We start from the raw sequence: 139,811 nt of genomic DNA on the forward strand, positions 1-139,811 counted from the left end.
GGTGAACTGGTGGAATTTTTCTTTTCATCCATTCCATGCGATTCCTCTGTTTTCTCTCTTCTGTTAATTTTGTTTCTTCCCTTTTCTAATATGTAGGTCAGGTCTAAGGTCACTAATAGCTGTTATTAATTTGTTTTATTCGGAGCACTTGAGGGACCAGAAAGATGAAATATTAAGAGAACCTTGTAGTTTTAATAATTTCTTGATCACTTCTTAAAACTTCTTAGGATGCTGTGAAAAATTTATTTGTCTTTTGGTTTGGGTGAATTATATGAAAAGAAGTCATCAGGTCATATAGTTTCAGATTGGAGAAGGGCCGTGCAGTGGTTATAAAGATTTTCAGACAAATCTAAATAATTGCTGCTAAATTTTATATGGTTTAGATTGAAAAAGTGGTCAGGCAGGACATGATATACTTTTCTATTCATCACTTTTCAGCCCTCCTTACAGTTGGAAAATGTGAAACCTGAGGATTATCTTATCATGGTTTCATGTGTTCTTCTTTTCTCTTTCTCTCTCTTTTGGGTCAAGCACTATCTCAGGGTAGGCGATGAAGGAAAGGGGAGATGATGGAAGATTAAATGTGTCCAAGGTCTGATCTTCATTATCTAGGCCTAGGGACAATTTTTTCAAGTTTGTTAGAAGTATGATTGCCTAGGATGCCTTTCAGAACTTGAAGAACAGATCGAGTGCAGTGGCAAATGGCATATGATACCCGAACCAAGGTGGAGAGCCATACACTGAGCCTGAATGCAAGTGCAATGGCATGGCTCACTACTGACAGTCTTTTCAACGTCTAGTTAACAAACCTAACTCTTGAAATTGGCTTCGTAAGCACTGTTTATGATGGTGTGAGAATCTGTTTATTGGTATGGTGCACATACCAGTATACAGTAAATTTTATTGTTTGAGCATGAGGAAAGATCATTTTATAGCTAGCTGAGGTCTTATGGCATTTACTGATGGAGTTATCACGGTTGAAACTTGAAGTTGTCTTCTGAAAAGATGTTGCAAAAAGATTCTAACTAGCCTTTGTAAGCTGTTGATATTGGGTCTCCTCACTATTTTGGTAATATAGGATGGACTCATTTGTATTATCATCATGAATATATTGGTTATTGTGAGCTTATTGATAGAGAATAAGTTTTCTGAGTTTTCTATGATCAGGATGCTTGCCTCAATAACCAATGTGGATATTCTCTGTCTTGGCTTGTTGGGGAACTTTCTCTATGAGAGGAGAAGGTGTTCAGAACTCATTAGTCATATTTGCAGTTGGCTGTGTCCAAGTTCCTGCAATTTAATAGTCATAGTTACACCAATAAGGTGTTCAGAACTCATTAATCATATTTGGGGTTGATCCTTCAGTGTAACAATACCGTGGTGGACATGAGAAAGTTATGTCATTTGGAGGTTTCTCATACAGTTGGTGGTGTCCAAGTTCCTGCAATTTAGTGCTGCAATACTATATCAGTGCAAGTTTATTTCTGCTACCCAAACAGTATTTATGGTTTTTGTAGATCTAGAAGCCTTTCTAGCTCCTGTTGAATCTTAGGTAATGGATGGATATTTGCATGTGTGAAGTAATTGTGTCTTCTAATGCTGTTTTAATGAGGATAGTCTTGCAATAAAAACTAGATCATGTGTAAATTTAACAGTATGACACTCTGCAAGTGTGCTTTGAAGTTTGAGGAATCATGTAGATATCTGTTGGATGCCCAACTGCTTCACCAGGTAGAGGAATGAAATTTTGTGTTATTCTTTGAAAAAATGAATTGTTTTGTGTTGTCCTTGGTTATAGAGAAGAAGACTTTGTTGAAGCTTCCTCTGTTAGATTGCAGAACCAATACAAAACTTCTGCTCTTAGACCTTTCATCCATGTGGCGATTATAGTATTGTCTTTTGCAATATGAGATTTGATTTAAGCTTCTTAGAATGTGGAAGTGGCACTTGCTTAGAGTAATGCCCTAGCAATATTCTCTTCTTGAATTGAAATCGTTGCCATCAATTTACCAAATGCTGAGCATCAATACTAGTAGAAACTCTTGGTGGCAATTTATGCATATGGGTGAATTTTTCATATGCTGCTCCAGTGCTTTAAAGAACTAGCAATTGGAAAATTTAGGGATGTCAAGTAAATATTGTTCATTTGCTAAGTTGTTGCTTCAAACACGTATAATTGTAAGAGTTGGGTCAATTGAGGAGATTATTTTAGCTTGAGACATGTAAAACAGAGTACAGACAAGTTGATCGAAGACAGGTTTGATGGACTACTGCATTCTGCTATTATTTGTATAATTCTAGTTTTTACCTTCTTATTTGTGATTCTGATTTTTCAGTAGGGGTGTCAATTTTCATGATGTTATTTTTTCAAAAGTGCTTGGCCAGTTAGGCTAGCTTTCTTCCCTTTGTAGGACTTTGAAAGAACTGCAATTATTGGTTTCATAAAACAGGATGATGATTGGTGCCCTAGCTTTTCCCAAATTTAAGTGTTTACTTGGGCTGCAACTTCTGCAATTGCGCCCTTGAGAAGGAAGAATTACCTGTATATATCTGGCTTGACCACTTGGATCCTTACCTCATTTTTAACAGCAATTTCTGCAATAAACTTAAAGACATCTGGCCTGGGTGGCGTTGCCTTGAATGTCTGTGTCATAATGCCCTTGTTGGCCTTACTCTTAACCTTATCATCACACCGTTAGATGCCTCTGCCATTAATTCGTCACAGGTTCGGATGTCAGGCCCCTTGAAGAAGAGGGGCTGCTGTAATGTCATTAGGACCCGACTTACTACTGCAATCATATTTCACACAAGTCTCTGTTATATCAGTTGCAGCTATAGCTTAAGGGTGTTAATGGACATGGCTTCTAATTTTGCAAGGACCTGTTTGAGAATTAGAGAGGAGTATATTTGACTTATAGACGGCCTTTTTTCTGTTTCTGTTGCAGCGAGACTGTTTCCACAAATCGAACTATTAATCTTTTTAATTTTCCCTTTTTTTCTTATGAAGCTCTCCAACTCCGGAAATATTCTTGATCTCAAACTAGTAACCTCGCTTGTCCCTTCTAATTTCAAACATAATTAGCTGACATCAATTAGTTTTAAAGAATTTTAGCTGCAGGAAAGGCCTTTCTGCAGGTAGCTGCATTTCAAGCCTTTGGCAGACAATAAAACAGGATTATAGAGCAGAAGAAAAACTTACCATTCTCAAGTTGAATTACAATTATGATCAGGAAGAAAATCTTAATTTTATGTTACAGTTACGACTTAGTGTACATTACACAATGGGGTTACTCCTTTAGCATTAGCTTAAGCCTCAAGAAACGACATTCAATCAATCAATCAGCTTAATTTCTCGGGAGGGTATCTATTGAATTGAATTCTCTAAAGCCACAGGCAGGTCTTTCCACTTTGTGGAGAGCTAGCACATCGAACAACGTCCAAGAAAATGCTCTCGTCGCAAGGAATACAGAGTTTAGAGTCAGCAGTGTAGTCATACTCATCTTTAGCTTGATCTAGCAACGCCCTGAAGAGCGGATGCCCAAGTAAGCTTATCTTGATTACAAATCTTTTGCAGTTTTCCCCTACATACACTACTAAATGACCTTTGGGCACATCTCTTGGGATTGATTTCCCTTCTTGCAATGAAGTCCACAAACCCCACTGACAACAGTGTTCACATCCTGCACAAGGTATCACTCTACTCCCCGTTTTCCTCCACTTGTTAGAACACGCCTTCCTGAATTCCCTCTTTATATTCTCCATGTATATATGTGTCTGGCTGAGCGAGGGAGGGATCGAACAGTAGAGAGAGACACAGAGAGAGAGAGAGAGAGAGAGAGACTACTTGTATAAGTGAGAAAGAAAGAAGAGAAGTTGGGGGGTGGTGGTGGAGACAGAAAACAAGTGAAGGATTTTATATAGTGTAGAAGTGTGAAAGAGCCGCTTTTTGGAACGTTGTAATAAATGGCTGACAAGACAAGTTAGCTGTTGAGTCGAGTACGAGTAATAATACTTGCAAGCATATATATAAAATATGTGCACATACAGTTTATACATAAAATATGGAGAGAAAAGGAGAAGAAGAAGAAGAAGAAAGAAAGAAAAAAGCAGCAGCAAGCTAAAAGTATGAAGGTATGCCGTGCTGTACCTTTCTTCCACTAAGAAAAAGGTGTTGATACGAAAGTGTACGAACGAAAGGGGCATCATTTAAATGATTATACATTAAAGGTGATAATTAAAAAAAGTGTTACTGATAAAATGGCCAAACAGGAAGCAATAAGGTCAATTTTTATGTGGGGTTTTGGTGCAGTCTCTAGTGAAGGAATGGTGCTTGATCAGTGATCTTTCGAAGTTCTCGAAGTTAAGACCCCACTAGTTGAGACTGTGGCATTTAAAAAAAAAAACAAAAAAAAGATAAGACATGAATTCATAAGGGATGGGATAAGCTTCTTGGACTAAGTGCGATGCCACTTATTTGTTATATGTTCCAATGGATATAGTAAAATATTTCATTTTTTTGCCTGCAGAATACACTCCCAACTTTAAATTTTTCTTACTCTTTACATACTTGTAATATTGTTAAAATTCCCAAATATGATCATCTCTCAAAGGGTTTCTCTAGCTAGCAGTGAATTTGCTCTAATATACTGATTGGATGTTCCTGTGTTGTGGAAAATAGGGATTAAGTTATGCTAAATATGGTGTTTAATTAGTTGAGTTTCGTAATCAACCAACTAAAGAGTTGATTATGGCAGGGTTTTAGGTAATATAGCTGGGTTGGATAGCACAATTAGTGAGTGGTATTAATTAGTGCAAGGAATGAGCTAAGCAACCCACTAGCTAGCCGGATAGAAACAACAATTCTTGCTTTTATACATGGAATTAATTAAGGATGCATTAAAGTAATATATTTGGACTAGATCTTGGTGATTTCAAGATTTTCAGTTTCTGTACTTTCCGTACGACAGTGTTATTTTGTATAGTATATAGTATAGTATAGTATCATCTTTGGCATTAGCTTTGGCCCTGCATATGGATATGGGGTTTTTGTTTTTAGGGTATCTCTGCAATCTGACCATGCATGCAGGAGATGGGGCTATATGGTCTTATATTTTGTTATAATGGTGGAGGAGAAAGAAATATATTTGAAATACATCTTTGGTTGAAGAGCCAAATAGACAAGGAAAAAGTATGGAAATCCACATTTTCAATCTTACAAGAATGATTCTAATCAAAACCCAATAAACATTCAATGTTCATTTCTGACTTCCATCTCCTTACCAACCAAATCCTCAGCTCTGGGTTCTTTTATAGTAATGGCAGTTTGAACACAACACACACACACACACACACAGACACACATATCTATAATATTATATCTTCCTTTTAATTAATGCTTAATCTTGTCATTGTTATTGCCAATATAACTACTTAGATAGTTTACTATGAGATATCATGTCTGAATGCCCTGAAAGTATAACACAAATTTACTGTTCAAGTTCTGATGAGTAATTTTATGGGGAGAAAGGGATGTATGCATAATTTCTCCCACTTGGAATTATCTCAAATTGATGGAATTTTCCTGAATCTCACATGGTCTTCATATTTGGTTGGTAGATTCATCTTTTTTTTTTTTTTTTTTTTTACTTTGATGAATTGAATATGTACAAAACAGTGACAAGGGATGGATTGACATCCTCTTCCCTTGGAAGGTGCAAATTGGAAAATAATTACCTAGTGTAGATTTATACCTTTATCTTTATATTAAATCTTCTAGATAAATAGTGTTATATATCAATCATTTAATATTTAACTGTAAAATTCTGAAATTATATATTAATTCATTATATTTACATGTTAGATAAGGGTAAAAGTATAACAATAAAAAGAAGCTAAATACTTTCTTCCCTTGTAAAGTTATTGAAGAAATGTAGGAATCTGGAACCCTTGAAACCTAGCTACTTAGAAATTATTATATCAAAAGATGTATACCAACTCCAAATCGGATACATACATATACAGCTAGAAAAGTCAGTGGCATAATTATTAAACTCATTCAATCTCTCAAGAAATAAATGGGATAAAAGTAGAATGTCATTTTCAGTTCCCACTTTCTGCTCCAATGTTAATCTCTTGAATTTTTTCCCTCTTTGTTGTGTGGAAAAGACACATGGAAATATAGCAGGACAGGGGTGTGTGTGTGTCTGCATGGGTTTTCTTCTCAATGCTTTCCAGTAACCTTGTTATTGCCAATCTGGGTATTATAGATATGAAGCAGGCAATGATCATGTTTGAATTTCTCTATCTGGGTTAGTGTTTGACTGATCACAAAACTAGTGTTAGAGGTAACAAGTTTAATCGGCAATGTTTATTTTTCTTTAAGAATTTCAAAATATCAAGAAAATATAATTATTAAGTTTCAATGTTGCAATTATACATTATCTTTTACATAGTTCTATTTATGTATCCAATACATCTAATTCGAAATTATATCATTTATTTTATCTTTCTATACTGACATAAAAAAAGATATTAAAAAAAAAATATTACCGATAAAGATGCAGATGAGATGGTAAAAGTTTTTTCTAATTTAATTAAGAATTTAAGTTAAAATATTAAATATATAGTTGTATTAAAATTTTTAAATAATATTTAACCGCTTGTAAGAATTCCGTGCGGACGCTCTAAATTAATTATATTAATTCTGGATACTAATTTAAAAAAAAAAAAAATGTGACAACTATACATTGATATAACAGTGAAAACAAGTTAACCAGTAAGGATATACATGTAATCTGGTGGCCAGGGATGAGTTGGAAAGGTCAGGATTCAAGTCCCACCTCCCTCTCCTAATGTAATATAGGGATGAAAAAAGAAAGGTATCGGATCTCCAATTCTTAGAAACCTATACTTAGGAATTTATTTCAAGATTCACTAACTCCAGCTCCGAACAGCTAGGTGATATAATATCAAGCACATGCAATTCTTCTCAAAAAGGTAATATCTGTTAGAAAATTGATTGTCATTTTCACCAGTTCATCAAGCAAGCAAGCTCTGCAAAAGACAAATGGAAGCTTATTAGAGATATTAAGCAACTACTGCAGTGGGATAGTTAAGAATATGAATACATTTTCTTCTCAGTTTGTTGGTGGGTTTTATCTGCAGAGAAGTAAATTTAGGGCAGAGGTGATCAAAAGACAGCACATTTGGTTCATCCCCTTAGGACAATGTATTTGCTGGTACATAAGTATTGGTCGGTCCAAGGGAAGAAGAGATTCTCATTTGTACACATCATATAAATAATACTGCCTTCAATCCTCCAGACAGTTTAGATATATAGATAGACCCTTTATTAATTTGAAACCTGACCAGTCCATTTTCTTCCATTTCGTGTTAAAATCATGCATTTCTTTTTTCCTTCTTGTTTATTACTATTAGCATGTGATGTTTAAAGCCAATTCACTTCAACGGTAAATTTTCTAATGTCAATTCTGAGTTTAATTTTTTACTGATTTTCTAACAATTTTAACTAAACGCACTTATCTAACTAAAATATAATATAATATCATTTTTAATTGATTTATATTGAATACTGAATATTTAAATAGAGTGCGAGCGCTCTCTATATTTATTATTTAAGAAGTTGGAAATATCAAATCTTAATGCACCATGAAATCTCCAATGTACCAAGACTATGCAATTATAAGATGAGTGTAGCGCAAGGGCAGCATGAACAATGTTAAATTGTAAGAGACTTGATTGATTTGATAAGGGGTATGTTTTTGTTAGAAAAGTTCAAATTGGGTTGATAGGGTAAGGTAAGGTAAGGGTGGTGGGGATGATATTAATATAGCAAATGAGATATCGAGAACATGAGGCTGGGCCAGCCACCAGAGGGGCTGATGAGTGGTGGTGGTGGCGCCTGGGTGGGAGGTCAGGCTTAAGAACCTGGAAAAAACCCTGTTTGCAGCATCAATCTAAATAAATAAGCTAGCGATGCCAACTAGTTAGTCCAGAGCCAAGAGGCAACCTTGTGCCACTCCGACTTGGTTGGACTCTTTCTTCTTTGTGTCTAAAGAAGGAAGTTTGCACGTGCAGTTATCAGTTGTTATTAGCTGTCAATCCTGCAACCATTTTTATTATAATTGACTTCAACCACCCAACACCCATAACTTCTTCCCATGCTTCCTCTTGGGAAGCATTTTCTTTTGATTTTTTCCTTTTTCTATTCCTTTGAGTTTTTAGTGTCAACTCATGATTATATTTTTTATGTTACATTTGGCTTCTCCTTAACATCATCTTTAATGTCATATATTTAACTTCTTTTCATATTTTTTTTTTATTTTTTTCTTTATTATATAAACTCGATCTTATTAATTTTGTATTAGCAATTTAGACAAGATGAAGTGTAAAACTTAGTAATATAATTAAATTTGGCTTCAGCTAATATCAAAATAACTAAAACTAGCGAGCTGCATTTAAAATGAAAATAAGAATTCCAGTGTTTCTGTTTATCTTGTTGGTTTTGGGCAAATTTATCTCAGAGCAGGCAGCAATGCTTTTCTTGTTTAGCTTTGTGGTAATCTACTGTTACAATGTCAAGGTGTTTTTCAATGCAGGCTAGGAAAAGAAGATCTATTTTTTTGGAAAGGTTGGTGTAAAGGAGGTTCAAAATGAGCAAGTATATAGTGGTGGTAGGTTAGGATATTTAAGTGGACAGACATTTGTTAGAGTTGACTTGGCCCCTATAGTTTATACTTACTGCCAATTTGATCCGCTAGTGCCATTCACTTTTTAAGGAAAAAGATATATGATAAATATTCAAGTGGACAGACAAACGCTAGGAGTTGACTTGGCCCCCATAGTTTACATTAATTGCCAATTTGATCCATTACTGATTAGTGGAATACTTTTGGAGGAATAATAATGGGTCTAATTAGTAATTAAATTATGAACTTTACACCTACTTAATGATTTTGTCCAATTGTTTTAAAGTTTTAAAATAAATACTCATACTTTCATTTTAAAATAAATTATGAGAAAGATGACGTTGTAGATTGATTGTGCTTATTAAAAGAAAAAATTTGAGAATCAACAAAAAACTTGATGCAATTAGATGCAAAATATGCGAAAGGATGCACATTTGTAAGATCTTTAGTGATTACATTGTTAAATTTAGGAAACATTTTTTGTTAGTTTCTAAATTAAAGACATTGGACTTGCCATGTCATTTTATTTACTTAAAATTATAAAAATTGTTTCTTAAAAATATTTTTAAAAATAAATTGAAAGCATATGTATTTATTTTCAGATTTTGAAATAATTAAATAAAATTGTCAAAAAGTATAAAATTTAAGATTTAATAATGACTAGGCCATAATAATAATAAATAGCTTTTTGAGTATTGGTATGATCCAATTATGCTTCTTCTTCTGTCAGTTGCCTCTAATGTAGGTAAGGATGTTTTACGACATTCGCAATGGAGTATAATAGAGAGTAGAGTAATAGCCTTCATTACACTTTCTCTATCAGCAGGAGTGTAATAATTATTTTAAGTATCACGCATAAGGGAGCTAAAAAAGGACCGGAGGAATATAGTTAGAAAACGCAAACCATCTCAGGCTACAATGGATTGCAAGATGTTGCTGTCAGAATAAGGAGATTCCATGGAAAATCAGACTTGTATTTGAGGAGACTACACAACTAATAGTAGCCTTTCTTTTTTCTTCAAATCTTCTATATTTCTAGGAATGCAAATCATATAGCAGATATGGGTTCGTGGTGTAATTTAGGGTGGCTCCAGTCCCCTCCTAAAGGACTGGAGAGCTTGCCTTCTGTGGGATGTAACTCCTTCACTGATTGATAATGTGTTATCTTTGTAATATAATTTATTAATTTGAAGATGAAAATAATCAGCATACTATTCAAGATTTTGTCTTTTTTCTATTGAAATTATCTAAAGTTTTGTCGGTTGTTACCCTTATGCACCAGTTCAAGTCTTCTTGTGGGATGTTATAGGAAAAGTATAAAGTGAAAACTCATAAGCAATAATTTGCTTGGAAAGTATATATATATGATTTTTGACATCATGGAGCAATTCAAACAGGAAATCCATTATGGCTTTAGAAATTGGGTTAGAGTAATGCCACTCAAATTAATGGAACTTCCCTATTAAGACTTCTAGAAAATGGACAAAGAATCACACTCAACCATCATTAATTAGGCTATATATTCTAAAGGATATGCATAAAATTGTAAAAACTCCACTCTCATTCTTGCCTAGTTTATGGTGGGGACCCTATATAATTATTCTTTTCAATGCTCTCAAAAATACAAACCTCAACAAGCATTTTCCTCTCTCAATAAGTTTCTAATCCTACCCTTAGATGTGCAACTATGCTAGTCAGAATTAGAGGTTTCAATCCATATGTGGGCAGAAAGGGTAGGTATTGAAGTGTGGAAATGAAGAAGAGTATAGTCTTGTTTCTGGTTGTTGCTGGTGTGATGGTTAGTTCTTGCATGGTTGTGACTGAAGGAATTGGTGAAATATATGTGGAAGAGCAAAGGCAGCAAATTTATGAGCAGGGAAAGGCAAATGATGGGCGCAAAAGCAGAGTTGATTACTCAGAAAGAAGCATTGACAACCACCATAGTATACCTAGACAATACTACGACAGGGGTGGCAGCCCTCAAGGAGGGGATGACAATGGTGGTAAAGGTGATGATGGAAGTGAGCAACCATAGCTAGCTGGCTGGCTATGCTTGCTATATGGTAAATGGAATTGGGTTTCTATTTTATAGGGTCCTAATTGTGTGTAATCTATAACTTCAATACTGTTTTTTTTTTGGCAAGAGGTATGGTTAGCATATGTTAAGTGCTAGTGAGATTAAGAATTTCTTTGAGGTGAGTCATTATGGATCCTATCCTATAGGAGTGTATAATTTTAGGTTATAGAGAATTAATCCTACAAGAGGTAGAGGAAGGTCTTGAAGTTGAGACTTCTAGCTCCAAGGGCAAAGCTCTTACTAATCCATAAGGGTTTTGAAACCGAGACCTCTAGCTCCAAGAGCAAAGTCGTTACCGATCCAACTAGGCCTAAACTAGTTGGTTTGTTATATAAATAATATTTTCTTACTCTTGGGACGTTGTTAATTGTTTCTGAGGCTGCATACAGTTGTACAGATGGGCTTGTCTGAAGCTTTTTGTATGGCATATTCACTACTATATCAGGTTCAGTTGCTAAATTTACAAGCTTCTTATTCAGAAGTCTTGCTTTCATTCGTATAATATAGGTTCAATCCCTAAATTATTGTGATGGCTTTAAATGAGATATAGATGCTATCAATATGCTTGGAGATAAATAAAATAAATAAAACTGTATCCTTAACAAATCAAGCATGCAAAAAATGAGTAATAGCTAGTAAGAGGATATACAAATAGTAAATTTTGTTGAGAAATGTATTTAGATTGAGAAGATGTGGGTACGTTTTCTTCAAATTATTTTCCTTTTTGACAGGCAGATCTTCTCAATAATGCTCAACTGGCAACACTCAAAGCCATGTCCATGCTGTGTGTGTTTATGGGTGGATAAAGAGTGTAAAGTGAAGAAGAGAAAATGATATTTATAGAGGCTATAAAGAACATAAGAAGTCCAACAAAATGAAGAATATAACTTGCAGGAAAAGAATGAAAGGTTAGAATTTGAGGCATACCAATGGTTCATTCAAAGGCACAATATAAAAGACCAACAGAAGAAGCTAAACAAGATTGATTATCTACATTAACATACTTTTCTTTTAGGGGTTGAAAAGGAGGCCAAAAAAAGCCTAGATTAACATACTGTATAATGTCACGTATCAAGATATTAAAAGATCATATAAAAGTGCCACCTATTGTTGCAAATCTTAGCTTTATATTGATAAATATATTCTAAAAACACTCTTGTTTTTCAATGACAAGTTATCACTATTGTTTTTCTGAAACGCTATTGTATGGTAATAAAAAGTAGATATCTCCCCCTGTCATTATCCATTCAGTTAACTTTACAACAAAGGTTTTCTTTTCCTTTTTTCTTTCTTGCGAAGGGGTTAGTGAAGTTGCATCATGCGCAACCGAAAAAGAAAAGAACAGAGAAATCTTTTTGGATATAGCCAGCCAGCATAAGCCCCAAATTTTCGGCATAATCTAGCCCCTCTGCTACCTCCAATGAAATTCAATGTCTCAGTTAATTTTCTGTTCAAACAAATGTGACAGAATTGAGCTTGGAAGTCCCCTAGTGTACAACTGAATTCCAAGCGTAACCAAATAGAATTGGCTTATGGTATTATCATATATATCACTAAATTGATAACATGATCAAATCAGCCACAGGAAATAGCACATAACTGTGAGCGTTAAATGCCGTTAGCACAAAAGTGCACAACTGAGACAGCTCAAAAAAGTTTGTTAAGATAAAAGCTACTTTTGTTTGAACATATGAGTTAGCCATAACCCTCAGCTATTACAATTGGAAATTTGGGGGCCATTATCCCTGTGCAACATTCACTTGCGAGCATCTTTTGAGATTTGAGAATAAGCTGTGTATGTATGCGCATGGCAAAAGGGCAAGGGGTAGAACAAAAGAAAAGGTCGAATGAATGTATAACTTCCTTTTTACAACTAAATTTGCTACTATGATCTAATGCCGACTTATAAATGGATCTCCAAGTCAATTATTCTTTCTACGTATGTATCTGCCACCAGGAGTAAACCTAGGATACGGATGAAGAGAGGCTAGTTCACAAATTCGGCGTATCACAGACTTTGGCAAGGGCCGCATGGTTTGCTTCAGCTTTTGTTCAACCTGCATTAATCACATTAACCTTGTCTATAGTTTCTTTTAATGCAGCAAATACATAATGCATTACTATAATTTTGTAACAATACATGGGTCAATTATGAAACAATTGAAAAGCAGACTATAAACCTTGATTCAGTTTATTTGAGCAATGAGCCAAGTGAGCACACTGGATTCACACAACAGTAGAAATTGAGCACACAAACTGAAAATGTATTAGACAGGCCCAGTTTGGTGGAGCTCTGCATGTAATCCAAATACAAAATGCAGCTGTTGGAGCTTTCATTTTTAGCTTTCAATAAGTTGCCCTTTATCATTGAGGCTATTGTGCATAGCTGCCAAACTCCATCTAACCATATCATATACTGTTTTGGCTGAAGTCTCAAAAGTACTAAGCTTTTTGGGAAAGACGTGAATTCAGAACAGGGAATTAACCAATCTTACATGCCATTTCATCTCAATAATCATGCAAAAATTTATGGCGAAGCCATTAAATGATTGAAATTTACTTGCATGACTTGCGAGGTTGCAAACATGGGCTCTAGACTTGCCAGGTTGTAGACAGGAGCTCTAGTCACTAGTGCATGTCAGGTGAATGTATATGGGTCTCAAACTAGTTTAGGCCCCCATCAGCTAAAGCTGAATGGTCACTTGGCTAAGTTTCTTTATCTTAAACATAGAATGAAAACCTAAATTCATGCATTAACTGGACCATTTTGACAGTTAGTATAAGCCTATACCTGAGCCATTTGGAAAAAAAAAAAAGGGTATAAGAATGTCTCCAACACACCTATTACTGCCATGATGAACTCATAATACTGCCCTTAAGAGTATAATTTAGAACTGATGTTGCACTTGTAAAAGAAAGCAAATTTAATTTAGAAAATCAAATGGCTGACCTCTTTCTTGTTCTGTTTCAGTTTCTGTTTCTGTACAGAGCTAGCTCTTAGAAGATTTCTCCATTTATCCTGTGACCACAATTTAAAAATAGATTTGAATAGTGGAGAAGTGAAAAAATGAATTGGATAAAGTAATGAGATGTACCCTCAGATCTATAGGTGTGCGATATGCAGATGAAGCAAAGAAAAGCTTCTTTATATCAGTCCATCTTCCAGTTCCATACTGAGCAATACCATCAATCAACTTTGACACCTCAGAAAGAGTCCACATTCTTTGATGCTTTCTTCGATCGCCGCTCTTCTTAGATCTTCTTCTCTTTGCGGAGTCATCTTCAGACTCAGATGCAGTATGATCATCATCAGATTCAAGAACCTATGCAGGACAAGAAAAATGCAACGTGGAAATCGAAGTTCCATAAGTAATGATTGCAGGGATTAAAACAATAAACTACTTGTACTGACAAAGAGGAGAAGCGAGAAATCACTTTTCAACTCAATTCATGATTCTGTTGCTTCATTCAGTGTGCATAGAGACAAAATAATGCTAATACATATGAAAATCCACAAATAGTACTCAAAAGATAAGTTTCACCATGGGCATGTAAACAAAAACACAAGAAAACCTGCAAGGAGCCTGCAATGGAGGAGCCATACCCCCTGCAGGCATATGTACTGCCACTACAAGAGGACTGATTCGAGTGCAAATGCACTTGAGCCACTCATTATGAGAGTTTCAATTTCATTTTCAAAAGAAAAATAAAAAAGAACTCAAGTAAATGAGAACTTGTCCATACCGAAACAGAAGGGGGTTTCTTTGGCCGTCCCCTTCGAGGCCGAGATTCAAATGCTACTTGAGTATCAGTTACTGCAAAAGACTCATCTCTTGGAGAAGATTTGAATCCTCTCACATGATTAAGCTTCTTCAAGAGTTTCCCCTTTAAAGCAGAAGAAGAAATTTTTTGCCTTTCAGTTATACACCTTGATCTCAGATCTGAAAGTTTTTCATCGTCATCCGGTGTTTCTTGAGTAATAGTCTCACTTAAAGACTCCTCCTTCGGTACATATGTCAATGCTCCCCCACAATCTTCGGATTTGATCTTCAGGCGTTTATCCTTTGAAGCAGTAGCCAAATTTTTTTCTGCTTCCATCAAATGTTTTGATTTTGGAGCTGAAAATTCTTCAATAAACCTCTTAGTAGGCTTGCGCAATCTCTTCTGTCTGAGACTCATTTTTCCAGGTTGGACAGCTTTCTTTTCATTCTCATCGGAAGATATGCTACTTTCTAAAGGCTTTGCATCATCCAACTCATCAAAATTCTCCAAATCATGTGAAGTCATAAATGTGCCATCCCTAACTATTTTTTGATATTCCCATTTGCCACCAGATGAGTCATTTAACTCACATTTGACCACTTTCTTCTCAAGTGAACCAATCTTGCATTCAGACTCTGAATTAGTTGCTGTTGACGACTCCGACAACACAAGAGCACCATTGCTACTTCCACTAAATCCTGGAGATTGACTTTCTGAACTTGAGTTTCCCAAATGTGATCTTCCAGATGGAGCACAGTCTAGGTCAGAAATCTTCTCAGCCAATTCAACATCTGTACTCAAAATATATTAAAAGAGAAAAAGTCATAAGATTACTCCAATTGATGTCTACTGAACTCACAAAATCATAGTATTAGCTTACCCAAAAGAAAATCTTCACAAGCCCCAGAGATGTCATTCGCTGCATGAATATCATCTACTTCATCAACTTCATCCAGCAATCCATCGAGATCCTACAAAGCACTATTGATCAGATCACAATGACAATTATAATGGAAATTAAATTATCATCTGGAAGTGAGGCGGTACAAAGCCAAAGTGACAAAAGTAAAACAACTTGATGCAGGTGGAGGAGTTGCTAATGCCTAGTTGAAGATAAAAAAAGATGTTTTCTTCTCAATTAAAGAGATCGCAATAATAAGAAATCTGACATGAGAATTTGACAAGAAGAGATACATACTCCAAGTTCCAAATCATCTTGCCCTTGAATAATACCACGACCTTGCGCACCTTATCACCAAGGAAGAAAAATTTGAAGAAGCAACTAAGTTCAAATAATTAACCAAAAAACAGAGAGAAATAACATCAATTGCTCTTAACATGTACCATTGCGACATGTATCGTAAGATTCAAAATTCAGAATTCAAGCATGACCATAAATCGGAGCACAAATTCCAACCAAATCAACATTGTTTCCCAGCAAGACCAAGTAACGAGAGGAGAGGTACTCGTTTTAATGTTAGGACATCCTTAACTTAAGGATGTAAAGGCCGAGAACTTGGAAACCAAAGTCACAGGAGGCCTTATTACCATTAAACTTGTTTCCCAAGCTTATAGGAAATGTATAGATGAAAGAGAGAAAATTAGAAGAAGCTTAAAACACGTGTGTTTGCTTTAAGCATCCATGCTTCAGCAAACAGAACATCAGTAAAAAGAATCAGACAGCTATTAGAAAATTACCATAATTTCTTTTTAGTCCATAGTCAAATCCATATGCAAAATCGTCAAGCTCCAAGTGTTTCCATGAATTCTCCTTATCAAAACATAATACACCTTCGACAGAAACATTATCAGATTTAGGTTCTGTAAGTAAATGCTGAACTTCTGTTGCATCATCTTCCAATGAAGGAACAAAAGGTTCGTCTATTTTTATCTGAAAAGAAGAACACCAACTTATATAAGAATACTGTTCTGAGGGAAGAAAATGATCAGAAATACTGCCATTTGCAAAACATCAGCAAAATCATGTGTCTCAGGCCATGTACCAAAAGGCCAATTCTGAAAATATGCAATATAAGATGCAAGGAGTGGTATCATAAATAAATGCTTATGCAACATGCCTCTGCTCATGTGATCATAATCATATAACAACACTACAATATAAACCTACAGGCAATGTAACTAATATTGCCTGCACTCTCTTAAGACCTAAAAAAAAAAATTAAAATAATATCCGAATATTGGTTCATTCAACAATGACCAGGACCCTATTCTGAAAGAAACATATTAGAACTAAAACAGGAAGGAACTGTAAATAGACCATTCTTAAAAACCGTCGAACATGTGATGGAAAAATAACACCACTTGCCAAAGCTAAATTCTTTAATGGTGTAAGATAAATGTGGGTACCCATTTACTCTTTGCATCCAGATTTTTCGATGCTGCATAAGTCATCATCTTTTGATGAAAGTAGCTGTTGGTGAAATGTTGAACAGCGTAATAACATTATAAAAGAAAAATCAGTACAGCTTTTAGATGTACACGACCATCTTCTGAATAAACTTTAAAAAATAGCAAACATAAACATGCAAATAATAACATTATTAAATTAATCAAATAAAATAAACCAGCATTCATTATAACATCATTCCAAGAACTTTTCCGCAATCAGTAACAATAACGTCAGAAAATTATGGATAAGAACGTATATTTTCTCACCCTTTGGCATTTCATATTGGCAAACTTCTTATTCGAATGTGCTCCGCTATCCATTTCATTTCCAAGCATGCATCACAATTTCCATTGTTCCCTATTATAACAATTAAGACACAACATGCCTGATTATTCTCTGTTTGTTAGCAAGAGAAAAGTAAATAAAATGTAAATTCTTTTTAAAAATCGCGGAGTGCAAATTTATAAGTTAATATTATTTATTCAAATCCACAGTTAAAACAACACAAGAGAAAAAACAAAACTGATCATCTGTTTGGATGCTGAAAAAATGCAGGCACGTTAAATAATCAATGACTGAATTTATTTTTAAAAAAAATCTAATTCAGTTATTCTTTTCTCATTTTTCATGTGTAAATTATAAAATCAGAAATGAATAAAAAAAATACCCATACCTACACACTAATCAGTTCAGCTTTAGTTAAGCTTATCCACTTTTGAGAGAGAGAGAGAGAGAGAGACAACAAAAATAAATAAATAAATAAATAATTCCCTGGTTTTTTCTCGGGAAACAAACACACTGTAAATAAGAAAGCAACTTAGCTTAAGATAGCGTAAAAAAATTAAAAAAATAAAAATAAAAACCTCATTCATCGGCGACGAGAAAAAACAAGCTTAAAAATCTCCGATCTAACCAATGATGAGCTCAAAACAAATCTGCAGATTTAAACAAAAATCCATAAACAAAACCAAATCAAGGTCGAGCAGGCTACATAGGCATTAAGAAGAGTAAATATTAAAAAAAATATATACAGAGAGAGAGAGAGAGAGAGAGAGAAGATCTGACCGATAGATAGAGGATAGTAAGTGGAAGATAGAGGGAAAGAGAAATAACTTCGAGCGAATGTTCGAAACCGAAACCAAAAAGAAAAAAGAAAAAAGAAAAGAGAAAAAGGAAAGCTGAAGCTCACAACCGCCAAAACGCGACACGAAATAGTGAGAAAGAAAATGACACAGAAAAGAAAATATTTTTATGCTAGTGTAGTAGTGTACTAGTGTTATATTCGCCGGAATCGAAATGAATTTTATTTTTCTTTAGATAATTTTGCATTCAAGTCCGATGCGGACAGAGGACATGACAGGTGGACGCCAACTAAAAAACATTGAAGAAAAAGAAAAAAAAAAGAGAAGAATATGAATATGATGTGTTTTATTATCCGTAGTTAATGTTTTTACATTTTAGGCATTGAGAGATATATTTTATATTTAATGAGTATGATGTATTATTTTTAATTTTTTAAAAATATATATTTTTAATTTTTATATAAATTTTATGTGTAATTAACTTAAATTATAACTAAATTATAAATTTATATATATAATATAAAATTTAAAATCTATAAATATATTAAGATTTTATTTAATAAAAAAACTAATATATATAATTATTATTTAAAAAATAAGAAATAATATATTACTGAAAAATGTTAAAGAAAATAAACCACTTAATACGATAACTTTTTTAAGTTTATCCAAAATTTTAAAGGCGAGTTTCTTACAATCGTTCTTGTCAAGACAGACAGGTTGACGGATTTAATAACGGTAACGGAGGATCGGCGGATAAAGAGAAAAATGAAAAGAAAGGGGTGGTCACATCGCAGGCTAGTATTGGTTTATTTTGTTTTGTGACTGACTTATTAGTAGTCACTGGTCAGAAAGGTGCGCCCACATGTTTCGCCAGTGCTTGAATTTGGCTAACAGAAAAAAAGAGAAAACTGGTAGGTGGGTGGTTATTTGTAGGCTCGAGAGGGTTGGGTTAATGCAGGGCTCGCCAATTCATTATCCAACAAGCTGAAGAAATGTGGAGTCATCAGCTGGGTATGCATGTGACACTCTTAAAAAGTTTATAACACCTCCTTGGTTAACCCAGCTGATCGCCTTCTCAGCAATAACTCTTCCAATCTTATGCTGTCAATTTTGTTGTAATTATTCTATTGGGTGATTTTATAATCAATTTCTAAATATAGGTAACATCTGTACTGTTGGATCATCTTGACAATATTTACTCTTTACATGTCTCCTATTAATTATAAATAATCATCTCTTTATTTTAATTATATTAAAATCATAATCAATTTCTATTAATAAAAAGTGACTAAGGAGATAATGTGATTTTTTAAAAAGAGAGAAAAATAAAAATAAATAAAATAATAAAATAATAAAATATTTTTTCTATTTTTAAATTTAAATAGAGAAATATGACTTAAAACTTTTTTTAAAATAAGAATAAATTAAAATCTCTTGAAATGCTAACTTTTAAATATACTCCATATAACAAACAAAGAAAATATGAGTTAAGAGATATTCGTATAAATTGCCAAAAACCTCTTCTTTTACTTTTCTTTTATATGATTCGCACCATTGGCCAATGAACTTACATCTGTTAAAACTAACAGTGTTTCACTTTTCCGTTCCCATTATTAAATTTTTTAATAGCGAAAAAGATAATAGTGTATGACTAGGAATAATTATTTGAATCTTGACATCATCTAATTAAGTGAAAGATGCTTTGATGGAGTCTGAAAGTTATTGCAGTAAATACATGCATTATGCATGCTTTAATCATTACTAGGTAGATTGACCACAAAGTAACTAATTGCTAATTGGTGTTCTTGGGAAGCAAGTTGATTGGGGTAATCGATGTTAATATTTTAATCCAATTGAAATCATCATCATAACCGTTAATTGAGTACAAGGGCATTCTCACCATTTGCACTCTGAAGCAGGAACCACAGTGTCACTTCATTGATTATCAGACATCATTACTACTGATAATACTAAATCCTAAAGGTAAAATCAATGTTAGTAACAGAATTCACACCAGTTTAATGTAATCAGACAATGTTGGAAGTCCAAATCTAACTTGTTTTGTAGACATGGGAGGGGGGGATTGTGTGGGGTTATGGTGACAAGTGCACCACCCATCAGTGATGACGAAAATATTTCTCACAGGATCTTTTGGACCATTTGTTTCCAGCTCTTATGAATGGTGCTTACGTCCATATTATTTATGATCTCCACCTTTACAGAGAATGGCAATCTTCAACTTGTCCAGAACAAACATTCACATAGGGAAGCACCATTTAGATGACAGTAAAACTTAATAGATGTGAACTACTTTCATAAGTTGTTCTACCCCAGTACTAATGGTTTGATAATATATAATAATGAACCTTTTTATGTTCATATTGCCTGTTTTTCATGTCAACATATATATGCAGAGTAGAGAGAAATTTAGCAGATGTTTTCTCAAAAATCTGGATTATCATCCACCGGACAGTTGCCAACGTCATCCTTCTTGAAATATTTCCTCCAGATGAATGAATATAAAAAACCATCAAACATATAACTAGAGGGGTAACAGGCAGCACGTGACTATCAAATCTATGACTGACCTTCAACTATCTGGTCTGCAACTAAATCTCCGTTGCTTGCTAGACCTCGGATCTTAACATCATAGTATACTTCTTCAACTCTTCTTAGATCATACTTCATGCCTGCAAGAGAGGAGCAGAGGAATTCATGAACCCAACTTATATAAGATATAACATTGTCAAGGACACCAGAAAAGTCCGGAGGTGTAAAAAGAAGAAAATTGACAGGATAAGCATAAGAACAAATGGTTACCATCAAACTTCTTGCGCAGAAAATCATTCCGGAGATTAAGCATGCGAAAAGCAGCATGAAGATCTGTCAAGAACTTCAACACCTTTCTTGGGCAATCATAGTCCCCAGCAGTTACTCGGTTCACCACATATCGAGGCTGAAAAAATACAATAGACATGCATGACGAGCTTTCATACAGAATCGATCAATTGCTAAATTCAGAAAAAAGTTTCACTATTGTGGTAGTTTCTCCTCCACACCTCTCTCTCTCAGGCTAGGACTTAAGTTACTTCTACAACACTACAAGAAATCACAACTGCTCCTAAAATGTCTAAGACAAAGTATACCTCAAACCAACATATGAGCAGCATTTGTAGCATGTATAAGCAGGATACATTTCCTCTCAGAGTCTGAAAAGAATAGTTCTTACCATTTCATTTGACATGAAGCAAATACCTGCACAGATGCAAAATTAGAAATTTAATGTTTCTAGCAAGAGAGCATCCACTTGCAACAATGAAAAGAAATATCAAACTGGTCCCTTTTTCTAGAAGAACTAAGTCCACTTAAAAAAAAATAACACATGCCATTACTTCATAATATAAGTATGAACAAATCAACCCAAAAACATCCAGCACCTGCACCAATATGCTAAGCAGCTTGAAGTCCAAGCTTATAGAAGTAGTTCATATACAAGCATATTAACTATCAACCTGACACATCTAATAATTAAATATAAATATATGTAAATAATTGGATTCTCTTACATACAACTCTATCAATCTTTCACAATGTTTACCGATTTTTAGTTCATAAATCATAACAAAAAAAATTTTGAAATATATTATCTTGCTACCTAGCCATATAAAAAATAATAGAAGCGAAGCATGAAAAGAATGTCTAGAGACTAGAGCCAAATACTAACCAATCAGATAGTCCTCAATGTCCAAACCAAACTCTGAACTATTCACTGCAGCAAAATGAAATAAAATCAAATAAACTACAAAAACATCACATCACATGTGAATCCAATAAAATTTTATCATAAGGATACATACATCCAAGTTTTTCCTCAGCTTCAGAATGTAAAAGCAAATTTCCAGTCTCTAACCAATGCATAAAAGCAAGCAAAGAAACCACTGTTTGCGTTTCACTTTTCCAATCTCCATGATACCTGAATCAATTTATACACCACCAAAATAAAGAACGCCAATCACTTGAATCCAGCTGAAAAAAAAAAATACCTATAAAATTGACCAGGGCGATCTTTAATAATATCTGCGAGTTGGCTATAAAGTTTCTTTAAGACTTCAATTTGTGCTTTAGCCTCTTCTAAGATCTCTATTTCCACAATTACAAACAAATAATTAGAATTCAAATGCGAAGAAAAAAGAATGGAGAAAATTTGCTAAAAAGAACTAGAATAATACCTGAAACAGGGCGAGACTGGTGAACGAGAAGGAGACTGACATGGATGCATCTAGAAGAGGACTCGATTTCCGAGACTACTGATCGAATTTTCTCTCGTACGCTTCCGGATTCTTCTAGATGTGTACGGAACTCCTTGAACTGATTTTCTAGTGTAGGAGGTGAAGATGAGTTCCTGTCACCTGTGGCAGCCATTGTTAAAGAGGAGAAACAGATGGTTGAGCAGAGAGAACGAAACGGTGCGTTTTGGAGAGCAGAAAGAGGTCTGGCAGAGGAAGGGAGGGTAGTGAGAGAAATGGAAGCGAGGATGTTAGGGTTTAAGGAGCGGTAGAGTGAAAGGATGTAGGCGTTTCGAAACGCCGATTTCATTTCTTTTGTATTCTCCCTTAGATTTATCTCGTAAATTCTTTTTTCTTTTTTATGCCTATACTCGACTCTTCACTAATCTCTGGAGTTAATTTCCAAAAAAAAAAAAAAAAAAAGGTCCCTGGAGTAATGTCTCAAAACTGGACCGTCAACAACCCGATTAAAACGTCATTGGTTGAACTGATTTTACCAAAGTATGATTTGACATTTTTGACATATTATATTTGCAAGTCATTTAATGTATTATAAATATTACCTTATCATATAAATCTATAAAAATTAAAATTACCCTTATAACGGACCCTTTAATATGGCATGTTGTATTGGCAGATTTTTAATCACAAAATTCAAATTTTTAAGTATTGAACTTTTATTAGCTAACAAATAGCTAACCATGAGATTTAAATTTTATTCTTTTCTAAAGTCAATTATTTCAGTCTTCCTCCTCCTCTTGCTGGAAATGGCTGATCATCACCACTCCTCATCACTTAAAAACAAATAAACTGCAAGTGAAATTGATGACCAAAGACAGCAAAGCTATGAGCATGAAAATCATTTTCTCTTACTTCCTCATAGGATGTAAAAATGTGGTCAGCTTCCTACATCGTCTAAGCCAACACTCATACAACTTGCTTACAGAAAGAAAATGATTACAAAAACCTAACTTGGGTCATTACACCTGATCTACACTGACTAATCTGATTTGCTAGCCACCTGTTTACTCTGCTGTTGCATCACTTGGAGGAGTTTGTGTTGCTTCTTTTCTTATCTTTCTGTACGCAAGAAATATATCAACGACTGTAACTTCCCTACTCATTTCTTTTGGAAGGTAACCAGCAGAAAGTAAGCTATAAAACGGCAGAGTATGCCGGTAAGAATGAGAAGTTCCAAGCAAAGACTCCAGTGACCGAGATCATAGCCGCTTTCTAGTAACGAGTGGCAGCGAGTTATCAGCCAGACCCCGGAGTACCTAAACACCATTGCAGAAGAGGGAAATGGAGGAAGGTTTAAAACCAGGTTATGGGTTACATAACTTTTTTCTTGGGACATGCATTTTACTTACTTATTTTTTGTGGTTGAAAACTAAATCATAAAACATGCACAAGTTTCTCCATATTTGACTAAGAAATGGATTTTTAATGGGGCGCGGATACTTTGAGCTACCTCCCCCAAAACAATACTTCATTTGCAGTTACCCTTTTACATGAGTTGTCTTTTAGGTGACAACATGTGCACATTAAACAGTTCGATTTTTATTCTGATCAATGACAGAGGAGCAAGGGGAAAAGATTATAACAAACCTTTCTGCATTTGCAATGATAAAAGCTTCCATGGCCCATTTCGGGTAGCACAAAGATCCCAAATGCTTCACTAGTCCAGTTTGTTGCTCCTGAGTTGCAATGAGAGTTAGGACAACAGGAAGAAGCACTGACCACTGCATATAGAAGAAAACAAGGAAGAAGCTTATTAGCTACAAAATTAACAAGCTACGGTTATAAATGAACAGTAATGTATTCCAGCATGTACCAGTTGGGCAGGACTAGGTTCGAGGTAGATGGCAAATATATAAGCAACGCCAGTCACACAGTATACAAGGCAAATCAAAACAATGTAATTGTCTGTAAAACTTGACCTAGGATTGTTGAAGAAATAGAACATGGATAAATAAACCAGAGGTTTGACAAATGTATTGAAATGGTCAAGTGTATCTTTTGATAGAAAATAAGCTAGACTGCTGATTCCAGATGCACTCTCTCTCCAGTAGTGTAATTTGTCCAGAGAAAATGACCTTAATGCTGCAATCTTGCATAGCAATGCTGCAAAGAAAGATCTTATGTAAGAGAAAGAACATGATACAAAATACATTAACTTAAAGACGACGTGCATTAAACACCTTGTGGTGTTGTTATTAGTTGTTTGAATAGCAGCTTATGCTAGGTAAGAGATAAAATGTTCACTTTATAAATTATCAAGAATAAAGGTGAAATCGTAGCGTTTTCCTTATCTCAATCTCATGGAACAGAGAAAGTCATATAGCGTAATAAAATGGCGTAGCCACCAAGATTGTCCTTTTCAACTTACAAATAGCAATGACAGTGAAAGTATAGCCAGTGGACCCAAATGTTTCATCATCCACTTCTGTAAGAGTTCCTAAGCAGGCTCCGGCTAATAATAGAATAAGATAATCAACTGCTTGTAGTCTAGCTTCTCGTAGTCGTTGCTTGCCAACCCTGAAAAGAAGAAAGCTGTAGAATAAAATGACTGTACAGCAAACTTGAGAGGTCATAAAATTGCATAGCCAAGGAATACAACCAAAATTATAGTGATGCCAAACAAATTGTGAAATAAATCTTCAGATATCTGAGATATGATTGCTCTTCAGCATCATTAGCCAAGCTTCTTATTCTCATCTAATTGAATCTAAATAATCTAGGAGATATAAAAAGATAATGCCTGAAAAGTAGACACTTATTCTTTACAGTAAGAAATAAAGTTAAAAAACAGTACCTCCCAAGAAAATATCGATACTGGCGGCTTACACTAGGAGTTCTTCGGTTGGATAAATCATTAGACTTTTGAAAATTGCTCTGTATATAATCTTTTTGTAGTTCAACATTGCACTTCATATCCTGCCACAGATCTCCAGCAAAAGACTGTTCAGTATCGGCAGCACTAGGTTCTGTTGAATTACTTGTAGTCGAGCCTGCACCAAGTCCATCACAAAGATGCAGCATATCTGGGGGCACTGCATACCCATTATGTAGCATCCATCTTATAGGCAGCTGTTCATGAGTCACATTTGCTTCTGGTTTCACTATACCTTCTAGAATGTCAATGTAGTGGTCTGGAGGAGTAACATGCTCTGGTACAATAATCCCGAGGCCAGCAAAGTACTCTTCAACTTTCTTTGCTGATCCATGATACACAGTAATGCCACCTTTTGCTAGAAGTATCAAGTCATCAAACATCTTGAACAAGGCATAACTGGACCATAAGAAACTAAACATTAGTTTTTGCCCATTTTTATCTATTTTATGATTCTTCTAACTGATAATTACCGATAATCAGAACAAGTTATCAAGCAACAGAGAGTAAAATCATTGTTATGATTTCTGAAGTAAGCCATGATTGAATGACATTTATGATCCATCTTCCCAAGACTTGTTAGATAAGTGTAGTGTATGGCCACATTCTTATTCTCTTGACCTTCTACTTCTATCACCATTTCATCTTCCTTTAAGTTCACCAAGATGTAAGTGGAGGATTGCATTCTACTCTCAAGAAAGATTATATCCTATCCAGAATCCATTTTTCTTCTTTTAAGAGGGTGGATCTCCTAAACCGATAAAATTCAACATAGAGAAGTCATGTCCTACTTAACAAGCCTTTTTCTTCTTCTCGTGCACAGACAGTAAAGCTAAGCATCAAGGTATTGGTTTTCAATTTTCACCCATTATACTTAAAAGGAGATCAATTTGAAGATAAACTAGTAGAGGAATTGGAAAAGTGTCTAATCTCATGAGGCAGATATCAAAATATATATGCATTTGAAGTGTGGGGCAATAGTATAAAATATCAAGCATGCTAGTAGTACACTCCGGCATAAGGAAATTCAATCAACACAATTAATCATGATTTAACTCTATAGTGTATTAGACTAGTGACCAAATCAAGTACATTTCTCAAAGGGTTAAGTACTTTAAGGAAGAGCATATATCTCCATAGCATTTTCAAGAAATCAGAGAGAGTATATACCTAGGCTGATGCACGACCATGCAGATATTTACCCCTTCCAGAGCTTCACGTCGCAGTGCCTTTAAAAGTAACTGTGAAGAAGCACTGTCCAAACCAGATGTGGGCTCATCCAAAATCAATAGAGAAGGTTCCATCACCATTTCAATCCCAACATTCACACGTTTTCTCTGGCCTCCAGAAATTCCTCGCTTCTCCACTGTCCCAACCAAAGAATCTCTCACAGCCTGTAATCCCAAGGCCTCGATAACTCTTTCGATAACCAAAACCTTGTCTGCTTTAGGCATATCATCAGATAATCTCCAATATGATAGAACCCAACACAAAAGATGTTGTAAGAATCAGAACGAATAGATGGAACGCAGTGAAATTTAACATTTGAAGCAAAACAATCAATGAAGAATAATTTTAGCAATAAAGGGAGATTGCCATATAAGCAATAAAAATTTAAATAGTAGAGTTCCAGTAGAAAAGTTAATAGCTATAATAGCTAGAAGTAGGGAATTCTAATTACTTTAGGAAATAATCAACTGCAAAGGACAACTGATAGGTCAACAAACTTGAGCATATTCCCTAAGAAAATTCTGTCAGTAAACCTGATTTGATACAAGTTATGTCATCTATTGTCATTTCTATCTTTCTTCATATGGAAAAATAATTTTACTGATACATCATGAGATGTGATGATTTTGGACAACCATGTATAAAAGTCAACATGGGTACTGCAGCAAAACAAGCTATATGCTGCTTACCTGCACCTTGCATTGAATCGGAGATTCTCTTCCACTGTCAAGTTGCCATGCACGATATCATCTTGTGGCACAAAACCAATAATTTTCTTATAAGAGTGAATAGGTTCATTTTTTCCATTTATAAGAATTGAACCTTTCATAGTGCATCCAGTTGCTTTTCCCGCCAAAGCAGAAAGAAAAGTTGTCTTGCCAGCTCCTGATGGACCCATGACAGCAGAAACTCTGCCTGGCATAATTTTCCCAGTCACACACCTAAGAAGATGTCTATTTTTCCCTTTCAAAGTGAGGGTTAAGTCCTTAAAAGCAACCTCTATCACTGGTCTTGTTTTGATATCAGTATCTGTAGCCATTGAGATTATCCCTGAGAAGGTCAAGTTCTGTTGCTGCTCCTGCATAGCTCTCTCCTTCTCAAGTTGACCATATGCATACTTAAAAATTTGACTGTGAGTATGCAATTGTTTACCCTTTGGCATATTCTTTTTAATGTTTTTATCTCCGATCTCTATATTAAATCCTTCAGGACTATTTGGATCATCCTCAATAGCACGCATCATTTTTGTGAGGTTGGTTGGCTCATTTTTCTTTGTTTTACCAGTTGCAGATGATGATGTATCATCTGACGTGTGTTTAGTTTGACCTGTACCCTTCAGCTCTGGTTGCATTCTAGATTTTTGGCGAGAAAATGTACGTGAAAACTGTTGTTGCAATCCAAATGCACGTTTCTTGGCACCATCTTTTGCAGTTTTCCACCTTTCACGTGCTTGTGCAGTTTCTCTTGCTTGTCTTGCTGCAGCTTCTCTAGACTTGGCTGCTTTTCTTTCTCGTGTAGAGAGAGCTTGGTCAGAGCAGTTAACAATAATGAGAAGCAGAGTCGTCAGCGAAGCCTGCATAAGCAAGTGAATGATATTAAATACCACCGGATCCAACCAACAGAAGGAATATCATGGTGCCATAGTGAAATTGGTGCAGCTTGGCACGAGCTAAGTCCCGTGTGGCCTTAAACCCATCCTAGGTCAAACTCCCTAAGCAATTTCGTTAAAACTGCAACATTGAATAGCTCTTTTGTGCTATGTACATATCTGGGCAGTGTGTTCCCCATACTTCCAATACAGACTCAGGTAAATAATCCCTGTGTCACCAGGCATCAATAACCTCTTTCTTTTAAGCGAAATTAGAAAATTTCAATAGCATTTGTTAAATTGATGTAAAAGAAAACTGGGAAAGAAAATGTTCAATCTGTCAAAAACTGAAAGCAGATCGACAGAAAATCTTCACCAAGTATGAAAAGAAACTATAAGCTGAAAGATGCAACTGAGAAAATGTTCATCTTGCAAACCGGTTTTTTGTTCCAGTACTTGGAAGCTATGACTTACGATAAGAATAACCCCATAGGCACGAAGATTTTGATTGGCAGTATTTGATTTACAGGTAGTCAACTTGAAGCACGCTGCAAATGAAATTAAAAGTTCCATAGTTACATATCCATCAAACAAAATATATTTAAGATATTACAATATGAGATGGTTCATTTTTGTTTCCTTCGCCGTCAAACTAGAATGCCATATTAATAAACTAAGACAGATTCTGAATCTCTTTCAATGGTGAAAGGAAATGATATTAGAAACCTTATAATGTGCTATACGTAAATGAGATATCTAAAAACTTACCTTTTTGATAAGTGGAACCCGTCATGCAGTAATGTCTGCATTCACGAAAACATATAGTTAGAACATACATTTGCTAAGCACAAACCAGTGCACTACTAGATTGTGGACATGAAGTTGCTGATAGAAACTCAGATTTTAAAATGATATCTATTTGAGAATGCATATTGCAAGCAACATGTGCAGTGAGTTTGGGGATAAAAAGCAATACCCACTACTGCAAGGGACTTTAAGAGTGGTCGTTGGGCAGTATGCTCCTGGCGGACAAAAGATTTCACTAGCACTACCAACATCAGACCAGATATCTGCAGCACCACAGGTATGATTTGGCTGTCCGGGAGGTATTTGGTAACTATATCTGCAAGTTTTTTCTACCAATAAATATTAATTCATAGTAAACACCATGAAAGGAATACAAATGAAATTCAAATTCAAAGATATGAACTTACGGGTCACATACTCCGGTTGTTTTATTAAGTTTTGCAACTGGACAATAGGAACCTAATGGGCAAGCTTCATTACGAGAACATGGAAAAAAGAAATAATATAAGTATGAGATACACTTTTAATTTCATTGGTGACATCAATTGCATCAGCTTTAGTTTTTATTTAAAGTACAGAATATATTTCCCTAGAAAGCTTGTACTATGCATCACAATATGCAAAAATTTTAAGGAAAAAAGAAGAACATAACATTCGAGGTCATCAATCGAAATAAAAAATGAAGAACCATGCATACTGCACATGGTAAAGCAAAACTGATACCTCTGCATTAATTTGAGTTTAAAATAAAATCTACTCTTCCAGGCATACAAATTGTCTACTACAAAAAGTAACAATCATCAAAAGGAAAAATAACAAACCAAGTACAAGACGCATCCAAGTTCCAGATGCAGAAAACCAAATATATTCAATTAGAAGAATGAGAATGCAAGTTTTTGCGGAGGAGCATCAAGTCTCTGTCACAGAATTGACCTGTCAAAATCTCCTGACTAGATAATTCTGATCAAGCGTTAGATCAAGATGGTAGTACCTTACCATTGGTTTTGTTGACTTTTCTTTCTTCAGTTTATGTCTAAAAGACTATCAGTTTTCCTGTACTAGGTAATGTAGAAATGTTAATGTGGTTCTCCTGCCATTCCTTTGCCCTTTTGCATGTTCACCAATGTATATTGCTTTTCTATGAAGATTTTAGGTCATTAGTGCTCAACCGTGCAACGACAAACAGCTTTTCATTATCTAAGCAAGTGCTGCCAAATCAAAGTTCATTAAGATGCTTATTTATCCAAACCTCTATACTTAATCTATAGCAGATTTCACTAGTCTGTCATCCTTTTCATAGCTTGTGTGATTTAAAACATGCACATACAAATTTTTAACTATCCAATATTCTTTCTGATAAAATTTAAATAAGTCATCTGATGAGAAAAAGGAGCAGGTTTTTCTCATGTAATCTCCAACTCCTACCAAATAGTCTCACCCGCCATCATTGCAAATAAGCACAAATGAAGGAAGGAAAGCAGTTCAGTCAGACTGAGAACAGTAACCGTGTAAACAATTTGTGGCAAAGAAAGAAATAAGCTTTTAAACAGTCTGAACTAGTATCTAGTAAGTACTTACGTATCATGCAAGTGAGACCTTGTGGGCAGAAGAAACCCTCACAACAAGGTTGACAATCTTGAGTCCTAGCAGGTATGTCCTTTGTATTTTCCATAACAGCTTTCTGCTTTTGGCTAGTACTACAACCCCATCCTGGTTCACAACCAGAAAGCCAAGAACTCAAGTTGCAGTTCTTATTAGGTTTCAAGTAATTGGAACCTGCTTCCCGCCTCTCAAAGAGACTCTTGAAATAGAATTTTATTTCTGCTGCTGTACATAGTCGATGTGTGAGATCCCCTGCATATTGAATCACAAATATAATGCGTAACTAGGTTAAGGAAAAACAAAGGAAGGAGAATAAAAACTTGCCAGCAAAGCTAAGAATTTCATTATGTTAAGATCCAAGTGCTTATTAGTCCAGTTTCTATAGACCAGGAAGTTGTACTTGCCATCTTGTTAAGCACCATGAAGTAGATGAGCAAAAGAAAATATCAAAGCATCACCTTTTCATCATGATGTGTGAGGTGGGTGAGTCAATACTCTATTATAAGAGAATTAAATGAAAAGAGCACAATCAGAATAAACAAAGTGGCAATTTTGGCTGCAAGCATAGGTTATTGCATGTTTCCTTATGAACTTTTATCAACTTCCAAGAAAAACTTGTGCTTCCTTATTTTTCCTCCTTCTTTCCCAGGACAAAGGCAGAGAAGGCATTGAGCATGTCAAAAGTATAGAGGACATTGTTGAGGTTGCATGTGTTCAAATGGTAACATGGAATTATCTAAGGCTCTTACCTTTGGTCTTCTTTATACAATTTGTTAAGAAATCTAATTCTCCAGTGAAATCGAATGCCCCATTCCAATCTGCTTTCCTGAGAGGCATGGAAATTAACTGTTTGTAAAGAAAATGCACAGAAAACATTGAAAGATATTAAGAAAAATGTTTGCGAAAGCTACTCACACATTTTTTACGCAAAAACCAGATGTATCTAGTATAGCATCACTGAATACTGTGCTGAGATTCGAAAGCCGGTTATATATCATCTGTGTGATAAGGGGAAGCAAGGCTGGGTTACCTGTCTGACTATAATCACCCCCATCAACACAATAAACACAAGGCAATAAATTTGAAACGACTACAAGAAACAATAAAACATAAACCACCGAGCAAATTTTGATCTTCACTCCACTCATTTCCGAAACTTGAAGCTCTTCGATAACTATCTATGAACAAACATAATAAAATCCTGGAATAACAATGAGAACCCGAATTCAAACAACACCAAAGGAGATCAACCATGGCATCCTAGATGATCAAAAGCTTCAATCTTTCAATAAATGTGGCAGCAACAACACACCCTTCCAAGAAAAAATCATCAATCTTGATCGGCGAATAATCAGATAGTGGATAATGGGGCCAATAGAAAGTTACAGAGCTTCTATTTTTGAAGAATGTTTGAGTAAAAATGACAGCCAACAATCAAAAGCTGAGTAATGAGTTCTTGAGGATGCAAAATAAAAAGTCGAAACGCTTCAATTTTTCAAGAAATACAGCAATGTACGAATGAAATCTCGACAGGACAATAATCAAAAACTAAGTAATGGGTTCTTGAAAATGCAAATAGAAAGTCGAAAGACAATTGTGGGCGAGAGTTGGATGGATTGAGAAGCTGAGAAACAGAAGAATTTGGGTGAAAGCAGAGGAGTCCATTACTTGGGCTTGGAAGGAAGTCCTTGAATTTTGGAAAGAAGAAATGGCGGGGAGAAACAAATGCCTACAATGAAGGGAGTTGCGTGTGCATGTCACGTAGATAACTGTAGGGAGTTGCGGGTGCTTCTCGAGTGTACATTTTATCCATCGACACAATACATCAATTTAAATATTTTAGATAAATAATCTCTAAATTTATATTTAAAAGTTAAATAGATACAATTTAAATTTTTTTAATAAATAATTTCCTTAATTTGTATCCAATAGTCAAATGTATCTTATTTAAATTTTTTAAAAAAATAAAAATAATATTAAAATTTTAATTCTAATTGAATTATAAAAATTAAAAATAATTTATTTTATTAATTTACTAATACAGTATTTAATGGCGTACTATACAATAGCATATTTAGCAAAATTTAATTTAGATCTCATTAACTTAAAAATGACAATTTATTGTCTATTTATTAAAAAAGTTAAAATTTGACTTATTTAATTCTTGAAAAATTAAAATTTAACTTATTTAATTTTTATAAAGTTGAAATATGACTTATTTAATGCTTATTATTTTTTAATCAATTAAATCTAGATATTATTTTTAATTTTATATAATTCAATTAAAATCTAAAAATCTAATATTATTTCACTTTTAAAAATTTAAATTGAATGTATTTGACATTTAGACACAAATTTAAAAAATTATTTGTGAAAGAATTTAAATTAAATATATTTAACGCTTGAATATAAATTTAAAAGATTAATTAATAAAAATTTAAACTAAATATATTTAATTCTTATATAAAAAGTTCAGGAGCTTTGTCCATCAAACATTTGGCATGCTCGCAAGAAAATAATAACAGATACCTTTTTGGGTTATTTAGCTTGATGGTAAAGTAAGAAGCTTTACCCCTCACTTATTTTGGACCAAAAGACAATGAACAAGTAGATAAAGGTGGTGTCTTTTTCACCTCTTTTTCCAAACCATTGCTTTAGAATTTAGACAATAAGCTAAATGGGAGTATGGTCGTAGAATTCTCTCACGTCTTTGAACAAATTTTGATTTTGATTTTGATTTATCAGTATGAGAAATCTTGGCAATTGATTAGATGAATATATACTACGCTGCAACTTTAAAAAGATAGAAAAGAAATAATTCATCATGCATTGGTGAGTCACTTGATTCAAGAGTCGAATTCATTCTCATCTTATGAAATGCACATTTATAAGGCAGGACGAAAAAAGAATCACGATTTTATAAGGTCCACTGTTATGATGGATTTTTCACCGCTTATCCTCCATCATCTTCTTTCATATGTTTGTGCTACTTTATGATCTATTGTTAGGTTTTTCTAATAATGTATTGTCCAGTGATAATAACAACTTATCAAAGAATTCCAATAAACATCTCCTATGTCCAAAAGCTGCAACTTGTACTTGTAATGCTTGTTACTTATAGATTTGCGGCCCAATAAACACCACTAGTACTATTAAAATTATCGTCAAATGCAAACCATCGTGGCAACAAAAAAACTAAATCAAGTTATATAACCTTTGCTGTTTAAACTTCCAATTGGTATTCACCATTAGCTCCAAATCTGTAGTCAAAGAAAGAAGCAAGATCTGCTTATACAATGAATCAAAAAATTCCATTCAGGACCAGCTTGACTTTAGATGACTCATGCACCCATCTCAATAAAGACTTAAAGACTTTTCTTCTCTCTCTCTCTCTCTCTCTCTCTCTCTGAGTTGTACCTCATTTCCAAAGGCCCCATTCACACTTGATGTGGCTGTAATTGGATTTAAGATTGTCTTTGTACTGGATGATTTCTTTTTATTTTGTAGTATTAAATTATTGTATGGGTTTCATTTATTTTGGTTCGTAAGATGACTTCCACCTTCAATTGCCGTGTAAGGACTGCTTGCAGATTATGGAATGATAATAAAAGTCTTTTCTTTTTCTAGTGTTTTTTGAGGTCTTTTTGGGGTGTGTGGACCAAATGGTTGTCTCTCAGAAATTCCTTCTTGATTTTTTAAATTTGTTGTCAAAAGTTGTGGGTTTTTCCTTCTAACCAGAAAAATAAAAAAAGGTTGTGGGTGTTTTTTCTGGTCAAGTTTTCAGATAATCCAATTTGAGGTGAGTTTTGCCATCCAAACCACAATCTTCACCTTATTGTGCTTGCTGTTTAGTGGGATTACTTATATGGTTATTGTCATAATCAGTATGGTTTTTGGTGAATGGATCATATGGAGATGGAAGAGAAAAATGTTATCATGATCGTATGGTATTGGCACAAAATTTAATTTCTTGGTTTCATTCTACTGGACCTTGGGTTCAAAAGGCAGCATCTGGGAATTGGATTTTGTAGGAAAGTAAACATCTTGAGAGAAATGACACAAGAAAAATATGGTGCTGAGCCAGTAATTATTGATGCCTCTTTGTGTCTTTCTTCCCATTTTAAGGTTTACTGTTTTGGGTAGGTTTTATAAGGGTTTGAAGACTTGCTGAATCTGGTACTTGTAGGAGACCTTTTGTTAAGAATGAAGCTTTATCAGAGAAGGTTGCTTATTATTTTCTAGATTACTTGTGTGAACACTTTTATATTGAGCATCGCAATAAACATCTAGAAAGTGCAACTCTGAGTTGGCGTTGTTTTGAAAAATAATTGTATGCTCTTGGTTTTTTATGCCACCATGATAATTATGGACTTCATGTCTTTCAATCAACATCATCATTTGTGCAATTTGGAATATTATGCCTTGCTAGAATCTCTTATTCTAATTGTTTTGGACAAACTGCTAATCCATAGTCTTGATTTCTTATACTTTTAGATATCTTCCTTATATTAAAGTTTCTTTCTTCGTCTCTGGATCTGCAGTGAGGAAAAGTGGTGTGTGTGAATTTGTCAGGGGCTATGAAGTGCTTCTCATTTTACAGTGGCGATAAGAAGGACGAACCAAAGACTACAAAGTTGGTCTCTGTTCAATCAACAAATTCTGCATTTACTGATCGTGAAGTAGGGAGATCTAGTGAATTTAATTATCCAGATGTTTCGGGCACCAGCATAGAATCCATCGATAGGCCCTCATTTCCTAGTATGTCTCAAAGACCCAGCAATCTCAGAGTGTTCACAGTTGCTGAGCTTAAATCAGCTACCAGAAATTTTAGCCGTTCCGTCATGCTTGGAGAAGGTGGATTTGGTTGTGTCTATAGAGGTTCTATCAAGAGCTTGGAGGACCCAACTAAAAAACTTGAAGTTGCAGTGAAACAACTTGGTAAAAGAGGGATGCAGGCAAGCCTTTTTCCTTTTGTTATAAGATTTTAGATCTTGAGATTTTGAGGTATATCTGTTGTCAGTATTGAACCTATACGAGTCATGTTAGGGTGTTCAGAGTTCAATATATTGCTGAGAATGTGAAAACTTAGGTTTTCATGCTTAATTTAGGATCTAGTGATACTGTATTCTCAAAATTCTATTTTCTTAATTTTAAAGAAGTTTTCCAGCTGCTTAAATGTTATAGATGCGTGCCGATTGTTGACACCCAATAAATGCTTGTATTACGGACACTTTTCCTATTTCCACAAAATATATACAGAATAGCTCATCATAGATAGCTTTCATATAAATGCCAACTTAAGCTAGAGTCATTGTATTTATTCATTAAATTTAATGGGAGACTAGGTGAGATCATATTAGGCCACTGTACTTCCCTTTACAGTCTGTAGAATTAGTGTAAATGGATTTATTTCTTGGAATCTCAGTTGAGAAAGAAGAAATAAAATCTTGCTGAATATGTCGCTGAGTTGGTTGCACTCTTTGCTGTATTGTTATTGTCCCTAGTTTCATCCTTGTTATAAAGCTTATTAGTTTACCTGCTGATATCAGATTCCCTGCTGTTTTTATGCTAATCTAGACTCCACTTATCATTCTCTTTCGTGCTGCTTAATCTCCTAAACTGCTTTGTGCTTGGCAGGGCCATAAAGAATGGGTCACAGAAGTGAATGTTCTTGGGGTGGTTGAGCATCCAAACCTTGTCAAATTAGTTGGCTATTGTGCTGACGATGATGAAAGAGGAATCCAGCGCCTTTTGATTTATGAATTTATGCCTAATGGAAGTGTGGAGGATCATTTATCTGCTCGTTCAGATGCACCTATTCCATGGGCCATGAGGTTGAGGATAGCTCAAGATGCTGCTCGTGGGTTAACATACCTTCATGAAGAAATGGGTTTTCAGGTACTTCTTTTTTTTTTCTCATTTCAATAGAGTCAAGATTTGTTACTCTCTTTACAAATGCATTTGGAAGGGAATGGAGACTTAGGAGGAGGTTCTGCTAAATGGCTTTAGTTTAAAGTAGCTCCTATTGTTACCTTCTAACTATCTTATTTTCTCCTTTACTTCTTCTCTTTTCTCCCCTTTCTTTTGCACAGATTATCTTCAGGGACTTCAAATCTTCAAATATTCTCCTAGATGAGCAGTGGAATGCTAAACTGTCAGATTTTGGATTGGCTAGGTTGGGACCTTCAGAAGGACTGACCCATGTTTCAACAGCAGTATGTTGTACAATAAAATTTCACTAGCACTTGGCATTCATCCCTTTAACAAGTACTCTCTTAAACATATCGTGTAAAATGACTTGCATAAAAATCAGACTTTCCTTCTGAAGGATGCATATCCAAACTTAAAACCGGTCATCACGCATTTATGTCGAAGGATAGATGTCTACCCGTGTATTCCTACTTTGGTGTGAATTTGATGGTAATTGTCTTTAGGTATTAAACCTTCTTTGGTATTTAGATGGATAACCATTTAAATCTCTAAATATTTCAAAAGCTCATTCCTGCATTTGCAATTGCTTATTCAGCTATGCCTTTGGAATCTGCACTAATAAATAAGGTGCCTAAAAATCAATCTTTTTTCTGCAGTTGTTATTCATGTGCAAATATAGGCTTTGAGAACATAGTGTTCAAGAACTCTGCAGTTCAATGCTGCTCGTAGGTGTGAAAGCAAATACAATTTTCAACCTGGATGACTTTCAATTAGGCTCTTGTGACATTTCCTCTTATATTTGATACAGTGACCTGGTAGACTCAACATGTATTGCTTGTTATTGTTTAATACTTTGTTTGAACATGGGCTTATAACTGCTAATTGAGGAAATGGGAAAACTGAGAGAACATATTAAATCAATGAACTTTCACATAGCTGCATGATGACCAGAAAACAGTTTCATTTGAAAGAACTTTAGCAAATGAACTTCACTTTTGTCCTTCTTCCCCACCCATATCTCCATTTTCTTTTTACCTCATTATGTTGCAGTTATACTATCCAGTAGTCAGTAAATTATTAGCACATCTTTAGTATATATCTTCTGGAACTCATTCATGCTATTGGTATTTTTCATCAGGTTGTGGGAACCATGGGATATGCAGCTCCTGAATATGTCCAAACCGGACGTCTCACTTCCAAGAGTGACGTTTGGAGCTATGGAGTCTTTCTCTACGAGCTCATCACAGGTCGACGACCTTTAGATCGAAATCGACCCAGGAGTGAGCAGAAGCTTTTGGAATGGGTTAAGCCATACCTAGCAGATGCGAAAAAATTTCCACAAATATTGGACCCGAGGCTGGAGGGAAAATATCCCTTAAGATCAGCCCAAAAGCTTGCAACTATAGCCAACCGATGCTTAGTCAGAAATCCCAAGGCTCGTCCAAAGATGAGCGAGGTTTTGGAAATGGTAAACCGAATTGTGGATGCATCATCAGAAGCATCGAGTCCTCAACTATCATTCAAGAGTTCAATCACTATGGAAACTTCACGGGACCATAAAACGAAAAATAAAAGAAGAAAAGTAGACTTGAAAGGCAGAGAAAGTGGTTGGTTTTCTCGGATGTGGGCTCCAAAGCTTATCAGAACATGTTGACTGCAGTAAACTATAGCAAACTGATCTTGAGGTAGGTGTTTTGGCCCATGGATTACTCTGTTATAAAACTTATATATTAAGACCTGCAGGGTTCTTCATGTATTGACTAAATAACAAACTGTGTGCTCAAAAACTTCCACATGATGTAAGTTCTCATGCTACACTGAACTAAGCTGAGAAAAGAACGATAGATTAAGTCCAGAAGCAGCCTAGTTGATTCAAAAACAAATGCTTGTGGGAAGATGCTAATTTTAAAGAAATTATTACTGCCTTTTGTATATAGTTCCTTCATTTTTCAATAGATCTCGTAACCACATTTGATGGTTAGCTCCTGTAGTGGTGTTAGGATAAAATGATCTTCCACCTAGTATGTTGAATGAAGAGGCTTGCTTCTTGGGGCTCACTTTGGAAAATTTTTGGAGTGGGATTGGTCATTGAACTTATGTAAAATTTCTTTTATTCTTGGTTTTGCTTAATTTTGTATTCCTAATGTTACATTTTTGTAGGATGCTATAGAGCTGTTAGATGGTTTGCTGTAATATATTTTGATCAGACTATTTAATGATTGTATCTTCAACTTATTATACATATAATTCTTGGTTTATTTGTCATTCTTTCATGGAAGAGTTATCATATCTTCAACCATATTGGATTGGATCTTGCCTACAAATCTAAAGATTTGAGTGTTCTTTTAGCATGATCATGTTTAAGTGGTTCTCCAATCAAAAGATTGAAGCCTCGTTCCGAACTAATGTTTTTTCTAAAAGCAGATTTGATAAAAGCGGTTTATAAAAAAATCAATTTATTAAATTAAGAAAAATTATAACAATACCTTTTTTTTAGTATTGTGCGTCAATTTCAAACCACCATCTATGATTTATGAATAAATTTGCATCTTTCTATTTATTTTTTTTTAAAAAATATAGATATATCAGTAATAAGAATTAATAAGTATATTTTGATATAAAAAATAAAAATAAATATTAAATAATAAAAAATACATATAAAGAAATTTACTTCTAACGATTACTAATCGCGTTGTTTAAAAAGTAGATTATAATTCTATAGGAAGAATATTCTAGTCGGTAACACTAAGCTATATATTAACTTTATAAATATCAGATTATAATTCTATAGGAAGAATATTCTAGTCGGTAACACTAAGCTATATATTAACTTTATAAATATCTTACAATGAGTTTGATTATTTAAATACTGGATTAGATCTATTTTTTCTTTTCACATTCTTATGGAGAGAGAATTTATTACTCTTATAACATATAATCATAAAAAATTTTGTAAAAAAAAAAACTTAAAAAGAAAAAAGAAAGACCACCGCCAATCACTTTTAAATAAAACTATAATTAGAAAAAAAAAATAGTGTGGCAAAATGCAAGATGTTACCCATGTCTAAAGAAAACTATTTCTTTAATTTATTATATATATATATATTGGTTGTGCTTTTAGGCTTTTAACAATTCTGAAATGTGGTATGAGTTGTGGCAAACATTGACTTTAGCACTTTAAACATCTCAAAAGAGAAACATTTCAAACAAGAAAGCAACAGATTATCGTTGTCATTAGAAAGTCCCCCCCGCCCCTTTTTCTGCTATCCTACGCACAAAAACAAAAACAGAAAAAGCTTAAAATTCTGCCATGAAAAACTTGCCACTTGCACTTTGACAGGCCCTTACAGAAGAGTCTATTTTTAAATGGTCTTGACAAGTTTCCTGCCGCGTTAAGCTTATTGGAGATTTCAGGATTTGGCCGGTTTCAATCCTAATACTTTAATTTTATGTTATTTTGGCGTTGATTGCAGAATTCATTATCAATTTTTGAAAAGCTTTTTAAGGACAAATAAATTAATAATGTGATGAATCTCTATTCTATGATTTCTTTTTTCCTTCTTTCTAAGCTATTAATATATAATTATGACTAATATAAAGTATTGATGAATAATAAAATAATTCAAATTTGAAACAAATAAATATTCCAGTTAAATTAATTTTTTAATTTTTTAATTGGTTTTCTGATATCATACTACCGAATATGTGCGGACTAAATTAAACTATTAATTTAAAAATAGTATACCATTCTACATCATAAATTTAAACATTATAAATACAATGCTATTTTATTTATCGTAATATTTATCCAAATTAAATTATTATGCATCTAATAATTTTCTTAATTTTAGGTATCTTAGCAGCAAAATGTTGCAAGAACTATTCATCCATTTCCCTCTGATTCTCTCTTTTTCTCTTTTTTGCAAGATAGTTTATTAAATGTGTCAAAAAGTTAACAGGAAAAGTCTTTTCCTGCATCTTAAAAGCCATAAAACCTTCAACCTCAAACCAAAACCTAATGCCATGAATCAGGTCTTACTGCTAATCATGCCATGTGTGGTATCACATGATATCTTAATTTCAGGTGTCAATGTCTGATTAATTAAATATATTCTTATTTTGTTAAAAATGACAGAACAATTTTAATTGCTGCTATTCCATTTGTAATAATTAAGTTTAGGGAGATTAATATCTAAGTTTCTCTCTCTCTTTTTCTTTTTAAATTAGAAAAATAAGCTGATATTACTAAATGCTAACAGCCCAACAAAATAAAAAATAATACAAGTAGTACAACCAAATTGAATTAATTAATTTATAATTTTCTAAAAAAATTAAATATAATTTAACTAGACACTTGACTTTGTAAGAAAATTAATTATGAGGGAAGGGAACCATAGGATGCCTCAGTCTACTCTAGTGATAGAGAAATTCGAGAAACGTATTCGAATTGTAAATGATAGCTTCCAAAATTAGCCATTTAATGGCAAAGTATATGGGCACTATTTTCCCATTTTGTTTCTATTTACTTTTCGCAAAATACATCACCAAACACCTGTACTGGTATGAAATAGTCAATTAGCACTTTATATTTTACGATTTAACTATTAGACACTTCTACTTATTAAATTGATAACATTTGAATACCTAAATATTGACTTAACACACGTGTAACTCACACACACTCAAAATGTCAGCAAAAAGACCGACACAATTAGCGTTATTATAACAATAATCTAATTTAATTCTCATAGTTTTATAAAATTATTTTTTAGTCCTTTAAAATTTTTCTATTATTTCATAATTTATATAAATTCTTTTTTTAACCCTTATAATTTTTTTTAAATAGTTTATATTTTCTAAATTATCTTTTTGACCCTTTAAATTTCTTAATAATATATTTATTTACGTATAAATTTGAATAAAATGTGTTTGTTATTAAATAATCAACAAACAAGCAAATAATATTTTGTTCTCTTATTTAGTTTTCTCCAAATAAACATATCATTTAAAACTTTACACCTAAATAAATATACTTTAAAAAAATTTAAAAGAAAAAATGTTATTTGATATAAATATATTTAAAAACAATTACAGGAGTTAAAAAGAAATATTACATAAATTATGGAATAATAAAAATATTTAGATAGTTCAAAAAAGACATTTTAGAAAACATTAAGGATTAAATTGAATCTTTATTAGAATGCGTCGATTTTTTTTTAATTTTTTTGAGTCAGCCATGAGTTATGTATATACTAATCAACACTCGGATGTTTATATATGATCAATTTAGTAAGTAAATTGACTATTTCATACAAATATAAATGTTTAGAAATGTATCTTATCATTTTCTTTTCATACTAACAATAAAATTTGTACATCTCCTCTAAATAGAATCCATGAAAGTAATAGAAAATGAAATGAAAATTTTGATATAAATATATATAGTCGACTCTTTTTATATTTAATATTATTTAATTTTTGAGAAATTAATTATGTTTTTTTGTTAAATAATTAAATTTAATAAATTAATAATATTTTCATTTATCAAATATATTAATTATAAAAGAATTGCTTGTGTATATAATAGTGAAATTTTACAGTGAAAAGAATAATTGCTTCTCATTATTAAGAAATCGAAATATATATATATATTATTGTAGATTCAATGGATATGAACTTCACAATGAAAATAGCAGTCTGTTGTTACTCATTAGAAACGTGTTAAACTCTCGTTGGTACTGTAAATAGTAAATGAAAAACTTCAAGTTTAAGATTTCTTCAGTTTTCCTAAGGTAAAAAAACGGCTGAATTATTTTATAATCAGTAAAAGATTAAGATTTTCTTTAAATACAAATAAATGAATAAATATGTCCTAAGGTTGGAATTTCAAAAGGAATAATGATTTTAAAATAGAATAAGAAATTCATGGCTGCGTAAAAATCAACCTAAAATCCCTATTTGAAATGAGTAAAAATGAGAATTATTGCTTAATCATGCATTAGCAATTCTTTTACTATTCACTTTCTTTTTTCAATATAATATATTTAAAGTTAAACAAAGTTTAAAGATAATTATTTTGACCAATTGTTTTTTTTTTAATTTTAATTATGTAAGATAAATATATTCCTTGATAATATATTAATATCATCTATTAAAAAAAATAATGCATTGAGATGGCTTAATTTAATTTAATAATCAATATTGGTAGGCAACGCGGCATGCAGTAGTAGTGCAAGTGCTAATTATAATTTTAATTACTTGATGACATAAAACCTAATATTAATATAGAAATTCATTTAAATTTGAACTCAAATAGTAATAGTAATTTATTTTTTAGAGTGATAAATTTTAAATTTGAGTTTTTCTCGTGAGTTTTGTAAGAGAATATCTATATCTTATTATGCAGTACACGACTAATTAACTCTTCTATAAATAAAAATATATATTAATATAAAAATTAGCAATTTAGTGAAAAAAATATATAAGAATTTCATAATAGGCAGATAATGTTTTATTAACATCTTAATTAATTTTTTAAAAATTTATAAAGATTATTCTATTACGGTATTTATATTTTAAACTATATGCTCAAAATATTATTTACTGCAGAAATCTCTATTAACATGGTTTTATGGTCATTCAAATTAGAAAAGACAATAACTATAGTGCATTTATTATTTAAATGAATAATCTCTGATGTTTATATATTATACATATATAAACTAATTTTTGCTATTTAAAACTAATTTTCGACTTTTTTTATATTAGAAGGCTATAGTTCATCAATGGTTGTTCTTGATAGCTTTTAAATATTTATTTTCGTATGCATGCCTGAAATGTAAGAAGTTAAATACATAATGAATTAATATTTTATTAATTTTTGTCTCAATTTTTTTTTAAATTTGATTTTTGTCGTTGCAATTCACTCCATTTACTTCAATTCAAAGAATTGGTTGATAATTTTCTTGTTATGAAACAATTATAATATCGGAGGTGACTTAAACCTAAATTGGACTTGGACCTTTTTTATCCAAAAAAAAAAGAAAAATCTTGATAATTAGCAGCCATTTTGTACCAAAATGATTAAATCACAGCCGTAAAGCCATCCAATTTCAAAAATCTAAAACTGATCCAAGCCGTCCAATTTCTGTACCAATCAAATCAACCTCCACCATGAGATCCCGCCCCATCAACCCAAAAAATAATAATAAAACTTCGTCCGCACTTCATTCAGTTCTCCATTTCCAAAACATGCTCGACGTTTAACACCCCGCGGCAAAACAGTATATATAAATGACCCATATGCTCTTCTAATCTCTCTCTCTTGTCAAATTTGTTTTAATCTTTATCTTATTTGCTTCTTTCTTTATAAATATTGTGTCTTTATTGACTGAAATTTTCAAGCTTTTCCGAATTGAAGATAATCAGGTTAGTGGGCTTGTCTTGTTTCATTCAAAGATTCAATCTTTTGTTTGTACTTTTGTATCTTGATTGCTTAGTTATGTAGCAACTGCAGTTTTGATGATTAAAAAAAAAAAAAAAGGAGAATGAAATGCCTGATTGCTATTAGGTTCATTTGCATTTGAATCTTATTAATTGATTATGTTTTACTTGTTAGTTGTCATGCTTTATATCTCATTGCTTAGTGAAGTACACCTAAAAGTAACTAATCTTAAATGATTTTAGTGTCCATTCCTTTTTGGTATGGGTCTCTTAGAGGATTTTATTTTTGAATCGTAATTTTGTTACCCTTATTGTTTAATTGACAAAATTTTAGAGAAAAGCTGTTTTCCTGTATTGAAAAGTTCAAGTTCATGATCTCCAGTTTTCAGCTGCTGGCAGGTCCACCATTTATATTTAATGGTTGACAGCTGGTGCTTATATGAGTTTGAGGTTTCTGTATCCTAATCCTTAAGGCAATAACTTGTTGTGGTTGGACTAAGTAGAGGAGTTAATTAATATTATTATTTCAGGTTTTGTGTTTGGAGGATTGTTTGAAATGGCTATGTATGAGCAAGATTCAGATGTAGTTCAATGGGGTCTTCGTCTTCTTGATGGAGATCCTCCTTTCTATTCTGGGTATTATTGTGGTGTAGTTCAAAATGAGGACAGTTATCATGGACAATATATCAGAGATCACTATGACATATCAGATTGTACCCATGTAGATAGTGATGAGATTATTGCTCGAACACTGCAAGAAGAATTTTCGCAACTGGCTGTTGCTGAAGCCTCTAGGTACTCACCAGCTAGAGAAGATAACATGCAAGAATCTATTCAGTCGCATGATTGGCATTGTACACCGACAAGAAGCTACAGTTCAGGCATGTGGTGGTGAAGCTGCCGGTTGTATCTTCATTTTTGTATATTGAGTTTCCTTAGTGGCTCTAACATTATGTTTACATTTTACAGACCATGAGCATAGCCATGAAGATTCTGACGATATGGTCCCTTCTAGTTCATGCTCTAGTCCTGGTAATGAGGATGAGTATTCTTATTCTCCAGAATTTGCTGATGAATATGCACTGGATGATGAAGTTGGCAGAAGGCTGAATCAAATGGTTCCTATCCCTGTAGGTTTAGTCTACTTGCTTTAAATCATCATGATTGCGTGCTACTTCTTCTTGCTGTGGGTAACTAGACTGTAGGTATTTGAATTGTTATGTTATTCTTGAACTGATTGTTCTCCTAAGTCTGAGGTTTCACATCAAACTACTTAGTTCACTTTAGTGGGGAAAGAGGGGTATCAAACACCTTTCTGATCAAGATTCAAATTACTGAAAAATTAGAACAGGAATGGCATAGATAATTGGAGGTCATAATTCCCCCCAGCTCACAAGCACTTCTCCAATGACCCCATATATGTGACTTTTGTGTTTTCTGATTTACTATGTGATTTTATTGGGGATTTTCAAGCTGCACTTGCAAGTTCAATTCAGGGCACTTCTAATCCTCTAATTTTCTGGCATTATTTAAGTAAACCTCCAACAGAAACAGTTTCGAGACTATGGTGCTATACTGTCTATGTTCATTATGTAGAACTCAGGATTCACAAGATTTTATACTGTGGATACTTGTATCCTCTCAATATATATTGAATTGACATGTTTGTAACCAAGTTCATGTCAATATTGATTCTTGGATCTAGCTGTTTTTATCTGTTGTGTTGATTTGCATCAGAATATCTTAGGTTCTATCTCCTTGAAAGCTTGTGTTAAATGGTAATCAAATCTACGTTCCCCTTCTGTTTCTCCTTTAAAGGAATCAGCAAGCATACATATACAAAAACTTAAGAGAAATAAAATGTTCAATCACTTATTTAAGAATCAAGACTTATCAAGGAATAACTCTACATATTATCATTTAATTTCCATTTATTCAATCCAAAATCATAGTGCATGTTTGTGCTTCCATTATTTTCCTTGAGCTCATAAAAGTGCACCATGTTTGTTATATCCTTATTGTGTGGCTGCATTTTCTCTCCTTTCTGCACAGCATGTTCCCAGAATTAATGGAGAAATACCTTCAATTGATGAAGCATCCTCAGATCATGAAAGGCTTCTCAATAGGTAATAATTATTATTTTTTTTTTTTTTTGTGATTTTCATGAGCATTATCAACGAAGAGCTTCTCAAGAGTAGCTCTCTCTTAGCTTCTCAAGGAGTAGCTCTCTCTTATGTACAGTATTTAAATTAAGCAATGAGATTGCTGCTTTAGATGAAGCCTAATGAATTAAAATAATTCATAACCATTATTTGTGTTTATCGTTTCCTTGTAGTGAATCAATCAATTGCATTTTCTGAAAACTTTTATTCCCTTTTTCTTTCTTGGAAATCTGTGTTCGTCATAACTTCTCTACTGGATATTGTTAACATCAAGAGATGAGCAAAATTCCGCAAAAAACTGAACCGATTATCGATTCGGTTTTTATTTGTCTTATAAATTCAGTTTATGGTTTTAAAAACCAAAATTATTTTGGCTTGCTTTGGTTTGGTATTAAGTTCAAACAATTTGGTTTAACCAAAATAACAGAATCTTTTGTTATTTATTAGTAAAAGTATAAAATATATCCTTAAATTTTAATTTGTAATGTGAACTTTATGTAATTTGGTTTATTTGGTTTGATTTTTCGGTTTGACCTCTTACTCGATTTCATTCACTTTATATTTATATAAGATTTGGTTAATTTGGTTTGATCTAAATCAGGTTCGCTTCAGTTCATATTTACATAAAATTTGGTTTATTCGGTAAGCACAAAAGCAAACCGACCAAATGTCGCCCCTGGTTACATCACTGCTAATATATTATCTTTAATCTAGATTGCAGTTATTTGACTTTTTTGAGGTTAAGGTTCAAGGGGATGGTAACTGTCAGGTTAGTTCTTATCAACTTTTTCTTTGTCTATTGTCTCACTCTGAGCAAATCTTATTACTGTTGTTGGTTGATAAGGAGATTTATCAAAGAAATAATGATAAAGTTCTTTATATTACTGGTATTACTTTTTCCTTTTCAGTTTCGTGCTTTATCAGATCAATTATACAGCACGCCTGATCGTCACAAAGTTGTGAGGCGACAGGTTGTAAACCAGGTTTGCTTTATTCTCTAACTTCTTGTTAACAACCGAACACAATTTTCTTTAGTTTGTTACAATGGACAACCATGAGTCCTGACGTTTTCCCTGCAATATTTTATAATCATCAGCTGAGATCTCATCCAGAGATATATGAAGGGTATGTTCCTATGGAGTATGGTGACTACTTGAAGAAAATGTCAAAGTATTAACAGAATTTTTCTTTTTATAATTGATTATTAAGAGTTCTCACCCAGTATATTGATTCTAATGCCCTTTGCTTTATGCCAGGAGCGGTGAGTGGGGGGATCATGTCACATTGCAGGCAGCTGCAGATACGGTATGGATTATAACGACTTTCTTTTAAACTTTTTCCCCCTTGGTGATGCAATGCCCAGGTGTAAACCATGACAGCCAAAAGAAGATTATTGTTGGCATAGTAACAACCAGGCCAAACTTGCTGGGTTTGGATTATATTGACCTTTTTTTGTCTTTGAAGGAGATTGAGCTTGTTTTCCTTATCTCTAATATTGCATGAAGTTAAAGTTTTATACCTGTTCCGCTTGTTAACTTAGGCTATAAATACCTTCTCGAAATTTAGTTAAGTATGTGCTCGTTCTATATTTTCTTTTTATTTTTCAAAATAAAGCTCCTATACACATTTATGTTTTTTATGCTGTTGGAGATTATCAATGTGTTTTTGGTCCAATATTAACTTGCAGAAGTATCTAATGCAGTATGGTGTGAAGATACTTGTTATGACCTCCTTTAAGGACACTTGCTACATAGAGATTCTTCCTATCAACCAGAAGACAAAAGGAGGTAATCCTTTTGGCTTTTCTTCCTGTTTTGAGGGAGAAAGTTGCAGTATCATTTTTCTGCAGATATGATTCCCAGTTCATTTTATCTTCTATTCAGGAAATTTTAAAGTTTTTGTTTCTTTCTCTTACTTCCAACTTGTGGCTTTATATGAAATTTCAAGTGTGTTGTGAGGCTGATAATAGCTATGGTATTAAATCTTGGAATAAGCTTAATTTTACTAATATGCCAGATCAGGTGAATAAGACTTGTTAGGTAATAGTTTTGTTTATTAATTTTGTTCCTAATCCCCCACGGGCAGCACCTTCATCATTGGTGAACATAGATATCTACTATATTGAATTGTTTTCTTAATTTTACTTCAAAGAAGCATCCGAGTAGGATTCTGCTGTTTGTGTTATGTTCTACTCTTCTTTTCCATATTGGAATTGAAATTTTGAACAGATCATGATCCCAGTATTATTAAATAGATTGTTTTGACTACTAGTATAGTTTGAAAGTTGCGGTTCTTCTATCCTTTTTCTTTTACCCTTCTTTTACATATTGAATGAAATTGTGAACAGATCATGATCCCATTATTATTAAATAGATTGTTTTGACTACCAGTATAGTTTGAAAGTTGCGGTTCTTCTATTGTTTTTCTTTTAACATTCTTTTCTAGCATATAGTATTAAGTATAATCTAAGTATAGAGTATGTGAAGTTCTTTGTAAAGAATTTTTGTTCTATGTGCAGCAATTTTCTTGAGCTTTTGGGCAGAGGTACACTACAATTCTATCTATTTTCAAGGAGGTAAATTTTTTTGTTTCCTTTGCTACGCCATCTATTTCATAGGAAAGAGAGACGTAAATTGACAATGGGGGGATCATTCGGGAGCAGGGTTGAGTAAACTTGATGAGAAATGAACTAAAATTTTAGGTTATACGTTACAAAATAACTGGTTATCAAACTTCATTTCCCTTAACAACTACAGTTTTGATTCCGCATAAGCTTTACTTCATCTGATATGTCAGTCCTTCTGGTTTTAGAAGAATGATTAGAGAAGCTGTGAGAATTAGCTTCAATTCTGGTGATATGAGAATGATCAAACTTTTTTCCTTTTGTGGTTTGATTTAGATACCACCTCTAATGAGTTCAGAAAGAAGAAAAAGTGGTGGAGCTTTGGGAATCGGCACTAGAAATGGCTGGGTCTTCTGTGCTGATCTCCTCTTCTTGCTACATGGCTTTGTATTTCCTTTTCTATAATTTAATCAATAAAATCTTATATGGATGTTCATAAAGCTCCTTGTATAAATATGTGTTTTAAAGCTTTCATATCCCAATTTTGCAGGCATGCCTTAGAATAGTATGCCAAATCTTTCTGATAGAAAAAGTGGGGGAAATGTTAAAAGGCAGTGTACTGTTTATTCTTTTGATATTAAGAAAAAAAGAGAGATGGATAAGTTTTGGTTGCTTTTCATTTCTGTTTCACAATGAGTTTGGTGTTTGGCAATTCCATCAGTCTGATAATACTCTTCACCCAAGTGTTGTCCAAACTCAGTTCAAAAGAAGAAGGCACTCTGTGGACCAATAAAGTATGGATTTTGTAAAGAATTCGTCTTATTAGATGATCTCATGGTCATAACACTAATAACCCTAAAGCCATACCCATTTGAGATTGAAGGTAATCAGGTGCTAACCCAAATTAAATTTGGCAATAAATAACTGCTGAGCTGTAATAAATTCATCACCATCCCTTAAAAATTTCCAGAAATTCTTTCCATGCCAATAAATAACTGCCTAACCCAATAAAAAAAAAAAAGTGAAGACAGAGATTTGTCATTTGAGGATGGGGCCAGCCTCTCAATAACATTCACCAATGATGGGTCCAATTCCAATTTCAACATGTACCAATTTGTAAGATTCCATACCAGAAATAGCTTCCATGGATTTCATATCACTTTTCCATTACTAACAATCACATTAATTAATTCAGATCTTCTTCACTTCCAACATAATAACCCCAAAACATGACAAGGAAGAAGACATTTGATTCATGACCCAATCCAAAAAAGAAAAGAAAGACACACACACACATATGGCTCCACCACCCAGAACCCTCTATGCATATCCTTAAACCCACCAAATTAACATAAAGGAACCTATACTTCAAATAAAAACTATAATCTTGATCCAATTCTAATCCTTTTCCTATATTTTATCCTGATGACCATTATTCCCAAGCACCTTCTTCTCCTCCTCCTCCTCCTCCTCCTCCTCCTGCTGCTGACGCCTTTCACCTACCTCCGCAGCAGCTGCAGCGGCGGCAGCAGCCACAACGGCAGCTGGTTGCAGCAACAATGCAGTAAATGGCATGTGCCTATACTCCAAGTCCAGACGACAGCTTGGCGCTGCAGTTAGGGCAAACATGCCATGACCATGACCACCACCTCCTACGGAGTGAACCTTACATGGAACGGATTGAGAAACAGGAAATGGTATATGACCAGTAGTAGTAGAAACAGGGTCAGCAGGGACAGTACCAGTGCCGGTCGCAGCGATTATAGAAGGCTCTGCTTGACGGAGAAGCCACTCTATAGTTTCACCATCAGAACGGTGGCCTAGTTCTCGAGTCAGTTGAAAGATCCGAGCAGCACAAAGAGCTGGCATCCGGACCCGCCTCCCACGGCCATTAACTTTGGTGTGGCGGTCTTTGGATAGTGAATTAGTAGGTCTTCCATGGGAAGTGAGTTGGGTTCTGGGTTGTGACTCGGTGGTGGGTGCGGGTATTAGTGAGTTATTAAGGTTTGGGGTCTCTTGACGGTGGTTTGAGCTATGGAAGATCATTTTAGAGCTCATTATGATAGAAAAGTAGAAAATAATTTATGGGTTTTCGCTGGTATTTTGTATCAGTGAAGAAAGATTTGAAATTTATGTGAGAGTGAGAGATTTTGAGAGAGGATTTAGGGTTTTATATAAGTAGTAGTTGAATGAAATAGAAGAGAGGTTGAAGAAGAAGATGAGATGATGGATAAAAAGGACAAACAGGGAAGTGGGCCTTTTGGTGATTCTATGGACCCCACTACAAGAGATAAATAGAGAGAGCCAACTCTTGAACCGTTGATTCATAGTGTGGGGTTAAGATTTCTTATACGTGTCATGCAGGGGGTAAAGCTGCTGACATGGGTCCCACATTAAGCCTCAGTGTGGGGTAGGTGCCCTTCTGTCTTTACAGATGATGTCTTGTGGGTCCCACTAGCTATTTGGACAGGGCCACAGCATGAGGTCAAGTTGATTTAGTGGAAAATGACTGTTACCAACTTACCTTGTGGGCTAGAAATTCTTAACAAAAACATATGGATTTATGTTTTAAACATTTTTTATATAAAATTGGATAATTTCTAAATAGTAATCTTTCATGTTAATTTTTTTTAAAGAAAACCCATATATAACAAGTTAAATGAAATGAAGTGTTAAATAAGATATCTCAAGAAATTAGTAGATTTTATTTCTAGATTTCTAATATTTAACTAATCGACTTTAAAATTGAATGATATTGAAGTCTTTTTATGGTAATGATTTTAGTGTTATTTTTATTTTATAAGGTGATAATGATAATCAATAATAACTAGAGATAATATATGTTTTTATTTATTTTAAGTTTTTAAATAGAAAAATAATAAAAGATAACGACAAAATGATCGATTTATAATAACTTTTAGATAGTATGTTTTAATAAATCTTAAATATAAATGATCAAATCAAACAAAACGATCGTTTTATAATAAATTTTAATGTTATTACTCTTCTAGACTTTAAAATAGAAACGACAAAGTAAAATAATTATAAAAATGATCGATTTATAATAAATTTAAAATGAAATAGGAAAGACAACAACATACTTATGGTTTGTAATGCTAAAATGTAAACTTATTAACTAAAATACGATTCAATGAAGAAGATAATTAGTTATTTTTTATAATCACTAAGTATATGCATTATGCAACAAAAAGACTATTTTGATTGAGAAAATTTATATAATTTATGGATTAAATTAAATTTATCATTTGCCAAGTTACAAGAAGGTCAATATTTATAAATTTTGAAATACTCCTCATCATTTTAAATTTTCACTTTTAGAGATTTTAATTTTCCATTCAGAAATTAATATAATAGATTGTTGTAATACATTTTTCTAATTTTAAGATTACCTTTTATCATCTGGTGAAGTGTTGGACCAGGATACAAGGCCCCCATAAATTACAGTTAAGAGTGGGCCAGATTCATGGGCTGGGGGCTATTGGCCCAAAGAACCGCAAAGGAAGAAAATGACAATGGCTGTAGAAGCAGCATACAACCTGATCTTTTGAACCGTATTTTGAGGTGTGTAATAGTCTCTCTGCAACTGCTCCAGTTTCTTGCTTAGCTTTAGTTATTCGTCTGCTAGAAAGGAACATGTAAAACCATGAACTCTATGTTTTGTAAACACCTCAGTATACCAACCAGCATACTGAATTGAATTCTTTATCATTTTTGTCATTAATATTCTATCGCATGGAGACTGCAAGGACTTTCCTTTCTTCTCCTCCACCATTTCCTTCAAGAACCCATTTCAAGAATTCTCTCTCTTCTTCAGGTACTTAACATAAAGTATTGCAAATTCACAATCTTTAGTTGTGATTCTGTAATTTGTTTTAATTCATGCTGTTTTCTTGAGTTGTGCCATTTGATTTTCTTGCACAATACTAGAAAGAATGATGCTTTTGAGTTTTGATATCCATGGCAGTGGCATTTTAAATTTTTAAGCTTTTTAATATCTTTATTGGGCATTTTTAGGTAGATTTTAATTCTAAAGTACTTCATACTTTTGATGGTAGTGAAATGTTAGTTAAGAGAAGCTTTTCTAGGTAGAGACCTCTCCTGGCTACTGCATCAAGTATTGGTTGGGTTTTCAATTAACACTAATTTATGTTTTATTACTGTGTAGTTGTGATGATAAGATGCTTATGTTGATAATTTTGTATTTATGCTTCATGAACAAGCAGTTCCTGCAGTTACTTCTGCTCCAACCACTTCTATAGCTAGAAATTTTCCTACCTCAGTTCTTTTGCAAGAGCAGCGTGATGAGTTTAGGCCTCTCCTGAACATATTCAAGGAAGATAAAACTTTTCAGGTTAGATTTTCATTATAGATACCAAATAAAATATCGGGAAGATATGAATGGTAACTTAGTATGCGTGGAACTAGAAAAGCTTACTCTTCTTGCTTAATTATAGGCAACAGTGGACACGAGACAGATGGATCCTGGGACCTCAGATCAGGAAGGCATTTGCTCTGATGTCTTGGATCAGTTAATACTTCACTCTAAGTGCCACTCGCTTCGTTGGCCCAGTTTTTGGAATTTGTAAGATGAGTTGACTTTATTTTCTTGATACATGCATCAAAGTTTTGCTGGTTTATTCTTTTGGGTCCTGAATATTATTCTTGTATGGTTTTCTATTGAAGAATGTCTTCTGTACAGACTGGGCAAAGTCTATCCTGGTCACTGACTATGCAATCTATTACAACCAATACTGATGAGCTTATGGTTGTTGAACCGACTAATGTGATTGACCTTGCTAGAAAAGCTTTATCTGCCTCTAAAGAAGCGGCATTACTAGCTCAGAAATGCGCTAATCTTGATGATACAGTTTCTACTGGGTTTGTTTCTTTGGAGCTGTTATGTTTCCTATATGCTTTGTGTTTCTGTTTTAAGGACTGATTTCTAAAACTTTTTGCAGTTTGGAACCCACAGATTTATCTAATTTTTCACTTGAGGAGGTCAAGACTGTTAGGTCAACACGACGTTTAGAGAGGCAGTCGAAGAATCGCAGGGTGACAAAAACAAAAGAAATATTTCATGAACCATATAGTTCTAGAAGGGCTGGAGTACAAAAAAAGATAAATGAAGGATTTGATCCAAAGGATCCACTTCGATTATTTTTGTGGGGTCCAGAAACAAAACAACTTTTGACGGCTAAAGAGGAGTCTGAATTGATTGGTCAAGTGCAGGTATATACTTAGATCACATTAACTTGAAAATAGTTGGATGTTTGTTTTATGAATACTTCTATTGCAGCAGTGGGGGACACTTGATTTATGGAATGTCTTTTTTCTGTTGATGGACATGGCAATTTGAAACAGGATTTAATGAGCTTGGAGAATGTTAAAGAAAAGTTTAAGCTTCAGTTTGGCCGTGATCCGACCTTGGTTGAATGGGCTGATGCTGTTGGGCTTAGTTATTCAGTCATGCAATCGCAACTTCACTCTGGTAACAGAAGCCGAGAAAAGCTGATTAATGCAAATTTGAGGATGGTAGTTCACATTGCTAAACAATATCAAGGCCGCGGTCTCAGCCTTCAGGATCTACTGCAGGTTAAATGAAACCATTTTAATCTCATGGGGTGCTTAATGAATATGCATAATTTGGTATTTTCATAGGAGAATACAGATGTAATTGGTGCAGTTTCTGCTATAATTCTAATGGCACCAGAAATGAAAAGACCAAGGTTTATAGACCTTTAGATGCCTTAGTGAGAGATGATTTTTTAGTAGAAGGGATAAGAAAAAGGTCTGTAAGTGAGAGATGATTTTTTAGTAGAAGGGATAAGAAAAGTTATGTACAGTGAAATTAATTACATTGCAAGGATTTGATATTCGCAGCGATCATGGAGTGTAACTCTAAGATAGAAGCAATTTTCTCTAAACAACTTCCAGTTTAAAGTCAGGTAGCTTCTGCAAAACATTATCTCAATCTAATCATGTTAGGCTGGAATAACTTTACTGTTCCCTTGAACTAGCCTCATTGTGACCATCTTGGCAAATACTGTTTTATTACTCATTCTTTTTAACTAACTGACTATGTTATTTATTTTTATATCCCACAGTCATCTAGCTCTTTCTTTTCCTTTTTCACTTTCATGCACAAGGAAAGTACTTATGACTTTGACTAATGTTACATTAGTAAATTGAATATGATCTGATCTCTTTTCTCTTTAAAATCAACTTCGATCAAAAAAGGGAAAGACAGTAGGACAAAATGAAAAACTATAATGACAGTTAAGAAGAATATTACTTGGGAGATATATGCCCGGGTGAGGGTGAATTCTGATTACATTTTCCATTTTCTTTCAAATATTATTCTAGGAGGGAAGTATGGGTCTTATGAAGAGCATCGAGAAATTCAAACCACAAGTTGGTTGCCGGTTTGCTACTTATGCATACTGGTGGATAAGACAGACTGTTAGGAAGGCCATATTTCAGCATTCTAGGACAATTCGTTTACCGGTAACAATCTTCTTCTCTTAAATGTTAATTTATTCTTTGTTTATTAGTCTACTGGTTTAAATTATATTTGTTCTTTGCAGGAGAATGTCTATCATACTTTGGGCAAGGTGTCGGAGGCAAAGAGGTCATATATTATGGAAGGAAACCACAATCCAACCAAAGAAGAATTAGCGAAACGTATTGGAATTACAACTGTCAGGTTGGAGAGGTTGCTTTACATGGCAAGAATGCCACTTTCAATGCAACAAACAGTGTGGGCAGACCAAGAAACTACTTTTCAGGTAAACACTTCTCGTCTTCATCTTCACGGTGCTATCCAATAAGTAGAGTTATATAAAGAGAAAAGCCAAGGGATAGGAGTAGCCTGTGTAAACCGTTTACTTAGCAGTAGTAGGCTAGTTGATAGGAGTAGGTAATTGAACTGTTATCCCGATAGCCGATCCCAATTAATCTAGGATTAAGGCTTAGTTGAGTTGAATTAAGTTGCATTTTCTGTCCTTATGTTTGCAGGAGATAACTGCAGATATTGAAGTTGAGATCCCAGAGTTATGTGTGGCAAAGCAACTGATGAGAAAACATGTTCTCAGCCTCTTAAACATTCTCAACCCGAGAGAGAGGAAGATAATCAGACTAAGATATGGCATTGAGGATGGCAAAAAGAAATCACTATCTGAAATTGGTAGTGTCTTTGGTTTATCTAAGGAACGGGTGCGGCAATTAGAAAGCAGGGCACTGTACAAGCTGAAGCAATGTCTTGCTAGCCATGGACTTGAGGCTTATGCAGATTTGCTTGTTTAGATGTAAAGACAGGAGGCAAAAATGCCATTCACTATTGTCATCTTTTTAAGCACAGAACATGCAATTCAAATTCTTTTTTCTCCTTTCTTTTCTCTACATTCCACTAGGCTTTCCATTCCTGTTTTAATATCAATAAAATATCTACATTCATTTTAATATTACAACTGATTTAGCACCTGAAAAATGTTGATGTGATATTTTTTGGAAAAGAATATATATTAACATATGGGTTTGACTTCATGTTTTAAAGAAACTCTATTCCTTGACCTTTTTCTAAAATTTATGTAAATTTTAATTGTTTTTAGTTGTATATTATAATATTTATTTCAAATCTAATTTTTGGTTCCTAGCATTTCAGTTTAACATAATGAGATATTAAGATTAAGTGGATGTCGAAGATAAATAATAAATTGAGAAATAATAATAATAAATTACCAATTAAATAATTTAAACAAAAGAGACGATTTGTATCATTCCTCGATTTATATATATTTTTCTTTTTTACAGTTTGATTTTTTTTCTTTCGATTTGGACTAAAAATAAGAGATTAGATTTTTTCATATTATTAAAATATTAATAATTAAATGTCACAAATATACAAAAAATAAAAAATTAAACGTACTAGATTTAAAAAAAAATTAAAAGTACAAGATTTATTGACAATTAAACTAAATTCATGTAATATTTGTGGCCGAAAATGCCACTTCAACATTTCCGAGAGTTAAACTTGTGGAATATTAAAATTAAAATAAATATTTTTATTTGGTAATTTGTTTAGGAAAGAGATTAGATTTTATAAGAACATGAAAATATAAATTCTTTTTTAGACAAGGTTTATTTGTATTTTTTGAAATGAATTACTAGCAAGATACATCTAATGCCTACTCAGGGTATTAATAGGCCAACAAAAATTAAACTAGCGAGTGCAATTAAATTCTGTACTCGAGCAAATGGCCAAATAGAAATTATCCAGTTATTCGTTAAGCCAAATTAGTGGTCTCTATAAATAAACCCACCACCATTACTTGATTGATCGATACACCACTCTCTGCATCTCCTTTCTTTCTCTCAATCTTTTTCAATCCTTAATTTTCCCTCCAAATTTATTTCTCAACTAACATCTAAACCCTAAAAAGGTTTGATCTTTTTTCAGGGTTTATGATCCTCTTTTTAGTCTTTTAATTTCTCTTCTTTACAATCTTTTCAATCCCAGTAAGGATTTCTTCTCTTTGTTGTTCTTCGTTATTCAAGAATCCTAATTGATTTTTGGATTTTTGATGGCTAGTTCAGAACTAGTTTCTTTCTCCTATTAATTTGTGTTTGAAGTCTAGGGTTTTCTAGAATTAGCTTATTTGTTCTTTTCTTGAGGAAATTCTTGGTCTCTTGGATTCTTAGATTCTTGAATCCTTGAATCATGGTTAGCGAAATGGGTTTCTTTCTCCTTTAATTGTGAAGTTTGGGATTTGCTAGAATTTACTTATTTCTTGGTTTCTGTTTGTTTCCAAGGAATTTCTTGATCTTGGTTTTCTGTAGTTTTGGTTCTTAATGGATTAATTTTTGACATGAGGGTTAAAATATGAGCAATGGAGATGAAGAGAGTACATCCGCAAGACGTAAAGCTGATGACTTTGGCCGTGCCGTGTCAAGAATGGCAGTGGCTCAAATATGTGAGAGTGTGGGGTTTCACGGGTGCAAGGAATCTGCTTTGGATTCTTTAACTGAGGTAGCCATTCGGTACATTATTGATCTTGGTAAGATCGCAAACTCTCATGCCAATTTATCAGGTAGAACTCAATGTAATTTATTTGATATAGTTAGAGGTTTTGAAGATGTGGGTGCACCATTAGGGTTTTCGGGAGCATCAAATTCGGGCAATTGTGTTGTTTGTTCTGGTACTGTTAAGGAGATAATTGAATTTGTGGAATCTACTGAAGAGATCCCATTTGCTCAACCAGTGCCGCCATTTCCAGTTGTTAGAGATAAGAGACTAATTCCTAGTTTTTTAAACATGGGTGAAATTCCGCCTGGCAAGCATATCCCAGCTTGGTTGCCTGCCTTGCCTGATCCTCACACGTATGTCCACACCCCTATGTGGAATGAAAGGGTTGTTGATCCTCGCGCCGAAAAAATTGAGCAAGCAAGACAGAGGAGAAAGGCAGAGAGGGCTTTGTTGAGTTTGCAGCAAAGGTTGCTAAGCAATGGTTCAGCAGGAGCTTCTACATCAGTGGCCAGCAATCACTATGTTCAGGAATTAGGAGTAGGTGAATCTAACCGGTTTCTTGCAAGGCCTTTGAAACCTGGTGAGAAGGCTGTTTCTACTGTTGTGGTGCCAGACAAACTGAAAACCAGTGTTCCTTTGATAAAGGCATTTGAGCCTGCTATTGAAGCTGCGAAAGGAGGTGGCTTTGCTGATGATGAGGAGAGTGAGAGAAAGCTGCTTCCTGAGAAGAGGCCTGCTGTCAATTTTAAATTTAAAACTGGGAAGAAAATGTTAGGTGAACCTTTGGATTTGAGTCTTTCGAGAAAGAGTGGAGGGACAGCAGGGCATTGGTTAGGGCCCGTCGATGAGAGAGATGATAAGAAGAGGAGAGCAGAGTATATACTTAGGCAGTCTATGGAAAATCCACAGGAACTTACCCAGTTGTAACATAATTCATTGGCTGACCTGCTTTATTCACGAGTTGGCTGTAGTAGTGGGTTATGGAGGAAACAATGGCGTGATTATTATATGAAATTCTGTTACTCTAACAATTTTTAGAGGATATGTGAGTACTTGTTTTTAGTTTTATTTTTATTCTTTTTGGATGTACTCCCTAACTGATTACTCGACAATGGAGGTTTTGCTTTGTTCTTCAATCATTTTATGTTGCTTTCTGGTTCCGGCCGTTGGTGCCTATCCTATGTTGTAATTCTGACATGAAATGGAGTTTAAATATTTAGAATAATTTGCGATTCAGCTTGATCAACTTAGTAGGACAGAAGATTTTCTTGCAGCAATAGAATCTTATGCATGAATATACATATGCATATCTGTCTGTATGTATTTCTGAGTATTTGTCATATGAAATACGAAAATTCTGGTAAGAGATCCAACGACAATTGGCTTAAAATACATAGCATCAAGATTGGAACAAGTTTAAACTAAAAGCATCTATAGAAGTGTTGGGCAACGCCTAGATCCACAAAAATCTGATAACATCAAATGACATGTAAAAGCACCTACAAGAGTTCAAACTACATGACCATGGTGGTGCATGGAGACAGAGTATGTAACAAGCCGCAGAAAACTGAAAGGACAGTGTAATCCTAAGTAATTAGACATGGCGTAACTGGGTTGCCAAATCCACCAAATTTGCTCTTTCCAAGTTCGAATTGACAGAAAAATAATTGCTTTTCCCAATTAAGTCCAGAAAGATGATCCTTCCAAATTGACTGAGAAGACTTCAATGTTTCAGTTTCATCTCTACTTCTGAAGGCAGAACTTTGCCACGATGGTTGAAGATCATGAAGTCCATATTGTCTGGTAAAGAGACTATTCTGAATTCAAGATTTAGGCAAACTTTAGTGTCAATAAACCATTGTTGTGATAAAACTAGCAGTAATATAAGCCATCATTTCAAGATGCTAATTCTCAGTCATGGAGGCAGCACATAAAGTAAAATTACATGTAGAAAGGGTAGAGAAGACTTCTACTGACCTCGTTTAGAAACAAAAATAACTTTACAAGAGGACAGTTTAGAGCTTATCATTGCCAATGTTAAGTATTCACAAGACTTATAAGTCCTCATCTGGCAAACACAGCACAATTTTCTTCCTTTTAGCTAGAAGTACACCAAAATGTTCACTTGGTATTTATGAGACTATATATATTTAACTATGACTTTTTATGGAATGAAAAGTGAACACAGAAGAATTAACCCGATAGATGATGTAAGATAATAGATACTAGTTCATGGTTTGCTTTCAATTCCATTTGATATGAGTTGGGACCATTTCATGTTAAAAAACAAATGAGAATATCACACCATAAACATTCGCTTTCAGCATTCAAAATTTGTTGTACATGTTATATGAGTAGCATCTATATTGGAAGCACTCCTATCAAGTCTATGAATTTGACCTTTACAAATAGGAGCCAGAACTAGCAAGGGCAATAAATAGTTTATAGGAACAGAAAGTAATTTTAAGATGCACAGTAAGAATTATCTTGAATTAGCTCGATAAAGTTCATCCTTGAACCGGAAGCTCTTTTTTCTAACCAGTAACAAGTCCAGTTAAAGTATGTCATGCATCAATCAAATGAATGAAAACCAAATACTCAACAATGCAAGAATGACAAGTATCTGCTAAAACTAGCATAATATTAAAGACAGATTACAAGTAAAGCAGCTGCAGAGACAGTTCAGTGTCTAAAATCCAATCAACTTGAAAATCAATCTGATCAATTAGTAATTTGTAATGAGATATGATCCACAGACCACCCGAGTATACTCCTGAACCATCAAATGCATTCCTGAACTGTGTTTGATTGCAAAAGGTTCACAGCATTAGCTATCTCAATTAGGAAGAGTACCAACCTCAACTAATTGGAAGCACTTCATAGTGAAGAACAGGGCTAAGATGAATGGGTATAGGTCATACAACATGGATAGAGAACTTTAAAATTACACAAGAAGGCAACAAATGCAAGTCATTAAGTACAAATCTAACTCAGTCAGCAACTAAAATTAAATATCATCAGATCATGCAAATTACACATCTAATAAGTGTCCAGCTTCCTTATTTACAGATGAGTGATGATAGTTTTACAAATGCAAGAACCTGAAATTTCCAAATTGTGAGAAATTAAATCCAGATACAATAAAGTTTCCAGAATCTAGCTTAAATATATAACCTTTTAAGGATATGACCTAATGATACTTCTTAATTAAGAGCTAATTGAGTAGTTGGTCCATGAGTCTTTTATATGCAGACTAGTATATCCAATTTCAGTTTGACCAAGGTTCTTCCTTAGCCTTTTCAAGGTGCAAACTTCAATGATTGAAGAAGTAGGTTAGGCTAACTCTCTCAACATGAAGAAATCCTCAAATTGAACTATCGACAATAACTACGAAACACTTCTGACTTAAATTGCATAAAACACTGTTTAGTCTAAAATTAATTGAAACAAAATCCTAACAGCAAATTATAAATATGGAAGCAATCAAATAATACCTATTCTCTTCAGAATGAGGGTGTATGGATAGGAACTTTCCTGGCGCAGTTAAAGCGGCCCACATACATAACACTAATCCTAGAAGCAACTCAATCACCACCTGCAAATTCCAACCCAAATAAAATATAATAAAAAGAATACAAAACCAATAACCCAATAACCCCAGAAGACCAACAAATCTAAACTTTAACCTAATAACAGGAGGAAAAGAAAGAAGAAGAGTAAACTCACATTCATTGGAGGTCCTGCAAATTCCTCCTCCATGATCTTCAACAAACCTCTATCTACATTCAAACCAGTATAAAAAAATAAAAAAAGTAATTAAAAGAAAAAAAGATAAATCAACATCAGAAACCAAAAGATCTTGACGATAGAGTGATTACATTGAATAGTTGAGTAAGCAGCATGAGCAAGAATCAAGGTTCCAAATGCACCAATTATAAATCCTAAACCCATTTGACTAAATTCGCTTAAATATCCGATCGCCGGACGACCAAAGTTCTGGGATCGGGCGGAAGTATAAAAAAAAAAGAGAGCTTTAATAGTTTAGTTTTTGTGTCAAAAAAGCCTCGCTATAAGCCTCCTACTGATTAATCCTTCGCCGTGTGATATTGCATTCGAAGTGCTATAAACGACGGTGTCTTCAACAAAACGACACTGTCTAGGTAAATTTTGTTTATATCCCCGATAGTAAATATATTTTTTTCATTTATATCACAAAACTCTCAATATTTTAATTTTAATACCAGTTAAAATTCTATTAATTTGATTTTAAGAAAATCTCTACTCAAATTAAGTGAGACCTACTAATATAAGCTTTTCAATCTCATAAAATATTAAATTTATGTGAAAATATAATATCATATTATATTTACAATAAAAATATTTTCCCATAAGAAAGTAAACAAAATTATAATGTTACTAAGATTATAATTAAACTAGTATAAATGTTTGAATTTCATATGTCAAAAGTAGACCTGTTCATGGGCCTGAGTACCTGCCCGAGCCGCACTCTTTAGGCCGGGTTTGGATAACAACTTTTGTGTATAAGCCCGGCACAGTCCGAACCCATAAAAAGTCCGAACTTTTCGGGCCGGGCTTGGGATTTCCATAAAAACCCAAGTCTGGCCCGTTTAGTTTAATTAGAAAAAAAAAATGTCATACCTAGCATTTGAACTTGTAACCTTCAATTTATAATTAAGTACTACATACCACTTAGCTACCTATTATTTTTGTTTATAATTTTATTGTTATTAATAATATATTTAAATAAAACTAAACTCAAGCCCGACTAACAATTGGTCGGTGGAGCTTTTAAAAAAAATTCTAGCTCGGGCTAAGAGATATTAAAAATTGGACGGGCTTGAAAATAAAGTTCTGTGGTCTAAAAAGTAGTACACATATCAAAATAAGATTTTATGTATTTAAAATTTAATATATATATTAAAAAGTTTAAATTTCAAAAATATATATTATATATATATAATATGTATTTTATAATATAAATTGAGATTTTAGAATTTATAATAAAAAATAAGTTTGAAATTAGAGATTACCAATAAAATTTGTTGTTACTATATCTTAATACAAATTTTGATTTTCAATGATTAAAATATTAATATTTTTGCCTTTATATTATATAGTAAATCTATTTTGCGTATATATGTTTTAATGTTTGCTATAAGAGTGTATCAAGCTCAAATTGAAAAAAAGAAAGAAGGACAAAATAACACTAAATTGTTTATATAATTTAAATTAGCCAAACTTAAGATAATATTGTAAATGAAACCACTTATTTTATGAGTAAGACTATTAAACTTAAATCAAAACTGTATCTATTCAAACAACAATTCAGTTCGAATTCTTAAATTTTGGATGGTTAATTTATTTTACACTATTATCTCCCAATTTCTCATATTACAAAACAATTTAAAACGATTATAAGTGTCAATTATGGAACAGTAGGGACTAAAATGCACATTATGATAAACCTTATGAATTTTTTTGATAACTAACCGTTTATAACACATTAAGCGCATTGTCATTTTGTTATCTCTGTAGTCTGTAATGGCCAAGTGTTAAAAAATACGCTGAGATTGTTACTCTCTAGTGTCTACTTTACAGGACCAAGTAGAAGGTGCTTATGGTTGGTATTTTGGGGAAGAGAGGCAAAAGGAAGAAATGGGTCTAGTTCTCAATCCACTTTTTGATGGAACACTATCGTTAAAGAATTTAAGACTGCATGGTTGTCCTAGGATTTCACCAAAGTTCTCTTCTTTTGTTGGAAAGAATGTTAAATTTAGCGAATACTCAGCAGTTCAATCATTCTCACAAGGTTACTAATTTAAGCTTTGAAATCCAATGAAAGATACATCTGTGAGTGTTTTCTTTTCTATTCATTTCTTGTTGTGGGTACTGGGTATCTAATCCTTTTCGCGTGTTCTTGGCAGGTGGTTCACTGGTGGCAGATAATAGTAAAAGTTCACCTGAATATGAGGTACTCAGAAATCTTGTTTCTTTACCAATATCTCCTAGTTGGTTATTGCTGTACTTAACATCAGAGGAGTTCTTAATTGTAATTTTGCTTAAAATCCTTTTCTTGATGAGTAAGTGGTACTCATTCCAACTGTACATGTCTTCTCTGCTGCTGCCTATTTTTTTGACTTCTTGTCTTTGTTATTGTTAAATATTATTGTATTCTAAATATTAGCAATTCTCCATTCATTACTCCCCCTTTATTTTTTAGTGGAAATGGAATAATTGAGGTTTTATGTTAACGTTTCTGAATTACATAATACTACTTCTATATTTTGAGTTTGCTAATTTCTGCTTAATTGGGTTTCACATTGCTTTTTTGGATTTTCATGCAAAGGAAATTTGATGTGCTATTCTGCTTGAACTAGTAGCCTGATTGCATCTAATGATTCATCAGGTTAATTGGCTTAATCTGCATAAGCATGAAATTTCTAAACTCAGCTTTTGTTTGTAAATCCCCTGTGACATTATTGTATTATAACCGGGTTGTGCTTTTAGGCTAACTATTGTGATGAAGGAGAATCAGAGGTCCTCCCACAAGTACAAACTCTTAGAGAAATTCCAAAGAAGGAGCTTGCAGCAAAAGTTGTCATGGTCAGATTTGATAGTGCAATTTTGTTAAAGGAAGAACTTGACAAGAGTTCTCAATCAGTTTCCAATGCAATTTTGACCATCAAGTATTTACATGAAAGTGGCTCCAAAATCATACTCGTGAGTGACTGGAAAAAGAAAATTAATTCGAAACTTCTTGATGTAGAGTCTGCTGCAGGTATCAATACTAAAGAAATTCATCCTTCTTATTTAGTGTTTCTGACAATTGATTCAAATATAGCAGTTCTTGGAAGTGTTCTATTATCTATTTAGGACAATAGGATTATAGGAACATTAATTTTAGTATAAGAAACAACACACATTGGGCCATTTCACAATGAATTCATTAGTCTCCTCTTTCAGATATCCTATCATCAATTCTACAGCTCAGAGTTGTTGCTCTACATTGTATTTCTACTTACTTGCCAATGAAGATGGAGGCCCTCAGGATTGCAGATATTTTCCTTCTAGAGAATCTTTCTGAGTTTAAAGAGGAAGTTGCCAATTGTCTAAGATTTGCCGAACTGTTATCATCAGGAGTTGATATTTTTGTTAACGACTCCTTTTCTTTGTCTCATAAAATTCTTGCATCAACGGTTGCTGTTGCTCATTTTTGCTCTGCCCATGTTGCTGGTTTTCACTTTGAGAAAAGCTTGTTCCAGCTGAAGAAGGCTGGAACAACTAATAAAAAGCCTTATATTGCAATTGTATGTCTCTAACACTGTTCACCTGGTTATATTAGTTTTTTTCTTCTTTTAGTCTATCGTCTATAATGTTCTATGCCTCATTCATTACCTTAATTTTGCTATTTGATGTAGATTGGAGGGGGCAATCTCTATGACAAAGCAGCAGCCTTGCAATTTTTAGCTTCTAAATGTGATGGACTGGTCTTTGTTGGAATGATGTCATTTCAAATAATGCATGCTTTAGGATATTCTGTTCCTTCAAGTCTAATAGAGCCTAAGGCACATAAAGCAGCTCTGGACATAATTCACTTTGCACATAAAAGAAATATCTCAATTCTGTATCCCAAAGATTTTTGGTGCACAAATGCTCACGTGATGAATGAAATGGAAGTAGTTCCTGCTCATCATCTTTTGGATGGTGAGGTTTAAACCCTGGAATATGACATGTTTTGTCTCATCATTTCTTTTTCTGTCATACTATTTACTATCGTAGCAAACTATGAAATTTATTCATAGTTGGATAAGATTTAGATTCTTAGATTGTTGGTTGGATGCTGACAAACCTTGCATCAATTTTGCTATCATTTTAGTTAATATTGTTGCACAGGAGGTAGATCCAATAGTTCTAAACTATCTCTCATCATCCATGGTTTTTAGTATTTTTATTTAATTGCCTTTTGGTTTTGTTGCCCGCTGCAAGTATTTGTTGAATAAGGATTAGAAAACTGTGAATGATCCATCATGTTTTACACAGCAAGTATGTTTACTGCCTTTGTTTTTTCCGCTAAAATCTCATCGCTATAAATTTTATGTTCCATTTATGAATGGGCAGCATAACTGCATAGTGGCTCCTATTTGCATGATACATATGAAAGACTACTGTGGAACCAAACACTCCTAACTTACTAGAAGTGTCATGGATATAAAATGAATATGAGAGGCATCATCCGTGTAGAAGGATAAGTACGCATGGATTACAAAGATTTCTTGATATTGTGATTATTTAAGCTTGATAACTTTCTACATAAGGGAACTGATACTGATTCTCAATATTCAGGGAAACATATAGATAATGATATGCTTTGAAATTTCTTTTTTCAACTATTACGTGTTGATGGAATAAGTGATAAGTATATCTACCACAATATATAAGGCAGGTTATAGGATAGAATTCTGATTGCACACAGGTCATGTATCAGCAATGCAACTATTGGATGAGAACTGTTCTGCATATATATGATTAATGAGGGTCAAAAGTTTTTCTTGTATGTCAATATTTTCCACAGGCCTTTGTTATGATTCTTTTAAGATATAATGCATGGTATCTCAAGCTTATTTTGTTTTTATTGGGTATGATTTGCTTTTTTTCTTTTTCACATTCCTACCTGTAGTTGTAAAACGAGGTCTGCATGAGGGCTTGTATCTTCGTGTTATAAACTGTAACCTTTAGCTACAATTTCCTTTGCTTAATAATTCTGAGTTTCAGGATATTTACTCTAAATTTCTTTTATTTTAGGTTGGTTACCTGTTGATCTTGGGCCTATGTCTCTGGATGAAATAAATACTTTACTTGTGAAATCCAAGGTAAAATTAATAAAATTTTGTAAAGTGTCTTAAAGCATGGTCATTAATTTCAGCTGAGCCAAATCTGACTTAGACACCTTGATCACTAGATGAATAAATACACTAGATTTTGTAAAATTTCCTAAAGCATGGTCATTCCTTTAAGCTGATCCAAAGCTGACTTATTTTCTTGGGTGATGCCAAAAATTTCACTGGGGGAAGGTTTATTTGGTGCATTAGGTGATTCAACACTTGTAGCATTTGCTGACTAAAGAAGAATATAACTCAGTTTCTCTGAAAATTTAGCATGTTGAACACATATTTCGGAGACAAAAGATCTTAAGCAGAAGAGGTGACAATGGATATGAGGTTCAACAGAAGTTCACATCTCATCTTTTGTAGGAAAATCCCCTTCCTTAGTCCATGGAAATTGTGGCCCTTTCTTTCTTTTTTAATTTGGAAAAAACATTATTCTTTCTGTTGTAATTTGTGTTGCATTATGATACATACAAGTTAAAGTTTTTGTTTCTATCTTTACTATTAGGAATTCGTGTAATTTTTTTGTGCAGTGTTTCTGATGAGTTGTATGAATCATGATGGAAACATTATACAGAACTCAAAAGCACACTACCTTTTTGTGACCATTTGCAGAAAATAATATGGATTGGTCCACCAAAATTCAAATTTTCGAATCCATGTATAAATGGAGCATCTAAATTGGCTCAAGTGCTGGATGAACTTAGTCAACCAACTTGTGATGTAACTGTTGTGGGGAATCTGGCATGCAAAGCAGTAATGGTGGAATCGAGTTCTCTTTTGGCTTATGATTTGATTGAGAATGCTTCAGTTGTATGGGACTTTTTCAAAAGAAGGAATCTTCCTGGAGTCATGGCCTTAGATAGAGTATGTTCTGTGAACTTCATATCTATTCAGTTGTGGTTCCAGCAATCAGAAAGTTAAATTGGGTATTCTTAAATGAGTATTTATGTAAAGGAATGCGGATACTGCTTTATCCTCTCCGTGCATCTATTGCAACTATTTCTTTGTAGGTTTGCCTTCCAATAGATTTTGCTACCATGAAAAGTCTATGATCCAATAGAACATCATGGGTCTAAAACCTCTTATTAGTCATCCTCACTTTTGTTTTTCTTGGACATTGTTAATTGTTGCTCGTGCAGGCATATCCATTCAAGATCGACTGGAGTGCTGTCTACCATGACCCTGCTCAACCTTTGGTAGTTGATATTGGATGTGGTATCTATTTCTTTTTGCTCCCTGTTAGTGTCCTTATGGTCATTGCATCATGTGTGTTTAAGATTGATTATTGGTGTTAATGTTAGAAGTTAAGTTTCTTTAGTTCTTCTCTTCCTAAAGTGTGATTTCCTTGTATTTGTTTCTCCAAAATCATATAGAAGTTTAGAGGAAAGAGTAAATGTCAAGTATTATTTATATTTTTAAAATTACATAACTTTGGCATTTTTATCCTTGCGGAATACTTGCATGCCTTTTCTAAAATTCCTATTGGCAATCTTATTTTCATATGACAACTCAATTTCATTTACCTTGAATGAGATGAGGAAACAAAGCAAGAAAGAAGGTGAGTCTTTATATGGCTGATTCTAACATTTGGTTAAAAATGGTTAGGTAATGGAATGTTTCTCCTGGGAATGGCTAGAAGGAAAAAGGACTTGAACTTTCTCGGGCTAGAGATTAATAAAAAGGTATAATGTTTTCCTTTCAGATTCCTTTCATTGCACCCTCTTTATACAAGTTTTTGACTTCTTTTGTTTATGATTTTTTAGCTTGTAAGACGTTGTCTGGATTCTGTTCATCAGTCTGGCATTTCGAATGGGTATGGTTATAGTCTCTCATTCTAACAATTTACGCATTTCTGACAAGAGATTAACTTGTTATGACTCGTATATTTTCTCATTGAGTTTATCTGGCTGCATTTTATTGGAATTAGTTCATCTTATACGTGCTTTTTGTTTATAGGCACTTCATTGCAACAAATGCAACAACAACTTTTCGTTCCATAGTTTCTAGCTATCCAGGAGAGTTGGTCCTTGTTTCGATTCAGGTAAAGGATACATAATTCTGTCTACAACCAATTTTCTTTTTTTGTCATATGTTTGTGATTTTTGTCACCCTGATGATACATCCATGAAGAACAAATAGAACTTCTGAACTACTTACCATTTCTGTTCTCCTTATGTTACATTGTGCAATCATCATCATCACTTCTACTCTAGGATAGCTGCCCTTACCACTTACCATTACAATATTGAAAATTGTTTACCGCTGCTAGAAGACTCAATTTTCTGCTACTGTCTCAGTTACTTACATGAACCACATTTTCATGGGTTCCCATACCTACTGATCAAATGTTGATCTTAACCTTCAATAAAAATCATACCATGATACCTCAGTTGGACAAAATCAACTGGTGATCAACATGCTATATGCCAGTTTTCTAATCTTTCATAAAATAAATAATTTGTTCTCTTCTACTGTGGGAAACAAGGACACGAATTACCAAAAGCAATGGATTTGTGATTTCCTTCCATTTGGCACTAGAATATCACCACCTTATATAGTCAAGAGATTATATAACACCTTATGTTTTACAGCTTTGGCTCTCATTCTTTTTGAAAATAATCTCGAAATCATTTTTAGTTGATTTCCTGAACATTTGTTTGAAATGGAAGCTCTACTGAATTTGCCCTCTCAATATGTTCCATTGTAAAGACTGCAACCTCAAAAAATAATTTCTTTCCCTAGATTGGTTGACTTTCAACTTAGTTCACCTCACAACAGATTAGTCATATCTTTCTTCTAATGGGAAGTTAAAAAAAGGTGAATAAAGGATGTGGAAAAGAAAGCTTTCTTAGTCTCTTTGAATATGATAATGAAGGTAAAAGGATGGTGCAAGGCAATGCAAATTGGATCAGTTGACTTGTAGTTTCACTTCTTATTTTGTGCAAACTGATAAGCCCTTTTGTGTACGTATAGCATAACATGATTCCTAGTAACCTGTTCAGTGTCCAAATCCTGATTTCAACGACCCAGAACACAGATGGAGAATGCTGCAGAGGTCATTGGTTGAAGCAGTGGCAGATTTGCTTGCACATGATGGCAAGGTAAGACATTTCTTCATTATTCCTGAGCTCAGATCATTATATATGTATAAATGCTTATTCAAATCTTGTACTGATTATCCTTGTGTTTCTACAGGTATTTCTGCAATCTGACATAAAAACAGTTGCAGTGAGAATGAAAGAATTATTTCTGAAATATGGCAGGGGAAGGCTCATGCTTGTTAATGACCAATTCGAAGCAACAATTAGAGTGTGGCTTGAGGAGAACCCATTTGGTGTGAGGTCAGATTGGGAACAACATGTAATAGATCAGGGACGCCCAATGTACAGATTAATGCTTTCCAAATCAACAAATGGCGAGTGATGCTAAGAATGCCTGGTGCGGGAAAGCTGGCTATGCCACATAAGTTGGTTTCAGGATACAGTCACACACTGAGCGTATGCTTTCTCAGATGGAAGTATTTCCAATAATATTCTATTTGTTAATATAATTTTTTGGGAATGGAAATATTTTAGTCCCTCCAGTTATCATCTTGCAGAATACCGTTGCATTCAAAGAAATTGGAGAAATGAGATAGAAAGAACGGCACTACCTTGGGAATTTACTTCTATATAATTGCAGTAATGGATCCCCCTAGAAGGAAAGCCGGATACCGGGCTCTTTTATGTTACCTGCATACAGGATTTCAGAGAAGACAGGTGCAGAAAAGGAGCAGTTATTTGTATCCAGAATTGTCTGCTTCTCCTTTATTTATTTTTTCAAATTTCTTTTCTCTATGTAATGTAAATAGGAAACAGCTAATTGGTCACCTTTCAGTTGATGTTCACTCAGGACCTGTAACATTGTGGAGTAAATTTGTATTAGTCCTTCTCTTGTCATCTTCTTAATCTATCTGTATTATCCCTTTCTTTTCTTTTCTGTGGCTGTCAAACATCTATAATGAAAAGGCTAAGGATACCCTTCTTGCCTTTGCAAGTTACCAAAACATGTTTCAGTTCACGAAAAATAAACCTGACAGAAAAAAATAGAAGTAAAACAGGCCAGGTCCAATAAAACCCTGAAAGTTTTTCCAGCTTTCCTAATCAAGAAAGAAATGACCTTTCACTTTGAATATGGCGTCTCACATTACAATACAAGTTAAAAAACCCCTTTTTTCACTTTTGTGTTCCATCAGAATTTGGCAATTCCAGCTCTTGTAACAAAAGAAAGAAAAATAAAACAGGCAACTAACCTGGAAATCACCTTTATGGCCAAACCTGCCAAGCATCAATAACGAACTTTGCTTATTCTGCAAGGCCAGCACTTGATTTTCACAAGAAAAATGCTATTCCTTGTGAAAAATTCACATGGACTGCTTTTTATCGACTATATATTATAACAATTTTAGTTAGTACAATTATATATTATCATCTCAAGCGTTAGATCTTAATTTAAGTAATTTCAAAGTGTTAGCAAGTAATAGCACTACGGTCATTAATCATATGATATAATTATAATTCAAGACTTTTCAGTATTTTTTTTATTTTCCCACTACATAAGGTAACAAATCTTTTAATAATAATATTAATTTTATTGCTCAGAGAAAAGTAAAACTCACATGACAATGCCACAATTTCAATTTAACGAAATGCCACGTGTACATAATAATAACAATTAGAAATAGTCGGTTGAATATAATAAATAAATTAAACAAGCAAACTTTATTTATCTTTGAAATTAACTACCTTTATGTAATTATAAAACAGCATTATTTTTTATTTCATTATTTTTCTTTTCTCCAAAGTAAAAAATAATAATAATAATAATTAAAAAAAAAAAAAAAAAATTCTTTCTCTTCAACTGTAGAGAAAAAAAGATCTTCTTCTGGTTTCGATTTGCTTTGCGTCCAAAATCCACAAATTTCCTGCTTCATAATCTATGGTTTGCTCGATTATTTCAGTTTTCTAATTTTTTCCTTTCTCAGGTAAGATCAAATTACCTCCAATTTCTCATCGATTGTGATTTTTATTTTTTTGTTTTTTAAAGTCAAAATTGATCAATACTAGTCCAAAACCCTAATTCTTGTTTGGCTACTAGAAATTTAGGGAAAAGCTGAAGAAATCAAAATTTCGTGTTTTTTCATGAGTTCTGTTGTGTTTGTTATTCATAATTGATTAGTCTGATTTAATACATTTTTGTTAGGTTTTGATAATTGGGATCTTATCTGTATTTCGAGATTTGTAATTCCAGTGTGTTTAAGTTTCCTGCATTTTCAATTAGTGTTGGTTAATAAAGTTTTGAAAAGTTTGGTATTTGCTTTAGATTGCTGCATTTGATAGTTTCTTTCCCTTTTTAGTTGCGAAAATATTTTGTTTGTACAGATTTTTTTGAGGTAGCATTTGTATTGATTAGGGTTCTATAGTAGAATATGAAGCTGGAAATAGTGATGATACTTGGTTTCAATAAAATTGCTGCTTGCTCAAACATTAAGATGAATTAATAAGTGGTCAAATGCAATTTATGTTTTGTCAGTCTAGATAATGGAAAAGATAGGTTGAACAAGAATGAATGATTTCTTAGCATGCGTTTTTTTTAATTGTGATCTCTAGTTTAATGTATATTATAGTTATTGGTTTTCTTATTTTTGGTTTAGCTCACTTTTACTCGGGTGGAGTTGCTGCATTTGGATTTTGCACCAAGTTGGAGGCCAAACGGAATTTAACCTTGAAACTCTTAAAGTCACAGTGCATGAGTGTCTAGCATTCTTGTGATGCCTTAGCATGGAGATGGAGTCACAGGTCTCCTTGGACTCAAAGGCACTTTTTCGTGGTGAGAATACTTCAATTCAGCAAAGGGATCCTAGCATAACATCATTGATCCCAGATTACGTCGAGCCACAACAGCCAGGTACATTGTTTTGTTTGTATTTGTCTTACCCATTTGTATGTGCTTTAGTGATTATGATGTTCGCTTTGGTATTTTTAGTTAGAAATTTAATTACTGGGAAAATGCTCAATGCAGTGAAGAAACCAACACGGCAATGGGCTGCTTGGACACGTGAAGAGGAGGAAAGCTTTTTCACTGCATTACGTCAAGTTGGCAAGGTATGACTTTTCAGGAATGTTCTTCTACTCTTTTTCTTTTTCTTTCTCATTTCATACACTCAATAACTTTTTTTGCTCCAATACAGAACTTTGAGAAGATAACTCGTCGTGTCCAAAGCAAAAACAAGGATCAGGTAGATTGCTAGGAATTTAATTCCCTTTGTTTCCATCTGGTATTTTTTTATATACATCGAATGCCTTTCCTTGTTAACCTTTCTATTCTCTTTCATATTTTGCAGGTCAGGCATTACTACTATCGTCTTGTGAGGCGTATGAACAAGTTGCTGGGTCCAGGATTATGTTTAGATGCCAAAAACTCTAAAGATACTAATGCTGCAATGCTTCGATGGTATTATTTACTATATAATTACTTAATTGCTTTATTCACATACATGCATAAATTACTCAGGAAAAACTTATTGAAATATAGAAGGGAGATTTTGAAAATGTTGAGAAATATATACTATATTCTTCTGATTGTTGATTCTTCATTTATGCTATTCTAAAAGCATGTTAGAACTTTGCATAGGTAAAGAAAGGATTCCTTGGCTCAAAGAAGGCCTTTGTAGATCAAAGGACTGAGCTTTTCTTGTTTAACTAGTGTTTTTGGTCCAAAACATGGTTAGGAATCTGTCATTGTTTATAAGCCTTAATGCATCCCAACCGAGTCTTTAGTTTTCTCATTTCATTTCAGTGATGATGATCAGCAATATGGGTTGTCAAAAATTGATTCTTTCTCATGGATTACTTCTTCCAGCTTGAACAGAATTGCATTTGTTTCTTTTTCTAAATTTTCTAGTATCTGCAGGTGGTCTTTATTGGAAAAATACAGCTGCAAAGCCTCAAAGCTACATCTGAAGCCACGAAGGTTTAAGATATTTATAGAAGCACTGGTTAGTTACGATGTTCTAATTCTCCAAAAGATTAATGCTTGTCTAGTCATAGAACTAGAGTTAGCTGCTGGATATGCACAACTGATAATATATCTTTCCCTTGAAGGAGAACCAACTCTTGAAAGACCGTAAGAAGAATGTAAGGAGAAGACCTTCACAGTTGGAAAATGGTTCTCCTTCAGTTCCAAGCAATGTTAATAATCAGAATAGAGCACCAGGGAATGAAACTCGAACTGTTAAGCTGGTTCTTATGGATACTCAAAACTTACAAAGGTTAGGATCAGGAAAGGGCTCATTAAAACGAAATATGAATATAAGTATTATACGCAGCAACAGAGGAGACTCAGCTGCAATGAAACCTGCAAGGCAAAGACGGAAACAAGGTGATTATTTGTCTGTATTCTTCTGTAATTATCGAGATATGGTAATCATTCTCCTATTCTCTTAAAAGAGAAGTTTGACTTTGATTTTAGTTCTTTAGATCTTTTTTGGTCTTGGATACTTCTTCTCCACTTCCTTTTGCTATTACTGATGGTTGTGATGGGTGATTACGCTGATCTTTGAGACTGAAAACATCTGCTCCAAAGTTGACAACTTTTGATAAATTGGATGTTGTTAGGTTCTAGTTGAAAAAACCGTTGTGTTCTAAGTTTTGAGTCAATATCGCACTTAACATTCTTACTTGAAATTTGTGTTTTCTATTTTATTGCATGATCTTTCTGATGATAAGATGGGAATTCTTTTACTTTGTTCAGTTTCCAACTGATGAGTCAACTGAATCCGAGATTTTGTTACTTTTAGTAGGTGTTGTCTCATCAGCTGCATATAAGAAGTGGGAAAAAGCTGCAATTGCTGGTGTTTCCTTAGTTGCTGATGCTGCTGAGCATTTGGAAAGGGAAACTACTGATAAAGAGGTTGAGCATGACCAGGGTATGGCAGGTGAGGTTGATCATTAATCTATGTTTCTCAAGGAATCTGAAATTTGAAACTGAAACTGATAGAATTTCAATGAGCATTAATTCCTTACATTTTTTAAACTCCAGATCAAAAGAGTCCTGACCCTGTTGAAAAAGGTCTGCGCCCTTTGCCTTCTTTTTCACAAAACCATTGTGTTGATTCTTACACTAATATAAAACTTAAGCTCCAGTTATTTCCAATCGATGATGGCACTCGAAGAGCCTTAGAAATGGTGAGTTCAAAGAAAAAATATGTTGGTACTGCAATGTGGAGAAAATTTAGCAGCTGATTATGTTCTTCATCTGTTCACAGGATAATCATAATCCACACCTGGAGCTCACTCTCAGTACTCGGAAAAGGATATCATCTGTGTTGGAACACCTAAACCGGAAATGGGGCAATTCAAGTATAGCATCTGGAGAGTTGATGCTTTTCCCTTACAGTGTTCATAGAGAAAATCTCACTGGCTATCAGAGATGGACTCAAGACTCCATTGTCAGTGCAGTAGATGTATACACTTCAATTGGAAGCCCTTCAGTGTTCCGCCTGAGGTTTATTATAATTTCTTTCAACTTGTATCCAGTATGTATGTTAGACCTAATTGTATATTAACTGATATTAACAACTTCAATGAAGGTATGGTTGGTTTTCCAACACCGATGTTGCATCTGTTGCATTGCAAGCAACTCCATCATCCAGTTACATTCCAGGTGGGAATACTTTGGACATAGAAAATGAAACGAGGATTATGAATCCTGTATCCACATCTGGGCTGTCAACCAATGATCTTTCTGAGACATGTAAGGATCAACTTGCCACAGTGAAAAAGAGTCATGCTTCTGCACCCTCTTCCACAGATGTTTCCAGTGAGATTAGTGGGTCCATTGCCACAGGACCAAGAACTGGCTTTGTAGAATCATCTGCTGCTGCAGCAGGTGCATCGTGGCATGAAGAGGGTATTGGTGATAGGGTGAATATGAAACAATTGGATGATGCTGTAAGTGTACTTGACTCTCTGATTTATAAATCTATTAGATGCTATGTCCATAAGTCACATATGGTGCTAGCAAAAGCATTTAGATGTGTTCTTTTATGTCTGGGCCTCTGGGGGCTAAGCAGTTGATTTGAATTTGGTGCATTTCCCATTACAGTATGCAAAAGGGAGGGGTTTGCCCTTCATAATTTCCTTATAGTACTTCCCTCCAATGTGTTTGAACCTCAGTAGGGGAAAGGTTATCACTTTATCCTTTGTAGATTAAAAAAATCAGTCTATACCTTTATTTGGAACATATAGCTTCTTGCTTAATTTATATTCCAATATAACTCTTTACCTTGTTTTTGTGTGGCATTGCCTGTCAAAATGCTAACTGACAGGAAATGTGAGGAGCTGTTACACCATTTATCATTTATCTTAACTTGTATGCTACCTGTATTTGCTTAGGATGACCTGAGACTGAGCAATAGTGCTGCTCTATCTGCTGGCGAATGGGCTGACAGCCTCACCAATATCAGTGTTGGAGATCTACTGTCAGAAGTGTCTCGTGATGTAATCCCTAACTGCATCGAAACCCCTCTTGCTCAAAGCGGTCAATGTCTTCAGCAGATACCATTCAGCTGTGATTCATTTGATGCTGCAATTGCTGCTCATATGTCGAGACATCAAAATAAGATACTACCATCCACGTTAACATCCCACACATCTTCGATCTGGGATGCTGAAGAAACATGTGATGCCTTCATATTTCAGAAGAATCGTGCTCTGCGCCAGGAAAATCCTACTTCCGCTGTTGACTCTGCAGGAATTGAACAACAGACTAACAAACTAACCTCTGGAACCTTTGTTGAGGTACTATTTTCTACCCAATTTGTCCAAGGCTCCAAACTACCCTTGTCGCAGCTAGAAGAATTGCTGACCACTTGAAATTTTTATTATTCTGTTACAGCGGCTAGCTGGTGGGGATTGTCCAGCTGCCGGAGACCCTATGGATGAATGCCCACCTGATCTACAGGTTTTCAGTAACTCAGCTAAAGATTTTACTGGGTTAACAGATATCTACTGGGTATGTTCTCTTTCACCATTTCTTTTTTGAGCTTGTACTTGTTTGTCTTGCGTGCCCTTTAAGTAGTCTGGAATAGCGTTCTGAGAGTTTGCTTCATCTCTCTCAAAGAAGTAGTTGCTTTATAAACTTAAGTTTGTTAGCTGGATATTCTAAGTGATAATTGGCCTGATTTTATGCAATGTGTCTGCAGCCTGACCTTTTCTGTGTCTTCTTTGTTTCTTTTTATTTTTGGGCCATGCAGCCAGAATCTTTAGGACCATTAGATCTTGATTTGCCACCTTCCAAATACCACAGCGAAGAGTTCATTCTAAGTGATAGCCTTAGCGGCTTAAATCGTCTGATAGCCAGCAGCTTGGATGCATTTCAAAATTGCTCCTTTTTTGGTCTCGATAGGAAAGACGGAACAACAATACTTGAAGCTCGAGAAAGTTGCTCGTTTTCAGATTTTAAAATTGGCAGTGGGGTATGAAATTCGCTAAGTGTGCATCTCAAGAGATTCTATTGTAAGAAAGCATGCACAAACCCTGTTGGAATAGAATGACACATAATTTTCCATTTCACTGACGTGAGAGAGTGTGCTGAAGGGATTGGTGCAAGCCAAGAAAATTCTGGTTGTGTGGGAAAGTCCCCGGATCAGAGTCTCCAGCATATGTACAAATATAGACGTGGATAATTTCATACGTTTTCTCTTTGTATTTCCAATACGACCCTGTAAATTGTTATTCAGCACTGCTGTAACTGTGCAACCCTTATCTGAAATGACATTGTTCATTCTAGTTCTGTTCTCAAGTAGCAATCTTTGAAATTAATGTTCTCTGTGATGGTTGCAATTCCTCTGAAGTTTATTTATCACTAATCTAGACACAGAAATTAGGACTCTGGTTTTCCTGAATCAGGGTGAAACCGCAGTTTTTATCTAGAAAGTTTCACTATGTAGGTACTTGATTTCAGAAAAAGAAAAAGGCTTATTTTCCATTTTTAACTTTTTGAAAATTTCGACTCATACCAAAGTTAATATTGTAACAGAAGAAAAGTGAAGTTGATAGACCATTTTTCTTTATTTATGTATATGACTATGCATTTGAGCTCTTAACCATATTGTTTTTTTATTTTTATATATTATATAAAAGAAATTCTAAATTTTAAATCAGATAGAATTGCATCTTAAATGAATTTGTTTGTTCTTTAATAGAGTAATTTCCATTAACATATGCTCAAAGGTTTATCCAACAGGTACATATAAACCAGTCCTATGAGTATGCGTACTATAAAATAACTTCTAAAAATCATTGATAATATATTCAGCCATTAGGATAAAAAAGAAAATTATAGATATGCAAGGTAAATCTTAATTAATGAATTGAATTAACGAATTACATAATATGCAACGCCAAGTAAATGAAACATAATTATTAAACAATATGGGATGACAGTTTGAGAATAACATCTATTCTTATTCTTATTATGGACTGCGGGATGACAGTTTGAGAGAAGAAATTCCTTCTTGCCAAAGCCTAATAATTCTGTGTTGCATGGATTATCACCGACTTGAAGAATAACAAGTGCACAATAATGCCAAATCCAGACAGTACTTGGAAGCAAAGAAATTCCCAGTTATGGCACTCGTTTCATTCATCTTCAGTTACTACCGTGTTTAATAGTATTCAACAATGGAGGGGGCACACAAAAGAAGGTTCCATCTGTTATTTGCTCCAGCTCGTGCTCTGAGACGCCACAAATGAAGTAAACCAAGACTGGGTACTGTGAAGTGCAACTTGGACGCAGCAGTGTTTGCTTCAAATCAGCATTGTTTCACGTGCTCAGAGTTCTCATGCAGTGGCATTGCCGGTGTGGCAGCTCGGCCTCCTGCATTTCCGAAGTCAAGTGATATTCCTTTAGGACGCTACTGGATTTCGCTCTCCTCTGAACTCATCAGGATAGGCGAGCACCTAAAGAACGTACTAAACTCTTTGGACTGCCTCGCATCCTACGTTCTGTGCTACTAATAGCATCTGGCACTAGCCAACTTGTGACACCGCGACAATTGGCTGTGTTTTCAGGAACCACATGGGGCTATTTTTTGTTTGGTTTCTCCGGATGTTTCTCTCTAATAGCAGTTTATGAAGCTGTGGCTAGGCTACTGCTCTTAGAGAACCTATTTTATGGGTTCACTCTCCGGTCATTTTTGAAATGGATCGCAAACACGCAGTGGATGCAATTAATTCTTCTTCAGAGTTCAATGTATTAATTCTTGAACAGAAATTTTTCTACGATTTCTTTTTTGAGAGAGACATTTAGCTTGGATTAAGTCTTCATTGTCACATTAATGAAATCTATGGAAAACTATATATGTTATATGTTATATTTTACTCATAATTGAGATATGAATTATGTTAATATTATGTCAAATGCTCCTGCATATTAAACTACTCTACAGTTGAATTTATAGACTAAATCCCATTTAATATTTTTTTAGTAAATTTTAAATATTTAATTATAGTTTAGTTTAAGACACAACTCCAGTGTTAATGAAGTAAATTTATACTCCCACATTCCCATGTTCAAACTTGCCACAATTTCCCTCAAGCAAGAAAAAGTTCTACTAAAGAAATCTCTATTTCAGAAACAGTATTAGCAAGCGGCATTACCAGCCATCATCGTTCCTCAAATGTATATGGACAACACAATCATTATTGTTTTTGTTTCTTAATAATATTTTTCTTAGTTTTATTTATGTTAAAGCTCCTGTCAGTGTGGAGGCTTTACACCTTTTAATGGGTTTCTTGTCCTGTTTTGGGCCTCTAATTCCTTGAAAATACTAGATGTCTTCAATCTTTCAATGTTTAAAGATTTTAGCAGCTACAGATTGATTGATGAGTGGTTGCCAAGAGCAGAATTGGGTAACTAGTTTTTTTTTTTTTTTTTTTCTTTCCTTTCTCTTCTTCTTGTTATTGGAAATTATTTAACACTAAAAATTACACTAAAGCCGAACACCCCCTTAACTAAAGAGGAAAGCAGAAGAAAGAAAGTTGATATGATGGAGTCTGGAATTGGACAGGTGAAGCAGACAAATGGCTAAATGCCAATACTATGATCACCATGATGACAATTGATCATTATTCATTTTCATTTTTCTAAACTAATGGCCTTTGAGATATGACAATAATAATAATGATACAAAAAACATTCTATTTTTAATATTGTTCTCATGATTTTACGTGTATAAACAGTTAGATATGTAACATATAAAAATATTTTTTTATGTATTATTTTCTATTTAAAAATTATTATTTTTTGAAAAATACTCATACTAAAACGATTTAGTATTAATCTAAGTTTAGAACATTCAGATTACCTGTGACACATTCAATAATTAAGTGCAGTATTTAAAGACAGTATTAAAAAATATATATACAGAAGTGTAATTTCTTTTTCTTTTTTTTCTTGTAAAGAGTGATCAGAGAATCAGAAAAACACTGAAAATACAGGAGCCAGCTAACTTGAAGACATTGCCAACAGCAAGAAATAATATAGCAAGTTGTTAAAGCATATGCTGTTGGATGATTTTTCTCTCTTTAATTTCACACCAACAAACAAACAGAAAAGAAAAAAGATTTCTTGCTTGAATCCGGCAAAGTATAATTATTCTAAATGAAACAAGACAATTCTAATAACCGCTGTCGATCCTAAGCAAACACCCTTACAGCCTTTCAGAATTAGTGAAAGGTTAAGGGCATTATATGATAATTATTTTTGTCAATGTCATTTTACTAAATCTTTGAATAGAAGTTTATATATATATATATATATATATATATAATGAAGAGAAGAGTAAAGGGTCCTTGACTTTGTGGTGACAGAATGGAGTAGGTAATTGATTTAAGAGAAAAAGAGAAAGGCTTATTCCCATTTATAACTTTTGAAAATCATGGCTCGTATCAAAGTTGATGGACCATTGCAACAAAAGAAGAAGAAAAGAAGTTGGAGGACCATTTTTTTTCTTTATTTATGTATACAACTAAGCATTGCGAGTTTCTAATAGTATTATCAAAACAGAACCGCCCTGCTGGTTGAACCGGTTCAACCCGTCATACATAAAGAAGAAGGATCACTTCGATTAAAAATTTAAATGAATAAAAAAATTGTTAAAACTCGTCAAAATTCGAAAGACTCATTATAAATTATGAGTGCCTCGTAAATGATAATAAATCAACTGGGTCAAAATATTAAAAATAAAAAGCTTATAAAATCTTTTAATATTATCTTAAATTAGTAAATAAAGGATATATTCGTCTTTTAATAAAAAAATAAATTATTAATTATTTATTAATTTAAAATTATATAAGGTAAAAAAATTTGGACTTTGAGTTTAATGTACGTACATCTACATTATGAATATAATTTTTTAAAATTATTTTTATTATTATAATTAATTATTAATTAATTAATTAATATTTAAAAACAACAGTTTAATCATTGATTCAACGGTTAAACCAATTGAATTTCAAATTACTTTTCACATGGATCGGTTCTGATAATATTGATTTTTAATCATACTGTTGTTAAAAAAAATTATTATTAACATTAAATAAAAATTAATTCTAAAACTTAAATGTAAAAGGAATTTATAAAGTGAGTTTCTTTCTTAAAACCAATATTATTTATATGAAAATATTAGATATTATATTTTGTTATATGAAAAATAATTAGTTTAATAATTTATTACATAAATAAAATTATAATTACGAACTAAAAATAAAACAAAAACATAAGTGAATAAAATGATAACATGACACGTAGAAAACTAATTATTTAATTAGTTTTAACAAAATTATTCATATTAATAAGTTTATGATTACTTCTCTTTATATTTCACAATAGGTTGGCTTAACAATGACTAATATTTATAATGGTGTATGAAATATGAATGTTTAAGTGAAAATTAAAATAATAAGATCCTATATTTGGGGTATGTATCTATATTTTGATATACCATTCCCAATATATGAATTTCCTTGGGCGAAATCTACGATTTGTTCGATCTTCTACTAAAATAATTTCCAATACCATATGCCCCTACCAAAATTTGTCCAACAGGTATATATAATCCAAGCTTTCTATTGTTGGGATTCCCACAACCAGGTAAAGAACTCTTTAAGCCTTACCAGTTAATGGCTAGCACAGAAGAGATGTCTCCAGGAAGCTCTATGCATGGTGTTTCAGGCAAAGAACAAACCTTTGCTTTTTCAGTAACCAATGACCCTGAAATCCCAACAGATACCACTGCAAAATTCTCACTTCCGGTGGATTCAGAACACAAAGCCAAAGTGTTCAATCTCTTATCCTTAGCTAATCCACACATGACCACTTTCCACCTTTCTTGGCTCTCCTTCTTCACTTGCTTCGTCTCAACTTTCGCAGCAGCTCCTTTAGTTCCCATCATTAGAGACAACCTTAACCTGACAAAGAAAGACATAGGCAATGCTGGGATTGCTTCTGTTTCTGGAAGTATCTTCTCTAGGCTTGTAATGGGTGCAGCTTGTGATCTATTAGGTCCACGTTATGCCTGTGCTTTTCTTATTATGCTTTCTGCACCCACAGTTTTTTGCATGACTTTCGTGTCGTCTGCTGGAGGATATGTAGCTGTTAGATTCATGATTGGATTTTCATTAGCAACATTTGTTTCCTGCCAGTTTTGGATGAGCACTATGTTTAATGGTAAGATTATTGGAGTTGTTAATGGAACTGCTGCTGGATGGGGTAATATGGGGGGTGGAGCTACTCAGTTGCTTATGCCTTTGCTTTATGAGTTAATTAAAAGAGCTGGGGCTACACCTTTTACTGCTTGGAGGATTGCTTTCTTTATTCCTGGTTGGTTACATGTGATTATGGGGATTCTGGTTTTGAGTTTAGGCCAAGATTTACCTGATGGTAACCTTAGCACTTTGCAGAAGAAGGGGGATGTTCCCAAGGATAAGTTTTCTAAGGTCAGTATCTCCATATAAAAGGCTGTTCTTGTTAATTAGAATTTGAATTATAACGTAGCATCCATGTTTATCATTCGAAGTTCAGACATCAATTCATTAATTTGGGAATACGTGAATAATTTTTTATTTTTAATCATGGTAGAGGAGCATATAGGGTCTCGAACCTGAGTTTCCACCCAAACTCTATAAAGCTTTTCTGCTAAACTGATGACTTAATAGTAATACATAATTAATGATAAATTTTAGGAAAGGGGATATAGCACAACCTAGCTAATACAATTATTTAATAGAAAAAAAATCTATCTCGGACAATGTAAAATTGTATAGCAGGTCTATGTAGAAAATACTTATTTAAAATAAAGCATATCTGCACAGTTAATGAATCCTTAATTTGAATATAATATGGCCCCAGACGTGTCTAAGTGTTTAGATTCTAACAGGCTTAGATAAAAAGTAAAAAAGATACTAACTTAGCCGGCCAATTTAACATGTTTAGATTCTTTGAAAAGAAACAAGACTTTTGTGGTATTGGATTGTCCAAGTGTTTTCAGAGGTCAAAAGATTTCACTATAGAAAATCAATAGTATTGTAATTAAACTCATTTTCACATCTGATGATTGATTTTTTCATTCTCCTTTTCTACAGGTCCTATGGTATGCTATAACAAATTACAGAACTTGGGTCTTTTTCCTTCTATATGGAATGTCATTAGGAGTGGAACTAACTACTGACAATGTTATTGCAGAATACTTCTTTGACAGGTTCCCTTTTCTCCTAACCGATTCAGTTAAAATCATATCATGTTAATTACATATAAGGGTAATAGTCTAGGCTATCAGGAATTTCGACCAAATCTTGAAATAATTCATATCTTTTACAAGGTATCAATTTAAGCCAGCAAGATGCGAGTTATGTCAAATATATGCAAGTCCCATTTGGCCTGTGAACTTGTGAAATACATTTGACGCAGCTCGTATCTGTATTCTGCTGAATTTATAATCTTAAGATATAGTTAAGAAATTGGTCAGAATTGGTGGTAGACTATACTATTAGTCCTACATATGGCAAAACTACAATGTCTTTCAATTCTATTTCATGGTTTTGTTATATCCCATATAGATTTGACCTCAAGCTCCGCACAGCCGGCACCATAGCCGCAATCTTTGGGATGGCCAACATCTTTGCTCGCCCTATGGGTGGCCTCATGTCTGACATTGCCGCCCGCAGATTTGGAATGCGTGGCCGCCTCTGGAACCTTTACATCCTGCAAACACTAGGAGGCATATTCTGCATATGCCTTGGCCGAGTCAGCTCTCTCCCGCTCTCTGTCCTCTTCATGATCCTCTTCTCCTTGGGTGCACAAGCCGCCTGTGGCGCTACCTTTGGTATCATCCCCTTCATCTCTCGTCGTTCTTTAGGCATCATTTCAGGACTCACTGGTGCAGGTGGCAATTTTGGGTCAGGGTTGACTCAGCTTTTGTTTTTTACAAGCTCAACATACACTACAGCAACTGGGTTGTCTCTGATGGGAATCATGATAGTTGCTTGTACGTTACCTGTGACACTTGTGCATTTTCCACAATGGGGTAGCATGTTCTTGCCTGCAACAAAGAATGTGGAGAAATGTAGCGAAGAGTATTATTATGCCTCGGAATGGAATCAAGAAGAGAAAGAGAAAGGGTTGCACCAAGGAAGCCTTAAGTTCGCCGAGAATAGCCGGTCAGAGAGGGGACGACGGGTCGCTTCTGCTGCTACACCACCTAGTTCTACAGCTGCTAATTTGTAGGAGGCTAAAACGAAATACTTTGCATGATATATTTAATTACATATATGTTGTAACTAACTAAAGTCTAAATAATATTAGATAGTGCTTGCAGAGATTTGATTTGGGTGTGTATACTATAGACTCATTTGCCTATTTAGAAAGTTAATTAGTAAACTGTAGGCAATGATTAGAGTGATACAACACGACAGATAAAGTAGCCTTGCTCAAATTTATTTAGAGCGGAGAAAGAAAAGAATTCATATTCCAATGAACTTGAAATGAAGGTTTAGTATCAACATAGGAATCCTTGGAAAATACAGAACCTGGAATGCAATTTTGATTTACTGAAGCCAGACCCGTTCACTAGCATGCTAGGATTCGTCAGGGGGCAGGTCAATTGAGCCTGGGGTCTTAAGCCCACAGGCTTGATGCCTTTGAGATATCCACATTTCCTCTTAAACAAAAGGCTCATTATTGGAATTATGTTTTCTGTGGTAGGACCTTGACAATTGCTAAAACCAATAAATATGCTTAGTTTTCAGGTTTTCTCAGTATATGCCCATAGACCTCCAACGAGGTTCGGTTTCAACCCATCAATTTAGAAGAGACCCTTCTTTCTTCTTAGACGACAGGCAAAAGTTCTTGAGCTAACGCCCAGCAGAAGAAAGAAATCCGTGTTTTCTCATACCATAGGCAAAAACAGACTTTGAGTTCTGAAAGGACAAATAAATTCAGATGGTAGCTTTGGATTTACAAATGAATTTAAAAAGCTAGAAGCACTAGGATTGACACTCTGTCACTATTTATAGTATAACCTGCAGCATTAGGTCTACTGAAGGAACAACCAAGAATTACACGTGAACTTAGATTTGAGGAACATGCACAGGGAAACTAGTTAAAAGCACACTATCTGAAGAGGTTAAAAAGATGATAGCATAATAATAATAATAATAATAATAATAATATGTAGATGAGAGAGATGGCGACCCATCGATTGAAAGGTATTCTAAGACCCAGAAAGACTAAAATTAAAGACTGGCTGCCTTTTGCACATGGCAGGCCCCATACACAGCATACCTGACTTTCCTTTTGCAATAGTACAAGAAACAGCATCATCCCAATTTTTAACATCATCATCAAACCTTTAACCTAACCATACACATCCCCCCCCTAACTCAACAGACACACTTCTAATATATGTATATATCCCACCAACACACACAACCCTATCTTGTGTAACTCTGCCTTCAAAATACTTTTTAATGGAATCATAACCATATATATAGATATTCATGCCCTTAAAAATTATAAATAAACCCCACCCTTGTGATAAACAGACAATCAGACACCCAAAATCTATGTTGTTGAATTGTTTTGGAGAGCCAAACATTTTCTTGCTTCCCAACTTGATGCATTGGAATAATTTCTTAGTTTTTATTATATCTTTTTCAATTATGACTTCTTTGATCTAGATTTATATTCCCAGCTGTCATCTACCAAACTAGGGAAATGAACTTAACATGGATGCGAAATGGTAAAATTTGGTTTTGGGTCTCAGTAAATAGTGTAAATTATTAAAAAATATATAATATTATGAAACTGTAAGAAATTACTACAAGTGATATAAAATTACTACAAGATCGATGTCAATCCTACCAATATGTATGTAAAAGGTGGTCGTGCATGATACCACCTTAATGCTAACCATTGTAGTTTTCTTTTATTCACATAGAAAAGACAATTCTAACACAGACTAGAATACCTAGCATCTTGCTAAGCTCTGTTGCTGGTTACAATTTAAAGCGAAATCAATCAAGGAGTCAACTTTTTACTTTATGTATTTTTCCTGAATTAGGAAGATTCCAAGTGTGATTGCGGCACTGCAATAATTAATCACTGGACTATGATTATGTGATGATATATAGAGTCATTATCTCTTAATTTCCTCGATCCCAAAGTCTGATTCGCTATAAGAAAATCTACTCTTAGCTTGAAAACGATAGCTTCGGAGATTACATCTACACAACCCTTGTCTCAATTGCATGCTCATTTCTATAATTGAAGCCGCCACTGACCTTGGAAAATCTTTTGGCCACCAAGTAATGGACAATATCCATACTGTGCCGGAACCGAATTTGATAATTAATTTGCACTTTTTTTCTTTTTTTTTGTTCACAACATTTGTGGACTCAAAAAAACAACAACTCTAGAATTAGGGCCTCCTTAGGAGGACTTGGTCTTGTTTAAGACAAGGAAAGAGGCACTTAACTAGGCTGTTCTCCCACAGGATCACCAACTACAATCATATGTAATGCAACCAACAATGCTGTGTCCAAAATGTTGCCATCATTTTGAGCAAAGCAGAGCTCAAGGTGTCATGAGGAACGTGTGTGTTGAATCTCATACCTGTCGTGTGCCAGAGATTTTTAGAAAGATCCATAATGCGTATTTACATACATAGTCACTATAAAATGTGATTATATGAGACAATTTTTTTCAAAAAAAAAAAAAAGAAAAGAAAATAATTCATCCACATGAATAAGTATTAATCAGGTCAGATCATTAAACAATTTTTTTCTTTAGTAATTTGGGGTCAATTTCGGTCCAGTTCAGACACTGAAATTATATGATTATATCAATTTGGAATGTGGCTTAATGGTCTTGAACATTGAAAATGAAAGGACTGAAACAACATCTTTATAAAACTATGTCATATAGGTGTATATATAAAAGAAAAAAGAAGAATGGTAAAAAGTATATGTGTAAGTTCTAATAACAAGAGATATGGGGCCTAGGCGAATTTCTAATATGAGAGGTGAAATGGCAGGGCAGGAACATTGTTTCATACTGTGTCTTCATATGCTGCACCATTCTCTCCTGACAGCTGGTGGGTTACAATGGCCACAGACCATACCTAATGCCAATACAGTGGAGAGAACCCAAAACCCAAAAATCTCCTCTCTATCTATAAATAGATCAGCCTCTCATCTCTACCCTTTATTATATATTTACTGCATCATATGCTACTATGCAGTTGCTCCTATTGCAGTGACAACAGGAATAGAGTATATAGTAGCTAGCTCAGTAGTAGTCAGCTCAATTCTTTGGTCACCTCTCTCGATCACCTCAACAATGTCTGATAGAGAAAGAAACTCGAGCTTTAATAACCGCCAGCACGTATGCGAACCCTGCAGATCGTTCGGTCAGAAATGTAGCCATTTGGTGAAGAAGCAAAGGGCCAAGTTCTACATTCTCCGCCGGTGCATAGCCATGCTTGTTTGTTGGCATGAGCGTGAACGTGGAGAACCCTGAAAAGAAAAATTCATTAAATTTAGATAGTTGCAGCTTCTATATTTATATATATATATATATATATATATATATATATAATATTTTGTTGGTAATTTATGTATTTATATGAGCGAGTGTAATTAAATATATTAGAAATCATTAGGTTTCCTTTTAATTTCATCAAGAAACTATCATTTATTCTTAATTATTATTTTTTTTTTGCTTTTTCTTTTTTAATTATGGATTCGGCTTGTCGATCGATATGGATTAATGTTAGATCTATCGTTCTTCTCAAAATTCCAAGCAATTCCTGTTGTTGTTTCTACTTGTCTTCCATTTTCTTGGCAAAGAAAACTTCAAAATTATTTAGTCTAACATTGTTCTTTTTTCTCTTTTCTTTCTCTCCCACTTTGTTGTTCTTTTGATATATTTTCTTTTTTCCTTAAGATGCTACTATGAAGCTGGGACATGGAAGGCCAATATTTTGAAGAAAATAAAAGGCATTAAGCTAGCAGATTTCTCAAGGTAGGTTTTCTTTTCTTACTGAAACGATAATTATAGTTTATTACTTTAAGGGAAAAAACATTTTCACTCCTGCAAACTCTTCATCTAACAGAGGAAAAATGCTGCTTTTTGTGCAGTAGTCAAGTTCTTAGCATCAAACTGTCTTTTTCTTGCCAGTTAATTAACTATATACAATTACAGCTTTCTCAGATATATGTTTACCTTTCTGTTTACTTTTGTTTTCTCTTTTTTTTTTTTCTTGCTAAATGCCACATAGAGCAGTAACTTAAAACTTTTCTCTGCAAAAATCGTGAAACCATTTGGTGGGTTGAGAAAACTAAGAAAGCAAGGTAGGCACTTGCAGGTATAAAGCTTTTCATCATCATCTGAGAAAGAAAAAATGGGAGTAATCAAAAGGGAAATATATATATTAATTAAAAGCAAATTAATAAAAGTAGTGCATATATTTATGGAAAATTCAGAAACATACAGTGCCCCCCTCAATCATTAATTACTATGCTCGGATGCTCCCTACCCTCCAAATTCTAAATGATTTTTCCTATTCAGAAAATCTAATCAACTCGGAACCTTGTTAAGGGTACCCCAGACAGTAGCAAGCTTCCATTAATTTTTATTTGAATTACTTCTGTTTGGACGTCCATTCTCCAATTCTTTTTTTAGGTATTGTTTCTATGGCCTAGTGTCCTCAAAACCCACCATCTTTTTAGATTTAATGTTTCTTTATGGGCAACCAAAAATAACAATAATCAGCGGTTGGGATCAAACGGAATCGTTATTAATACCTCATTATTGGCATCACGTTAAAAAATGTATAATTTGACCCCTTGCCATTATAATATATGGTTCTGAATTATTTCTGGAACTTCTTCCTTTTATATTTTAGATGTCTAATAATGAGTCACGGACCATATAATATGAGCGGGCATTTGCTTAAATATTTCCCATTATAAATGCGATAGATTCTTATTAATATGAGCAGAATTTTTATAAACTACATATTTCTTTTCTTTTTTCACATGAAATCACAGAACTTATACAAGAAAAACAAATATTACCATTAAAGTTTTGCAAACGGAAGCATCATATAAGTTTGCAATTATTGTGAGATAGTGGACAAGAGTTTTACAAGCATGTAACATGATTATGTACTCGTAATGGCAGCTTTTAAGTCATCTATAGTTTCAACAGCAGTCCATATATATATATATATATATATATATTTTTTTTAGTCAATTAAATAGGCTTAAAATGGACAAGAAAAAAAAAGGGTAAAATTCAAAAGGCTGCTCTATGATTTGATGTTTTTCCACTCGAATAAAAAGGTATTATTTTTCCACTATATATGTTTTATTCCATAGTGTTGTTGGTGTCAAATTGATTTATATAGTTTATTCTTATATTGTTTTATATATTTTATATGCTAAAATATGTTTTTATAAACAATGTAATATAAAAATACAGAAGACATTCTCATATAGTTAACACATCATAGCTTTCTCAAAGAATTATGAAATGCCCTTTTAGAAAAAACAGAGAAAAAGTTTTGGAAGTAGCATTAAATTGCGTTTCTTTTCTTGTGGGTGAATGAGGGTAGCATTAAATTGATGCTATATAAAATCATATTTGGAAGAAATGTACATTGCTCACAATTTTCAAAGAACAATTAACCAAAAATTGACTTTGTAGGGGGGAGAAAAAAAAAAAGAGATGATAATAGACAAACCAGAAGGATAAAAAAATAAAAAGAAAAAATCCACTTCTTTAGTCATGGTTTCGGTTTTCTCTTAACAGGAAGAAAGATCCCCGACAAGCTTGATATGATGGAATAAAGATGGAACCTATTTTAGGTTGTACAACCTTATTTCACTATTTGAATACCCAATATTCATATTGATTTCTATATATCGAGCATCTAAAATTCATTCAAATATATAAAAAAAGAAAAGAAAAAAATATATTTCAACACTCATTAACAAGAATATAGTTAAATTAACCACAAAACGTACCAAGATAAAAACTCTGCGATATAGTTGATTTATCCCCGTTAATTTAGACAATAGTAATAACGATTGAATGTCTAATTTATAACTTAAGAACATCAAAAGTTTAAATTCTAAAAAAGAGTTATTTTACTATGAATTACACTCAAATTAGTTATTCTTTTTATTTTAGATCTTACTCTGATCGCGTGTCAAGAATTATTTGTAATTTTTTTCTCTTAGAAAGAAATTGAAGATTAAAAATCAGTGAATGCAATCAGATATTCCAACGAGGTCGACACTTTTTTACTATTCGCATCATCTAATCAGGTTTAGATCTAAATTTTTTAAAATTACTCGCGGTTTAAGCAAAGAGAATGTTAAGGAAACTAAGAGATGCAGCAATTATATGATTCTGTTAAGTGAAAACAAAATGAAGATGAGCAGTGGTTTTAATATGAATAGGAATATAGTAGTGAAAGGGAAGTGGGTGAGACTGTATATGAGGGTAGCTAGCCTGCAGGATATATATGGAAAAGGAGGGGAAATTTAAAAAAGAAAGAGAAGTGGGTTGTATGTGTTGGGAGTGAGATGTTGTTTAATATTAAGAAAAAAGAAAAAAGAAAAATAAAAAGTGTCAGCAACCGACAGAGAGAATCGTAGTAAGAAAGAAGACACAGAGAAATGGGGACTCTATTTACTATCAACTATACTGCTTCTGCTTCTTCTCTCTTTTACACACTCGATTGCCCCTCGTGCAACCCCCCCCCCCCCCCCCCCCCCCCCCATTTCCTTCTTTTCTTTTCTTTTCTTATGTGCCTCTTGGGTCCCATATCCATCTCCATTCTCTCTCTCTCTCTCTCTCTATCCCCTTTCTTTTCCCCCAGTCTCCCCTCCTCATCATTATCGTCTAAATGCTAATTAATCACCCTTTAGATTAGTCGTTTGATGATTTTGTTTTCTCGGAAAAATATGCAAATAATAAGAATATAACAGCTTTTACTCCTTGAAAGTTTATGTTCCCTTAAAAGTTGCAAATCAGAGACTGTTTTGTTTCGTAAGATTCATATCCGATATGTTTTAAATTAACTCTAAATATATGTATATTAAAAATATTATAAGTCGACATGATAATCTCTCTCTCAATTGTAAAAATTGAAGTTAAGATATTAAAAGATGAAAATAAATTTACTGTTTAATAATTTAGAATTCTATTTTTACATTAAAACCTCTCCATTAAATATGAAAATAATAGAGCATTTACTTGTAAGTGCCCATCTACTTGGTGCCTGAATTTGGAAAATTAAGTACCTTAATTCCTAGTTGTTAATCCAAGATACCTTCTCATTGCAAGCTCTTGATTGAAATAATCTTAAATCCGTGAAAACACCATTTTATCCACAAGTTTAAGTTCTCAAATTAGGGATCAAGAATAGTTTGTATCTCTATCTTCATTGGACTTAAACCATAAACAAGAATAGACTTACAATCAAGGATTGAACTCTAAACCTTTTAATCGTAGAAGTTTTAATACCGTATTAAAGTTCAACCCAAATTCAGTTAGTGTAATTAGATGGAGTGATCCAATAAATATATAAGCACAAACAAGTTTTCGTTCACAATTGATATGAAGTAATATTTCACAATATCTCTTTTACACGAAGCGTGCCATATATTTATTTACAATTTCAAACTCAACAAACATTCGCATACTACAAATTAGTTTATATCTCTAATGAACTCCAACAAACTTATAAGTAACAGTCGCAAGAAAATTAAGCAATTTCATTTTTGGATATCTATTATTAGGGATTTCAAGCATTCTAAGCATTTCCCCTCTTTTAAAAGGAAAGATATGCTTTGGTTAAAAAGAAAAAAAATGTTCTGTGTCAAACTAACCATTACACTTTATATTAGCTGAAAATTCTCATTCCATAGCTAATGTCCCATCAATTAAAATCTAACTATATATGTTATGTTAAAAAGAATAAGAATTCAATCCCTTTGAGATCTAGCTCAGAGTGGCGAGAGCTATCATTCTTTAGAGCCGGAAAAGTCTTAGATTTCAAATCTTCTCTTACATATTAGACGAATTTTCTGTCTTTATCACAAGTGTAAGGAGATAACTTATCTATTGTATAGTCTATGTACAATAAATTAAAAAGAAAAATTAATGAGAGTATAATAAAATTACTTATTTCAATTAGAAGAATTATAAAGTTTTAAATTCAAATCACTTTTCCATTATTCGTTATTATTGATAGAGATTTATCGTGTTACATATATAATAAATATAAAACCTCATAGTATAGCTCATTGTCCTATTCCATATCACTAAATTTTCTTTGAAAAAAAAAAAGACAAATAAATAAAATAGAATGAGTACATTTGGTAGGTAATCCTAGTGAAGCTTTTGAATTATGTAGTGTTGGTATTAATTGATGAATCAAAATCATGAAAAGATATGATGGAATGGAAGTAATGTTTAAGAAATGATCACAAGGGAGAATGAAAGTCAAGACTCAAAGGGGAAAGCAATAAATAAGGTAAAATAATAATAGGACCCATGTAAGTAGAGGACACACGTGCGATCCTGACAATGGTTTGAAACAAAGATGTAACCGTGACATAGTTATTAGCAAATTGTTGATGACAACAAATGCTTGGATGTTAGGATCCTTTCATAACTTTCCACGTGGAGATGCACGTGCGGGTTAGCTATACATACTGAAACAAAAGCAGAGAGCCAACCAAGTTGTTAGAAGAAAAAGAAAATGAAGAAAAAGGTTCAAAAAAGAAAAAGGTATAATGTGGTTTCAAGTAATTTCAAATTTTGTGTTGTCTTTTTCTTTAATTCATCATGAGTGTATGTGTTTTTCTTCTTTTTAATTTGTAAAATTAAAGTAAAATCCTCTCCCCAAAAAAGAAACTATATTAATTAATATTCATATTTAAATATTATATTTATTTTAAATTTTCACTATAAATTAGATATATTTATTTTTCAATTCTATTATGAAAGGTACAATAAGAATGAAATAGATAAATACTTAATTCAACAAAAAAAGATAATTACATAAAACAAATATTTAGATCATAATTTAAAAAAAATAAATATTGAAATAATATTTAACTCTTTTTTCGAGTCGAAGTGCAATTCATTATTATTGTAATATGTTCGATTAAGTAAAATAGAGAAAAAAAGCCAAATAAACAATTTATCAGCTATCTTCAATAATTTTAGGCCGGTGTATCACATACCATCATTTATTTAAAAAAAATACAAATAATGAGTTGAAAATTTACAAAAATACAAGCACATTTTTGTTAAAAATAGCAACAATAGTTTATTTTAATTTTTAGAAAGAAAAAAGAAAGAAAGAAAGATGGCAGAATGAGCAATTTCTTTCTTCTTTCCTTTTAGTTATTTTTAGGTTATCTTCTCCAACCACTTGTCAGGTGTCCCATATTCTCAGATTTTCTTTTTCTAGGAAATGGAAACCTCCTCTCCTCCTTATTCCTCGTTTGGAGAAGAAGAAAATAACATTGCAAAAGAAAAAAAGAAAAGGTAATAACGTCTCTTTCTTTTTCCTTTTCACTCCATTATTTTCCTCTCATTTTTTCCGTTCGTCTACTGTTTTGCTTTCAAACAAAGGGTAAAATTTTCTAAGTGAGACTATGTGTATGAGAATGAGCAACAAGTTTATACAGTGATCAGCATCGTTGGATGCATTACAGTGTCATGTTTAGGTTAAATGGGACCCCAAAAAGTTTACAGAGATTTTATAATAGCAAGAAGAAAAGGAGTAATATATGGTGGGGTAATAGGAATGCCCATGGGCATGATTGATATCCACTTGTATGATATGATATGATGTGCTTTATCACCATTATTAAGATCAATTGTGTACATGATATATGATTTTCTGAAAATAAAAAATAAAAATTATTTTGTGCATATGATATGATTTGATATATTAATGTTTTCTTGTTTCCAATTATCCTATTTCTAAGGCATTTGATGATTGCCTATAGTGGGTGCCCCAACTCTTTCAAACAAAAATAAAATTCTGAAAAGGAAAAATAAAGGTGAAAGAAGTTAAATGAGAATGGGGCTAGCTACTTCATCATCTTGTTTTAAATAAATAATTCAGATGAAAATTTTGATATTTTTTGTACCCAATTCTTGAAACTAAATGTCTTTTTTATAAGCATATTAATAGCATGTAAAATCAAATAGCTTTCAGGTGTTTGTGGGTAGGTGTGAGTTCATCCACATTTAGATGAGCCATGCACCAATTATTGGTACTTGACAATTAATTAACATTAATTTATGGGTCATCTTGAAGCACCCCAATTTTCTTCATTCTTGATGATCATTTTGTGATCATTCAAAGTAAGTTTTATTTTAATTTTGGGTAGGTAGGTGTGTTAGAATTCTTGAAGGAGTATTTTGCGGTTCGTAAAATACTTACCTGACATGCTCTAAATTAATTCTAGATATAAATAATACCAAAATAATATAGATTATATTATGTTGCTGTAAATGTTAAAATAGATATACTTCTTGAGTCAATCTCTAAAAATCATTATATATGTAGAAGCTCTTAATGTGAAAACAATAAGTTAAATGACATTAAAGAATTCTTCTTGGCAACCCTGACTGCATAATGACATTTGTTATCAGTTATGGATTTGTCTTCCTTCTGAGTATGCTAACAGTCTAAAAAATATAATATTTTTAAGGATTGAACTTAGTCAAAATTTTAGACTGAATTATCAGAATAAACTTAGATCTAGATTAGAATAATTTAAATCCAATCAAACATAGTTCAACCTGTATTTTGAATGGATTTAGTGACATGTATAAAGAAGTATTGAAACTTAAAATATTTGTCATTTTTTGTATTAGCTCCGAAACAATTGAATCATATCTCTACTTGGACATTACAAATAATTGGATGAAAATTTACAAAAGATTATAAACTACTTGAGCACTTTTTAATATGCATTGTATCAATTAGCATGAATAATTTAATCCAAATTAAATGATCTTAATGCTAATCCTTTTAAAAATCTAATCTAATTTCAAAATCATTTTTTGCTCAAAAATACAATGAAGGTTCAGTAATCTAAATTAAAAAGATGAAGAACAAGAATCATAATGTAACCCAAAAAATGAAAGAAAAAAGACAACCAAACAGATGAATTGAAAGAATCTTGACCATGTTGATGATATTTTATGAGATGAGGTTTTGGGGGTCACTTATGTTGGGGTTAAGGACCCAATTGACAAGAGAGGCCTAAAAGTGGAAGGACAATTATAATTTTACCAAATGAGTATTCATTCACTTCACTCCACTCCACTCCACTCACTAATAATCTTCAGTTTTATATTTATTTTACATGTGGGGTTGTCTCCCAAAAAGTAGCTTAGTCTAATCAAAAGTACTATTACCTAATTCTAAAACATGTCTTATTATATCATCATCCTATTCCTAACCACTCCATCTCAATTGCTCTTTGCTCTAATTTTCAGGGACATGACTCCTTATCTCCTACATTTCTCAATTTTAGCTAACATTTAATCCCCATCGTTGGATTGCTCTAATCAACTCAAACTTTCAAAAGATTCTTCCTTCACATGGTGTCATAGATATAATGATGGATAACTTATAATATTTTAATTATTGAAGAGCTATATATACATATGTCACCAGCCATTTCAATTATTAAAGGCCTATATCAGAAATAAAGATAATACAGGAATAGGGATTTGGGAAAAAAATTATCTGCATGCATTCTTAAGGAAACCGCCAAGGAATTAATCATATCTCACATTTGTAGTCATTTTATCATCTTTTTCCTCAATAATTTTTAATTTCTTTTATTTTTTTTAATAATATAAAGCAATTTAAAACGTGTCGGACTAGAAATTTACAAGTAGTAAATTATTACTTTAATAAATTTTAACATAGTTATATATTTAAAATTTAAATTCGAAATTTTAATTAGAAAACGTCTTTGTCTGTTTATTAATTTCTAGTCAGCACGAAACAGAATTCCGAACCGATTAAAGCTTTCCAAGCTTTAAGCACAAAAGGATTCACACGTGCACATGGATACGTCTATAGTTGGTGATGCATATGTTATATACTCTCAAATTCTGCAACACAACGCAAAAAGTAAAGTAGTGAGAAAGAGAAGTGCAGTGAATATAGCAGAATAATGCTGTCAGGTGTGAGCTATTCTTACAGTTTGTCAAGTTACATCAAATTCTGGACCTCTCAGAATCGGTCATACACATTATATCAAAAGATCATTCTAAGCTAGTAAAACCCCAGAAAGTCTGCCATTGTTAATAATGAACAGAACCATCCTCAGGACCCTTTCAAGATTGTACACAGGGTCAACTCAAAAAAAATAATAAAAAAAAGAACAAAAGAACAAAACAAAACAAAGAACACACAAAGGTTGTATACACAGAATCGACCATGACCATGTCCAGGTTGTATATTCGTTATCAGATTGCACATGGAGCTTGCAATTTTAAAAGAATTCTTATCAGGAATTAAGAACTACAAGAATCTATATTATCAAGTGATACACATCGGATTACTTTATAGTTATCGTGGAAATTTTATTTGTCCTACTATTAATTTGTTCTTTAAGAAAGTCGAAAAAGATTAAATTCTCATAAATTAGGATCAGTTTATTGAGAACAGAAACGATGGAATGTAAATTTAAATTCAAAAGAAACTTAAGTAAACTGCAATTACTTGTAAAGTATAGTTGCAGTTGCAGCCTTCTAGAACCACATTATTGAGGAATTAAAGAAAATATATATAAAAGGAAAATAGAAATTCAGCACCGATCCCAAGGAATGTAATTAGGTCAGATCAGACGTGAACTTCTGCGTAGTTTGCTCCCTCTTCAGACTGACACAGCTCATTGTGAGTGGACATCTATTACCAATTTACCATGAGGTTTCTTTTTCTTTTATTTGTTTTTTTTTTTTTTTTAAGTCTGACAGTAGATCTTAATATTGTTTGTTGTGTATATTAATGGACAGAACTTGCAGTAAAATCATATTCTTAAATTTACTTATAAAATACAGTATGTGTCTTAATTATTTAAAAATAAAAATTAGCTAATAAAGAAAGGTACTTGTGGTGCTCTCAGTTCCATTTCTCACTAACCAGTACTTTCAAAATAGTTATTAGCCCTGATAAGATCTAAATTTAAACGGGTGAAAAGATTGAGACAAGTGAAATAGTAGAATAGGAAGAAACACAAGCCAAGCCATGTACCATATTTTGTGTGATCAAAGTAGAAGCCAAGCCATCATTGTAGAAGAGACCGTGCGTGCATCCGATCCGGTACGGTACCCTTTGCTTGTCTTTGCGTAAAAGCAATACAGGAAACCCTACCTGACACCTCAATTAATTATTCTAACACTACCAAATAAAATAAAATAAAAAAAGATTAATTAAATAGCTGGAGCTGAGCTCTCACATCGCCCTAGCAGTACATAAAAGAATCATTCAGAGTTCATCATAAACGCTTGAAAGTTTGAGCTTTCATTTCGCTCGCTAGTAACGAGTCAAGTTCGGGTTTGCAGCGAATTCGAGCCGCTCTTCAACTTCTGCTTGGCTTATGAATTAATTTAATAAATAATTAATTAATTAAAAATAACATATTTTTTTAAAATAAACTTTTTTAAAAATTTAACTAAAAATTAACTTTTATTAATTTTATTAATATTAAAATAACAATATATATACCAACAAATTAGATTTTCATTGGAAATTCTCTAATTTAATAATTTTAGTGTTACTTAATCAAGTGTTAGTTTAATAACATTATTACTTAAGTTGGCATTTGATTGCGTAAATTTAATTATTATTAATATCTTACCAATTTATTTTTTATCCTAAATCAATTGAAGTAAAACAATAAAATAAAAATTATGTATAAAAATAATGTAATTTTGATATATGATATAGGTAACTTAAATCAACCTAAACTACATTATCTTACTACAAAACTATGTAGTTTTAGTGTTGAATGAATAAGCATATATATTTAAATGCTTAAAGATATTCGAAAAATTGTAATTTATGCATTTGTAAATTAACGAGGCATGAGTAAATATTTTTGCAATATGCTTAATACGAAGTTTATAGATAGAGTAAAAACTATTATAAATGATTATTATCTTTACTGCTTTTTGCGAATTGTATTTATCTTTAGCGCTTTTTGCAAAAATAATATTGCATTATTTTTAGCGTTTTCAAAAGTTTTAGATCATTGCAAGCTGAATTATATCACTTATATTGTGACATATTGTTTTCTAATTTTATTTGTTGTCTTTACAGAGTTTGTTAAATTTTTTATTTTTATTAAGAATTTAATTTGACTATTTTAGTTTCTGAATTTATACATATATTTTACTTTTATGTATAATTTATTTATAATTGTAAAATTAACTACATTCTTGGTAAAATCGAGCTTGTTTAATAAACTTGAAATCAAGCTCGAGCTTTATTCATTTATATAAATACCGAGCTAATAATAAGTCGATCCCGAGTCCAGCTCATTTATATGTAGTATCTAGCTAATTACGAGCCAAACTCAAACTCTAAAATATAAAACATTATCAAGCTCTAGCTCAATCTCGATTTTTCTCTAATTTTTTTTTATAATTTTTTTATTCAATTATAGATACAAAAAGGAGCATCTGCAAATCGAGCCTATGTCGAGCCTGAACATTAAAAAGCTCGGCTCAGCTTATTTGCATCTCTACATACCAACAAGATGCTCACCCTACTCCACATCCATGAAAATATAATTCCAAGGAAATCTATGCCTGTTAATTCCTGCCGCCAAGACAATCTAAAGCTTTAACCATTATGAAGGATTGCAAAATCTAGGCCTCCACTATCATCTACGCGTCTTTTTGCAAGCAGAACACACAAGCTTTTGTGATCAATCCTATGTCCATTTACTATCATCCATCACATCCTTCAAAATTCCAAGATATGCAGTTATAAAAATCCACACTACTTTAAAAAGAGGAATGTTCTGAATTTCAAAGGTCATCCATACTAACCAATAGCTGAATCTGTTCTATCAACTTTTAAGGATAGCCAGGCTTTTGTGATCAATCCTATGTCCATTTACTATCATCCATCACATCCTTCAAAATTCCAAGATATGCAGTTATAAAAATCCACACTACTTTAAAAAGAGGAATGTTCTGAATTTCAAAGGTCATCCATACTAACCAATAGCTGAATCTGTTCTATCAACTTTTAAGGATAGCCAGTGTCTTCCACAGGCAAAAACCCAAGACTAACTTGGGCAGAAATAAAATTAACCATGCATTCTTAAAACTACATGTATGGATGTAAAAAAATACACATACAGGGCCAACATAAATGACATATGCACGTGTTTGAAAATAACTGTCTAATTGTATAGATCGTCGTCATCAGCCCCACCTGCCGAAGCTGCAAAAGGATCAGCTCCAGCAGCTCCGCCAGTAGATTCAGAAAACCTGAATTCTGATCCAAAGCCTCTTGATTGTTGCAAAGTCTGAGCAAATGCCTGGTATTTGCGAATGTCCGCATCACTCACACTCCTGCGGGCATACTTCATCGACTCCTCGAAATGTGCTGCCTTGATCTCTGCCACATCATCCTCAACATCTTCTTCCATAGCTTCTGGATTATCCCTTTGCCTCCTCTCCCTCTCAATGTCCTGCAAGACAGATGTAGGTGCCCACGATTATATACAATAATAACCAACAAAAAACATAACCAGGATAACGGGAATATAAACGAAAAACATACCTTTTCAATGTTCTCTCTTATAGCATACTTGCAAGCACGCTGGCATATTTCAGTGATATCAGCACCACTAAAGCCCTGAGTGTACTTGGCAAGTGCTCTGAGGTCAACATCTTTGGAGACTGGTGATTTCCTCAAGCAAGCCTTGAAAATTTGGTGGCGTGAATCCTCATCAGGAAGAGGGATGTAAATCAACTGATCCAGACGGCCAGGACGCAGGAGTGCAGGATCTATGATATCAGGTCTATTAGTGGCACCGATTATGAAAACAGTTTTTTTTGCAGACATGCCGTCCATTTCTGTCAAAAGCTGGTTCAAAACCCTATCAGCAGCACCCCCAGCGTCTCCTACACTGCTCCCTCTCTACATAATATGGCATAAAACAGTGAGAAAGAAGCAATGAATAAAATAAATAGTTCTTTCCTGCCAAACAAATCCTCAAACTGTAGGAACTTAAGAATCTCTAACTGTGTGCAGTACTGAATAAGTATTAGATAAATCCTCAGATCACCATTATATTGAAAGCACAGAATCATTCATCCAGAGTCTGACACAAACCTGAGTGGCAATTGAGTCAAGTTCATCAAAGAAGAGAACACAAGGAGCAGATTGTCGAGCCTTGTCAAAAATTTCTCGGACGTTGGCTTCACTCTCACCGAACCACATTGTAAGCAATTCAGGACCCTTCACACTGATGAAATTTGCCTGGCACTCATTGGCAATAGCTTTAGCCAGAAGAGTTTTCCCACATCCAGGAGGGCCATAGAAAAGAACTCCCTTAGAGGGTGACATTCCGAATTTCTCGAATTTCTCAGGGTGCTCCACTGGATATTGAACAGTCTGCATCACACAAATGACAAGACATATCCATGAGAAAAGAAAGCCATACATAGTCCAGAATGCAAGTCAAACACATGCAACCCAATGTATCAAAAGCAAATACCTCTTGAAGCTCCCTCTTAACATTCTCAAGGCCTCCAATATCTTCCCAACTCACATTGGGCACTTCAACAACCTGGACCAAATATCCTTAATTAGAAACTTAACAAAATGATAGTCATTGAAAGAAGTGACAGAGGATCCATAAAAACATCTCGTGGAGACTCACTGTTTCGCGCAGAGCAGATGGGTTACTTGTTCCAAGTGCAGTTTGGAAGTGTTCATTACTCACTGCCATAGAGTTAAGTATCTCAGCATCTATTGATTCATCTTCTAAGTCGATCACATCCATCTTCTCCCTGATGCATTGAAGTGCAGCCTCAGTGCACAGAGCTGCCAAATCAGCACCAACATAACCATGTGTGTCTTTGGAAATTCTTTCCAAATCAACCTGTAAAAAAAATCCCAGAAGTGGAATTCTATCAAAGACTGAGTAGGAGAAATAGAAAAGGAAACAATCAATAAAAGAAAATAGCATTTAATATTCACATCTTCTGCAAGCTTCATGTTCTTCGTATGGATTCTGAGAACTTCAAGTCGCCCAACTTCGTCTGGTACACCAATGTCAATTTCCCTATCAAATCTGCCAAACCTTCTCAAAGCAGAGTCAATGCTGTTGGGGCGATTTGTGGCCCCAATGACAATAACATGCGCACGGGATTTAAGTCCATCCATAAGTGTTAATAGCTGGGAGACTATCCTCCTCTCCACCTCTCCATGTGTCTTCTCTCTCTTGGGAGCAATTGAATCAATCTCATCAATAAAAATGATGGATGGTGCATTTTTCTCTGCTTCCTCAAAAGCTTTTCTAAGATTGCTTTCACTCTCCCCAGCCAATTTTGACATGATCTCAGGTCCATTAATACAGAAGAAGAAAGCACCAGTTTCATTGGCAACAGCCCGGGCAATAAGAGTCTTCCCAGAACCAGGAGGTCCATAAAGCAAAATTCCTTTTGGTGGCTTAACACCAATTGATTTGAATAGCTGTGGATGCCTCAGTGGAAGCTCCACCAGCTCCCTAATCTGAGCCATCTGTTTTCTAACACCACCAACATCATCATAGCCAACTTCATCTAATCTATTCTCATCTTCTCTCCTCACAGGCTCACCCTCACAGAAAATCTCAGTGTCAGGGGCGACCACACAGTACTCTGCAGGGTCGGTCTCAATAACCTTGAATTCCACGCTTCTCATTCCTCCCCTCACGAGGAAGAGATCACCCTTCCTGACTGGGCGATACGCCTCGAGGAAATAAGCTGCGGATATCAATCAACAGGCTCAGTGTAATGCACACAAAATGAGAGGAGCAGAACTCAACTAGAAATTATAAGCGATCTACACCACAAATCCAAGACACTCACTGATTAAGAACTAGGCAGTCAACATTTCCAAAGAGTTGGCAAAAAATTTTGGACAGTGGAAAACTAACAGTAACAGATATTATTTTCTAGGAAGGGAAAAGAAATATGATAATCCAAATACTCCTGGGAAAAATCAACTTTGTCATTTCTATAGATAGATCCAAAATTGTTTGAATCAGCAACTCAAACTTCCACATGCATGCATTGAAGAGTAAACAGTTCCATTTTCATAGAAACTAATTCTAGTCAAAATAGAAGTAATATCAAAACTTGGAAATTAAAATCTTCCTCGACTATCAAGTACTAACGCATGAATGAGAAAAGACACAAATATATATGTAAAAACTCAGTACAGCATCTGAAGAATAGATGGAAATACTTATGATGAAACATGTAACTACTTTTGGTGAGTCTTTGTGCCAACATGCACATAAACAGCACAGGCAGTAAAATTGAGGACAAAGGATATATTGATATTAGAGTTTCCTCTAAAGCAGAAAGTCTAAATAAAAGACAAGATAAAGGCATCATGCAACGACTGGTCGTCTTAAAGTACTGCTTGCAAATGAAAATTTCAGAATAAACTCACGTTTCAAGTATGCATCGAACAGATTTCCAGTGACTCCTTCAATTGTGTCATCAATAGGGAGTATGTGCACACGCTTTCCATATTTGACATCAGGACATTGGTGCACAGAGACAACATCTCCAAGCCTAACTCTCAGGTTTGACCTCACAACCTTGTTCATCCTGATCTTTGGCTCGTCACAAGAGCCATCGGCAAGGGCAATGCAGATAGTATCCTTCCTTTTCTTTCCCTAAACATGACAAAGCAACACAGCAATACACTCAGCAAATAAGCAAAATGGGTTTATAACATTCTTAAGGCAGTAATTAATTAAAAGCATTCACAAGCTTAATACAAGCAAGATTAACAATATTAAGACCAACACAGAAGGCGATTTCTTTTTGAAGTCTAGTAAACAGCCTTCATTCAATGCTTTAGTTGAACTTTGAAATAAGCAGACCAACAATATTTTAGTAGTAATTTTCCGTATAGGCAGTAGCTAAACCACAATCATTGAGAAACAGCTTCATATATCATAATCTCCATAAAACATTCACACAACCAAATAAGAAGCAAACCCACTTCACAAGCTGAACACAAGCAACCTTAACAGTATAAGTTCCCTATAAAAGCCAATTCCAATTTAAAAAGCGGCCAATCAGTGCCCAAGTTAAACATGAAACAAAGCAAACCAGCACAGTGTACCATTAAAAAGCAGATAGGTGATCAAACCCTCAGTCAGATAAAAACATAGCTTCATATACCATAATATCTATAACATAAAGAAAATCCAGTTCTTGGATCTTCTGTACAACAATTAACAAACTACGCAAAACCCTAAATCTCGATCCTAATCCAAATGAACATTAGAACAGAGTATAGAAACACATAATCAGAAATCCAATAACAACCCAGAACAATAATCCAAGCCAAGAAGTAGAAGAATTAAAAATTAAAAACCTTAATCAAGATCGTGTCACCACGAAAGAGCTGGAGCTTCTCCATAGTTTCAGGATGAAGAGAAACAACAGAGTTATCATCATTAATAGCTTCATCAACAACAAGCCGATTTGGTGACTTCTTTCGCTCTAAAATCGCAGTACTAAAATCCCTTTTTGTTCCCTTCCTGAAAAATCAAAAGCAAAAACAAATACCCATTAACAAAAAAGACCTCAAGAATCTTGAAGTTACTATTGCTTTCCAAATATTTTCTTAAAAAAAGCAAATTGAAATTAAGAATAAGAAAAATTAGGTGGATAACATAAGTGAATGTAGCGAGTAATGACGAAATAGAGATACTTACGAGTCGGATGATTCGGGTTGGTTAGACATGGTCGAGAGATAGAGAGAATTTGATAAACAGCAAAAGAAAATGTTTCGATTAAATTGGGATCTGAAATTATTGAAGCAGTTTCTGGGTCTTTATATGAGAGGCAAAGCTAATTTTCCTTCTTTTCTTGTTCGGAAAGAAATGGTTTAATTCTCCACTTTTTCTTTTAATTGTGAAAGTTCAATTTAATTTTGTTACTTTAAATTTCCTCCCCTTATTTTTCATTACAATTTATAACAATTCTTTTTAAAAGATTTTTCATTCTAACTTCGTAAGCTCATTGTTTAAACTTTATGTCAAAATTTAGAAATAAATAATATAATACTTTACTATTCATAAAATAAAAATAATCACCTTTTATATGCATATTAATATTTTGTCGAAATATATATTTTTTTTATTTATCGTTAATGGTAATTTTTTTTTATATAATATATCCAGACTGAATCTTTTTTTGATTTACGCTTTCTAATTAATCTTCCTCCAGGCTTGGACAGAATATGAAAGCAAATACTCAGCATTAATAGCATAGCAAAAATGTGATAATTTATTTAATATGAGAGAGTTTTTCTAAAACAAATATTTTATCAACTGATTTAAGCTTCCTATATTTATAAATAAATACATAATATGTCATACAATAATTAGTTTTTTATTTTTTCTTGTATCAAATTTAGTTATTATTGATACTCTTAGGTTAAACGTAATCTTAGGAATATCAATCCTAAATTGTCTTTTTAACCAAAGTCCCACTACCATATTATGTAAATTATTTAAAAGTTTGTAGGTCATAAACAGAGTTAATTTTCTTTTTTTTTTTTCTTTTGTTAAACAACAGAGTTAATTTTCTTTGAGATTTGATAGCATGCTATTTGTTTTTTCATTTTTTGGAATCTATTATTGCTGACCTTAAAAAAAAAAAACACATTTAAATAGAATATTATTGCAAGTATAGGAAGAGGAAACCATCATTTTTGTTTAATCTAGAATGTTCCAATTAATGTCCTCATTCCTAACCACATAATTGTGTTTTTTAGTCAATAAGGAAAGATTTGTCATCACCTTGTTAAATATCCAAATGTAGTGATTTAAGTTGATGATAAGGTACAACATTTTAATAACAATAGAGCCTTTCATTATTGAATAAAAGAAATACTTAAATCATTGTGAATAATAATAGGAAAATGGCAATTATCTGACATAGCACATGCATTGCTCATATCCAAATGCTTACTTTTACGCTTGAATCAATTCTTGAAATAAGAGGAGAAAAAAGAGTGTTAAATTCTCTATTCCTTAACCCTTTGCCCAAGTACAAAAAGCAAGGGAGATTTCACATACCATTAATATATAGGAGTCCCCAAGCAATCTTTTACCATGGGCTGAGCTGAGTGTTGAAGAACACCTCCTTGGCATTGTTTATTTGGGCCTGATAGGCTTGGGTCCAACTAGCCCACAATCCAAAATTCTTTTGCCCAAAATGTAGATGCCATAACCCACGCCACTATGAGATTATAAGCGAAAATCTTTGATATAATTTAATGTTGAACGGGTTCGCCGTCATCTCACTGCTGATATGGAAGAAGCCGTTCATGTGGTTAGGGACTGTGTTATTGCGAAGCAAATGTGGGATGGCTTTTTACCCACCCAGCTCAAAGGTATGTTCTTTGCTCTTTCGTTAAAGGATTGGGTTATTCATTACATCAATTTGGACTTTACTATGAAAGACAACACTGTGTGGAAGTCTTTGTTTGGTGTGGCGGTTTGGAGTCTTTGGAATCGTAGGAACAGGGTTGTTTTCAATGGTGAGGTTCCTGTCCATCTCCTGGTTAAAGATATTCGAACTAGAGTCTTGGAATTGGGAGGTGTCATGGCCTGGACGTCTCTAACATGCGTATTAATGAGCAAATTGTGAAGCAAGTTAGTTGGTCCCCTCCCCCAGATGATTGGTACAAGGTGAACACGTGGATCTTTCAAGGGTAATGTTGGCTTAGCTACAGCAGGTGGTTTAGTTAGGAATTATCTCAGTGGTTGGATTTGTGGGTTTGCTGTGAACATTGGAGCATGTTCTATTACTCGAGCAGAATTCCATGGAATCCGTTTAGCTTGAGAGCTTGGGATTAGGAAGCTCATTGGGGAAGTGGATAATCAATATGCTATTCACTTGGTTCAAGGTTCAAACAGTTCTCTAATTGCTGAAATTAGTCGGTTGCTTTTTAGAAACTGGGATATCAAGCTGGTTCATGTTTATGGGGAGGCAAATTATGCTGCGGATTACCTTGCCAATTATGTTGGTTTTCTCCCTGTTGGCTATCACTTTGTTCCTCATCCCCTTGGCATGCTTGGTTATTGGCTTCATCATGATGCTGTTGTTGTTCCCCTCTCTCGTGCTGTTGTTATTTAGTTTTCTGATTCTTGCCTCTTTGTAATTAGAAAAGAAAAAGACAATTAGGAACACCTGATTAACATTTTTATTAGTGATGTGAAGCGAATCAAAATTCGATCACCTCACAAAAGGGACAATTAGAAATAACTTAATCTGTAAAACAGTAAGTTTAAGTTGATGGGAGGAAACGTTTAACATAGCTCGTTGGAGTAGATAAGCCAAAAGAAAAAGATATTATGACAGAACTGAAACCTTTTCTTTCTATTTAAAATATATGAACGAGGTAGTGATACAAAAATAAAGATTAGACTTTGTAACTCTACCCTTGAATACTCACTGCCTGCTTATTCAGTCAGACTCAGAAATACCTGAGCTGACCGGGTACGGATACTATACTACTTTATTTATATCTGTATTTATACTTTATCCAAAAAAATATTAAAATTTTATAAATTAAATTTATTAATTTTAATTATTTGATATATTGTACTTACAGAATTAGATAAATTATTTAATTAATCAATATTTTATTAATTTTTATTTTTTGTTATTCTAATATAAGCCTATTTGAGTAATATTATAGATTATTTTAGTTAAATGAGATAATAAGTAGTGTTTCAGGTTTTATATATATATTTTAAAATCTTGATTAATAAAAAATCAATAAATTAATAACTTTAACTAAGTAATAAATGACGTCGATCATGACTCGGACTAATATACTAAATAAATAATCTTGCTTAATATATAAAATAATAAATTTATTTGACCTATATATATATAACCTCTACTATTTATATATATATAAATGATATTTTTCGAATTCTATATATATGCACACCAGCTTTTGATCATATTCTTATTCTTGATAAAAATACATAAATAATTAACTAAAACATAACATCTAAAATTACAAATATTCATTAATTAATAAATTAATAACATATTCATTGATAAAAAATAATAATTATTAGTCATTAATAATTAATTATCTTATAAAAGCTTTATTATATTTAGTAACTATTTGAATAGTGAATTATTCATAAGTTATCTGAAATTCTACGTACTAAGGAGAGATTTAATATTTACTACCCAAAATTCTATGGATAGAGAATGAATGGATGCGTATAAAGATATGATGCTAACTTACTCATACCTTACCCATTTCCATCCGTAATTAGATTATGAAATTAAATTAACAAGATGGAATAAAAAAAAAACCCTATCACTTTCGGAGTATTACAAAAGTACCATTGGTATTGAACTTTAGCTTTATAATATAATCCATACCTTATTTGTAGAATAAAGAATTTGGTCCTTAGTTGTTTGCTCCACCACAAAACAAATTGATCTACTTCATAGAAGACCTCCCAATCCCATGCTTCCACTTCTCACATCCCTTTTTACCAGTACTTTGAAAATACCTATCAGGGCTAATTTGATCCAAATTTAAAAGGGAAAACACCCAAGACAAGCAAATAGTAGACCAGCAAACACAACCCATGTACCACGTAGTACTGGTGGAAAGGCTAACTTCGGCAGAAATAAAATTGCCATGCATTCTTAAAACTACATGTATGGAAGTTAAGAAATACACATACAGGGCCAACATAAATAACAAATGCACGTGTTTGAAACTAATTGTCTAACTGTATAGATCGTCATCATCCGCCTCCCCACCTGCCGAAGCTGCAAATGGATCAGCTCCAGCAGCTGCACCAGTAGCTTCAGAAAACCTGAATTCTGATCCAAAGCCTCTTGATTGTTGCAAAGTCTGAGCAAATGCCTGGTATTTGCGAATGTCTGCATCACTCACACTCCTGCGGGCATACTTCATGGACTCCTCGAAGTGTGCCGCCTTGATCTCTGCCACATCATCCTCAACATCTTCCTCCATAGCTTCTGGATTATCCCTTCGCCTCCTCTCCCTTTCAATGTCCTGCAAGATAGAATGCGGATGCATATGATTATATACAATAATAACAAATAAAAAAACATAACTAGGATAACAAGAATATAAAGGAAAAACATACCTTTTCAATATTCTCTCTTATAGCATATTTGCATGCGCGCTGGCATATTTCAGTGATATCAGCACCACTGAAGCCCTGAGTATACTTGGCAAGTGCTCTGAGGTCAACATCTTTGGAGACTGGTGATTTCCTTAAGCAAGCCTTGAAAATTTGGTGTCGCGAGTCCTCATCAGGAAGAGGGATGTAAATCAACTGATCAAGACGGCCAGGACGCAAAAGTGCAGGGTCTATGATATCAGGTCTATTAGTGGCCCCAATTATAAAAACAGTTTTCTTTGCAGACATGCCATCCATCTCTGTAAGAAGCTGGTTCAAAACCCTATCAGCAGCACCGCCAGCATCTCCCACACTGCTTCCTCTCTGCATAATATGGCATAAAACAGTGAGAAAGAAGCAATGAACAAAATATATTGTTCTTTCTTGCTAAACAAATCCTCAAATTCTAGGGACTTAAAAATCTCTAACTATGTGCTGTAGTGATACAAAGGTCCTCAAATCACCGTTATACTGAAAGCACTGAATCATTCACCCAGAGTCTGACACAAACCTGAGTAGCAATTGAGTCAAGTTCATCAAAGAAGAGAACACAAGGAGCAGATTGCCGAGCCTTGTCAAAAATTTCTCGGACGTTGGCTTCACTCTCACCGAACCACATTGTCAGCAATTCAGGACCCTTCACACTGATGAAATTTGCCTGGCACTCGTTGGCAATAGCTTTAGCCAGAAGAGTTTTCCCACATCCAGGAGGGCCATAGAAAAGAACTCCCTTAGAAGGTGACATTCCGAATTTCTCGAATTTCTCAGGGTGCTCCACTGGATATTGAACAGTCTGCATCACACAAATGACCAGACATATCCATGAGAAAAGAAAGCCATACATAGCCCAGAATGCAAGTCAAACACATGCAACCCAATGTATCAAAAGCAAATACCTCTTGAAGCTCCCTCTTAACATTCTCAAGGCCTCCAATATCTTCCCAACTCACATTAGGCACTTCAACAACCTGGACCAAACAATCTTAATTAGGAACTTAACAAAATGATAGCCATACAAAGAAGAGTCAAAGGATCCATAAAAACATCTCATGGTGACTCACTGTTTCGCGCAGAGCAGATGGGTTACTTGTTCCAAGTGCAGTTTGGAAGTGTTCATTACTCACTGCCATAGAGTTAAGTATCTCAGCATCTATTGTTTCATCTTCTAAGTCGATCACATCCATCTTCTCCCTGATGCATTGAAGTGCAGCCTCAGTGCACAGAGCTGCCAAATCAGCACCAACATAACCATGCGTGTCTTTGGAAATTCTTTCCAAATCAACCTGTAAAAAAAAATCCCAGAAGTGGAATTCTATCAAAGACTGAGTAGGAGAAATAGAAAAGGAAACAATCAATAAAGAAAATAGCATCTAATACTCACATCTTCTGCAAGCTTCATGTTCTTCGTATGGATTCTGAGAACTTCAAGTCGCCCAACTTCGTCTGGTACACCAATATCAATTTCCCTATCAAATCTGCCAAACCTTCTCAAAGCAGGGTCAATGCTGTTGGGGCGATTTGTGGCCCCAATGACAATAACATGCGCACGAGATTTAAGTCCATCCATAAGTGTTAAAAGCTGTGAGACTATCCTCCTCTCCACCTCTCCATGTGTCTTCTCCCTCTTGGGGGCAATTGAATCAATCTCATCAATAAAAATGATAGATGGTGCATTTTTCTCTGCTTCCTCGAAAGCTTTTCGAAGGTTGCTTTCACTCTCCCCAGCCAATTTTGACATGATCTCAGGTCCATTAATACAGAAGAAGAAAGCACCAGTTTCATTGGCAACAGCCCGGGCAATAAGAGTCTTCCCAGAACCAGGAGGCCCATATAGCAAAATTCCTTTTGGTGGCTTAACACCAATTGATTTGAATAGCTGTGGATGTCTTAGTGGAAGCTCCACCAGCTCCCTAATCTGAGCCATCTGTTTTCTAACACCACCAACATCATCATAGCCAACTTCATCCAATCTATTCTCATCTTCTCTCCTCACAGGCTCACCCTCACAGAAAATCTCAGTGTCAGGGGCGACCACACAGTACTCCGCAGGGTCAGTCTCAATAACTTTGAATTCCACACTTCTCATTCCTCCCCTCACAAGGAAGAGATCACCCTTCCTGACTGGGCGATATGCCTCCAGGAAATAAGCTGCAGATATCAATGAACAGGCTCAGTGTAATGCACACAAAATGAGTGAAGCAGAATTCGACTATAAACCATAAGGGATCTACACCATAACTCCAAGACACTGAGTATGAACTAGACAGACAACATTTCTAAAGAATTGGCAAAAACTTTTGGACAGATAGATCCCAAAACTATTTATTCAGCAACTCAAACTTCCAGATGCATGCATTAAAGGGTATCTACTCACAGACAAATGCTAAACAGTTTCATTCTTCATAGAAACTAACTCTAGTTAAAATAGAAGTAGTAGAAAAATTTGAAAATCATAAAATCTTCCAAAGTATCATCTCATGGATGAGAAAACCCAGAGACATTTATGTTAAAAATCAGATACAGCAATTAAAGAATAGATGCATATACTTATAATAAAACATGTAAATACTTTTGGTGAGTGTTTGTGCAAATATGCACATAAACAGCAAAGTCAGTAAAATTGAGGACAATAAGGCAGACAAAGCACATGTATCATACAATGACTGGCCATCTTAAAGTATTGCTTGAAGATGAAGTGTTCAGAATAAACTCACGTTTCAAGTATGCATCAAATAGATTTCCAGTGACTCCTTCAATTGTATCATCAATAGGGAGTATGTGCACACGCTTTCCATATTTGACATCAGGACACTGGTGAACAGAGACAACATCTCCAAGCCTAACTCTCAGGTTTGACCTCACAACCTTGTTCATCCTGATCTTTGGCTCGTCACAAGAGTCATCAGCAAGAGCAATGCAGATAGTATCCTTCCTTTTCTTTCCCTAAACACAAGAAAGCAACAAAATAAGCAAAATATGTCTATAACATTTTGAAGACAAATAATTAATTGAAAGCCTTCACAACCTAAATATGAGCAAGGTTTAACATTATTAAGGCCCATACAGAAGGCAAGTCCTTTTTGAAGTCTATTCAATGCTTTAGTTGAACAATGAAATAAAGAAGACCAACAATATTTTAGCAGGAATTTTCCGTTTAGGCAGTAGCTAGCAAGGAGCAGGCTGCACACGACCAGCCTTGAAAGTACTAAGTTCCCTATAAAAGCCAATTCCATTTTAAACAGCAGCGAATCCTTGCTCAGTTAAACAATGAAGTAAAGCAAACCAACACTTGTTTACAATTAGTTTGCAGATACGACAGTGATTAAACCCTCGATCAGATAGAAACACAGCTTCATATACCATAATTTCTATATCACAAAGCAACTCCAGTTCTCGGATCCTCTAAAGTAATTAACAAACTATGCAAAAACCCAAATCTCGATTCCAACCCAAATCAACATTGGAACAAAGTATAGAAACACATAACCAGAAATCCAACAAGAACCCAGAACAATAATCCAAGCTAAGAAGTAAGAAAAATTAAAACTTAAAAATTAAAAACCTTAATCAAGATCGTGTCACCACGAAAGAGCTGGAGCTTCTCCATAGTTTCAGGATGAAGAGAAACAACGGAGTTATCATCATTAATAGCTTCATCAACAACAAGCCGATTTGGTGACTTCTTTCGCTCTAAAATCGCAGTACTAAAATCCCTTTTTGTCCCTTTGCTGCAAAATCAACACCCATCAACAAAGAAGACCTCAAAAATCTACAAATTACAATCCTTTTTCCAAATTTTTTCTTAAGACAAAAAAGAAAAAAGAAATTAAGAATAAGAAATAATTAAGTGGGTAATATAAGCGAATGTAGTAGATCTGGACAATGATGATATAGAGATACTTACGAGTCAGATGATTCGGCTTGGTTAGACATGGTCGAGAGATAGAAAGAAATTGAAAAACAGCAAAAGAAAATGTTTCGATGAAATTGGGATCTGAAGTTACTGAAGCAGTTTTGGGGTATTTAAATGAGAGGCAAAAGCTGATTTTTCTTCTTTTCTTGTTTGTAAAGAAATGTTTTAATTCTCCACTTTTTTTTTTAGAAAAGGAAATTTTGATTCTTTTTTACTTTAAATCCTCTATTTACTTTTCATTATAACATGTTCTTCTGAATCAAAAAAAAAAAAAAAAACTCATTATAATGTCATTTGGCTCGTTGTTTAATATCTATGTCAAAATTTATTGGTAAATAATATAATAATATAATATTTTCAAAAATATATAATAAATCAATTGATTTTTTTATTCATCCAAAAAAGTATAATATATAAAATTATCTCCATTTCAAAATAATTAAGGTTTTTAATATTTAAAAATATTAAATATTTAATAAATTTAATTATAAAAAAATAAATTCGATTAGATTATTTTTAAAAATTTTGATATTATAATAAATATAAAAATAGATAAACAATTAATCCAACAAATTTTAGTTATTCACCATAAAAAATTTCTTTAAAAGATATATTTATTATTTTTTAAATTAATATTTTTGTTATTTGATTGAAGCGTTACATATTTATAACTTAGTTAATAATAATGTTTTATAATTATTTTTTTATATTAAGATTAGTTACTAATTCTTTTAGAGATTTTTTTCTATGAGTTGAATTATAAGATTTAATATTTTTATACAAAAACTCAACACATGCATCATCACTTTTATATGATAAGAACTTATTAATACAATAAAGCGGATGAATACAATTTTTTTAAAAATATATAATTTATTTAAAAAATTAATTAACATAAATTAGAAATAGATCATTATCGTTTTAAGAAGAACCATTTACAAAATGTAAAATTTTGATAAATATAGACTGTTCCAATTAATGTCCTCGTTACTAACCACCTAAAAACAGCATATAAACGTTTATTTTAGTCAAAGAGGAAAGACTTGTCGTCACTTTGTAAAATATCCAAATATGGTGATGCAAGGTGTAGGAATATGGTTAAAATATGTTCCTAAATTTTCAGGGCGGAGTTAAATACGTAATTTTAATATTTTTGGAATATTTTAATTTATATTTTGTTATTTTTAATTTAATTTAATTTTTTTAAAAATAATGAATTATGTTATCTGCAGTGAATTTAATAAAAATTAATTTATAAATTTAAATTTAACAAACAACTAATAGTTATTAATAATAACATTAAAAGGGTTATAAACTTTTAATAAATATTAACTAATTTTTAATTTTAATTTAACTTTCTTTTTTAATTTTTAAATTATATTAGTTATAGTTCTCCCGTCTAGAGCTAAATTGAGTTAAAATATTAAAATCTTAGATTCAAATTGATCTAAAAAGATTAAAAAAGTCTTAATCAGGCTTGGAAGCCCCCCTTCAAGTGAAATTTAGCCTTCACATCACCAATAAATTGGTTGAAATTCTTTTCTGATGGTCCAACGGTTGATATTGCAACCTCTAGTATCTCTTTGACTTGCTTGATATTCTTTCTCTAGTCATCAGCTGTCTTTCCATGCATTAACCTGTTGATCTTTTCAGCAACCTCGGTCCTTGTTATTGGCTTCCTGTCACAAAGATTTTGCCCAATTTTCCAATCATCAACCACTAATTTTCTATTAGTGAATTGATCAGTCAATAGAGGATAACAAAGCAATGGTATACTGCACCATATGCTTTCCAATATTGAATTCCATCCACAGTGTGTTAAGAACCCACCAACGGCTGGATCCATGGCACGATCAACCCTTTATCTTTGATCTCACTCTCAAATGCATCAGGTAGAAAATCAGTATCATCAGAACTCACAATATCAGGGCGAAGTACCCAAATAAAACTCATTTCACTTAGCAAGAGCCCATGGGCTATCTCCACAATTTCCTCTTTACTACAATGGGCATAGCTGCCAAATGAGACATATAAAACTGATCCATGAGGCTTGTGTTCGAGCCATTGGGTGCAGTCTGACTCGGACCATAGGCTAGTAGCCACAGTAATCTTGGTGAAGCCAGTAGGAAAAAGTGGGCCAATTGGATAAAATGGTTGCTTTTGTTGTAAACCTGAGATTGTTTTGGATTCAAGCTCCTGTATTGTGTTACAAAGAATGAAGTCTGCTTTTTTAGCATCCTCAAATATTGCCTTGTATATGATTTCGTGCATTATAGTTGTTGCATCAGTTGCATGAAGATATAAAATCAAGTCCCTTGGCTTGATACCTTCCACTCCAGGTATATATAATCTAAGGCATCTTCCCGTTTATCTAATAACGACAAAAATTAATTAACAATAAGAACTTATCAATAAAATATACCAATGTAAAATTTTATCGATCAGTATATTGCAGAATAATCATTACAATACTAATTTTAATGACTAATGAATGTTTATAAAATAAAAATAGAAGTGATGGAATTATATAACTACCAAATGTAACAAGTTTTTTACACTCGAGGATAAAGAAAGAGTATAGACATGAACATACCACCGGAAGCAAAATGCCCATTAATGTTGAGGAGATCCAAATGGTAGTAAAGAGTATAAATCAAAGCTGGTCCAGTCCAAAATGAGATATTAACAAGATTATACTTCTGGGCAATCATAGATGACCACACATAAAAAGTGTCAGCTATCAAGCAATTGACAGTAGGGTTTGTCTGAACTATCTTCCCAACAATATCATCAACATGAGCTGAGAAGACATGCAAAAGGCCTTCCATGAACTGGTCATGGTTAAGAGACCCATCAAACCCTAAAGGAAATCCATCACTTACAGTTGCGTAGCAAATATCTAGACCGGATTGACGTGCTTCGAAGAAGATATCATGTTCTGTGGTGTTCATGGTTCTGGGTAGCTGATGAGCTTCATCCTGATTATCATGAGCAGCTTTTGTTATTTGATGGTGGATTGATTCTGTGTTGATGAAAGTGATGGTGAGCCTTTGGATGCAAGCTTTATTGCAAGATGAATAAAGGGCTTGACATGTCCTAAAAGAGGGTAGAAGCATAATATTTACTTGAAGGTTGCTCTAGAGGTCCATATATATAAATATATGTAGTATGAATTTAATTATATACTACAACTTGCAACTATGAATGTTCATGGTGGATGTACCATTTTATATGTCTGGTTGATTATGAAATATAATTAATGAAAAAATTACTTTTAATGTTTTTATCAACACAAGTAGACAAGGACCGTCAGTTTAAAAGGAGATGCACATACATATTGTCACAGCCGCAGATTTTCTCCTCTCGCACGAGAATTTAAAGGCTCAAGAAGTCTCTAGAGTACGCTAGAAAGTAAGGAAGTATTTTAAAACATTCTAAAATCATCTGGAAGAATCTGAACGATTCGTTGGTAGAAAGACCAAGCCCGTGACAATATGTTTTCATTCCAAAATTATGGAGCTAATGAGACCAGCAGACTAGAATGTTTATCATAATTCAACTTTAGTGATGAATACATATTATGAATATACTTAAGTCATTGAGATAGAGAAATAGTCTATTTATTATAGAGGTTTAACAAAAACTCAATACGGTGAGGGTACATCCGTAAATTTAAAGATGTGCCTCAATTTAAGTAATTTCTTTTTAATTCAGTCATCTTTTTTCATTTATAATAAAAAAAATTACTAAAATCTTTAATGGAAATTAATTATTGGCTAACAAGAAGTATATGTCCCCTTATCCTATGAATTATTAAATATAAATAAAATATTATAGGAAAAATGTTTTCTTGTGTTCCCATGGCAAGGTTAATTTAGATTATAGATTAGGGAGAAAACTTGGAATTTATTCAAGACCAACAAATAAATAAATGAAAAGTTTATGGTTGACCCAAAAAAAGATATGGAGAAGTATGGGCTTAATGGGCTTGTAATCAGTAGATAAATGGATCAACCAAGCTTAGGGTGAGAGCCCAATAACTGTTCGACGCAGAGGAATAGAAAAGACAAAGAAGTAGATAGAAGCAGAGTGAAGTTAGAGAGGAGAAGAGCCGATAAGAATGGAGAAGTATTTTGGAAATGCATACAGAGGAGACCCAGGAGTTCCACATGCTGAACCGGACCGGTTCTTCAACATATGGATTGGGTCTGCTGCTTTCTCTGTTATGACCTTTATCAATCCCTACATGTGGCACCTCAGTAATCAGTTCAAGTATGCCCCTTTTTTTTCCTGTTCTCATTTCTAATTCTAGGGCTTTCTTTCTTTCTTTCTTTTTTTTATATTGTTTTGTGGGCATATTTTGTTAATTTTCGCTTTATGACTCAATCAATGATTCTTTAGTTTGCTGTACTTGGTACTTCAATCAGCTCTGTTTGTTTCAATTGCATTTCATGAAACTCACTGAATAACGAAATTAATTTCAAACATCGCATTTCGCAATAGAATTTTTATGATAACCAAACCGAACTGTAAGTAATTGTCAAACCGTCCAAACCATAATACTTGTTTTATTTGGGTAGTTTGAGCTTTCTTATTGCCGAAATCTATGTCATATTGGCTTAGTTTTATACAATTTTGATATGTTTGTTTTAGAATAGTTACAGAATTGGCTTAATATTAATTATACCATAAAATCTAACAAATATCTATGCAACTAAGGCTATATATATATATGCCAATTCGGTTTGATTCAGTTTGATCGTTTTGAAGGCAAAACCATAAACTGAACTGAAAATTCGGTTTAGATTTATATTGAAGACGGACCAAACTGCCTCTCAACCAAAATCATGGTTATGGTTTGGTTTGACTTGGTTAGATTTGGTGGGATGGTTCGTATACAAGTCTACATACTTTGATTGATATTTTAGCTTGTTATCACCGTGGTTGGTTGCCTGATAGTTATGTTGTTAGAGCTTCTTTAGGAAGTCTAATAATGTCGCTTAGTCATTTCTCATGTTTGGGAAGCTCATAGTTTCTAGAAATTAATTCCTTTAAATTAAAAGAAAACGAGGCATTTTGAAAGTAATGAAATCTTCCAGCTGATTTTGTTCCAAGCAAGGACTTGAGAACCAGACTCATTTCTTAAGGCTATTATCTGCTCCCATAGGTTGGTTTGATTGAAAGGGATATTTTGAGAGACTTGAGTAAATTAGTTAACTTCTGAGTTTTTAACATAGCTTTGAGTATGCTGGTATTGGTATGGGAAGATAATCAATGCCTTTTATGTGGCTTCTTTCTCTAAATTGATTTAAAGAGAACACGGATAGATGTCAAGGTCTCAAAGCTGATTACTTTGATATTAAATGGTTGTCTGTAATGGTATGAAGTATGATATTGCATTTAATAATTTAATTCAGCTACCTTACTATGTTCTTCATCTTGTTCTCTTTTGCATGGTTAGTAGCAGTGTAATACTATGTTAAAGGGGAAGCTGTGTTTATGATAACTAATGAACTGGATGATTCCAGTTGAATTGCCAGAGTTTTTGTTAGAATCAGTGACAATAGAATAACAGATACTGCTATGACCACTGCTGTAAAAGCGACTGTTGCCGTTAGAGTTTAGCATGTAGTACTATGATTCTTCTGATACGAATGCCTTACCTGCCAGCTTGTTGAATTCTACTATTTTGTTGGTTTAAGCTTACTTGATATTCTTCAATGTGCTTGCAGTTGGCATGACAAGGCATTTCTATTTGAGCAGTATCACTGGAAAAAAGCTATGAAGAAGAATGAGCCATACAAATTTAAGGTGATTTTATTTGGTTAATCTGAGGCTGAAATTTTTGTGGTTTTTATGCTGCCTATTATTGATAACTATGTCGCTAAAGCGAACTCTAATCTGCAAATGAAATCTTTACTTTGTTGCAGTGGAATGAAATGGATAGAGAGGTCCGGGACAATTATTATATCAACTGGCCCATCTACTTCCCTTAACTTTCTGTTCCTTTAGTGGGATCTGCAAAAATACAACCATGTTTCCTTACAATGTGGTGTCTGTACTGGTGGTTTAAACACCTTGAATTAGCTGGCGGATTTTTTTTTTAATTGAAGTTTGTTATTTATGATTGTATCTTTAAGTAGCCTTTCTACATCTATGTAGTGAGAAAGACAACCATGCAATATAACATATGTATTTAGTTTTAGAACATGAAATGAAACAGATTACAATATGGTCTCAAGTAGTTGGAGGTTCTTATTTGACCATACTCCACAAAAAGAGCAGACCATTCGATTTCGTTCTGTTTCTATGCGCTATCTGCTGTCTTCTTATAAATCAGAATAGTCTGCTACATTGAATTTGAATGAGAAGATGAGCAATAGAATTGAGGAGAAATGTAGTTCCAGATTGGCCAGAACTGCAATTTCTATCTAATAAAATGGTGTATTATGTTGTCACAGCATTTTCGTGTAATCTGTGAGTAATTCAGATTGCCTGGTCAGCCATCGAACCTGCATTTTTCAAGTAAAGTTCTTTTCTATTTGTCTGTAATTAGAGAACTGAGAAACGCAATCTCTATACACGTATCCTGGTCAGCCATAAAAAATTCTGTAGCCATATCACCATTGAAGGACGTACCTACCACGCGCTTATAAATAGCTAGGACCTGTAGTGTGCATACAAAAGGGAAGTCCGTTAATCCTATTATCCAGAAGGTTTCACTTTCAGTTGCACGGACCCAGAAAAAGGGAGAGCATGGCCTTTCTTCATCTTTCTTCGTCTCTTACACTCAGAGGCACCTCCCTACGTCCTGCATTTAAAATACCCGTTACGGCCTCATCTCCCATATTTCCAATCCAAAATTCGACCAAATTCAGCAACTGGGTTGTCGATTTTCGGTCCAAAACTTTGAAATTTTTGCTCTCTGGCGCTCTCACTCTCGGTCTATCTCTCTCAGGTGAATGTTCATTTGATGAATTTGAATCTACAGAATTTGTTATATTCTTATCATCTTCTTCTTATGCAAGTAAATGCTGCTATGACAAGTTGATATGATTCGTTTTATGGTCCAATCTTTGTTTTGATGATTCATGAGCATAATTGCTAAATAATTAATGTTGTTGTTGCTTTTGAGTAATACAGTAACCTTAAATTCTGTAGGAGTTGAATTTGCTGAGGCGAAAGTTGGGGTTAACAAGCCAGAATTGCTTCCTAAAGAGTTTACCACTGTTATAGATGTTGCTGGGTTCCTCTCTGATGGCCAGGTGAGGTTTATGTTCCTTCTCTGTTAGGAAATTTCTATTTTTAATTCATGATATTTCAAAACTAATCAATTAAAATCATATACTATGGATGGAAAAATGTATGGTTTAGAGTGATTAAAATGTTTGATGATGTAAAATTAAGGACTAAAGTACAATTAAACTTAATATTTTAAATTTTAAAGTGAAGTCATTTTTGAATCTATGACAATATGAGCAATGCCAAAAATTAATATTTATTGATAAGTGTAATTAAATTATAAAAAGTTTAAGATTTAAATTATAGAGTCACTAATTCTAAAAATGGCAAGGATCAAAAAATATATTAGAGTAAATCTTACAGATTTTGACTAATTAACCTAATTTTTTTTTAATCTAGTTGAAATATTGTCCAAAAATAGAAATTTCCATCTTCTTGTGATTCTGTTATTTTTCCAAAAGTTTTCAATAGTTGTTCAGTGGCAATATGATGTAATTTCTATATTTTCTTAACATTTTATATTTATTTATAATAACATGATTAAAATATTGAAATTGATTTCTGTAAATGTTAATATATATATATTTTTTTTGTAATATACCTTTTCTTGTCACTCCAACAATTCTTTTTCATATTTTTCTTATCTCATTTCTAAGTATAAATTTTGTAATGTAAATGCTATTATTAGTTTAATTAATGATTTTGTCCTTTCTATTATATAAAAGAACAATTTTTTTTTTAAAGGAACAAATTCTTTTTAGCATTTAAAGAAATAATTTGAAAAATAAAACTCTGTTAGCTCTATTTATCACTTTTTGCACATTAAAAGGTGTTCAAATAAATATAGAGAGAGCCTTTCAAAAAAATAAATAAATATATAGAAAGGGAAATTTTGGAAACAAAATTTAAAAATTGTACTGTTCCAGAAACAGTGGAAGGCTATTCAGGTTTAGTATATACAATAATTTTATGACCAGTCAATTGTTAATTTCAGAATTTTTGTTGTTTGATCAAATTATCTTTGCAAAAGGAGCAGGGTTATATAAGTGATAAGTTATAACTTTATGTGGATTCTTTGCACTTAAGATGATTCTTGAAATAATCTTGGCAATTGAATTTGTCTCCGCTATTGAATTAAGATATTGAAGCAGTTAAGTTTTCGTAGAAAAAATGGTCTGTCCAATGGTCTTACTGATCATGAATAAATAAATAAATAAATAAATCCTGTTTCTTGTTCTATAAAAGGATGGAAAAGCTTGAAAGTTAAAGTTTCTTGTTTTCTATGTATGGAAGCTTAAATATTTCTCTTCTGCCGCTTCTGTACATTAGCAAGCAAAAGATCCTCACGGTAGAATCCCCTTTTGGATATGTATCTGGGCTTAAATCATATAGAGCAAAGGCTAGACATCAATTGGTCCTGAATTAGCCAATAACCTGTATGGCCTAATGGCACTTGTTACCTTACAGAATGCAAAGGATCCTGCGACTTGAATTGTATTATGCTGGAAAAATTGTGTTGGTTAATTGGAGTTTTACTGTATCTAGCATCGATTTAAAGTTAGATCACCGAAATCTATATTGCCAAATACTTTATGTGGCTAATTTGCAGGAGAAAAGACTTGCACAGGAGATTCAAGACATTGAGAAGGATACTGGGTTTAAATTAAGAGTTTTAGCTCAAAATTATCCTGACACACCAGGTTTCTGTTGCTTTACGCACTTTTTAATTTTTGAGAAGCAGATATTATTGTTCCATTTCATCTTTAAACCTCTTTGTACAAGGAAGTTATTGTAGCAGTTGATTAACAATTCATTTCCAGGGTTGGCAATTAAAGATTTTTGGCGAGTGGATGATAGGACCATTGTCTTTGTTGCAGACCCCACTTTCGGTAAGATAATTCAAAGTTTCAAGTACATCACACTCTCTCGGCTGCATCAGCCATTGATCATATTGATAAATTTGACCAGGAAATATCTTGAATTTCAATGTTGGGGCTTCTATTGATCTAGACATTCCACGTAGTTTCTGGAGTCGTCTGGCGGGGAAATATGGGAACATCTTTTATTGGAAAGAGAAGGTGAAGTTACAATGTTGCCTGGATTGGTTTAATGTTGTCTGGATTTTGCAAGTGGTTTTATATTATTTTATTGCAAATACAGGGAGAAGATGCTTCTATTGAATCTGCTGTTATGGCTATATCAAATTGCTTGAGAGAACCTGTAGGCCCAAATAATTGCTCTGAGGTAAAATAATTTTGGGTCTAACATGCAAGATTCTTTGTATTCGTACTCTGTGACAATTCGTTTGTACTGTATATGGTATAATTGTCTCAAGAATTGTACATCTGAGGTGCTATTTCATGTAAGAATCAAGTACAAACCAGTAAACAATTGTGTATATTTGTACAAGTAAATAAAGATCAATGCAATCCGGATTTACAGCTTGTGGTGAGTGTTTGTGTGATTCAAAATAGAGAATACAGCCTGACCAAGTCTCAGGCTCGTAGGAGAGAGGCTGGGAAGTGGGAAGAGACCTCCTTCAGTTTTGTATAGTTTTTGCATGCTTATAAGCACATATTGTGTCAATTCCAGTACTTGAAAGATTGTCAGTTAGATGCGGAGGACTATTTAGTAATGGCACTGCATGCTTAACTTCAGCATTGCAAGCACAAAGCCTGAATGATTTGTGTTTCTTTTCAAGATGTAATAGTTCGAATTTAATTTATTTGCTTATCCTTTTCCTACATGGAACTCAGGATCTCCAATACTTCTTTGCTAGTTAGCAAGTATACCAGGGTCAGGAACTAGTTCAAGGGATATTCATATTCTTTCGTTGAACAGATACATATTTATTTTCACATTTGACACGGAATGAATACTCGAATAACAAATTACAAAGAATATTTGGTTAGTCTTGTAATGGACCATGAAAACAAGAACGAACTGCTCTCTTACAGAAGCTACCTTGACAGACAAACATAAAAACCTATTCTTTCTCGAAAACAGCTTGACATACTGGTTATTTTATGATGGAAATGTACCCTACCATTCAGTGCTCATTCTTCTCCTTCTCCTGTCGCCTAGAATCGCCTGTAATTCTTCAGGTTGACAAGGGATCGAAAGAACTCCCTGCTGTTGGAATCCATATTCTTCTTCAGCTTGCTCCAGTAACTTCATGAATGCTGGATCACTAAGGTAGTCCAACTCCAGAACGAACCTCTTTGGTTCCCCACCCTTAACTGCAATTGCTGCAAAATGTCCTTGCCTCACGTCTTCTGGAAGCACTTTTGCAGCACTTATCTGTTCATCAATGGTATCGAGGTTTGGTGCTTTAGATGCTGACGAATGCAGGAGACCCCGTTGTATCTTTCTAACGAAAAGCTTAAGCATCATTAAGCCTTTAACACTTTCTTCTCTGTTTCTGAAGGCCATGGGAGATGGTAGAATGCAGTCACAACTTTGTGTAGAATCTATTAGTTCTCGTGCTTTTCTTCTTCTCTTATTTTAATGAATTTGGAGACTCTGATGGGGAATATATAATGGGCTGTTAAGGGAACTGGAAGCAAAGCTGAAATTTCTCAATGGCAGCATGGGACCAATTCATATATATATCATTTAATGCGATATTTGATTGTTCATCTTCCACATCCTTTATCTGTAAATAATGGTGGGGTCTTTCAAACACGGTTTACCCCTCTATTTAAAATCCTTGAGGATTACTTCTCCTCCTCTTTAATAATTTTAACTAGCATATCTAATGTAGGGGAGCTTCAGGGTTTGCTTTTATCCCTTAGTTTTTGTGGAATATAAGAATTTTAGCAGCTGAAATTTAATAGTTTTCACAGGATTTCAAATTTGAATCTCGGAAAAGGTTCTTTCAGAATCACACTGGTTCTTTATAGGAAATCTGCCATAAAATTGTTAAACTAAAATATGGAGCAATACTGAAAATAAACTATTACAAGCATAGATATTGAGACAAATAAATAATTCTAAAACCTAAAAGCTTTAGATCCCTAATACTATTTAAGGATTTGAGCTCTAAATAAAATAAAAAATAACACTTCTCCTAAACCAGCAAGAATCAGGAGTAAGACTCAACAATAAAACTATAGGCTCATAAAGAAATCTAAACCAGTATTCCAGCAAAATCAGAAATTATAAAAATACCCCTAAATTTTGGAATTGTATAATAATATTATCTAATTCTAAATTTCTAAGTTCTTTAAACTTTTTATTTTACTCAAAAAATGTTCTTATCTAGAAACCTCGGGTTTTGAAAATGTCTAAGGAATAAAAAATATAAATACACTAAACTTCAATTTGATAAACTTATGAATCGTCGATGAAATTCAAAATATCAAATGATAAAAATTTTGGAGTTTTGATGCCAATATATAATATGTGTTAGTCCTGTTAAAAAGAACATTTTAATGTCTTATGATATGAAATTAAATCCTCTATGACTAAAAGGTCTAATCCTGAGGATCTAATCTTAATAGTTAATATTTCAGGACCTCACTATTGGCTTAAAGTTTTCTTTTCAGGCTGATGGGTTTTTTGGTAACTATGTTCCTACTTAATTCTGACAAATAGTTAGAAGCAAATGCTGAAAGGGAAGGTGCAAGCTCAGCTACATGAGATAGTGTATCACTATCTTTGGCTCTTTAATCTTCTATTTGTATACGAGGGTCATTACTAATTGTGTTTTCATTTCCAAGAATGCTTATGTGTGTGAAGTTTAAACGACCGACGAAACATTTATACATGCTGACTAATGAGAGTTTTCTAGGGTTTCGGGCCTGTCGGCCTTCAGCATTTAATATTTTCAGACCCAATACTTGTGCAAATATGTTGACTTCTCATCTTCCTGCTGTACCAAATTTCAAATTGATGTTTTTTCCAGAGAAAGATATGGAAGTTTTTGGGAGTGAGAACCAGCTTTTTAACATTTTAGGGACTCTGGTATTTCTTCTTATTGTATCTATTCATGCATTCTATTTTGAGTAATGATATCTGCAATTTATCAATTATTTTATAGTAATTAATTAACTAATTGTTTTTTTATTATGGATTTTATATCAATCATTTTTATTTTTATTTTGTAAATATTTAAAATCATTATTCATATAATAGATTATTATACCAATAAAATGTTTATACATTTATGCATGTGCGTGTGCTGCGTGAATTATTATCCAGGATTTGTCCCATTAGATTAATAGCTCAGTAGCATATACACTATAGAAAGCGAGATGTTCAGATCATATGTACATAAAACCAAAAAGAAAAGAAAACAATGGAAAATAAAGAAAGAAAGAAAATTGAGATTGGTTCAAACTTAGGAACTATGGAGCAAAAAATTAGAAATAAACTACTGTGAAAAAAAAGCAATATCAGTTCAAACTTTGCAGTGAAACATAAATAATTTTGATATAAATTTCTTTTGGTAAAAAACCAAAGGAATCATTTAACTGCTAAAAAAAGAAAAAAACAGAGCCATTGTGCTCAAAATACAAACAAAAACTCATATGCCTCTCCAACGATCTACAACCCAAGACATGTTAGATTAATGATTGCAAAAAGAAGCATAAAATGTAGATTAATTCTTTTTTTTCGTTGAATTGTCATTTCATTTGAAAGACTTAATGTCCCTTCTTTTTCTTCTTTTTATTGAAATGTCATTTCATTTGGAGTTATGGGACCCCATGCTTCATTATATAAAGAATTGTGAGATATGACTCGTTTTTACAGCCTTGCTACTCGGCTCTCCTCTCTCTCTCTCTCGTGTACTGGTGCAGTTTCCTGTTAGAACCCTAATTGATAGAGTTCTGATAGAAATAAAATATCAGTAGATACGCATATACTTTAAGGATTAGTACTTATGTACCTCATAAGAATCTTGAAACGAAATCTAGGAAGTTGATTCTTTTTTACCCAAGAACAGCTAAATAGTTAATACAATAAAATCAGTGTGCAGAACACTGATTGTTATTACTGGCATCATGCTGTCTGATGGCAGGACAGCAGGGAAAGATACATTGACCATTGCGTCCAATCTAAATTGTTTTAAAGATTTCTGCAATTCCATAACAGCTGTATCATGCAATACAAGGGATATTGCCTTGGGAAAGTGACCTAGCATGGTATGGAGTTATACACTTGTTGGCAAAATTACAGGTTAATTAGCTCCATCCATTGTAAGAAAATTCTTTTTTTCTTGTGTTAGATGATAGGATATACCTTTAGCTTAGTTTACAAATCACAGTTCTCACGATTTTAATGGTCTTAGCAACTATCTTACCTTGAGCCACTCGGGTTAGATTATGAATAAATATACCTCAGGACTATGGTCTTTAACCCTTCCAATGCAGAAACGTTTTTGTCTTCTCATAATGTTGAAAATTTACATAAATTTCATAACTTGTGGATTGCTAAAATCACAATTGCAGTAAGCTAACTTTTCCGACAGCTTGTCATGGCTAGGTTACTGCAGGAGTCAAAAGAGTTCATCCTTTTTACACTTCACGCAATACAATTTTTACGGCTTCTTATCTATCATGTATTGTTTAATATATAGTTAGAGATATACACTAAACATAGCAAGATATTTCTAAATTCATTCACATGCATATTCCCGTTTCTGAAACCATGGGTAGTACTAGTACCGAATTTGGTAAGCGATGAGTAGTAGCTGGTTGGCTGGATAAAGCGAAAGGTGTTCATGCATGATTAATACCTTATCCTTTCGCAATCTAAATTTGTGGGATATACAGATGCAGGTGCTAGATTGCGACTCTTTGGCCTCTATTTCATGTGGCTGATCAGTGATCAAGGACATGGTTTCTTTCTGTGGTCTGAAAAAAAAATACAAAACCGGAATTAATCTCCAGTGACAGTTTACGGAATAAATACTGATTCTGTTAACAAAGAGTTCAGACTGTCATATATCTACTTTTGAAGGTCAATCATGCTAAGAAGTGATGCTTTAGGGGTGTAGTAACTCAAAGAATTAGTCTCATTTATGAATTTAAGATTCAAAGTTCGACGTTTTATAACCTGACACGTGAATGCTTTTATATCGTCGTACATAGCTGGCCCCAAGTTCGGACAGAACATGAGGATTGTATTAAGTGACAACCATTGTAAAACATTGTTCAAAAAAAAAAAAAAAAACACTGTAAAACTGTAATAAAATAAAAATGTGAGAACAAAATGATGGATTGAACGAAAAATGAGAGGAAGATAAGACTGCAATCTCTTTGAAGTTGTGGTCTAGGGGGAATATCTAGGTTTCGATGGTTAGGGTTAAGGATGGATGCACATTTTACGCCAGATAACGAACTGCTAATGATCTAGGATTAATGTTGGGAAAACCTGAAAAGAATTCTCTAACTGGGGAAGATTGGGGATACTGATCGGTGCTTGCTGCAAGTTTTCTGTTTTTGTTATCTAAAGAAAATAACATCTCTGATACCTGAAGCAATCCTTGAAATATAACAGTTTATTACAAGAGAAAGAAGAATAAAAAAGACATATCCTGAATTTTACAGCTGAACAGAAAGCAAAGAGCAAGTGCAATAGCATAAGACAATCCATAGTTTTCCTCTGCCTGCAGGTCTAGCAACCTTACGAATGCAGGGTTATCTATGTAGCTTAATTTTATAGCAGACCTTGTCACTTCCTCACATTTTAATTGCATAAACTACAAACATCCTTCTCTTGTAGCATTAAGGTTAGGTTCTTCCTGGTCAAGATTGGTAGCACCATTCATTGAAATGACACACTATACCAACGAGTTGAATGCTTCCTTCATGTTCTTCATTCTAAATGAGTATAAGTATTTTTGTGACTTATCCTTTGTGGATTCTAAAAGAGAAATGGAAACCACAACTGAGATTTTCTGAGCATGCATGGGCCATTTAACGTGGAAGTAGTGATGTATTATTGAATGCAATAATTGATAGTTCATCTTCCTGGTTTTCCTGCAGATGGTAGGGTCTTATATAACACGTACGGTATGTATGTACACTTCAGATTTCTTAGTCTTAGACAAGCAATTTCCACATCTAATCTTAGATATTAAATTGTGTCATTTTTAAGTGGTTATTCCTCCTCTATCCTGTTCAAATTGTTCTCAAGCCAAGTCAAGTCAATATATATCAGGCTTGAGCTCTGTTCAATTCAAAAAACTTGAGGCTCAAAACTAAGAGCTTAATTTTCTTTTTCAAGTATCTAATCCAGTTAACTCAGTATCCATCTTATCTTTTCACATTTAAATTCGAAGAAATTAAATATTTAAAATATTTAAATTTAATTCGTTCTATTCGATTGTAAATATAAATATAAATATAAATATTAATATTGAATTAAAATACAAATTAAATTGAATAAGTTTACAGGAGATTGAATTCAAAACCGAATAATATATATATATATATTCTTATATCTTATATTGAATAAAAATATAAAAATATTTGGATAAGGTAGGAAGCTACTTGAATGGAGTATTTTTAACACTCGATTATTCGAACTACCCCATCTCCAGCTTGAGTTGATAACGATGCAATCAAATTTTCGTATTTTGTGGGTCGAGTACCAAGTACATAGTAACCCATTGAAACCCCACACCAGTGAAAGAAGATGACAAGCAACTATTATACTATGCATGTATGTAGCTGAAATACCTGACATGGCAATGGCGGGATTGTGATTTATTCCCGTATGCGAATCCTTTGATTGCCTCGACCTAGACTGAAGGAATTGGAACAGTAGGCATCTTAATGCTTTTTCTGAAGGAAATAGTAATAGGAACAGCGAGCAAATACCTAATTAAACAACTCTGATGGAAGAGAAACTGCATGAGGGGAATGGACAGAACAGAATTAATTGCAAAAGAATACAGAATCTGGATTATTGTTTTGAAATCAGAAATTTCATTGAGTAGATTTGGGTGTGTATGTGGGATCAGCATCAATTATGTATGTTGGAACTTGGAATTTAAAACAATAAAAAATAAAAAAAGTAAAAAGTCCCACAGTGGTGATGCTGGAGGGTCCGTCTTAAGTGATTATGAACAATTACGTAAGTCTAGTTTAATCTGATAAAAATCCAAATTTGAATGATTTAAATTTAATTTGAGCTAAAGGCTGGCAAATGATGGTATCTTTAACTGACAACTGGCTCATGTAATAAAACCAGACTAACTGTATTTGGCTAATAATGTAAAGCTGAGTTGGGACATTTACATTTGAAAGGTTTGTAGACCGTTAAATAATTATAAAATATAAAAAAACTAGTCAATCAAAAGTTATAATATTTAATTTTTCTTGTTTTTAAAATATCTAATTCTTAGTTTATATAATATTTAATTTATCTCGTTTTTTAAATATCTAACTCTTTTATATATATATATATATATAATTATATTTTAACATTAAATAATAAAAATATAATTAATTATTTAAAATTTATCTATTTATTTAATATATAAATATGATCATACATATATTTAGAATAAATAAAAAAATTTCTTTAAATTAAATAATATGTTATTATATATCGTAAATCTCACAAATTGTGTTAGAAATTTTCTTTAAATTAAGTAGTGTGCTATTATAAATCATAAATTTCACAAATCGTGTGTAATTTTTGTGTTATCAATGAATTTGTTGCTCTCTTGACATTTCTCATCCTCAAAACTGCAAGAAAAGCTCCTTCTACAAATAACTAAATAAATTAATGGTGCCACCATACAACAGGATAAGATTACTCGTCTTGAAGAGCTTGCTTCTCATGGATTATTTTGAACTCTTTCATGTCTTCTCTGAACTGCATGCTTATCTACCAAGTGCTTCTTTCACATGAGTTTCGCTTGTTAAAGTGTACTTGATTAGTTGCAGAGTCTATTTTAGAAAAAGAGAAGTCTCCAACAGGGGACCATGCTTGAGTTAAGTGTTTTCACATCCCCACTTGTATACCTTCCTCTCTCTCTCTCTCTCTCTCTCTCTCTGTCTCTCTGTCTCTGTGCTTCTGCCTTACTTAAAAGAAACAAGTGCCTATTCACTACAAGCAGAAGCCGCCTGCCTACAGGACATAATACACCACTAATGGACTTATTGGTGCCTACTCACATTACCACTTGTTTTTTCTGATCTGTGTCATGCTGATCTAAATTCTCTAGGGTTCCAGAAAAGTGGGCAGTTCTTAGATAACAACTATATTATGACCATTTATCCGTTTCCGTTTCCCATTAAATTCTTGCTGCAATGCTCTTCTTTGACAAGTAAAATATCATGGTTCTTATAAATTCAGAATTCGTTGCTCATAATGAACAAGTCAATGTTTGGTATGGGACGGTCGATTATTGCTATATGCATGAATAAAAGATAGAAACAAGAGGAACAGTCGAGGAATCATTGTAAACAAATTGGATAACATTACCAGCTGTACAAGAAGAAACGCAGTGCAAGAACACAAAGAATTTTAAGTTTACGAGAAAAGAGAATAGCTCAAATATATTTTGAGGGATAGATCTTTTTTCCCAAATATACTGATAAACAAATTCATCAGAAATTTTAGATTAAACAGATGGAACTCACGAGAAGTCTTATCTTGTAATAATAATTTTTGAGCGAAGTCTAAGCAGCTAATTAAAACTTACTTATCATGTCAGTTATAAAGTAAACTTCAACACTTATAATGACTTAGACATATGCTAAAACTTTTCATATGCAAAAAGTACAAAAGGACAACAATTGCCACCATGGTTTTCCAATCATTGGTATTCTTCTTATTCACCATCATTTTCCTCTCCAACCAAGCAAGCTTAATATCATCATCCTCATGTGCAAAAAATCTCAAACACCTGAATTGAGTATCTGTAGGAGAGATATATATAATTTATTTCAGCAACTTGACTAGTGTTTTAAATACGTCTGGACCCATATATAAGATATTTTTTAGTATCTTAAATGTTTCGGCATCTAATTTTTTCTTTTACTTGTCGCATTACTGTTGAATTCGATCAATGTCTCTCAATAGACCAACAAACATGAAGCAAGAAACAAGAAAGTTATATAGCTGGCATATATCCTACAAAAAATGCTAATGCATTTCTATGAATATTATAATGGTTCTTTAGTACGGAACTATAATCCTAGACGGAGACTTTTAACTATCATATTATTAATTTAGATTTATACTTAGTGTACGCCTCAAGTCCAATGAATCATTTGTATGCAAAATTGTAGGCCAAATGACATTAAAATTCAACCTTTACATATAGTTATTGCAAATTTAGTCTATTTTTTTAATTTTTACTTAAATAGTATGATTTACCTAATTAATTGTAATTATAGCCAAATTAAAATCTCATTCAAAAGAGGATAATGTGGCAAATAATGTGTCATTATTTATTATCAACAACTTAAAAGTCATTGCCATATATATATATATATATATATACACATCAACACGAGTTACTAAAGGCAAGTTACAAAAATGAACAAAAAAGTAAATGACAAGTAAACATCATGAATCAAGAAGAATAATGAAGATTGAAGTCATTTCTTTCCTCACTTTCATCGTGATTTTATGCATTTTTTAAGAGACAAACGATATTGGTAAAATAAAAAGAGGTTAGTATCTAGAGTTAAGAGAGAGTAGTATCCAATTTTGACTAAAATTTAATTTAGCTACAATTGCAACTAATTAGTCAAATCATACCATTTAAATAAAAAATTTAAAAAATAGACTAAATTTGTAAAAAAAATAAATGTTTAAATTTTTAATGTTATTAGGCCGAAATTATATTAGATATTCTTAGAATCTCATCTAGTGGAGCCTTATATCATGCACCCAGGCCACACTATAATGTGCTCCGGTTAGATGTGAAAAATTACGACGCACACTTTTTTTTGAATTTATGTTCATTAATTCAGTATTGAGTGTTCATTAACTATGTTCATTAAACATATACTTAATGTTCATTATTTATTAATTTTATTTTATTAAAAAGATATTTATAGTACAGTATAAATATTTGTAAGATAACTATAGCTTGACCTTTTTTTTTTGTTTATTAACTGTAAAGATGATTTATTTTATGTCTATGTTATATATATTTGTTTCAAAAATTAATGAAATGGTATTCATTAATGATGAATATTTATTAACAAACTAATGAATATTATGTTTACAAATGATGAAAACTTATATCAATTATAAAAATATTTCAATATGCATCATACAAACAATGAATCTAACTTTCATAAAGAATCAATATCATTTTCATTTGAAAATAAATATTTTATAGTGATTTGAGATATGTATATAAAGTTATAACTACCGAATTGATAATAACAAATTAATAAACATGTAAATCATAAATAATAAAAAAAATTTACAAGAATAATGAGCATTTAAAAATTAACATAATGCAAAATGAACATCATTATAGTAAGTAATAAATATTATCTTATAAATGATGAAAATTGATATCCATTATAAAAATATAATACTTTTAATTATGAAATTAACAATTATATATGGATAAAATCTTTAAAATTGTCATGTGAAAAAAATTATTTTATTCACTAATAATATAAAATTTTAGTATGTGAAGATTCCCTAAAAACTATATTATATTAATTTTAATAGACAATTATTTTATTATTTACCGAAAGTATATCGATTTTAATTTTCTAGAGTATGAGATGAAAAAATAAAAAATAATGTGTTACTAATTATATTAATTTTTAAATTTTATTTACTTATAATATATATATATATATATATATATATTATATAATTTTACGATTTAAATTTTTTTTAACATGTGTTATTATATTTTAACATATTTTGACATATATATTTACTTTAACACAAAAATTTAAATTTATATATAAAAGAATTAAAAAATATTAAAAATATTTAATTTATTATTATTTATAAAAATATTATAAATATTTATAAAATATAAAAAATCTATTTTAATTTTATTTATAAATTTAATTTATATTATTATTTAAAATCAAAATAATTATGACAATCACACCCAATGTGTAAGTAAAAGTTATTTTCATAAATATAAAAATATTTAATTAATTTATATTTTAAAATACATTAATTTTTTATAATTCATTTATTATAAATTCAGTTGTATAAAACAAAAAGAACTGAAAAAGCGGGACTGCTGTCCCGCACGTATCCCTACCTCCGGTCTATACTGCAAGGTGGACGGGTGCTGCTGGGCATAATTTGCGTCGTCTAGCAGCTGAAATTTGGTATCTGCTAATAGAAACTATCATCAGATTATTAAATGTGAAAGGACATCTTAGACATTAACTAGTTGATGCTAAAGGGGCACAAAGTAATCTCATAAATTAAAAATTCATTTAATTAAGTAATGCATTATCTAGAGAATTTACAAGAACAAATTAAATTCAAGAAGAAACCCCCCAAAGAACTCGCAAACCACACACATAAACAAACAAGTAGAAATATAACCAAGTTTACATGTGTTCATCTAAAGAATTTCTTAATCATTAGTAAGAATAAAAGAATGATCCATGCGTCACATGCAGATTTTTCTTTTCTATTGATAAATTTTACGTACAAAAGGGCTCTCTAATCTTTGCTAAGACATCTGCCAAATAACATCGATTTGTTTAGCCAGAAAATCTCGCATTAAACAGACCACATTAAGCAGTGTTAGAATTAATTAAGCAGAACACAATTAGTTGTTGAGTTATTATATAGTTTTTGCTGTAACTCTTTAAGTAAAAGAACAGGTTTATACTGGGTTGTGACATTGAAGTTCATGGGGTCATGGTGGAGCCACCACATGGTTATGACAAAAACCATTAAAATGAATATACAACATGGAACGCAATCTCTGCCAAGTTTCTACATAATTTAATGAAAGCGTGTGCACAATTCATATGAGCTTCACTCATTCAAGACTCATAATTTTAGCCTAATCTATGGTTTTGGCCTGAGGTTTTATGTCGTCCTTAAGGAGCTTAAGTACTACTGGTGGTACTACATGGATGATGCATGGCTTGGAACAGTGGAGTCGTTGCCTTTTTATATGTGTTTTGTTCTACTATGTAGTTGGAATGTAGAATTATCAGCATAATACCTTTTAAAGTGACAATGGGGGCTTCTTGGTGTCACACAGAACAAATTCTTAAGGTGTATAATTGATGACACCATATCTCATGTTGATTATGGACTTAAATCTTATAAAGTTCAATATCATTTTTTCCTTTTGAAGGCTCTTTTCTTATAAAAGATAAAATCGTAAGGTCATAAATTGAAGAAGCAGATAATACCTCAAGAGCAGGTCATGACCTAGTCTATGAGTTGGTTCATTATTATTAGCACCGTTTGTGAGAAGGCTCTTGCCGAGTCCAAGTTTTCTTGACTGGAAAGACATATGATGACAGTATATCCCGCATTGACTAAAAGTCAAAATAACCTGAACCTTATAAGATTCAATATCATTTTTCCCCCACGAGTACTCTTTTTTATAAAAGATAAAATCGTGAGGCCATGAGCTGTAAAAGATGACAATATCTTAAGACCAGGTCATGATATGGTTTATAGATTAGTCCGTTTTCAATAATGATCATAGATAGATGTTGGTTTATAGATTAGTCTGTTTTCAATAATGATCATAGATAGATGTAACTCGAAAAACATAAAGAGATTGTTCCATTTCGACTAGTCATTGTTCCATTTTGACTAGTCTATAATGCCAACGGTGATACTGAATAAGAACTCTATCTATGTGTTTAATTATGTTTCTTTCAACAATTGACAAGTGCTTAATTGATGTTCCAGAAATATCCAAAACCTGATGATGTAGAGAATTTTGTTGTTGGATTCTAGATAATCAAGCAGGCTAGTGCAAAAGCAATCAAATATGAAAAGCTAATCATGAGAAAAAGCATACACCAAATCACCAATACAAACATATTCATTTTCTTACAAACTATCAATGCTAGCTAGAAACACTAAAGATTCTGATCCATTCATCAGGTCGACAAGGAACGGCAAGAGCTTCATTCTGTGAGAATCCATATTCCGCCTCAGCTAGTTTAGCAACTTTACAAATTCCGGGTTAGTGTAATAAGTCACTCAATCCTATAATAAACCTTTCAATTTCCTCACTGTTTATGGCAAAAACGGCAAATTCCCCTTCCTTCACATCATTCGGCACCACTGCCTTCACATCTTTGACATCATCAAGTCCTTTATGGATGAAGAATGAGAGACCCTTCTGTATCTTTCCAATGAGAATGTACCCTAAGCATCGTGTTCTTCTTGGTGGATATTTCTTGGTAAATAGATTGTATGTTACTTATCTAAGACTTGTATATTGTGTATCCTTACAGAACACAAAGCAAGGAAATATAGACTGTCCAAAACACGGCGTCATCACTGCATTTCTTACACATTCAACGCATTTCCAGAACCATGCATGGTTAGTTGTCAAGGAAAAATGAACTGGGTCCCTACGATTAGGGACCTTTTTAACTTTTTGTCATTTCACTATATTTTATCTTTTTTTTGGATATTTCATAATTTTAAATAAATTATTTATTCGATATTTTTTAAACTTATCTCGATATTATATATGTATTAATTTATTAGAAATTCAAATTATAATGCAATTTGATTTTAAATAAAATAATCTGATACTCTCTTTTTTTTCCATTTTCTACTCTTTCCAAATATATTATAAAATCACAAAATCTAATTCAGACAACAACTTATATTTTTGCCTGTGCTACAAGTTTGAGAAGCAAAATGACCCTTTATTTAAAATCCTAAGTCACCGTCCTCTGGTGGCCATTTCTTGGTAAGGATACTTCATGATGTGCAGAGATTATCTTGCGGATTATGGTGGAGCCACCATCATTGGAGGTGACAAAAACCATTACAAGTGGGGGGGCTTTGACATCTGGAAATTATTTAATTTATACAAACGTCACAGATCAGCTTCCCTGCATATTCTGAAGTCAATCTCTTCTTGAACGAAAATCATCCTATTAACATTGGAATTTTCTCAAAGAAAAACGAAAATATCTCATCTGTGGTCCGGTCTTTATAGTTTGAATTCTTATCAACAAAATGGGAGTAGATATATTCACCAAAGTGACCTCAGCTAACTCCTGGAACCTTCCTAGCTGTATTCCGGGAAATATATCCGCCATTAATATGTCATTTTTGGCCTGAACTTTTCTGGTGACAAGATATTTTGTGGATACAATGACTAATGATTAGAGTGTAATGACATAAAGTGCATGCACGTGGCTCAATTCAATGGTATGACATAACATTATGATATCAATTTACAGTATGGGGGTGCTTTTCCAGTTTCTTTAGGGAAATAATTGATAGTTATATATCAGGGAACTACTATATAAGACTTGACTAACCCTAGATGTTATTGTCGCTACATAACCATATGTTAATCTGCTTGGAGAACTTACTCTAACTTACCTAGAAGCAAAAAGGGTTGTCTAAAGTCTGAACCATTTCCTGAATAGTAAGTAGAAAATCATGTATTATATTGTTGGTTTTATCACATCATCTGTTGTTATTTGCACAAATAGGTCTTCCAAATGATTACCAAAAACGAAAGGTTGTGTTCTTGTGAAGTGATTTTTGTTCCTTACGCAAGAATGTATAAACATTTACATGAATTTCACACACATACATATACATACATTAACCAAACCCTAACCTTTGCATGACCAACCAGTGGTCGAACCAAATTGATGGATGCTTATGCTCAGTTGAAGAAAATAAAATGCGGGTCTCAATTGGAACAGTTTCATAAAGTATTTTGGCCATGGTTCATGATCTTCACATCACATCTTCACTTTTCTCCCCATCATCGTGTCCCAATTTTCTGAAGTTGAAATGACTACAGAACTCCATCAAACTCTTTCTTGTTTTTTCTTAATACCCAATATGAGTTCGGTAAGTGTCCCACAAGTGTCAAAAGAGAGATCAAGCTCAGATCTAATGAGATTTGCACCCTAATTTAAAGAGTAAATTCGTAGGCACATGTTTCACAACCCAATCTAAAAGACAGTAGTACATTTTGATGCCACAAAAGGCCATATATATAAAATTGACCTGTCAGGCGCCTTACCGACAGTAGGCCATTTATAGAATTGATACGTTGATGATGCAAAGTGCCTCATTGACAGCTCCGACCACTTTTGAGACGGCCCGGTACTCTGGCAGTGAATTACTAATATTCAGGCATTGAGTTTCTCATGGAAGGAAAGTTAATTCAGGACGTCAAGAAACATTGCTACAAGCAAAACAGAAGCAAAAGCTCCTGTCTTTGTAATTCAGGATGGCGTCTTTCACAAAATGGCATGCCTACTCTCCCTTATAGCGTCTGTCAGGATAGCTTGAAAATGCAATGGCTTTGGAGACTCTGGATGAGACTAAGCAACATATATGCTTGAAACATGAAAGGATCTTCCCATGATAAGACGTCCTATTGCAATAAACCCTGCATGGTATATACTGTTTAGATGTCCATTCATGGAGATCAAACCTGAGACTATGTGTGCGATCTGAAGGAATTGAGTAAAGAACATGGACACTTGCATTCCAGGAAAAGTCTTCTCTGCCGCCGGTAGTGTAAAACTACAATTTTAGCTTCTTACGGTTGAGCACAATAGGCATATGTTCTAACCTTAAGATAAACCAACAAAAGAAGCTATTCTACAAAATGCATGAAAACCATGCCACGGCAGTTTAAAGAAACAAATCCAAAATGGTCATTATGTCCGTACGTGCAATTTCTAGCAAATCAAATCAAGGAACCTTCTTTTCCATGGTTCCATGCTTATTGATCTAGTAGGACAAATTCTATGGTGGTACAGTAGCTCACAGAGAAATATCTCAGCGTAATGAACAGTAGCTTAGAGGAATGCTTGATACATTTTATTGACACAATGAATAGTTGCATGATCCCACATGTGCATACAATAAAATAAAATACAGATTCTTCTGAAAAGGTCTGTGGATTAATACAACCAAATTCGTAGAATGAGGACTACCGAAAAAAATTAGTCCATAGACTGTGAAGAAGAAAAAGAAACACATAATAACAGAAACGAACATCGAAGAAATCTTGCAACTATGTCAGCTGCTTAATTTGTCAACCATCGTAGCAAGAAAAAGAACATCAAAGAAATGTTATTCGGTAGCTTCGTTATCCAAGGATGCTCTGCAACTCATCCGGTCGACAAGGAATTGCAAGGGCTCCTTCATGGGAGAATCCAAATTCTTCCTCAGCTTGCTTTAACAACCTCAAGAACTGAGGATTGTTAAGAAAACCCAATTCGACAATGAACCTCTTTGGTTCCCAACCTTGTGTTGCAACCACTACAAAGTGACCTTTCCTCATCCCTTGGGACAGTGAGAGACTAGCCTGTATCTTTCCTATTATGAATCTCGCAATTCTAATGCTTCCCTTCTTAACTTCCCTAAAACTTTTAGCCTTGCCCATTATTGAATAAATTGTAGATCGTCTTCGAACTGTTTTACATGCAATGGTGGACTCGGTGCGTGTGTATATATATATATGTATAGCAAGTAGCATCTAAATGGTAGATGGGATCAAAACTCTGGTAAAAGTGATGGATAGTGGGGCCATTGCATGTGAAGGTTGATCAATTACTATTCAGCTGCTTCCCCTTTTTTATTTGAATCTTTAATGTCCTTTTCTTATACCTTCACTAATGGGGTCTACTTCACACTTTATACAGATTTGCTGACAAAAAGAAACCAATGATAAAAGCTGTCTTGTTCATTTTCCAGCCAACTCATATCCTATGCAAGACTAAATGCAGCTTTTAGGGCATGCTGATTGTTGGATTAGTCCTGGCCAACACAAAACTGGAAACAAAGCAAATTACATAGAGCTAGGTAAGGGCAACGATTACGCACGCCGTTGTGCTTATCATTGACAAGAAGGCTTTTGTACTTCTATACTTGGCATCAGATCAAACTATTGAATTCAGCTATTTTATGTTCAGGGACAAACAGACTCCAAGACAATAACACTGGCCTATTTTGGGATAAAGAACGTGTTTCACCACTAGCTAAAGAATTAATTCAGCAAAGCATAAAATTCCCTGAAACAATGAATAGAAACAAGAAGAACAACCTCTTGCAACGCATCAAAAAATAGGTACAAAATCAACACTTGCAGAACAGATTCATCAGCTACAGCTTATCATCAAGGTCACAACAGTATACATGCGAAGTCTTTCAGTTGTATAAGCTGTAGTTTAAGTTGCTTTACAAACCCTACATAACCTAACTAAACCAATCCCAATGATGACCGTCTTACATTGCATGTAGGACTGCTGGCGACTTCTCAAATAAAGATCTGAGATTATAATAATCATCCACACCATCAGCAGCATGGCAGAAAATTTTGGTTTTGGTTAGGCATGCATCATTAGCATCTTCCTAACAAGCCTCGAGATCACCTAATCATGATTATGTATATGCTCTTTTTAAAAGTTTTGCTTGCATGGATTCTCCCTGGAGAGTGAGATTCTCACACATTGTATTCTAAACAAGAAAAGGCACAACCATATCAATGAAAGAAGAGGACAAGTGCATATGAATGAAAAACATAGCAATTAATGACACTCTGATATATCACTCTCAATTTTTTTTATTTTAGTCACACAATCAATTTTTCCAGCCTGTGATTTTACAGTAAGGTCAACTGAGGATTTTATCATCAAATAATCATAGTTTTCGGACAACTAAAACAAATTATGTCCCAAATATAGAGTCCAAGAAAATAAAGGAATTAGCATGCAGTTGGATAAGGTTGAGCATGTCCTCACGCTGTTATAGCCACACTCCACACAACAAAAGCATGTAAGACAAGTGAAGAGATACTACGATACCTTGTGCTAGTTCTAAATGAGCAAGGCTATAATAAACAGTTGGACATGCCCTATCAAATGCCATTACTGACCTTTAAAAATTACTT

At 33.4% G+C, this 139,811-nt stretch overlaps 19 protein-coding genes across 32 annotated transcripts; 9 read left to right on the top strand and 10 right to left on the bottom strand.

Annotated features, from left to right (window-relative positions):
- Positions 1–3,178: 3,178 nt before the first annotated feature.
- LOC8284510 (indole-3-acetic acid-induced protein ARG7) lies at positions 3,179–4,095 on the bottom strand. The gene has a single exon (XM_002519471.4). The coding sequence runs from the start codon at positions 3,760–3,762 to the stop codon at positions 3,382–3,384; it is 381 nt and encodes a 126-aa protein (XP_002519517.1). The 5' UTR covers positions 3,763–4,095; the 3' UTR covers positions 3,179–3,381.
- Positions 4,096–12,426: 8,331 nt separating this feature from the next.
- On the bottom strand, positions 12,427–18,201 carry LOC8284508. 2 transcript variants are annotated; one of them, XM_002519469.4, is made up of 10 exons: positions 18,023–18,201; positions 17,821–17,892; positions 17,224–17,314; positions 16,246–16,438; positions 15,746–15,795; positions 15,428–15,518; positions 14,530–15,338; positions 13,881–14,108; positions 13,736–13,804; positions 12,427–12,842 (listed from the first exon to the last, which is right to left on the bottom strand). In XM_002519469.4, the coding sequence occupies exons 3-10, from the start codon at positions 17,290–17,292 to the stop codon at positions 12,708–12,710; spliced, it is 1,644 nt and encodes a 547-aa protein (XP_002519515.2). In that variant the 5' UTR covers positions 17,293–17,314; positions 17,821–17,892; positions 18,023–18,201; the 3' UTR covers positions 12,427–12,707. The 2 variants fall into 2 exon arrangements, with proteins under 2 accessions (XP_002519515.2, XP_048235776.1); XM_048379819.1 differs by lacking the exons at positions 17,821–17,892; positions 18,023–18,201 and adding an exon at positions 16,915–16,978.
- Positions 18,202–20,329: 2,128 nt separating this feature from the next.
- LOC8284507 (translin) lies at positions 20,330–22,711 on the bottom strand. The gene is made up of 7 exons (XM_002519468.4): positions 22,272–22,711; positions 22,086–22,182; positions 21,900–22,015; positions 21,767–21,811; positions 21,272–21,297; positions 20,863–20,998; positions 20,330–20,732 (listed from the first exon to the last, which is right to left on the bottom strand). Exons 1-7 carry the CDS (start codon positions 22,636–22,638, stop codon positions 20,620–20,622), a joined length of 900 nt encoding a protein of 299 aa, XP_002519514.1. The 5' UTR covers positions 22,639–22,711; the 3' UTR covers positions 20,330–20,619.
- Positions 22,712–23,173: 462 nt separating this feature from the next.
- LOC8284506 (putative white-brown complex homolog protein 30) lies at positions 23,174–32,099 on the bottom strand. The gene is made up of 14 exons (XM_015719329.2): positions 31,364–32,099; positions 31,198–31,274; positions 30,425–30,700; positions 29,254–29,317; positions 29,016–29,162; positions 28,808–28,842; positions 28,514–28,587; positions 27,141–28,024; positions 26,392–26,688; positions 25,144–25,620; positions 24,718–24,866; positions 24,163–24,452; positions 23,937–24,070; positions 23,174–23,605 (listed from the first exon to the last, which is right to left on the bottom strand). Exons 1-14 carry the CDS (start codon positions 31,594–31,596, stop codon positions 23,449–23,451), a joined length of 3,294 nt encoding a protein of 1,097 aa, XP_015574815.1. The 5' UTR covers positions 31,597–32,099; the 3' UTR covers positions 23,174–23,448.
- Positions 32,100–33,703: 1,604 nt separating this feature from the next.
- Positions 33,704–38,644, top strand: LOC8284505 (serine/threonine-protein kinase PCRK1). 3 transcript variants are annotated; one of them, XM_025157402.2, is made up of 5 exons: positions 33,704–34,021; positions 34,990–35,403; positions 36,086–36,346; positions 36,541–36,663; positions 37,518–38,644. In XM_025157402.2, exons 2-5 carry the CDS (start codon positions 35,026–35,028, stop codon positions 38,031–38,033), a joined length of 1,278 nt encoding a protein of 425 aa, XP_025013170.1. In that variant the 5' UTR covers positions 33,704–34,021; positions 34,990–35,025; the 3' UTR covers positions 38,034–38,644. The 3 variants fall into 3 exon arrangements, with proteins under 3 accessions (XP_025013170.1, XP_015574864.1, XP_015574865.1); XM_015719378.3 differs by having other exon boundaries at positions 33,707–34,671; XM_015719379.3 differs by having other exon boundaries at positions 33,707–34,247.
- Positions 38,645–43,369: 4,725 nt separating this feature from the next.
- On the top strand, positions 43,370–55,953 carry LOC8284504 (RNA polymerase sigma factor sigF, chloroplastic). Its single transcript, XM_048380357.1, has 21 exons — positions 43,370–43,807; positions 44,353–44,703; positions 44,792–44,952; positions 45,875–45,948; positions 46,699–46,753; positions 46,893–46,967; positions 47,081–47,154; positions 47,241–47,289; positions 47,687–47,771; positions 48,503–48,559; positions 48,884–48,943; positions 49,991–50,111; positions 52,231–52,382; positions 52,792–52,919; positions 53,023–53,150; positions 53,252–53,446; positions 53,527–53,797; positions 53,930–54,160; positions 54,932–55,072; positions 55,153–55,353; positions 55,583–55,953. Exons 2-21 carry the CDS (start codon positions 44,379–44,381, stop codon positions 55,868–55,870), a joined length of 2,871 nt encoding a protein of 956 aa, XP_048236314.1. The 5' UTR covers positions 43,370–43,807; positions 44,353–44,378; the 3' UTR covers positions 55,871–55,953.
- On the bottom strand, positions 49,675–50,754 carry LOC8284503 (transcription factor TCP11). The gene is made up of 2 exons (XM_048370045.1): positions 50,290–50,754; positions 49,675–50,199 (listed from the first exon to the last, which is right to left on the bottom strand). The coding sequence occupies exons 1-2, from the start codon at positions 50,603–50,605 to the stop codon at positions 49,958–49,960; spliced, it is 558 nt and encodes a 185-aa protein (XP_048226002.1). The 5' UTR covers positions 50,606–50,754; the 3' UTR covers positions 49,675–49,957.
- An 871-nt stretch (positions 55,954–56,824) lies between the features above and the next one.
- On the top strand, positions 56,825–58,826 carry LOC8284501 (transcription initiation factor TFIID subunit 8). The gene has a single exon (XM_002519462.4). The coding sequence runs from the start codon at positions 57,447–57,449 to the stop codon at positions 58,515–58,517; it is 1,071 nt and encodes a 356-aa protein (XP_002519508.1). The 5' UTR covers positions 56,825–57,446; the 3' UTR covers positions 58,518–58,826.
- A 125-nt stretch (positions 58,827–58,951) lies between these two features.
- LOC8284500 (membrane magnesium transporter) lies at positions 58,952–61,688 on the bottom strand. Of its 2 annotated transcripts, none has more exons than XM_015719384.3 (4): positions 61,469–61,688; positions 61,317–61,369; positions 61,085–61,185; positions 58,952–59,402 (listed from the first exon to the last, which is right to left on the bottom strand). In XM_015719384.3, exons 1-4 carry the CDS (start codon positions 61,539–61,541, stop codon positions 59,177–59,179), a joined length of 453 nt encoding a protein of 150 aa, XP_015574870.1. In that variant the 5' UTR covers positions 61,542–61,688; the 3' UTR covers positions 58,952–59,176. The 2 variants fall into 2 exon arrangements, with proteins under 2 accessions (XP_015574870.1, XP_002519507.1); XM_002519461.4 differs by having other exon boundaries at positions 58,952–59,407; positions 61,469–61,687.
- A 1,431-nt stretch (positions 61,689–63,119) lies between these two features.
- LOC8284499 (phosphoglycerate kinase) lies at positions 63,120–70,475 on the top strand. 9 transcript variants are annotated; one of them, XR_007214294.1, is made up of 14 exons: positions 63,122–63,420; positions 63,536–63,582; positions 64,119–64,389; positions 64,575–64,918; positions 65,030–65,315; positions 66,414–66,481; positions 67,112–67,363; positions 67,639–67,714; positions 68,105–68,181; positions 68,263–68,312; positions 68,456–68,540; positions 69,502–69,600; positions 69,695–69,996; positions 70,084–70,475. XR_007214294.1 is itself a non-coding variant. In XM_015719375.3 (13 exons), exons 1-13 carry the CDS (start codon positions 63,267–63,269, stop codon positions 69,714–69,716), a joined length of 1,860 nt encoding a protein of 619 aa, XP_015574861.1. In that variant the 5' UTR covers positions 63,120–63,266; the 3' UTR covers positions 69,717–69,851. The 9 variants fall into 9 exon arrangements, 7 of the variants coding, with proteins under 7 accessions (XP_015574861.1, XP_015574862.1, XP_002519506.1 ...); XR_001535252.3 differs by having other exon boundaries at positions 70,098–70,475; XM_015719375.3 differs by lacking the exon at positions 70,084–70,475 and having other exon boundaries at positions 63,120–63,420; positions 69,473–69,600; positions 69,695–69,851.
- An 866-nt stretch (positions 70,476–71,341) lies between these two features.
- LOC8284498 (TSL-kinase interacting protein 1) lies at positions 71,342–77,341 on the top strand. Of its 2 annotated transcripts, none has more exons than XM_015719389.3 (14): positions 71,342–71,522; positions 72,192–72,445; positions 72,560–72,642; positions 72,729–72,776; positions 72,882–72,991; positions 73,451–73,535; positions 73,642–73,918; positions 74,337–74,474; positions 74,579–74,724; positions 74,805–75,043; positions 75,129–75,489; positions 75,934–76,338; positions 76,436–76,552; positions 76,794–77,341. In XM_015719389.3, the coding sequence occupies exons 2-14, from the start codon at positions 72,319–72,321 to the stop codon at positions 77,019–77,021; spliced, it is 2,364 nt and encodes a 787-aa protein (XP_015574875.1). In that variant the 5' UTR covers positions 71,342–71,522; positions 72,192–72,318; the 3' UTR covers positions 77,022–77,341. The 2 variants fall into 2 exon arrangements, with proteins under 2 accessions (XP_015574875.1, XP_015574876.1); XM_015719390.3 differs by having other exon boundaries at positions 74,340–74,474.
- Positions 77,342–81,567: 4,226 nt separating this feature from the next.
- Positions 81,568–84,421, top strand: LOC8284497 (high affinity nitrate transporter 2.4). Its single transcript, XM_002519458.2, has 3 exons — positions 81,568–82,539; positions 83,185–83,300; positions 83,659–84,421. The coding sequence occupies exons 1-3, from the start codon at positions 81,724–81,726 to the stop codon at positions 84,323–84,325; spliced, it is 1,599 nt and encodes a 532-aa protein (XP_002519504.1). The 5' UTR covers positions 81,568–81,723; the 3' UTR covers positions 84,326–84,421.
- Positions 84,422–86,131: 1,710 nt separating this feature from the next.
- LOC8284496 lies at positions 86,132–87,705 on the top strand. The gene has a single exon (XM_048369972.1). The coding sequence runs from the start codon at positions 87,089–87,091 to the stop codon at positions 87,614–87,616; it is 528 nt and encodes a 175-aa protein (XP_048225929.1). The 5' UTR covers positions 86,132–87,088; the 3' UTR covers positions 87,617–87,705.
- Positions 87,706–99,340: 11,635 nt separating this feature from the next.
- LOC8284495 (cell division cycle protein 48 homolog) lies at positions 99,341–104,296 on the bottom strand. The gene is made up of 9 exons (XM_002519456.4): positions 104,122–104,296; positions 103,779–103,944; positions 102,840–103,068; positions 101,379–102,145; positions 101,059–101,280; positions 100,894–100,965; positions 100,509–100,790; positions 99,954–100,313; positions 99,341–99,861 (listed from the first exon to the last, which is right to left on the bottom strand). The coding sequence occupies exons 1-9, from the start codon at positions 104,148–104,150 to the stop codon at positions 99,571–99,573; spliced, it is 2,418 nt and encodes an 805-aa protein (XP_002519502.2). The 5' UTR covers positions 104,151–104,296; the 3' UTR covers positions 99,341–99,570.
- Positions 104,297–108,068: 3,772 nt separating this feature from the next.
- Positions 108,069–112,667, bottom strand: LOC8284493 (cell division cycle protein 48 homolog). The gene is made up of 9 exons (XM_002519454.4): positions 112,508–112,667; positions 112,166–112,331; positions 111,318–111,546; positions 109,985–110,751; positions 109,665–109,886; positions 109,500–109,571; positions 109,115–109,396; positions 108,568–108,927; positions 108,069–108,473 (listed from the first exon to the last, which is right to left on the bottom strand). Exons 1-9 carry the CDS (start codon positions 112,534–112,536, stop codon positions 108,180–108,182), a joined length of 2,421 nt encoding a protein of 806 aa, XP_002519500.1. The 5' UTR covers positions 112,537–112,667; the 3' UTR covers positions 108,069–108,179.
- A 1,320-nt stretch (positions 112,668–113,987) lies between these two features.
- Positions 113,988–115,619, bottom strand: LOC8284492 (UDP-glycosyltransferase 86A1; the record flags this gene model as incomplete). The annotated part of the gene is given in 5 exon segments (XM_015719338.1): positions 113,988–114,358; positions 114,361–114,862; positions 114,865–114,887; positions 115,110–115,562; positions 115,565–115,619. Coding segments are annotated over 5 exon segments (1,404 nt in total), but the record flags the coding sequence as incomplete, so codon positions are not given.
- Positions 115,620–116,563: 944 nt separating this feature from the next.
- Positions 116,564–118,760, top strand: LOC8284491. Its single transcript, XM_002519452.4, has 3 exons — positions 116,564–116,788; positions 118,249–118,327; positions 118,447–118,760. The coding sequence occupies exons 1-3, from the start codon at positions 116,637–116,639 to the stop codon at positions 118,510–118,512; spliced, it is 297 nt and encodes a 98-aa protein (XP_002519498.1). The 5' UTR covers positions 116,564–116,636; the 3' UTR covers positions 118,513–118,760.
- Positions 118,761–118,900: 140 nt separating this feature from the next.
- On the top strand, positions 118,901–122,202 carry LOC8284490 (thylakoid lumenal 15.0 kDa protein 2, chloroplastic). The gene is made up of 6 exons (XM_015719351.3): positions 118,901–119,474; positions 119,678–119,781; positions 121,368–121,458; positions 121,579–121,647; positions 121,727–121,836; positions 121,919–122,202. The coding sequence occupies exons 1-6, from the start codon at positions 119,273–119,275 to the stop codon at positions 122,009–122,011; spliced, it is 669 nt and encodes a 222-aa protein (XP_015574837.1). The 5' UTR covers positions 118,901–119,272; the 3' UTR covers positions 122,012–122,202.
- Positions 122,203–122,563: 361 nt separating this feature from the next.
- LOC8284489 (auxin-responsive protein SAUR19) lies at positions 122,564–123,309 on the bottom strand. The gene has a single exon (XM_002519450.3). The coding sequence runs from the start codon at positions 123,188–123,190 to the stop codon at positions 122,801–122,803; it is 390 nt and encodes a 129-aa protein (XP_002519496.1). The 5' UTR covers positions 123,191–123,309; the 3' UTR covers positions 122,564–122,800.
- Between the last annotated feature and the right edge of the window lie 16,502 nt (positions 123,310–139,811).

This window comes from Ricinus communis, chromosome 10 (genome assembly GCF_019578655.1).
Source record: "Ricinus communis isolate WT05 ecotype wild-type chromosome 10, ASM1957865v1, whole genome shotgun sequence".
NCBI lineage: Eukaryota > Viridiplantae > Streptophyta > Magnoliopsida > Malpighiales > Euphorbiaceae > Ricinus > Ricinus communis.

Coding starts and splice junctions, on each gene's coding strand:
- LOC8284495 (XM_002519456.4), bottom strand. CDS start 104,150: ATGTCTAACCAACCCGAATCATCCGACTC. Junction 103,069..103,778: donor GTGACACGATCTTGATTAAG/GTTTTTAATTTT, acceptor TGTCATGTTTAG/GGAAAGAAAAGGAAGGATAC. Junction 101,281..101,378: donor ACATGAAGCTTGCAGAAGAT/GTGAATATTAAA, acceptor TTTTTTTTACAG/GTTGATTTGGAAAGAATTTC.
- LOC8284503 (XM_048370045.1), bottom strand. CDS start 50,605: ATGAGCTCTAAAATGATCTTCCATAGCTCAAACCACCGTCAAGAGACC. Junction 50,200..50,289: donor AATCGCTGCGACCGGCACTG/GTACTGTCCCTG, acceptor TTCACTCCGTAG/GAGGTGGTGGTCATGGTCAT.
- LOC8284490 (XM_015719351.3), top strand. CDS start 119,273: ATGGCCTTTCTTCATCTTTCTTCGTCTCTTACACTCAGAGGCACCTCC. Junction 119,475..119,677: donor TCTCGGTCTATCTCTCTCAG/GTGAATGTTCAT, acceptor TAAATTCTGTAG/GAGTTGAATTTGCTGAGGCG. Junction 121,837..121,918: donor TCTTTTATTGGAAAGAGAAG/GTGAAGTTACAA, acceptor TTGCAAATACAG/GGAGAAGATGCTTCTATTGA.
- LOC8284506 (XM_015719329.2), bottom strand. CDS start 31,596: ATGAGTGGAGTGAAGATCAAAATTTGCTCGGTGGTTTATGTTTTATTG. Junction 26,689..27,140: donor CGATTCAATGCAAGGTGCAG/GTAAGCAGCATA, acceptor ATCATATTGGAG/ATTATCTGATGATATGCCTA. Junction 24,071..24,162: donor AACCTAGTCCTGCCCAACTG/GTACATGCTGGA, acceptor TTCTATATGCAG/TGGTCAGTGCTTCTTCCTGT.
- LOC8284498 (XM_015719389.3), top strand. CDS start 72,319: ATGGAGATGGAGTCACAGGTCTCCTTGGACTCAAAGGCACTTTTTCGT. Junction 72,777..72,881: donor AAAGCAAAAACAAGGATCAG/GTAGATTGCTAG, acceptor CATATTTTGCAG/GTCAGGCATTACTACTATCG. Junction 73,536..73,641: donor AGATATTTATAGAAGCACTG/GTTAGTTACGAT, acceptor TTTCCCTTGAAG/GAGAACCAACTCTTGAAAGA.
- LOC8284491 (XM_002519452.4), top strand. CDS start 116,637: ATGGAGAAGTATTTTGGAAATGCATACAGAGGAGACCCAGGAGTTCCA. Junction 116,789..118,248: donor CACCTCAGTAATCAGTTCAA/GTATGCCCCTTT, acceptor ATGTGCTTGCAG/TTGGCATGACAAGGCATTTC. Junction 118,328..118,446: donor ATGAGCCATACAAATTTAAG/GTGATTTTATTT, acceptor ACTTTGTTGCAG/TGGAATGAAATGGATAGAGA.
- LOC8284493 (XM_002519454.4), bottom strand. CDS start 112,536: ATGTCTAACCAAGCCGAATCATCTGACTC. Junction 111,547..112,165: donor GTGACACGATCTTGATTAAG/GTTTTTAATTTT, acceptor TCTTGTGTTTAG/GGAAAGAAAAGGAAGGATAC. Junction 108,928..109,114: donor TTGACTCAATTGCTACTCAG/GTTTGTGTCAGA, acceptor CATATTATGCAG/AGAGGAAGCAGTGTGGGAGA.
- LOC8284505 (XM_025157402.2), top strand. CDS start 35,026: ATGAAGTGCTTCTCATTTTACAGTGGCGATAAGAAGGACGAACCAAAG. Junction 35,404..36,085: donor TTGGTAAAAGAGGGATGCAG/GCAAGCCTTTTT, acceptor TGTGCTTGGCAG/GGCCATAAAGAATGGGTCAC. Junction 36,347..36,540: donor ATGAAGAAATGGGTTTTCAG/GTACTTCTTTTT, acceptor TCTTTTGCACAG/ATTATCTTCAGGGACTTCAA.
- LOC8284499 (XM_002519460.4), top strand. CDS start 63,267: ATGGGTCTAGTTCTCAATCCACTTTTTGATGGAACACTATCGTTAAAG. Junction 64,919..65,029: donor AAAAGCCTTATATTGCAATT/GTATGTCTCTAA, acceptor TATTTGATGTAG/ATTGGAGGGGGCAATCTCTA. Junction 65,316..66,413: donor TGCTCATCATCTTTTGGATG/GTGAGGTTTAAA, acceptor CTTTTATTTTAG/GTTGGTTACCTGTTGATCTT.
- LOC8284497 (XM_002519458.2), top strand. CDS start 81,724: ATGGCTAGCACAGAAGAGATGTCTCCAGGAAGCTCTATGCATGGTGTT. Junction 82,540..83,184: donor CCAAGGATAAGTTTTCTAAG/GTCAGTATCTCC, acceptor CCTTTTCTACAG/GTCCTATGGTATGCTATAAC. Junction 83,301..83,658: donor GCAGAATACTTCTTTGACAG/GTTCCCTTTTCT, acceptor TATCCCATATAG/ATTTGACCTCAAGCTCCGCA.
- LOC8284507 (XM_002519468.4), bottom strand. CDS start 22,638: ATGAAATCGGCGTTTCGAAACGCCTACATCCTTTCACTCTACCGCTCC. Junction 22,183..22,271: donor CCAGTCTCGCCCTGTTTCAG/GTATTATTCTAG, acceptor TTGTGGAAATAG/AGATCTTAGAAGAGGCTAAA. Junction 21,298..21,766: donor CATTGAGGACTATCTGATTG/GTTAGTATTTGG, acceptor GCATCTGTGCAG/GTATTTGCTTCATGTCAAAT.
- LOC8284500 (XM_015719384.3), bottom strand. CDS start 61,541: ATGGGTTTAGGATTTATAATTGGTGCATTTGGAACCTTGATTCTTGCT. Junction 61,370..61,468: donor TGCTTACTCAACTATTCAAT/GTAATCACTCTA, acceptor GTTTGAATGTAG/ATAGAGGTTTGTTGAAGATC. Junction 61,186..61,316: donor TTGCAGGACCTCCAATGAAT/GTGAGTTTACTC, acceptor TGGAATTTGCAG/GTGGTGATTGAGTTGCTTCT.
- LOC8284496 (XM_048369972.1), top strand. CDS start 87,089: ATGGGGCCTAGGCGAATTTCTAATATGAGAGGTGAAATGGCAGGGCAG.
- LOC8284510 (XM_002519471.4), bottom strand. CDS start 3,762: ATGGAGAATATAAAGAGGGAATTCAGGAAGGCGTGTTCTAACAAGTGG.
- LOC8284504 (XM_048380357.1), top strand. CDS start 44,379: ATGGCTATGTATGAGCAAGATTCAGATGTAGTTCAATGGGGTCTTCGT. Junction 48,944..49,990: donor GAGCTTTGGGAATCGGCACT/AGAAATGGCTGG, acceptor ATTATTCCCAAG/CACCTTCTTCTCCTCCTCCT. Junction 52,383..52,791: donor GAATTCTCTCTCTTCTTCAG/GTACTTAACATA, acceptor ATGAACAAGCAG/TTCCTGCAGTTACTTCTGCT.
- LOC8284489 (XM_002519450.3), bottom strand. CDS start 123,190: ATGGCCTTCAGAAACAGAGAAGAAAGTGTTAAAGGCTTAATGATGCTT.
- LOC8284508 (XM_002519469.4), bottom strand. CDS start 17,292: ATGCTTGGAAATGAAATGGATAGCGGAGCACATTCGAATAAGAAGTTT. Junction 14,109..14,529: donor AGAAACCCCCTTCTGTTTCG/GTATGGACAAGT, acceptor TGTCCTGCATAG/GTTCTTGAATCTGATGATGA. Junction 13,805..13,880: donor GCACACCTATAGATCTGAGG/GTACATCTCATT, acceptor TTGTGGTCACAG/GATAAATGGAGAAATCTTCT.
- LOC8284501 (XM_002519462.4), top strand. CDS start 57,447: ATGAGCAATGGAGATGAAGAGAGTACATCCGCAAGACGTAAAGCTGAT.